Here is a 144,179-nt window from a genome sequence, read left to right as displayed (position 1 = left end):
TTAATTTAATTGAAGATGAATTTTGCAGCCTGCTCTGGAGGTCCCTATTTGGGTGCCCAGATTAGGGTGGCTGAAAGGGTAGGATGGTGCAGGGCCACTTAGGCAGAATTGCAGGTTCTCAATATGTGGATGAGACAATGGCATTTGGAGGAGGGATTTAAGCTAATTAGGAACTGAGGAACCTTTTGGGGAAGGAGGAGCCTATGCAGGAAGGATGGCCTCCACCTATACCAAAATGGAACCAAATTGCATGTGAAATTAAAAAGATCATAGAAGAGTTTTTAAACTAAGGGCTGGAGGAAAGTCAATAGGTGCAGAGGTGCATCCAGTTCAGACAGACACATCCTGTAGGGGATGATTTATTAAAGGGGGTCCCCTTTATCCTACTAAAAACGAGAGGCTAGAAGTTTGGTAGGAGCTGAAGAAAAACAGTCAAATGGAAAAGAGTCCCATTAAATTACATCACATGAAGGCAAACAACTAAATATTGACCAATTTTATAAGTGCTTGTAGACAACTGCAAGAAGTCTAAATACTAATATGGGTGAATTTCAGTACCTGGTATTAAATGAGGATTTTGATATAATCGGTATTGGAGAAACTTGGTGAACAATGATAACACTGGTCTACAATTTTTGAGAAGTCGTCTGCTTCAGAGATAAAATGTGCTATTTATTATGTATTTTGATGTGCTGAATTCAAATATGACAATTAAAACAACTGATTGGCTACTGTTTGTAAGATATTTAAGTTTTCACATTTTATGTCTATGTATATTGTGTAGATAGTAGAGTTTTAATCATAAATTGTAAACCTAGGTCTTTTCATGTGTTTATGGTTGCTTTACATGATAATATTTCACCTGTCCTGTTTATGTAACACTTTAAAAATCAGCAAAAGGGTTATATAAATAAAATTTATTATGAAACAAAAGGCAAAAGACTATTATGTACATAGTTTAGTCCTATTCAGTGTCTACTCGGCACTTCTTGGCTTGTCTCTTGTATTCATTAAATGGAGCATCTCTTGTCACTGTCCAGCAATAGTCTGCAAGCATTGATGGGCTCCATTTGCCCTGATAGCATTTCTCCATTGTTGCAATGTCCTGGTGAAATCGCTCGCCGTGCTCGTCGCTCACTGCTCCGCAGTTCGGTGGGAAAAAATCTAGATGAGAGTGCAAAAAATGTATCTTTAGTGACATGTTGCAACCAAGACTTTTGTATGCCTTGAGGAGGTTTTCCACCAACAACCTGTAGTTGTCTGCCTTGTTGTTTCCAAGAAAATTTATTGCCACTAACTGGAAGGCTTTCCATGCCGTCTTTTCCTTGCCACGCAGTGCATGGTCAAATGCATCATCTCGAAGAAGTTCACGAATCTGAGGACCAACAAAGACACCTTCCTTTATCTTAGCTTCACTTAACCTTGGAAATTTTCCACGGAGGTACTTGAAAGCTGCTTGTGTTTTGTCAATGGCCTTGACAAAGTTCTTCATCAGACCCAGCTTGATGTGTAAGGGTGGTAACAAAATCTTCCTTGATTCAACAAGTGGTGGATGCTGAACACTTTTCCTCCCAGGCTCCAATGACTGTCGGAGTGGCCAATCTTTCTTGATGTAGTGGGAATCTCTTGCACGACTATCCCATTCGCAGAGAAAACAGCAGTACTTTGTGTATCCAGTCTGCAGACCAAGCAAGAGAGCAACAACCTTCAAATCGCCACAAAGCTACCACTGATGTTGGTCATAGTTTATGCACCTCAAAAGTTGTTTCATGTTGTCATAGGTTTCCTTCATATGGACTGCATGACCAACTGGAATTGATGGCAAAACATTGCCATTATGCAGTAAAACAGCTTTAAGACTCGTCTTCGATGAATCAATGAACAGTCTCCACTCATCTGGATCGTGAACGATGTTGAGGGCTGCCATCACATCATCGATGTTGTTGCAGGCTACAAGATCACCTTCCATGAAGAAGAATGGGACAAGATCCTTTTGACGGTCACGGAACATGGAAACCCTAACATCACCTGCCAGGAGATTCCACTGCTGTAGTCTGGAGCCCAACAGCTCTGCCTTCCTCTTGGGTAGTTCCAAATCCCTGACAAGGTCATTCAGTTCACCTTGGGTTATGAGGTGTGGTTCAGAGGAGGAGGATGGGAGAAAATGTGGGTCCTGTGACATTGATGGTTCAGGACCAGAAGTTTCATCCTCTTCCTCGTCTGACTCAAGTGAGAATGATTCTGGTGCATCAGAAACCGGCAGTCCTTCTCCGTGGGGTACTGGGCGTATAGCTGATGGAATGTTTGGATAATGCACAGTCCACTTTTTCTTCTTTGACACACCTTTCCCAACTGGAGGCACCATGCAGAAGTAACAATTGCTGGTATGATCTGTTGGCTCTCTCCAAATCATTGGCACTGCAAAATACATAGATTTCCTTTTCCTGTTCAACCACTGGCGAAGATTTGTTGCACAAGTGTTGCAGCATATGTGTGGGGCCCACCTCTTGTCCTGATCTCCAGTTTTGCAGCCAAAAGAAAGGTGATAGGCTTTCTTAACCATAGTGGTTATACTGCGCTTTTGTGATGCAAAAGTCACTTCACCACAAACATAGCAGAAGTTATCTGCACTGTTCACACAAGTACGAGGCATCTCTGCTCACTCTGGCTAAACAGAAATGTGTCCCTTTGCAAAATCAAACACTGACAAATAAGAGAGCACGACACTGTATGATTTCTAGAGCTGATATAGGGCAATTTGTTCAGCAGAGTGATGTAAGCTTCGTTATGATTGCATCATCCATGACTTCTAGGAATAACATGATGCAATTCATATCATGTATGACGCAATACCAGCTTCCGATTGCATCATTCATTGTTTTGCCTAAAAAGCAAGTACTGTCCAAACCCAGTCATAGATTTATTCATAGATCCAGTCAAAGATGTATTTTAGTCATTTCTGGTTTAAATTGAGATCCCTTCCCTTTATAACTCACTTATCCTCCGCCATTCCCAAGTCAAGGGTCGTATATACTGACCCAATAGCATATCTTGAAAACTAGAGCCAATCAACAATTTTAAGCATCATTTTCATTCTCCGTGACCCAGAATTAGTAAAGTTTGACTACATTTATTTCAGAAGCATTTTGGCTGTAGAGCAGTGTAATTAATGGGACATCGTATTGCCAGGTACAAAGTATGTAGGAATGATAGAGTAGGTTGTCAAGCCAGGCCTTAAAAACCTCTAAGGATGGAGATTCCACCACCTCCCTAGGGAACCCATTCCAGTGCTTCTCCACCTTCCTAGTGAAATAGTTTTTCCTAATATCCAACCTAGACCTCCCCCACTGCAACTTGAGACCATTGCTCCTTGTTCTGTCATCTGCCACCACTGAGAACAGCTTAGTTCCATCCTCTTTGGAACCCTCCTTCAGGTAGTTGAAGGCTGCTATCAAATCCCCCCTCACTCTTCTCTTCTGCAGACTAAATAAACCCAGTTCCCTCAGCCTCTCCTCATAAGTCTTGTGCCCCAGCCCCCTAATCATTTTTGTTGCCCTTCATTGGACTCTCTCCAGTTTGTCCACATCCTTACTGTAGTGGGGGCGGGGCCCAAAACTGGATGCAATACTCCAGATGTGGCCTCACAAGTGCTGAGTAGAGGGGAATAATCACTTCCCTTGATCTGCTGGCAATGCCCCTACTAATGCAACCCAAAATGCCGTTAGCCTTCTTGGCAACAAGGGCACACTTCTGACTCATATCCAGCTTCTCGTCCACTGTAATCCCCAGGCCCTTTTCTGCAGAACTGCCGCTTAGCTAGTCAGTCCCCAGCCTGTAGCAGTGCATGGGATTCTTCTGTCCTAAGTGCAGGACTATGCACTTGTCCTTGTTGAACCTCATCAGATTTCTTTTGGCCCAATGCTCCATTTTTGTACTAGTTATACTAGTACAAAAACTGTGTGTAGGCCAGGCCTTATACTCGGACACCTTTAGGCCAATTTATAGACACTTACTGATGTGGACTAAGGCCTTGTTTTTGCACACCCAAGTTGCACTGGTTTAACCAAAATCAGTTTTTAAATTGATTTAGTTGAACTGGTGCAAACACACTTAAATTGGGTTACAACTGGCTCAGATCAATTTTGGCTTAGTTCAGTGAGTTACAGACAAGCTAAATCAGTAACTGTAAGTTATACTCAATCAGATGTCACTCTCCATTTGGGCCAGTGAGTTGAAAGGGGTCGGATGAACCCCTTGTGAAATCAGACTAACTTAATTCTGCCCAGTGCTGCCCTAGCCTGGCTGAGGGTGCTATGGTATGTCCCCATTTCAGGAGTCAATGAGTGTTTTTAGAACCTGTGAACTGAGTTTATGGGCTGGTGGCCAGGGGAGAGAGCAGGTGCATTATTGTGACAGCTTGTTTCAGAGCTGGGGTCCTCAAACTTTTTTGCATTCTGTGGACTCTGAGAGACACTCCCATCCCACCAGGGCCTCTCCTCATCTGTGGCCTCAGTATCCTCTATTCCTCTGTTGGTTGATTCCCTCTACCCCCCCCCCCCCCCACACACACACACATCTATCCAGGTATTTATCTTCATCTGCTTAAGTGGTCCACCAGCTACCCAGGACCCAATACTGTGCACACCCGGGGAACCACCCCTATTGTCATAGCAGTGAACACTTGGTGGGGAATTTTACTTGGAGAGGGGGTTCCCCTTACCCTCCGCCTCCCTTGGAATCCCTAGCCCTCCCTCCCGTCCAAATTCTGAGTTGCTGGATGCATGATCCCTGGGCTGTCAAGGGGGGAGGGTGTGGGGATGGAGGCGAGTGCAGAGATTTTTGACACGCTCCCTAACCATTCTGCTGAGAGTCATCAATTATGCAAGGGAACTGCACGCTGCACTGGGGGGAAGGCAGGGGAGGCAGCGCACTAAGATGGCGACAACCGCAGTTTCTCCTGCAGCTTCCCCACCTCTGCAGTCCAGCAACGCCTTGCGGGAGTCACGCTAGTGCAGTAGCCACAGTAAGTTGCATCCCCAGCCCGGGACCCCGGCGAGGCGCGCAGGTGGCGCTGAGGGTCTCGCAAACCCCTGCCCCCGTTTGATTTTTTGCCACCCCCTCTCTCCCCCCTCCAGGCGGGGGTTTTGCCGCAGAGCGATTTTCCAGCACCGGCAGCTCCTTACTTGCATTTGGGGCCGGTTCCTCTCCAGCCTACCTAACTGGGGTGCCAGGGTATCCCCTCTCCCCAAATCTGTCTGTCCTAGCAGCACCAACCCCTCGACTGCATTGGGGAGCACAGGTCCGCTTGCCAGCTGCTCGTGTGGGTCTTTCCCCACCTGGGGGGTAGTTTCCCTGCGCTGCATCCCTCTTAGTCTGCATTGGGGGGGTCTAGGGCTTCTGGGCAGCTGCTGAGTGTGTCCCCAGCCTCCATCCCCTTGTCCCAGCAGCCTGGGATCCTAGCCGGCACTGGGGCGCCTGGGGCTGCGGGTTAGCTCCTTTGCCTTCCCCAGCTGGGGGAAGCCGGGCCTCCTTCCCCCGGTCCCAGCTGCAGCTTGGCTCACCCGTCTGCACTGGGGGAGGGCGAGGGCAAGGGCTGCCTCTCAGCCCCTGGGCCGGGGTACCTCTCCTGCAGCTGCGACAGCCCCCGCCCCAACAGCCGGGGAGATGGTGCATTCCCCCACCCAGTGCGCCCACCCTCAATCCTACCAGCGGCCTGGGCTCCATCCAGGCCCCTTCTCCACGCCAATCCCCCTAATCTGGGAGGCCTCCCCATAGCCCACCCCCAGCCCGGACTCCCCACTCAGTCTCGGTTCTTTCCAACCCCTCTCTAGCTGCCGAGCTGGTTCGTCCTTTCTGCACTCCCCTTCAAACCTCAGCAGCCTGAGGGGGCCCCCCCCACTCCAGCCGGGGGCGAAGTGGGAGAGGGGGAGAGACGCGAGGAGTGGTCTGGAGGTTTTAACCTGATATAGGTCTTGGTACCCCAGTTTCTGCCTTTGGGCCCCCTATTGCACTAAAGTTTTTGGGAGGGGGTGCAGGGTTTTTAAGTGGCATGGGTTTGTTTTGTGCATGTTTGCAAGTCTTAAAGACAGGGTGAGAGTCCCCTCCCTTCCTTCCTGGTGCAAATTACACCCACCTGATGTGGGGGTGGGGACGCTGGAAGGTGCACTCCACAGCGAGAGCTGCTGATGATCAGAGGTAAAGTCTGAAAAGGCGGTACGGGGGGCACTTTGCAACACTTCTCTCAAGCGGCTAACTCCAGGAATTTTGGGAAGAGACTGCGGGCGTGGTAGGTTCAATCACTGCTTCCCCTCCATATGCTCTGTGTGTGCTGCAAATACCTGGCATGACATTGCTTAGGAGTAGTTTTCCGGTGGGGCCGTTTGGGGGGTGAGGAGCATATTTCCATGACACGCTGACTCCTAACCTGGTCCTTGTAACGCTGCAGCTGGGAACGCGAGACCCATAGGTCCTGCACTTTACACTGGAAAAAGGATTTGGTTGGGTAGAGGAAGAGACAGGCCCCTCTGCCCAGAAACCAGTAGTATCCTTTGAGGGAAAGGGGAGAAAGTATTAAAAGTTTTCTGTGTATTCCCCACAGCCCTTTAAGATTTGATCATCCGTATATAAATAGTATGTGTGTATTGGGGTGGAGGAAGGCGGTGTAACATGATGTGTGTATTTTCTATACTATGGGATGGAAGCTCTTGTAAAAACAAATCAAGGTACAGGACATGTCTAACCTGTGTGCGTGTAATGCTAAGCAACAAATAATTATAGTCTTATTTTATTTCCTTTCATGGTGACTGCTTTTAGGGGTTTGATTTTCCCTTTGTTAGTGACTGATTATATGTGTATAAAATACCTTTGAAGCTTATTTAACTTCCTTCTTGCCCCATCTGCTGGGTTTCTGTGGCACTGGGACAGGGGATGGTCTCTTACGCTTTTTGGGTTTGTTGTGGGCTTCAGGTGTGTGGTGCTGAAATGGACAGTTCCCTGGAAACAGAAAAGGGCTCCTGCATCTCTTCATCCTCCCAGCTGCATTGCTCCCTACAGTGTGTTTGTGTAAGCTGGGTTCATACCCAGGCCCAATTATTGGTCACAAATTCATACCATTTTAGGTTTTTCTCCTTTTCTGAGGCTAGTGGAAGCTGCTCACAGTGACATTATGCTATCAGAAATTCTTATCTAGAATTCAAGAATGGCCACGCTGGGTCAGACTAATAATCCATCGAACCCAGTATCCTGTCTTCTGACAGCGGCCAGGGCCAGATGCTTAAGCGGGAGTGAACAGAACAGGGCAATGATAGAGTGATCCATTCCTGTCTTCTATTGCCAGCTTCTGTCATCAGAGATTTAGGGTCTCCCTGAGCATGGGTTGTGTCCCTGACTATTTTCGTTAATAGCCATTGATGGACCTTTCCTCCTTGAACTTATCTACTAATTTTTTGAATCCAGTTATATCTGTGGCCTCATTACATCCCCTGTCAACGACTGCATTGTGTGAAGAAGTATTATGTTTGTTTTAAATCTGCTGGCTATTAATTTCATTGGGTAACCCCTGGTTCATGTGTTATGTGAAGAGGTAAATAACACTTCCTTATTCACTTTCTCCACACTATTCATGATTTTATAGACCTCTATCATATCTGCCCTTAATAATTTCTTTTTTTAAGATGAACAGTCCCAGTTTTTTAAATCTCCCCTCAGGTGGAAGTTGCTCCATTCCCCTAATCATTTTTGTTGCCCTTCTCTGTACTTTTTCCCAATTCTAATATATCTTTTTTTGAGATGGGGCAACCAGAACTGCACACAGTATTCAAGATGTGGGCATACAATGGTTTTATATAGTGGTATCATATTTTCTTCCTAATTATCTATCCCTTTCCTAGTGGTTTCCAGCAGTTTGTTAGCTTTTTTGACTGCTGCTGCACATTGAGCAGATATTTTCTGAGAACTATCCATAATGACTCCAAGATCTCTCTCGTCAGTGGTAACAGCTATTCAGAACCCATCATTTCATATGTATAGCTGGGATTATGTTTCCAATGTGCATTACTTTGCATTTATCAACAAGGAATTTTGTTGCCCAGTCATCCAGTTTTGTGAGATCCCTTTGTAACTTGTTGCAGTCAGCTTTGGACTTACCTATCTTGAATAATTTTAACTTTGCCACCTCACTGTGTACCCCTTTTCCTATATCTTTTATGCAAATGTTGAACAGAACTGATCCCAATACCGATCTTTGGGTGGCCCCATTATCTACCTCTCTCCACTGTGAAAACTGGCCATCTATTCCTACCCTTTGTTTCTTGTCTTTTAATAAATTACTAATCCATGAGAAGACCTTCCTTCTTATCCCATGAGTGCCTACTTTGCTTAAGAGCCTTTGTTGAGAGACTCTATCAAAGGCTTTCTGAAAGTCCAAGTACATTATATCCACTGGATCATCCTTGTCCACATGTTTGACCCCCTAAAAGAATTCTAATAGACTAGTGAGACACAATTTCCCTTTTCAAAAGCCGTGTTGACTCTTCCCCAACATATTGTGTTCATCTATGTGTCTGATTCTTCTTTTCTTTACTATAGTTTCTGCCAGTTTGCCTGGTACTGAAGTTAGGCTTACTGACCTGTAATTGCCAGGATTGCCTCTGGAGCCATTTAAAAAAAAAAACAGCATTACATTAGGTATCCTCTAGTTAACTGGTACAGAGGATGATTTAAGCATTAGGTTACATCCCGTAGTTAGTAGTTCTGCAATCTCATAATTGAGTTCTTTCAGAACTCTTGTGTGAATACCATCTCGTTTTGGTGACTTATTACTGTTTACTGTCTCATTTTGTTCCAAAACCTCCTCTATTGACATCTCAATCTGGGACAATTCCTCTGATTTGTCACCTAAAAAGAATGGCTCAGGTGTGGATATCTCCCGCCCATCCTCTGCAGTGAAGACCAATGCAAAGAATTGTTTAACTTCTCTGCAATGACCTTGCCTTCCTTCAGTGCTCCTTTAGCACCTCAATCGTCCATTGGCCCCACTGATTGTTTGGCAGGGTTCCTGCTTCTGATATAGTAAAAAACAAAATTGCTGTTAGTTTTTGCATCTTTTACTAGTTGCTCTTCAAATTCTTTTTTGGCCTGTCTAATTATACTTTTACACCTGATTTGCTAGAGTTTGTTCCTTTCTAGTGTACTGAGTAGTAGAAAGCTGCTTAAAATGATCGTAATGCTTTTCTGAGATATAATTTCAATAATGTTGACTTACAGCCCTGGGGTTGCTAATGTATAAATATTGTCATGCTATTTATTACAGGTCTTTAGAAGATCATATTATGTGCAGCTATGATAAGTAAAATGCCAGGCATCTCAGATGAACCTTGGATATCAGTAATTTCAGTCAAACATCCTTCAGGGTGTTCAGATAGGATTGTTAATTATAATTATAAGATTTGTACACTTGATCTTTGTTTATAAGTTGCAACACCTGTAGCCTGGTTAGTATTCGGTGAAAGGACTAGTCCCATCACAAGTAACTTAACCTGTTGTCTAAACTTCTATCTGTGGACGATAACCAGATCATGATACAGATGTTGTAATTTTCCTACAGTATTGATCCAGTGTTCCTTAAAGGTGCTGGGGTAACCATGTGGGGACTTCCCAACAAAGAAACCTATGCCTGATAAACAGTAGCAGGAAGAGTGATTGGGTGTGTTTAGAAATGAAAAACATGCATCCTCATTTCATTCTCAGTTCAAATAAAATAAAAAAATCAAGTAAAAAAGTAGTCTACGATGAGAGAGAGAGAGTCATGAATAGATCAAAATTCTGAAAACATACAATCCCTCCTCCATATTCTTAGTTGCTTTGTTTAAAATTGAGTTGTTTGTCTTTTTATGTGCTTTTTAAATATGAACTGATGTGACTCTTCCGTGAATATAAACTGATGCTTACTATTCTTCAATGGCTTAAGATGTCATCAGCACTGAAGGTTGTATGTAAATCCTAGGGCATATACTGCCCATGCTGGCATGTGACTCCCATTCATTATTGATTGCCTTTTTGCTGAGGAGGTTGTAATGGTCATTGAAATAAGCAAATACACTGGAATCAATGAACCTATTGATTTGTTCAAAGAAATGAGCTGGGTTAAAGAATACAAGGTGAAATCAAAACAAAAGCATTTAAAAATGAAAGTCAGGTTATTTGCAAGGAGAATTCACATGCAGATGGTTACAGAAAACATACAGTAGACTGGACCGGGGGGCTCAGGTGACTGGTATTAGGAACATAAGAACGGCCATACTGGGTCAGACCAAAGGTCCGTCTAGCCCAGTATCCTCTCTTCCAACAGTGGCCAGTGCCAGGTGCCCCAGTGGGAATGAACAGAGCAGGTAATCATGGAGTGATCCATCCCCTGTCGCCCATTCCCAGCTTCTGGCAAACAGGGGCTAGGAACACCATTCCTGCCCATCCTGGATAATAGCCATTGATGGACCTATCCTCCATGAATTTATTTAGTTCTTTTTTGAACCCTGTTATAGTCTTGGCCTTCACAACATCCTCTGGCAAAGAGTTCCACAGGTTGACTGGGCGGTGTGTGAAGAAATACTTCCTTTTGTTTTTTTTAAAAACTGCTGCCTATTAATTTAATTTGGTGACTCCTAGTTCTTGTGTTATGAGGAGGAGTAAATATCACTTCCTTATTTACGTTCTGCACACCAGTCATTATTTTATAGTCCTCTATCATATCTCCCCTTAGTCATCTTTTTTTCCAAGGTGAAAAGTCCCAATCTTTTTAATCTCGCTTCATATAGAAGCTGTTCCATATCCCTAATCATTTTTGTTTCCCTTTTGTGAACTTTTTCCAATTCCAATATATCTTTTTTGAGATGGGGCGACCACATCTGCACGCAGTATTCAAGATTTGGGAGTACCATGGATTTTATATAGAGGCAATATGATATTTTCTGTCTTATTATCTATCCTTTTCTTAATGAGTCCCAACATTCTGTTAGATTTTTTGACTGGTGCTGCACATTGAGTGGATGTTTTCAGAGAACTATCCACAATGGCGCCAAGATCTCTTTCTTGAGTGCTAACAGCTAATTTAGACCCCATCATTTTATATGTATAGTTGGGATTGGAAAACATAATGTGCATTACTTTGCATTTATCAACATTGAATTTCATCTGCCATTTTGTTGCCCAGTCACCCAGTTTTGTGAGATCCTTTTGTAGCTCTTTGCAGTCTACTTTGGACTTAACTATCTTGAGTAGTTTTGTGTCATCTGCAAATTTTGCCACCTCACTGTTTACCTCTTTTTCTGAAAATCTAAGTACACTATATCCACTGAATCCCCCTTGTCCACACGCTTGTTGATCCCCTCAAAGAATTCTAGTAGATTGGTGAGGAATGATTTCCCTTTACAAAAATCATGTTGACTTCCCCAACAAATTATGTTGATCTATGTGTCTGAAATTCTGTTCTTTACTATAGTTTCAATCAGTTTGCCTGGTACTGAAGTCAGGTTTACCAGTCTGTAATTGCTGGGATCACTTCTGGAGCCCTTTTTAAAAATTGGCATCACATTTAGCTATCCTCCAATCATTTGGTACAGAAGCTGATTTAAATGATAGGTTACAAACTATAGTTCTGCAATTTCACATTTGAGTTCCTTCAGAACTCTCGGGTGAATACCATCTGGTCCTGGTGACTTATTGCTGTTTAATTTATCCATTTATTCCAAAACCTCTTCTAATGACACCTCAATCTGGGACAGTTCCTCAGATGTGTCACCTAAAAAGAATGGCTCAGGTTTGGGAATCTCCCTCACATTCTCAGCCGTGAAGACCAATGCAAAGAATTCATTTAGTTTCTCCGTAATAGCCTTATCATCCTTGTGTGCTCCTATAGCATCTCAATCGTCCAGTGGCCCCACTGATTGTTTAGCAGGCTTCCTGCTTCTGATGTACTTACATTTTGTTTTTGGTATTACTTTTTGAGTCTTTGGCTAGCTGTTCTTCAAATTGTTTTTGGCCTTCCTAATTATATTTTTACACTTTACTTGCCAGAGTTTATGCTCCTTTTTATTTTCCTTACTAGTATTTAACTTCCACTTTTTAAAGGATGCCTTCTTGCCTCTCACTGCTTCTTTTACTTTGTTGTTTAGCCACAGTGGCACTTTTTTGGTTCTCTGTTTTTTAATTTGGGGTATACATTTAAGTTGAGCCTCTATTACGGTGTCTTTAAAAAGTCTCCATGCAGCTTGCAGGGATTTCACTTTTGGCACCGTACCTTTTAATTTCTGTTTAACATCCTCATTTTTGTGGAATCATAGTCTGTAACCCCTAGGCTACAGATTTGAATGCAGAGTTGATTGAAAACTTTTCCAATCTGTTTGCTGCTTGGCCTGTTGGAATGAACTTGTGATCACAGTTCAGTCCCTAGTGAGAAAACCTCCAGGAAAATTGGCACCAACTGTGTCCCCTTTTGGAAACCTCAGAAGAGAGGCCATTGGGACTAACTTCCCCCTCCATGCCTAAATGTGTTCCCTGCAGCGCAGGATTGAGGTGCTTGGCAAAGCTGCATGGGGTAGTCTGATCTACTGCTGCTCATGCTCTTTTTCTCTGAGAAATAGAACATCAGTCTCCTCATTTCATTGGGAGGTACTTGTATCCTGCTGTGGGTGGGGATGCCTGTGCCATCAATCTGGTACCTTTAAAAAGCATGAAATTAACAATTTTTTAAAAAGCTAAACAAGGAAGAATTGTGCCTTCATTCTAAGACCATTGCTGACCATTTTGTGGCGAGGTTAAAAGACAGTTTGGCCAGTTTTTCAAAAGTTCCTAGCTTCCAGCAGCTCCGCATTGAGAACAATGGAAAATCTCCCATTTCACAAAAATACACCCCCACCATTGAGAGCAATGGTGGCTGCCGGGAGCTGATATCCATTGAAAGTATGGCCATTTATTTCAGTGCCTAAATGGGAACTGTTGGGTTCTGAGCTCTTTTGAAATCTGCTCTTTCCCGATAGACACAATGAAAGTCTCAAGGCAAAAGATATCCCCCAAAGAGTTTGTTTGATTAAACTGCCTCATCTTTGTAATTTGCTGGCTGTGATACTTTGGGATTAGCACACTGAAGAGTAGCATGATAAATTAGGTGCACAGTGGAGTTTGCTGAAGAAAGGTGCAGATAGTAGTCATCATGTTAAGACGTTCCATCTTACTTTACTTACTGCATGCTGAGTATTTTTTAGAATGGAAGCTGTAGAGAAGTTTTGTACAATTTAAAATGATTTATCATTATTTATGAATAAACATTTATAGTTAATTAGTGCCCAAAGGCCTCAATTAGCGGTTGGGCCCTTTTCTGTGTAAACGCAGATAAGAGACAGCCTCTGCTCTGGACATGATGGACATAGAGTGATTGGTTTATTACTTAGGAATATGTGGAGCAAAATGCTTCCTTGACAGTTCTCCATTTCTGCATCTTCTAACAATAGCCATTTCAGTGTTTCATCATGTAAAGATCTTCACAAACTGAGAACTGAAAGGCTCAGCTCCATGTTTCTCCTACTGCTTTTGTGTTAGCTGTGGTGTGCTACCAGACAGGCCTCTGTAGTGTGGAAGCTTACTACAGCAACTAAAGGAGTATATCCATCTCTCTGAGAAGCGGTAGCTGGGTCAACAGAAGTGTACGCTGGTGCTTAAGTCAGGTTAACTATCTCAAAAAGGTGTGACATTTTTCACAGGCCTCAGTATCTATAAGTATCTCTGTATAAATGAACTTGATTTCGTAAGTACTGGGCACCTGGAGCTCCCCTCATCTTTAGCTCTGCATTTCTGCATGTGTTTGTGTGTGTGTTTATTGGATCATGGATTTGAGGTTTCCTAGTGTTGTGGCATGAAAAGAGCTTAATTTAGGCTGCGCTAGTCCTCTTTCAATATCTGTTTATAATTGTAAAAGCCTTCCATTAGATCTCTCATAAAGTATAAGTTGTTAAGGCATTTGAAGTAAAAACTGAATTTCTTTCAATGAAGCTTACCCGCAGTTCATTTATACCTGTCAATTTGACTATCATTCTATATAAATTTTAAGGTAGGATAAAACTTTAAATGAAATAAACTTTAAAACGTGTGTGTGTGTTAGTCTGTATCAGTAAAAACAACCAGGAGTCCTTGTGGCACCTTAGAGATTAACAAATTTATTTGGGCATAAGCTTTCGTGGGATATAACCCACTTCATCAGATGCATCCCGCTTACTGTATTTTCCACTCCATGCATCTGATGAAGTGGGTTACATCCCAACAAAGCTTATGCCCAAATAAATGTGTTAGTCCCTAAGGTGCCACAAGGACTCCTCATTGTTTCTACCAAATTCAGTCCTTCAGGATGGTGGTTCTCTATAGTAAAATATCTCCTCTAGCTAGTTGAGGCAGTTCTGGCAACATTTGGTTTTGTTTGGCCAAAGGGAAGGTGGCTTTGACATGGGACCTTGAGGAAAAGCATTGGAAAACAGGAAAGAAGAACATTTTAAAAATAAAACGTATCACAAACAGTTTAAAATGAAAAATTGTGGCCAGATCCTTAGCTTGTGCAAACCGGTGCAGCACCAGAGATGCTGATTTATACCGGCTGAGGATCTGGCTCAGATGTAGGCTAAAATGTTCAGATGTGGAGGCCTTGTGTTAGTCTCCTAAAATCCATAATTAGGTACCTAAAATAAGTGTCTTGATTTTTTTCGGAGATGTTGAGTACCCACTATGCCTGTGGAAACCTAATAGGGCATGTCAGTGTTTAGCACCTTTAAAAATAAGGCCACTTATTTAGTAGCCTAAATATGGATTTTAGGAGCCTAACTTTACAGCCAACAGTTGTGAAGGTGGGGGCCTGTTCTTCAGTGGATCCCTGGAGCCTGTAATCCTTGATGACTTAAATGAGACTTGATTGTTTACTATTTGTATTATCGTAGCGCCTAGGAGCCCAGTTATGGACCACAGTCCCATTGTACTAGGCACTGTACAAACATAACCAAAAGACAGTCCCTGCCCCAGAGAGCTGACAATCTAAGCAAAGTGCGTGGTGTGTAGGCACTGTGCTGGCTCTCAGCCTCGGAGTGACTTTCACTGGAAGTGAGCATGGTTCTATCCAATTGAGTAAGCTCTGACTATGAACAGAGGAAGGGATGAAAATGGTGGTATCACGACTAGCGCTGCTCAGCCAGTTTAAACCCAGCACATCACTAGCCTGCATGGCTCATGTGCAGAATGTTACGGGAACTATGAGAATCTAGCATAATAGAGGATTGGAATGCTGCTCATTCTCCCCTTCCACTTCTATTTGTTGCATATAGGGCCTCTGTTGCAATAGTAGCGAGCACCTCACGTTCTTTAATGTGTTTATTCTCACATTGCTTTTGGTAAAGTTGGGTAGTGCTGTTGCCCTCATTGTACAAGGAATGAGGCTAAGTGAGTTCCCAAAGTCACACAGAATGTCTGCGGCAGAGCACGGAATTGCACTGGGTCTTCTGAGTCCCAAGTCAGTGCCCTAATCACTGGGCATCCTTCCTCTGTCAGCCTTTAAAAAGGGAGGATGTGAACCACAAAACTTTAGTGCTTAATCTGAATGAATCTCCAGGTTCCCACATGGGATTGGAGATAAATGAAAGGCAGCTCTGACTATTGGCTAGGACAGGAGACAGGAGTCCAGAAGTCTGGGTTCTGCTGTTCTTAGCTCTGTTGACGCTGGGCAAGGCACATTGCTGCCAACATGTATCTTTTTAAAATTCATAGATTCATAGACTCTAGGACTGGAAGGGACCTCGAGAGGTCATCGAGTCCAGTCCCCTGCCCTTATGGCAGGAACAAATACTGTCTAGACCATCCCTGATAGACATTTATCTAACCTACTCTTAAATATCTCCAGAGATGGAGATTCCACAACCTCCCTAGGCAGTTTATTCCAATGTTTAACCACCCTGACAGTTAGGAACTTTTTCCTAATGTCCAACCTAAACCTCCCTTGCTGCAGTTTAAGCCCATTGCTTCTTGTTCTATCCTTAGAGGCTAAGAAGAACAAGTTTTCTCCCACCTCCTTATGACACCCTTTTAGATACCTGAAAAACTGCTATCATGTCCCCTCTCAGTCTTCTCTTTTCCAAACTAAACAAACCCAATTCTTTCAGCCTTCCTTCATAGGACATGTTCTCTAGACCTTCAATCATTCTCGTTGCTCTTCTCTGGACCCTCTCCAATTTCTCCACATCTTTCTTGAAACGTGGTGCCCAGAAATGGACATAATACTCCAGCTGAGGCCTAACCAGCGCAGAGTAGAGCAGAAGAATGACTTCTCGTGTCTTGCTCACAACACACCTGTTATGCATCCCAGAATCACGTTTGCTTTTTTTGCAACAGCATCACACTGTTGACTCATATTTAGCTTGTGGTCCACTATAACCCCTAGATCCCTTTCTGCCGTACTCCTTCCTAGACAGTCTCTTCCCATTCTGTATGTGTGAAACTGATTTGTTCCTTCCTAAGTGGAGCACTTTGCATTTGTCTTTATTAAACTTCATCCTGTTTACCTCAGACCATTTCTCCAATTTGTCCAGATCATTTTGAATTTTGACCCTGTCCTCCAAAGCATTTGCAATCCCTCCCAGTTTGGTATCATCTGCAAACTTAATAAGCGTACTTTCTATGCCCGTATCTATTGACTGACTAGTTTCCTACATAAACAACAAGGAGTCTGGTGGCACCTTAAATCTGTTAGTCTTTAAGGTGCCACCAGACTCCTTGTTGTTTTTGTAGATACGGCTACCCCCCGATACTAGTTTCCTACATGTTCACATCTCTAATAGAGCCCCCTTTAAACAGCAGCCCCAGGATTTTTTTAAAGTTCCTCTTTTTAAAAATATAGGGTTTTTTTCTGCTCCTTTTCTGATAGCTAGGGGTGTTTGTGCAGGTGCAGGAGCGACACTGCTCCTCCCTTCCCCTTCTACTGTGTGCATGCTTTTGCCTGCTGCTTGTTCAGTTTCAGCTTTGCTGCTGCATGCTCTTGAAAGCCCTGGGCAGAGCCTGCAACTCAGCTCCCCACAGAGCACGTTGTAGGGGAGTCATGTCGTCATGCTAGTGCATGAGACAGGGAGTGCAATTGACCATCAACAGAACATTGCTGTTTGTACAGTGAAACTATAAAGTGCTGTCAGATACACAACATGAACTGGCTAGGGGGGAAAACAGAAACATATTGTACTTCTCATTAATCTCCTTCCATTACAGTAATCTTGGAAGATATTTGTAACAACTGTGGGTATAAATGTTCAGAAATGTGGTTTTCAAGTTGCTAGGGTCTCTGTCTCTTGATCAATATTATTATATATTTGTATTTGATCGTGCCTAGAAGCCCCAACTGAGATCAGAGGACTGCACAGACACCTAGTAAGAGACAGTCCCTGCCCCCTAAGAGTTTACATTCTAAACATGCGAGACAGACGCTGGGCGAATAGGAGAGGAAACAGAGGCAGTAGGAAGTGAAGCAGTTTACCCAAGGTCACATAGGTCAATAGCAGAGCCAGGAATAGAGTCCAGATCTCTGGACTCCCAGTTTAGTGCCCTAAACACCAGACCACACTGTTCTGTTTGAATTCTTGACCAACCTGGGTGTGTAATGTAAACAAAACTGAAAATGGGTTGTAGTGGGAAGACACCAGTATTGGAAACTCTGTGGTGGGGCTGGGACTCTTCAGCATATTTATTACTGACTTGAAACAAAGCCGTGTCTGTCAAGTAGCAACATTTGCTGAAGCCACCTGGATGTATTGTTAAAAGCTTAAGAGCAAAAGAACATCTTCAGAAAGCCTCAGACAAGCTAGGAGAGTGGCCTGCTGTGTGTTTGCCGTAGACAGGCTAGGGACCCCATTGTGCTAGCCCCTGTACATGTATATAATGGAAAGATGATTGCTGCCCAAAGTGACTCCCAGTCTGAGGTCTATGAAGTGATTGGATTTGCACCTTTGAGGTGCGTGCACTACTAGGTGAAGACCTGGAATGCCCTGGCAAGGAGTGGATGGGTTACTACAAAAAGTAATTTTCCCTCTGCTGATACTCACCCCTTCTTGTCAACTGTTGAGAATAGGCCACTTCCGCCTTAATTGAATTGGCCTCGTTAGCACTGACCCCCCCACTTGGTTAGGCAACTCCCATCTTTTCATGTGCTGTAATATATATACTGCTTACTGTATTCTTCACTCCATGCATCTGATGAAGTGGGTTTTAGCCCACAAAAGCTTATGCCCAAATAAATTTGTTAGTCTCTAAGGTGCCCCAAGGACTCCTCGTTGTTTTTGTTCTGGCAAGGTGAGGCACCTGGGGATTCAAAGTAGCAGCAGCATGGAGATGGGAGTGATTTGTTCAGTTTTGGCAAAGCAGGAGGAATGGGATTCCAGGCCGGATCTAAAGAGGTGTTTATAAACAGGATGGGGGAAGTTATTCATCTTGTATTACTGTTCCAGGACTCAGGACCCTGCTCTGAAGCCCATTGGAAAGACTCCCAATGCCTTCAGTGAGCTTTGGAGCAGGCTCCCAGGTCGGTCCAGCCTGGTGCACCGCCTAGACTGTGTCTCAGGCTAGGATAACCAAACTCGCTGGGACTTCGTTGTTGACTCAGCCTTTCATCCCTAAGAAGTAAATTAACTGAGATCTACAAGAGAGATGGGACCTGGTGAGTAATATTCTGTCTTCCTTGTGCAAGCATAAAAAATTGCATGGCACATGACATAAAAGTAGAGGTTTGTCCAAAGTTCACCTTGGGCTCTTGCTCATGTAGTGTGCTGTGTGCCAACTGAGCACATGGCCACCCCTCCCATCTCATGGGTAGCTTTATTACCTTGGTAGAGTATGTATCTATTATTTACTGGAGATGGAAAAGACATTTTAGGTCCGATAGAGGTTGTCTCCCTGACAGCAGAGTACTCTCCCCTTCAATTTACTTCTAGTATCTCGTCCAGTCTAATTTTAAAGGAGTAGGCCAGAGGGTGTGTGTGTGTGCATATGCGTGTGTACACTGATACATAGATGCACGTGTCTGTGTGTATGTGAAATATATACAACTTCACACAGGCGGACCCTACACAAACAACAGGGAGACACGTTGTGAATCACTGAATATTGCAAATTAATAAATGAACAAATGCATTGAAACAAGAATATTGCCTCAAAATATGTTTTAATTTATTTTATTGACTTTAATAATTCATGATAATGCTTTACAAGGCATCCGTAAGTAGACTGTAGGGAGCACTTGTGAACATAATGAACTTTTGGTAACTGAAGACTTCACCTGCAGTGCTTTTCTTCCTGGTTAAATCTTCGAGGGGGGGGGGGGGGGGGCGTGTGATGGTCAGACAAGGTGCAGGGCAATAGAGAAACAGGCCCAAGGGGAGGTGTTTTGTATGTTAAACGTGAAATCCTGGCTCCATTCAAGTCAATGGGAGTAAAGCCATGATTTAACCCCTGATGTTTGTTTGTTCTCAATAAGGAAAATTCAGACCATTCCCACTGATTCCACTGCACAGGCCATGTAGCCAAGGACACTTTGCTAGAATTTGCTAAATATTAAATTCTTCATCGTCCAGCAGTAAAAACATTGATGCTTCCCCTTTTCTAATACAAATTCCAGCCTCTGTTCTGATTAATTTCTTTAGGCCCCAGCCAGAGCTTGTTGCTTTTAAAATAAGGCTTCTGGCTGAGTGTTCTTATAGGTTTTGTCTAGGCTAGAGAAACTTACCAGGCTAAGTGCAAATTGGAACATGGTGTGCTTCAGCAGGACTAGATACATATTGGGTCTGAACTATTTTAGTGCTGGTCTGAGCGCAGATTAGTTGATTAGTTCAATTAGTCCTGCGGCTGTCTTCCAAGTGGCCATTCAAAGTCTCCCAGAATACACTGCTTCTGGGAGTTGTGCTGTGAAACTGTGGGATAGATACTTGTAGGCCATAGGAATTGCTGGACTGTATCAGACCAGTGGCCCGTCTAGCCCAGTATCCTGTTTCTGACAATGGCCAACTTCAGAGGAAGTGCAAGAAACCATGCAGTGGGATGATATGAGTTATGAGATAACCTGCCCCCATACCTAGGGAAGCTCCTTCTCTAACCCCCGTTAATTAAAGGTGATTTATTTGTATTATGATAGCACTTAGGAACCCCAGTCATGGATCAGGACCCCATTGTGCTAGGCCCTGTACAAATGCAGATCAAAAAGGTGGTTCCTGTCCCCAAAGAGTCGGAAATCTGCCCTGAAGGAGGAGGGTTTACAGCCCTTCCAAAGCTCTTGATTTTGTTTTATTAATATGTCTGTTTTGTCTCTGGATGTGTTCATTATCTATATAAATGTCCAGTCCTTTTTTGAACTCTACTAAACTTGTGAGGTGAGATTTTCAAAGGCTTCAAAGAGAGTTGGGGTACATCCCAACAGGAGTTGGGAGGTGTAATTTCCACCTCCGGTAGATGTACACATGCTAGCTCAGCATGTGAGTACAGTCCTGCCCAGCCCTCTGGGCGCACGTTTGGGCAGCTAGCCTGAGGCACTGCCCGTGCTGCCGCAGCCACACTGCTGTTTTTCCGTGCTAGCTCAAGCTGAACTAGTATCTGTATGTCTGCCTGATCTGGTGATTCCACTTCCGGCTGCTGTGAAGACCTAATCACAAATCACCTTTCAATGGGGCTTGTGCTCCTAAATCACTTATGCACTCTTGAAAATCTTGACTGGACACTCAAATAGTTCAGGCCCATAGGGAATAAAATTGTGTAGGTGAGAGCTAGTCTGGATGCAGGGCAGCCCATAGGGGTCATTAACACCATTCAGGATGACTTGTGTGCTTAAATCCATGCAACCCAACTCACTCAACTATGAATAGTTCAATTTTCTAGTGTAGACAAGGCCATTAGTTCTCTATGTTAGAGATTTGTGGGGAGGGGTGGAGATGTCTTGGTACAGCCAGTCCATCTTCCTCCATGCAGGATTGTCTCCTGGTCAAGAAGTATTTTGTCACATCTGCAGCATGCTCCCACTGTCAATGGCCTGTTACCTCTCCCTGCACAGTAGAGCCACAGTGGCTCTGCGTACTTATATGTGGAGTGGGACATTTTGAAAGGAAACTTCAGAATTGAAAAGTCCCCAAACCACGTGAAAGTTGGGCCGCTAACCCAAGATCCTGGCTGCATTCTGCTCCATTAGAAGAGATTAGCTGTAAGGTGAGTCTAGGAAGGAGGGTATCCAACCAAAGATGAATGCTGCCTGCCTTGCCCACAAGCCAAGGATTCAGGCCAGACACTTTGCAGGTGTACGTATCTGTTTCTACCTGAATTTGCCTCAAGAAGGTTGAGGGACCTAGGGGATGGTAGAGCCAATAGTTATCTGTCAACCTGAGTCTTATTATAGGGAGTCCAGAGCTGTGTGCAATTGTGCACCTTATTTTTATGTACAAATAGTGAATTTTTGCTTTAAAATGGCCATTTATCAGATTAGCTGGTTACTTCCAGCTGCCATTGGGGTAATTTGTGTAGACAAATCAGGCATGCATTTCTGTATATTATTTTATTTTAAATTTTTTTGGATGAGACCTGAGTTACCATGTTTTTTTTTAAATCAGGCCTTGTATATTTATCTGCCACTCAAGTAGACCAGATCCTCTCTGCTGCTGTACAGTTTCATGGTATTTGGGGAAGTTAGTAATGAAGTGCATACAAATGTTACACTGTCGAGTACATTAGAGGAGCTTTTGTTTTTCAAACATGAGAATGCTTGTGTGGTTCTATAAAGGAGGCTTGGAAAAGGCTAAAATACTGGGTTTGCACTTTTTTGCTGCTTTAAGATATATAAAGAGGCTCTCTCTTTTTTTAAGGAGTCTTTTTTTATTTACTTGATAAATACCAGAAATGTTGAGTCCAGTTTGGTTGGAAGGCTACTTGGAGGTCTCTGGTATGGACTAAGAGATTTCTCAGTGCTCAGTTGAATGGATGTGGGTATTTGAATCTGTTTATAAAAATGTCTTTTTGTCCAGCATGTTTTTCATGCATTTGAGCTAAAGAGCTGTTTACACAAAAAAGAAAAACAGCAACCTTCTCCCCGCCTCTCCCACCCCCAAGTTTTAAACAGTCTGAACAAAAATCATTACTGCTTTCAGTTGCTTGGTGTTGCTGACGTTATAAACTTCCTGGTTCTCCAGTCTCCCAAAAAATCTTCTAGACAAAAAGGATAGACATGACTTTTAGAATGTCCATTGTGTTTGAAAAATAAACAAATAAAAACACACCTAAGTAACTTTTTTCTTTTTTTTAAATGGGGAAAGAAACTTCTCAGACCCTCTATTTAAAGAAGCAAAAAAAGATCACAACCCCCTCCTCCCCTTTCCCACCTCCTTCACAGATCACCTTGAAATATCAGCTTTAGAAAAAGTATAGCAATATCAGTATTGATAGTTTGGTATGACTGTAGTGAAACTCAGCCTCCATATTTTTTTAGGATCATGGTATAATTATTATTTATATCATGATAGTTCTTATAGTCTCCAACTGAGATTGAGGACTCATTGTTCTGGACACCATATATACACGTAGACAAGAAACAGTTCTTGCCCTGAAGAGCTTAGTCATAATGCTCAAGGCAAAGGGTAGGATAAGGGAAGTATTGTTATCTTCATTTTATGGAGGTGGTAAGTGACTTGCCCAGAGTTACATAGGAAGTCCATGTCTCGGATCCTTCTCCTTAAGCGCAAGAACATACTTTCTCTAACTCTTGAAATCAATGGAGCGGTGATGATTTACACTTGAAGATCTGGCCCACCTGGGAAGAGCTCAGATGCTAAGGTGATTGGGAAGCTATGTACATATCTAGACACAGTATGACTAAAGAGCTGGGGGATGTACCAGAAGTGTACAAATACTTGCGTGGTGTAGGGGAGGGGGATTGTGTAATGTTCCAAAGAGGGTTGTCACTAAGAGTAATGGGGTGAAATTAAGAAAAGGAAAATAGTAGGTTGAATATCAAGGGAAAAAATCCCTGTTAATTAGATCTATTAGTCTGGAGGAAAATTCTTCTAAGGGAAGCAATGGGAACACCACTGCTTGAAAGTAGTCTTGGACAAGTTGGTACCATGGGAACCAATCCTGTGTTGGCAGGAAGATAACTGGAAGCCCTGATACCTTTTGTCTTTTATGATTTGATACAACTCTGTGCTGCTCTCCTCAGTGGGCTCCATTCCAGGGGACTCTCACAAATCTCTCTCTCTCTCTCTTTTTTTTTTTTTTTTTTAAGATAGATGCCTGATTTTTTCATCACCCTGCACCTTGTGCAGACACAGCAGTGCAAGGTGGGTGCAGAACACTACCAAACTAAAGTGGTAGCATTTTATACCCAACTTGCACTGGTGCGGATGACTGCATGAGGTGCAGGGCAATGGGGAGTCAGTCCCTGAGTCTGGTGGTCTCTGAAATAACATGAGGCAGAATATTTAAACTTCAGATTTTGGATCTGCAGCTGAAAACTGAGTTGGGGTTGGGAGATATGTTCAATTAACTTCCTCATGGGGAGGTGGTTTTAGAGTCTGAGATCTCTGTTTACATATACAGGTACTGGTGTCAGAGTGTAGGAAGGACTAAGGGGCAGAGTCACTGCTAGGGTGAAGTAAGTAGAGGGGAATTCAGTCAAAGGTGAGTTGGAGAGGCATTATGCAGCTGGTAATGCTCTGTCTTCCTGAAATGCACTTAACATCCTACTGCAGGGGTTTGGACCTGCATGTATTTTACAAGGGATAACACTCTATATTTGTAAGCTGCATTTAATTATGAAGATACTTTTCATTTAAACTCCTAGAAAGTCATGATCCTAGGCCAGATTGTAAGTGATGTTATTTATTTGTGTTGTGGTAGTGCCGAGGGACCCCACTGGGCTAGGTGCTGCACATACACATAACCACCTGCCCCAAATAGCTTACATTTCAAGTATAATATGACAGATGACGTGAATACAACACACAGATGGTACCAACAACAAATCATGGTAACAATGAGATGAGTGCACTTCCCATAATAAGCTCCAGTTGCAGCAGACCACCTGCCAAGATGTCCTAGGTATCTCAGTAGAGCTGAGTTTTGTGAGGATAGAGCAGTGGCTTTGCAGCACTGCCCCATTATTAGATTTGGGCTGGGTAATGTGCATTCACTTTGCCCACTGTCCTTCTCTTAACAGCCACCAGGAGGTGCAGGCTGCCCAGAGCCAGCTATCATTGTAGGTCGGGGAACTTAGGGAGGTGGGATGGAATGACCCATGCTGGACACCAATCTCAATGCCCCATCTCCTACAAAAAGCACAAGAGACATTTTAAGCATGAGTATCTAGCTGATGGCAAAGTGTGTATCCTCTGCTGGGGAAGGGAATTATAGAATACAAGCAAGCCCAGTGGGAAGGATGGAAGGGTCCAGGGAGTTTGTAATGAAATTGGTTTGGATTTAGGCCAGGCAGACAGTGCCTGAGAGGCCTTGCTATCTCATAGATATCAGTGGCCTCTGTGAAAATTGCGGGTGGCTGAGTTGTTTCCAACAAAGCAATGTTCCTAGCACAATCAAATCTCTTTGGGAGGAGGGGGTCAGGCAATGAGCAAGTCCTGTAGACCTTGCACTCTCTTTATCTCTAGTGGTGGTCCTCGCAGAACAGATGGGGAGATGCACTAATGGGGCAGCCTGGCTAGAAGAGGGCACAGTTGTTACTTCTGCAGCACCTGTCCACCTTTCTGTCTGATCTTTTAGTGGCATACTTTTCACTATACCATCTAAATGTACTTGGGTAAACAGGTACATTTTACTGGGCTGATGGTCCTTTTATTTATTTATTTATTTATTTATGTGTTTATATATAAACAAATATGGCAGGCTTTGTGGTTAAAGTACTGGACTGAGGCTCAGGATATATGGGTTCTGTTCCCCAAATATATAAAGGAAACAGATCCCTAATTTATATATGGGCAGAAAATTTGCACAGACTTGCTGCCCTGGCCACACTGCTATTTGTAGTGTGCTAGCTCAAACAGAGCTAGCGTGAGTCTGTTTACTCACACTGAGAACCCCCCCAGCTTCTGTGTAGACATACCCTCTGTGCCTTAGTTTCCCATATGTACAATTGGGATACTAGAACTGCCCTGCCTTACAGGGATGTTGTGAGGGTAAATTCATTAAAGATTGTGAGGTGCTAGGATCCTGGAGCCATATAAGTATCTGAGGCCTGGTCTACACACATTATTATACCCAGCTAAGTATTTGTTAGGAGTGGGGTTTTATACCACTGTAGTTAACTTGGTATAGCCCTTAGAATGGACACAGTTTTATACGTGGGCAGACCACTTAAACTATGTCTATTACTAAACCAATATAGCAGTACAAACAATGTGTGTAGCTGAGCCCAAAGTTAGAGACCACAGCCTAATTCTCTAATGGGTTGAACCAGAACACTGAATCTCGTCTACTTAGATTGTAAGGGCTTTGGGAAAGGGACTATCTCTCTGTATGTGCAGGGCCTAGTCCATTGTGTTGTGGGCTGTAGGCATTTCTAGAATACAAATAATAATTAAATCTGAAGTTTGTGTCAACTTCTGAATCTGAACCAAGGTTTTCAAACTTGCCTTGCTCTAGTTTAAAGCACATAGGTGAAGTCTGTTTCTCTACTGCTACAGTAGCATGAGCTACTTAGTCCCCTAATGATTTCCATTGTAACATACTAATTACTTCAGCGTCATTAAGAATTTGATTTCCAGTCTCCCAATTCCTCCAGACTTCTACTGGATAGACCCAGTAGATCCCTCTTGTTCTATGTGAAAGTGAAAAGAAATTGAATTTATTTGCATGCGTTGGTTTTGTCTTTAGTACAGCTTCATAGATCTTGAAAATAGCCGTGCTGAGGGATTAACAAAACTCAGGTTTTGTGCAATTCATAAGACCAGCAAAATGCTTGTTGTGGAAATTGGTATGATTCTATACATACCAAATGAATGAGCAAGAAAGAGTTTTTGTTGTTGTTTTAAAGATGGTGCTACATGTGTAGTCAGAAGAAAGATCCTGCGCAGATACTGTAACCAATACATGGGCACAAATTCATGCTTGTTGCTATGCTGCCATAGCTACGTTGAATTTCACAGCAATGACAAGGATAGAACTGATTCCACCTGTCCCTCGCCCTCTGCTCCAAAACATAGGCTCCTGCCATGTGAACTAAACAAGAATCTCCATTAGCTATTGGTTGTATAGATTATATGACACACATTCTATTTCTAAGTGCCTCCAGTCGAGGTAATTAGTAGGTACACACAAACACCCCAGATAATATCATTCTAGGTCCACGCACTAAAGCCCATTGCGCAAAAAAAAACAATTGCATTAAGTAAGACAGCCAAGTTAGTTTTTGTTCCCATTACGTTTGCGAGGAGGGAGTTAAAAGCTGGTGTTGCTGAGTATGGTGGGAGGCAGGGTGGGTGTGGGATTGTAACAGAGGTTTTAAGAACATATGAAGGCTCATATCTGGCCTCTCACTTTTCACTTGACTTGATTTTTCCAGCCTCAAGCATATTAGAAGCATGAGATTAGCTTAACTTCATGAGATTTTCAAAATTAATACATACGGGGTTCTTTATTTGCCTTCTGTTTTTTGAGCCTTCACATTTTACATTTTCAAGCTTTTTTTCACAACCAGAGGGCTAGAAACTAACTTTTTTTTAGATGAAAACTGAGATTCTCATGTAATCACAGGACATCAGGAGCTGGAGCTTTAAGGTATACACCAAATAACACAAGAGCTGGCAACTTCAGTCATACAAATAAAATTATATTTTGAGGTAAAAATCAGGAGCTGTCAGAGAATCAGATGTTGTAATTTACTCAGGAAATGATGTTACCTCCAGCTGTAACTAGTTGGTAAAATCACCGTGATCAGAGAACCCATAATTGGTTGTACACATTCTAGGTTGGATTGTTTCTGTAAGTGACAACACTATCAAAGTAGGAAACTGAGTTAAATATTAGAGTATCAACTTTGTGTGGCTGTGCAGGGCAGCGTGTGTGAGAGGAGGGTGTGGGGTGTTAAGGATTTCCCATCCCCTCCTGGTCTAGCTACCTGCATCCAACTGCTGGGGGAGCACAAGGACTGTGTGGCATATGCTCCTGGCAGGGAGGGGTGGGAACTACCTGGAGCCATGTCTCACCAGCCAGGATTATGCTCCACCCTGAAAAGGGCTTTATCTGAGTATACCATTCCCCTTCTTCTCCACCCCCCTGCATCTCCCACCCCTACGACACTCACTTTCCCTGGCAGAAACCTCTGAGGGGGCATTGTGAGAGTGGACCTTGCTCAGGGCTGGACACAAAATGCTCCAGCTTGCCCTTTATGAATAAGTATGTTCCACCATCTTGATGACCTCATTGGACTTGAGGGAATCTTGCCAGGATGAAGTTATTCCCGGTACATCTTCAAAGCCGAGGACTGCGCAGGCTGTCTGTCACTGACTTCATGCTGGAATAGCTGAATCATAATGATTCGGCCGTAGAGCAATCATTGATTTCAAGGAACATGAAAGTCATTCTTTATTCAGAAGTCCCTGGCATTAAATACCTACTGTAAAAAAAAAACTCTGTGCGCGCGCGTCTTTGGGTAACAAGGTCTCTGTCTTTACCTGGGCAATCCGTTGTCTTTAAATGTACAAACCATAGTGCGCACGACTTTCATATGTAAATCTGTGTCCGACATCAAGTGACAATTTTGTCTTTCCTCCTGAAACACTATGCCCCTTCAGTATTCAGGTTCCCTCCCTTAAGTACCAAGCAGTGTCTATGCTCTGTTGTATTCCAACCTGCAATGCTGCAGTGCTGTTGCATCAGTGCAAGGTTTCTAGAATTCCTCTGCCCTCTTCTTCCCAAGTGTGAAAAGCTGGAATCCATGACATCCTCCCCTTATCTCAGAATTGCAACACATTCCTATTGCTCAATCTCAAACAAAGGATTGGCAAAAGGTGTAAAACTTCAGGGGTTTTCCAGGAGTGCTGGATCCAGACAAAATGATTTTCTAACTGCCCCCTTTTATTTGTTTGCTTTTAAATTTGAGTGCATTTAATACCTTATAGGCACTCTGTTTGTGGGGACAGTGCAAAACCTACTGAATACAGAATTGTATCTCATGGCAAATCCATCTGACAAACTTCACCAATGCCCTTGTGGTATATTTTTGTAGTTATTTCACAAATTAAATTTAATAGTCATCCTAAACACTTTTTAAAAAAACCATTGGTGCTGATTTGTTTGGTTTTTTCCACAACTCATTTGGCTTTGCACAGGGGAACTTGATTAGACCCTGATCCTACAAGCTGCTGTGAGCAGGTCTACTGGGGCTCTGTGTGGGTGCAAAGGGTTTGCTGCCCACCATAGCAGCTTGAGGGTTTGGAGGCCTTAGTCAGTTGTGCTTCTGTACTTAATCTGCTTCACTTTTCTTGTTCTCATGCACTGGCACAAAGCTGCGATGTTTGGGCTGAAAATGGTGCAGTGGGGATGTTTTTGTCTAAACATCTGCATGTTTTTTTTTTTAATTACTATTATATTTTGTAAAGTCCTTTTTTTTTGAAAACAAAAAACTTAATTTGGGGGGCATACATGACCATATTTTTCCCCAAAAGCCCATTAATTGAGTGTGTGTAATTAAAGGGTTTATAAGAGTTGATCTTGCACAGCAGAGGTGTGGAGTGTTGCACAAATAAATACACAATAAGAAGTAATGAGCATGTTGAGGAGTGTAGGAGAACTCGATCCTGTGTTAATGAGCATTGCTGAGTACTCCCTAAGGGCCTAATCCAATGCCCACTGAAATCAATAGGGAAACTTTTCATTAATTTCAGTAGTATCAAATTGGGCCTGAGGGCCAGGCTTTCAAAAGAGCTGAGCACCCAACGTGCACCCAACAAGCTGCGCTTTTGAAAAGCTGGCCCCAATTTACTCCTGCTTAGACTCATGAGTGAAGATATAGAGGGGTGCACTTAGCTAAGTACCTTGTTAGCATGATGAGGAACATGCTTAAACCTACCTGTCTTTAGACCTGTCCAGTTTCCCACCACCATTTTCTGCCCCTGTGCACTTGTGAATGAGGGGTCTGACATGCTGCAGACTGAGACAGAGTGCCTGACCTGATTTGCTCCTACTCGTAGCTTTCACTTGCATCGGAGTGCATCAGCCTTGTAAATCCTGCTGGGCAAGGGCTTTCGGGATCAAGGCCAAAATGAATCATCATTGGTTCCCCATGAAATGTACTTGTCCATCTCTAGTGCAGCGACTTACTATTTATTTTGTTTGTGCTGTTTTATTCCATGCAGAGTTGACCTGTCCTGGGTGCAACATAACTAAAGAAGCTGCTGCAGGATGAAAAGATGGCAGCGCAGCTGCTCGCACCACCAGGCCCTGATAGTTTTAAACCTTTCACCCCAGAGTCTCTGGCTAACATTGAGAAGCGCATTGCAGAGGAAAAGAAGAAGCGTCCAAAGCAAGACAGCAGCCATCGGGATGACGACGACGACAGCAAACCAAAACCGAACAGTGACCTGGAGGCAGGGAAAAATCTGCCTTTCATCTATGGGGACATCCCGAAAGGTCTGGTTGCTGTACCACTGGAGGACTTTGACCCTTATTATTTGACCCAGAAAGTGAGTCTGCAGGAGAGATGTTACTAAAATCACCTTTTTCTTAGGGAATTGCAGGTTTGGGTGATGGGAGCCACCTTGTGCTTCCAACAGTGCTTGGTAATGGGGGTGAGGGGGAATGGAATGTTTATGCCAGGCTTGTGGTTTTTTAAACTTACTGTTTTGTCCTTGTGTTTAACCAACATCGCTTTTGTCCTTCATGAAGCTTCAGAACAGTTATCCATCTTCTCAAAGAGAAGGTTAAGAGGTGACTTGATCACAGTCTGTAAGTACCTATATGGGGAGGTTTCTGACAGAGGGCTCTTTAATCTAGCAGACAACGGAGAACGAGATCCAATGAAGCTAGATGAATTCAGGCTGGAAATAAAGTGCAGCTTTTTAACAGTGAGGATAATTAACCATTGGAACAAATTATCTAGGGATCTGGTGGACTTTCCATCACTTCAAGTCTTTAAATCAAGATTAATGTCTTCTCTAAAATATATGCTTTAGATTAGTTACATGACATAGGCTTGATGCACGAATTACTAGATGAAACTCTGTGGCCTGTGTTATGCAGAAAGTCAGACTAGCTGGTCCTAATTGTCCTTTCTGCCCTTTAAAATCTATGGATATAATATTTGGTGAGTGGTCTGCTTCTCAGGTGACTCTGAAAACTCACACATGGGATGATGTTGGTACCTTACAGATTTCAAAGCAATGTGAGTTGTTACTGCAGTTAATCCAATGGCAGCTGCTACCCTAACGCAGGACAGTAGAATTCATGCAGAAAGCTGTGTTGTCTCGATTAAAGATGGGTCTGCAAATGGTGGCGGAAGAGACTTTTTCCCTTGGGGATAGGTTTAGTTATTTGTATGGGATACAGTCAACCTTTGATCTGAATGGAATGGTGGGGCAGAATTGTGACACCCAAGAAGAAGAGAAGGAATTCTTTAGGTTGATTTAAAAAAAAACAAGTAGGAGTCATAGGGATGAAAGTAAGAATGGGAAAAATGTGGGTTATAAATCAGGAGGTGCTTCCTGATGGTGAACTCTCTCTATTAGGAAATGGAATAGTCTCCAAAGGGAAGTGGTTGATAACTGGGCAGTAAGTTAGTAACTGTACAGCAGTGCATAGGTGCTGGCACTAGGAGTGCTGCCACACCCCCTGGTTTGATGTGGTTTGCATCATATACAGGGTTTACAGTTTGGTTCAGTGGCTCTCAGCACCCCCACTATATAAATTATTCCAGCATCCCTGCAGCAGTGAACTATCCTGTTCAGTGAAGGGGAGCATTGCCATTGGCTTGCATGGGGGACTAGATAATATAATACCAAGCATCTTTTCTATCTCTGATTTCTGTGACTTTCTTACATGGAGGTCAGAGTTTGGATAAACTGGGTAAATCTACTGGAAAGATGCAGGTTGGGATTCTGGTTTCACTTGGGAAGATGGAAGTTTGACTGTTTATATCGCAACTGCTAGAGATAAATATTGGTCAGTGATTTTACACAAGTTTGGGGTGATCAATTGACTGTCATGTAAAATCAATAACTTATTATGAGCTACTTAACAAATATTTTATAGCTTTTGTCTTAGTGTCAGATCTTTCTTACCTGACTCATGTGAGTGGTCCTGTGAACATTAGCACACTACTCACATGAGTACGGTCAACTGGATTTGGCCCTTAAAAATTTGATACAGCTCGTAATTTGTCTTGCATCTACAATAGCAAGTTTAATGCTTGCTTCTGTGCCTCAATTGCTAATAACAATACACGCACTAGTGCAGAGAAGAATATGGTACTGGGAATATCTAGGTCCTCTCCACACTAGTGCTTGCATCAGTGCTAGCACCGATGTAGCTGCAGTGGTGCTGAGAGCCAGGCACTAAATCTGTAAGTGTAGATGCAGCCCTTACAAAATCTTCCTGAGGGTTCTGCTCCAGCAGGTGTGTAAGTAAGATGTGCATAATCCTTGGGAAATATTTCCAGCTGATTGGATTTTTATATTCCAAATACACAGTGTAACCTCATTCTGTGGTGCGGGAAGAAGCCTTAAAATACATAATCCAGGTTTTCCTCCCAAGTGGTGGAGTGAAGAGAGGCTTCTGTCAAACAGGTTTGGTGTGGAAAGTGTGGAGATGTGGAAGCATCTTAGGGGCCCTGTTCATTATTCCCTGGGCCTAGTGCAGTCATTTAGTCTGGGCAAAGTGGGTAAAAATGCTACTAAAAACCTGAAGAATGGGAGCATTTTGTACCAACTTTTCACTGGCATGAATGACTGCACAGGGTGCAGGCCAACAGAGAACTGATTCTAGGTCTTCAAGTGAGATAGAGGTGGGGAAGGGATGCATTGGAATTGTGGAGTAGTGAGTGAAAGTGTGATGTGGACTTCCACCCTTCAGAGCTTTGGGAAAAACCTTGCAAGCTGTCCAAGTACTTCCCCAGAGGAAGGAATCGCAGATGATCACCACAAAGAAAACATGTTTTAATAATCTTTTAAGGTGGGAAATGTTAATTTTTTTTATCTGAAAAGGCAGCTTTGAAATAACTTTTTGTCTGGAAGTAAATCTGGAGATGTTCTGTCATAACCTGCATCCAAAGAAATGGGATGTAGCCCACGAAAGCTTATGCTCAAATAAATTGGTTAGTCTCTAAGGTGCCACAAGTACTCCTGTTCTTTTTGCGGATACAGACTAACACGGCTGCTACTCTGAAACCTGTCATAACCTGGGATTTCTGTGCATAGCCACATGCAGAGTTTCTGCAAACTCCGCATACACGCCGTGCAGAGAATGTGAACTCTTTTTGCAACGGGAACAGCTGCAGATGTTGGAGGGGAAGGTTCTCGATATCCGTGACAAGCTTTTACAGGCCAGCTGACCTCCTGCTTATTGCTCTGTACAAAGAACCGCTCTCTCTTCCCATAAATACTAGAACAGCCTATTTTGTGGCTCTTCTGGTTTGCATCCACTTCAGCATGTATCAGATTGAGATGTGTATCATTTCTTCAAATAGCCAAAGACTCTAGAGCGTCCCACAGACAAAGTTTGTTTTTTTTTAAAGTCCCACCAGACAAAAAGTTATTTCAAAGCTGCCTTTTCAGATAAAAAAAATTAACATTTCCCACCTTAAAAGATTATTAAAACATGTTTTCTTTGTGGTGATCATCTGCGATTCCAAGTGAGAAGTAATGACTCTTTTTGTGAAGAGTTTGAAGATCATTGGAAGAGAGATGTTATAATAATGCATATGGTTATCTCTACCATGAGAGGAGGCACCAGGCCATTAATTTGCATTGTCCCTGGTGCCCTTTCTTCTCCATCCTCCACTGGAGCAGAACGTGGGCAACATGGAACACACTCAGAAGCACCGCAGGGAAGGAGGCAGAGAATCAGAGAAGGGAAACCGAAAGATTGTAAAGGAAAAAATGATCTACCTGCTATGGATAGGCCCACTTCGTGTCTTCTGAGCTTCTCTGGGTGGCCCTACCTAATACATAACTTGGGCTTCCCTTTAAGCTAGAAAAATGCGACCCTGGGGAGGGTGTGTGGAAAAACATGGCTTAAAATTATACGAGGGGTGAGATTTTGTGAACTCACAGTTGCTTTTCAAGGTCCCAGTTCAGCAAGGTACTTCAATACATGCCTAAGTAACTGAGTCATAGGCACCAACTCCATGCATGCTCCAGGGCTGGAGCACCCACAGAAAAAAATTATTGGGTGCTTAGCACCGACTGGCAGCCAGTCCACCTCCCTCTCCTTCCCAGCGCCACCCACCGGTGGCCCCGCCGATCAACTCCTCATCCTCCCTCCCAGAGCCTCCTGCATGCCATGGTCAGCTTCCCTGGGAAGAGGCGAGGCGGGGGTAGAGCGGGGACAGAAAGAGGCGGGGCAGGGGTGGGGCCTGGGGCAGAGTGGCGGGTTGAACACCCCCGGGGCCCGGAGGAAGCCAGCGTGTGAACTGAGTAGTCCCACTGAAGTGAGTGGGTGAAGTCCTGGCCCTATTCAAGTCGATATGTCTACTCAGAAGGTTAATGTTAAGCATGTGCTGAAGTATCTTGCTGAAAAGGGGCCTAAGTTGCAAAACCTCAGAGTCTGAGTTGAGCCCAGGTCTAAGACCTCTCAGTGAATAATGGGATAATGGGAGTGAGTTCAGATTCTGGAAAACTTATCCTGTTAACAGGGTCTGTGGGTCTCTCTCTCTCTCTGTCTCTCTTTTTTTTTTTTTTTTTTATTTGCCCCTCTCACATGCCCCTTCTCCAATGCAAACTTTGGAGGCATTTAGCTATAATTTGAATGAGTGGTTGGTTGTGTTTTATTTATGCAATCTTTACCCATCAAGTTTGGTAGGAGAGTTCTTATCACATGATGGCTCTTTTGGAGGCCATGTTGTCCACTGTATTCACACATTCCATGTGTAAGCGGGGGAATGGTCCCGCTATTGTGGGGAACTTTCCTGGCTTCTGCACTACCCCGGTGAAGTGGGCTAGCGAAAGGATCTGAGTCCTCGCTCCCACTCCCTTTACCCAGAGGCCTCCCTGCCCTTGAGGGCTCCCCTTCCACTCTCCTGTCTGGCAGAGTCCTCGTAACCCCAACAAGGCTGGGCCCAGGATTCCTGGGGGGCTCAACCCCCAACCCTGCTGTGGTCACCTAGAACAGGGGCTAGGGTGTCCCCACTCCGGGGTACTCTCTCTGCACTGGGCACCTCCCTGACCCACTGATTATTCCATACAATTTAAAACAAATACAAGTTGTTTAATTAACAATTAATCTAAAGAAAAGAATAAGGAAAAATGGGAAAGGTTAAAGGAAAACACATCACCCTGCTTTGTGGCAGGGAACATCACAAACAGTGCCTCTGGACATCAGGGCACTTCACAGTCTGTTCCTTGTAGGTCCCAGATTTCCGTCTCAGGCCCTGGCTGTGCTGCAGGTATGCTGCGGGTTGGACACTTGCAATGGTGGTGGCCACACACCTCCGGGCTTTGAGTGGTGGGACCCTTCTTCCCAGCGTTAGCCCCCCGTCAGGTTAAGGTCCCCCTCCCGGTCTGGCCTGCAAGGGCCCTTGTCTGGGGGTGTCTTTCTGTGCTGGGCCCTTTGCCCAAGGTCCCCCCTTGGCTGGCCCCACTTGCTCACCACACCTGGCTCTGTGGCTGTAGCTCTGCTCCCAGCACAGGATCTGCTCTCCCTGGGCTGCGTCTCTGGCTCTGTGGCTGCAGCTCTGCTCCCAGCACATGATCTGCTCTCCCTGGGCTGCGTCTCTGGCTCTGTGGCTGCGTCTCTGCTCCCAGCACAGGATCTGCTCTCCCTGGGCTGCGTCTCTGGCTCTGTGGCTGCAGCTCTGCTCCTAGCACAGGATCTGCTCTCCCTTGGCTGTGTCTCTGGCTCTGTGGCTGCGCCTCTGGTCCCAGCACGGTTCTGCTCTCCAGCTCAGCTTGGGCCCCTGCTTTCTCCTTAGCTCGGCCCCACTCAGTCTGACCCAGGCAATTCCAGCTCACACGGAGGACGGGACCTCCCTGGCCTCCTGACCCTCTGATTAGCCTGTCAATCAGGCTGATCTGGAGCATTGGCCTTTCCCCATTGTTCCTGGGGACTGTCAGTCTCAGGCTCCTGATTTGCCATCGACCCTTCCCCTTTTAGTGCTGGGAGCTAGCCAACCAAAACACCCCACTGAATGTTAGTAAGGGGGCAACAGTCCCCTTACACATGGGTGTTTTTTTAAAACTGAGCATGATGATCATGGCTTGGCTCTAAGGAGCTGTGGACCTTGTAGGTCACTGGCTGGGAATGAAGAAAAGAAATACAGACCCTGGTAATGTCCTTTCTATTTTTAAATACTTTGGTACTATCAGGATGGGGGGACCATATATGAATCTATGTAGATTGATGTCAGCAGAAGTTGTGGGTGCTCAGGAACTGTGAAGCCCAGCCCATGAGAGTCAGGTGGCAAAACCTAATGTATCGGCTAAGGTCACCTGTGACTTGCAGGTGTGCACCTGAGGATCTTGCTTGTGTGCATGGACTACTAAAGTGATTTGCATCTGCATCAATTCACATGCCCTGTTGGAATGATGCTGTCCTGCCCAAAACTCACCATGAGTGAGTGTATGAAACCGGGAGGTAGTGAAGGGATATGTGAGATGAGTCAGCGAGGCCTGTCCACCGGCAGCATGTGCTTCAAGGACCCTCCTCCCATGAGCTCTTTGAATTTCTAAGCAATGTCTCTCCATGCTGGTGATGGCAGAAAAGACTTGAGGTGCTACTGCTGGGCTCTCCATGCCTTGCAGGGGATGCAGTGAAACATTCAGATGGGGAGATGTATGAAGCATAAGGTTTGGGCTGGTCCCCCTGAGTTTCCAAAGAAACATCCCTTCCCAGGGCTGTTGTGTTTAATGTGTTTCCCCTGGGTCTCTCTGTCTGACGCACTTTAATTGGGGAAGCAGAATCCAGGTCCTGGACCAGTAATCACTATCTTCTCATAATCACAGCAGAGGGAGGGAGACTGGTGCCCAGTTAACCTAGGCTGATCGCTTCTTCCCAGCCTGCTTTGGGAATGGGGCTGATGGGAGACGAGGTCATATCTGCAATGTTTGCCTTTTATATAGCTGTTCATGAGACATTATTGTTCATATAACAATTCTATTCCTACTATTGCAGTAGTACCTAGAAGCCCCCAGCTGAGATCAGGGCCTCCTAGTGCTGGGCACTGTACATACATGATAAGAGACAGTGCCACCTTGTTGATGTCAATAGACAAGGCAGCGGGTGGGACAAAGGAAGGGTTGTCATCCATGTTTTACAGATGTGGGAATTGAGCTCCAGACAGATGAAGTACCGTATGCAGGGTTACACAAGGCAAATGTGGCAGAGCCAGGAACTGAACCCAGGTCTCCTGGGCTGCTGTTACTCAATATTGCTTTTATTGTCTTAAAATCTCTCTAGAGAAGCATTTCTTTGAAAAGCAAAATAATTCTAAAAATTCCACGAGTTCCTCCCCCTCTCCTCAGCTCCCCCTCCAAAGCCCCCCCCCCCAACCCTGTGCTCTAAATAAGTTTAGAAGAAGCACAAAATGTGGCAGAAGCTTTGTCCTTAACCCTTTTCGTGCTAAACAATGAGCTACCGAGGAACAAAGGGATGAATGGTGTGCCTGGAAAATGAGCTGTCTGATGTATACAGGAACCACATCATTCAGAGCCAAAAAAGTCTTTAAAAGAACTCTTTGTAGAAATGTAGGGCTGGAAGGGACTTCAAGAGGCAGGGCCAAGTAAACCTAGATCATCCCTGACAGTTGTTTGTCTAGCCTGTTCAGAAAAACCTCCAGTGATAGGGATTCCACAGCCTCCCTTGGAAGCCTATTCTAGTGCTTAACTATCCTTCAGGTTAGAAAGTTTTTCTTAATATCTAACCTAAATCTCCCAGGGTGGTGTCATGTGCAGATTTTATAAGTGTACTCCCCACTCCATTATCCAGGTTGGTACTACTCAACATTTTCATTAACAGACCTAGGACAGATCCTTGCTGAATCTCACTAGATACATCCTCCCAAGCTGATAGTGAGCCATTGATAACTACTGCCTGAGTATGGTCTTTCAACCAATTATGCACTCATCTTATAGTAACTTCATCTGGACCATATTCCCCTAGTTTGCTTATGAGAATGCCATGTGGGACTGTGTCAAAAGCCTCAAAAGACTCTTGCATTTTCTGTTCACTTACTGTATCCTTCCCCAGCCTGTAGGGTGTCAAAATTCCTCTTGATAGACTTTTTTGAATACAGATGTGGTAGAAATACTTACACAGGCTTTGCCACCAGAAGGACAGCCCTTATCACTCACTCTTGGTAAAACTTGACATTAAGGCCAACCGCTCTATTGTTAACCGTGGGAATGCAGTTCCATGAGTTCTCCACACTCTTCATTAAACCTTTCTTTCTCCCCTAAATCCTGTCCGCCTGCGCTTGTCCTGCTTTTGTAGTCCATCCTAGGCGTGCTTAGTTTAAAACCTACATAAGAGTAAAGTAATTTAAACCTGCATGTAACTGGAATTATTTTTTACCATCTTATTAATCTTATCTGTACACTGTAATATAACACCTATCATGGGCTGTACTGCAAATTGCTAAATAAGTTATTTTAAAACAATTAATGTTTTCTAATGAAACCTGTTCCTATAGTATCATTCTTTTTAAATCAGAAATGTCCAATTTCCCCCCATATAATATAGTTTCCATCCCAAACATAAAATAATTAAAATGGATGGTTCCTTTTAAACCTCAAAAAATGAACAGCTGAGGTTGTTGGAGCTCTACTTGGGCAGTCAGTTCTTCTGTAAGGTACCTCTGTGCAAAATGCCTTTCTCCAGATGATTCTTGTCTCTGAACTTCACCTCTGCAGGTCTTGAGGCAATGAGTATTATGGCTGAAATGGTCCTAAAGATGTTTTTTGGAACGGAACCAGAAACCACTTTAAGTACATGCAGCCATTTTGAAATGGATACGTTCTAAGAAGTCAGCACTATTAAAAAAAAAAATTCAGACTAGTTTTTAAATTACCAAACACTTTGGCTTTTCTTTCCTTCACCCTACTCACTGCACCATGTGGAGACTTACCTAAAAGTTCACCAGGCTCCCTGTTAGAGCTAGTAAATTACAGTAGGGCACCTGGAATCATAAGTGTAGACTCCCCAGTGACCAGGGTTCATTATTATTGATGCAGACTTGGCTACTGGTTGTAGGGTCCCTGGGCTGGAACGTAGAGCAGGGGGCAGGCCTGGGTTCCTCTACCAGCCACTGGGGAAGTAGTACAGACTGGGCAGTGGAGTAGAAGACTGCTGGGAGAGTCATCCAATGGGATTTCGATACCCTGGAAGGGGATGACTATAGTGACCTGGCTGGAAGGCCAAGACACGAAGAGGGAGCACCCTGAGTCTGGAAAGAGAGAGAGACAAACAGGACAAGCGACTGAAGGAGGGGGTGCCAGAGGAGTGGTGAGCTAATCCTCAGGTGAGCCACAAAGGTGTGCCAGTGGTGAGTAGTGAAACCCATAATACTGCCCCTCCCACCTTTGTGGCTTTTTTCCGTTTTTCAATCCAGGTTTTGTAGTTGAGGGGTTCACAAAATAAATACAAGCGCAAAAACTAAACTAAGAAACTCACTTGCCTCCTGCTAAAAATACCCACCTCAGGTTAGCAGATACAAATCAACCCTGGCTGGATCAATCCTGTTGAAAAGAAAATGTACATTTACACCCAAATTACTGCATTGTGTTGGGACGTTCTTGATTGGGGGGCTGGGGGAATCGAGTTACATGGTTACTGAGTTACATGGTTACCCAGCAAGAGTTAGAGGACTATGTGTGTGGTAGAGAGGGCAAGTAGGAAGACCACGACCTGCTACAGTTATTAACAAAAGGAGATTTCCATAAGCTCAAGTAGTGAAGGCCTGTATTTTGGAACTGAAGTGACTGTGGCCACATGTTGGGCCCTTCCCATTGTTGGAAGGTGGGAGACTTGGAGTTGGCAATAGAGTCTGTGCGTGAGTGCATGCAAGAGGAAGCTTAAAAACCTGCTTGACTGGAAACCTCGTTATACCCCAGCCGAGTGATGGTAACGTCATCTGCCTTATCAGCGAGAATCTCCCGGGAGTAAAGCTGGCACTTGCTGTTTCTTTAGGATGGAGAGCAAAGCAAGTATGGAGTGTGTATGGTTTAGATCCAGAGCTTTCAGGTCCCCCAAAATGGAAGTCACAAAGGGAGTTTAGGTAAAGTGCTGAGTTGATTCCAAATTAGTCCTGCTGGGTTCCAAAGGCCTTAGCAGCAAGAGCCCTGGCTGAAACAATGTGGCTTGCTGGATAAGGTACAGGTGGGGAGCTGAGAAAGCTGATGCCTGGATCTCGTGCTGTGCACCTTGTACAGTCATTTCCATCAATACAAAGTGATTCTAATTAGGTAGCATTTTACACTGCTGTAAATGATTGCACAAGATGCAAGCCAGTGTTGAAGCAGGCCTCTTTTTTTATATTAATGCAATCATAAGTTTTTTGGTTCTGGGACCACAGTCCATAAAGCAGCATGCACAGCTATGGCACCATATAAATAATAGTTTGGGTTCTGGCCCTGCCTTATAAGGTTGCCATGTCTGAAATAAAACAAAAACTGGGACATCCAGGAGGAGGATCCTGAGGCCCTAAAACTGGACAGCTGGCAGTTTGTGCTGAGCACTCTTTCTATCCTGGCCAATCTGTTACCTCAAAAAAGGGACCATTCTGGGAAAAACCTGGACAGATGGCAACCCTACTGCCTTGCTGTGCTTGGGTGAGTCCTATTGTCTTTGTGGCTCAGTTTCCCCATCTGTAAAAGGGGAGATAATAAAATTTAGCCACATCTTTAAAGCACTTTTGAGAGCCACAAACAAAAAACACAATGTATCTATTATCCAATCTCTTACATGGCCCTCATCAAACATCCTATCTGAGCACTTTACACTGCTTAAAAGGTTTCAGTATGGCAATGGTTAAATGTTATGTTAGAAGCCCTGTGCTGATGAGAACCCAGTACCAACACTTGGCTGTGTATTGAAATGCACTGGATTTTGTTGAAGAGGTTAGGATGGGGGGTGTAGAACATCGAAGGGCTTGATGGAAGAATAAGTCTATCAGATTGCAGCTGAATGGGATGGGCCTTTGCAAGCTAGGCATATCTGGCAATGGATAGAATTACTGTCAATGGCATGCAGCCTGTAGATTGTAATGCCTGCCCTATTGCCTCTCTGCTGGCTGTGAACTTTTTGTGACAGGTCTCCCATACAGGGGCCCTCACTGGTGACAGTAAGAAAAGACAAGAGAATGGTGTAAAACTCTCCTGTAAAGTTGACTGTAGTGTGGTGGGTCGGTTCTCAGCTTAGGGGTGGGGCTGTATCTCCCAACTTGAGCCCTCCCTCTGCTACTTAAAAATGGGGGAAAATGGCCTTTCAGAACTCTGATATGCTAGGACAAGCCATTTATTAATGCTCAATGCTGTGATTTGTTCAAGAGTCATCCAAGGTACTTTTAAAGTGCCTTTTGCTGGGAGATGCACGTTCATTAGCTGTTGTGCTAACGGATGTTTTCCCCCTGGGGACTAAACCACAATCCAATTTTGTTTTTTCCTTTTAACTAGTTTATTGCTCTATGGTCTAATTTAGCCAAAGGAGCTAAAATATTTTATTGCACTAGTGAAATGGCAAATTAGAATCATAGAATATCAGGGTTGGAAGAGACCTCAGCAAGTCATCTAGTCCAATCCACTGCTCAAAGCAGGACCAACACCAACTAAATCATCCCAGTCGGAGCTTTGTCAAGCCGGGCCTTAAAAACCTCTAAGGATGGCGATTCCACCACTTCCCTAGGTAACCCATTCTAGTGCTTCACCACCTTCCTAGGGAAATAGTTTTTCCTAATATCCAACCTAAACCTCCCCCACTGCAACTTGAGAGCATTGCTCCTTGTTCTGTCATCTGCCACCACTGAGAACAGCCGAGCTCCATCCTCTTTGGAACCCCCCTTCAGGTAATTGAAGGCTGTTATCAAATCTCCCCTCATTCTTCTCTTCTGCAAACTAAATAACCCCAGTTCCCTCAGCCTCTCCTCGTAAGTCATGTGCCCCAGCCCCCTAATCATTTTCGTTGCCCTCCGCTGGACTCTCTCCAATTTGTCTACATCCCTTCTGTAGTGGGGGGACCAAAACTGGACACTACTCCAGGTGTGGCCTCACCAGTGCCAAATAGAGGAGAATAATCCTTCCCTCAACCTGCTGGCAATGCTCCTCCTAATACAGCCCAATATGCCATTGGCCTTCTTGGCAACAAGGGCACACTGCTGACTCATATCCAGCTTCTCGTCCACTGTAATCCCCAGGTCCTTTTCTGCAGAACTGCTGCTTAGCCAGTCGGTCCCCAGCCTGTAGCAGTGCATGGGATTCTTCCTTCCTAAGTGCAGGACTCTGCACTTGTCCTTGTTGAACCTCATCAGATTTCTTCTGGCCCAATCCTCCAATTTGTCTGGATCACTCTGGACTCTATCCCTACCCTCCAGTGTATCTAACTCTCCCCCCACCTTAGTGTAATCTGCGAACTTGCTGAGGGTGCAATTCATCCCATCATCCAGATCATTAATAATTTCTTAAGAGAAATTCTTGCTGGGAAACAACATCTGTCTTGGCAGAGGGCTCTTGTGGATTCTGTTGTGTTGGGCTCTGTGAGGCTAAGGGCTGGGCCAAAGGGTGGGTTAAATACTGAAGAGATTGTGGTTAGGGGGTTTTAGGCAATTTGTAGGCCTTGTGCTGGCCATCTGTGGGGGATGAGTTTCATTCTAATGCATGGGTTCTGCTGCATTTGGTCTGTAATATACCATAAGAAACCTTTCCTGATGCCTGTAAGAGGATATGGTGCATTAGAGTTTAAACTTTTCAGTGCATACAGGCTGTTCCCTTCCTTTCACTAGGGTGGGCGGGGCCAGTGTGTTTTGCTATTGAAGGACCAGTGTTCTAGACTCACCTCTCCAGTTGTACACACGTGAGTCTCACAGAGATGGTTTGTATGTGGTCTGCAGCCCATAGATATATTTTACATTATTTGTATTGGATTGTCCACTTTTCAGGTGATGGGTTATCCTAGATTGTTCCCCATTAGAATGCTGTGTACATTTGAATCATGACGCACAATAAACTCTCTAAAGGAGAGGCCAGAACTAAACCACCATGGAGCTGAACATCCGAATTCTGCAGCTTGGGCTCCTTGCCAGTGGTTAAAAATGTTCATCTGTTTAACCTGGCTCCAAGGACACTTGACAAGGGACAATAGCTGTACTTTCCTGGGTGCACTGCAAGGTGGTCTGAGGCCAAGGGGCAGGGGCCATGTGGTTCATCTGGGAGAGAAATCTACGTAATCCAAGAATCCTGGGGAGATTGCTGAAGAATCTTAACTTTACTTTAGGCAGGTTTAAATGAAACAAACAAACTGTCCCTTCTTGTGACAGGGACAGTGTAAACTGGTGCACGGTTACTTTACTGAGCTGGAAGAACAATCTGGTAAGTGATGCACACTGGGGGAACGTCGATCCAGATTTGGCAAGGCTGAGCTTGAGTTAAATTGTACAACCCTGTTTTATGTGGTCCCCACATGTTGCTTGATAAACAATCTCTTGGAAACATTTCCCTCTTCTTTCTTCCCCTGGATTGTACTGTGCTTCCTTCTAGGCTGTAATTTCTAGCTTGTATTTGGCTTGCACTGTCGAGTACAACTCACTGTTGGTACAGTGAACAGCACAGCCTATTAACCAGTAATGCTAAGCCCAAGTGCCTTGAAGTTGTTTTTTTCTCTATTCTTCATCTGCTGCCACCCAGCTTAATTACGAGACAGAAGCAAATTTAAATGGTTTGGAAATAATCTCCCTCAGTCAGGAGCGTGTGCATATAAGGTAAATTTAGCATTTAGTATCGGTCACGGTCAGAGATGAAATACTGGATTAGATGGGTTTTTGGTCTGATTTGATATGGTGATTCCTATGTCAGTCATACTGATCCATTGTAGACCTTATGTTTTCTCTCTCTCACTGGAGTTGTATCCATTCGCAAACATCCTTAATGTCCTTTCCTTCAGTCTGTTGTTCATCTGTTTCAATAATTCTGTCTCCTTTCAGTACTGCACCATACTTTCTGGAGTCTGACTTTGTGACTCAATCACTCACACTGTGGCTTCAAATGACATTGAAATCCAAATAAATTATGATCCACTTGCTTTTTTTCTCCCCTCCCTCCACTTCCACTTATCTACCAAGGCAATAACAACTTAAAAGAATATTAGCAAGGATGTGGTGTGTGATCCTCTGCTTGGCGAGTCCCTGTGGACTGCTCCTCACTTAATTATACATTTCTGAATGTGTTGTAATCTTGTTCCCAATCAGTGCTTCCAATATCTCTCCCCCACAACTGAGGTCAGACTAGCAGCTTCTCTTTTGAAGTTGGCAAGATCCTCCCTTTCTTCATTGTTAATTATTGGAGCTTTCTAGTTTTCTGTGTAAACCTTACCCTTATGGCTTTCCTCTGTCCTACTTCCTGCAGGATTTGAGTATACAATTCCCCTAGGCCTGGAGCCTTGTCAACTGTGAATAGTCTCACCTGCTCCAGGACAATGGGGAAGAACCTCTCCAACATCTTGCATCTGAAGAAGTGGGTATTCACCCATGAAAGCTCGTGCTCCAAAACATCTGTTAGTCTATAAGGTGCCATAGGACTCTTTGCTGCTCCAACATCTTGACAGCTCATAATTGTCACTGCCCACACAGATTCCCAGTGTAGGTGTGAACAAGTCTGTTTAGACTGGAGAGTTTTTGTATTTGGGGGGAGGGTCTTTGTGCTAGTGTATGAGTAAAATTGTTCACATATGCTGGGCCTTACCCAACTCCTGCTGAAGCCAATGATAATCTTGTTGTCAACATACAGAAGTTGGACTGGTTTAACTCTCTTCTTATTTTAGTGGTTGCCGCATGTGTGCACACACTCCTTCATTGATGGCTTTCTGGACTTTGAACTCAATGGAATTCATAACTGCACCTCTGAATCATCTGGAGTTAAACTAGTTTAGTGGCAGTTTGAACACTTCCTACTTCCAATTTAACTGATCCAGTGCAAGTAATCCTTCCACTGCTGTCTTACAGTGAACCAGTCACTGCAGAATTGACCTGTCTGTTCACCTTTCTAAGCTTCACCTCTTCAGGGTCGTTTGGGCTGGAAGTCACCCACCACCTCATAGCACTGGAGAAGCCCTGGGGTCCTATGTGCCAGCCGCTTTTATAGTGAGCAGATGCCACTACTCAGACAATACAGAAACTCATTACAAACCCAATAACACATTGAGACATAGTACGTCTGGAATAATGAGCAAAGCGTTGGGAGTTAAGAATTCTGAAGTTCTAATCCTGGATCTGCAATGGACTTGTGGTGTAGCTTTGGGCAGTAACTTTACATCTCTGTGCTTCACCTTTTTTCCCCATCTGTAAAATGGATAATAATTCTTTTCCCTCAAAGGGAAAGAAGGAGCATTTTAATAAGGTGGAGAAAATAAAATATCCCTTCAAAAAAGGCACCCAATGGCCAATGATGCTCTGTAGTCTCTCTCTGCTGTGAGCTTTCAGGCAGAACTGTAGCCTTCCATTTGCAGATAACATGTAGTGGTTTCTTCTTCACTTTGCTGACCCGCCTCTAAAGGGAATGTTGTCTGGTTAAAGTGTGTGTGTGTGTGAGAAATCCATATTGCTCCTTAGATTACTCAGACTGAACATTTAAAAAAAAATCTAGGCCGGAGGTGGACAAACTTTTTGGCCCAAGGGCCACATCTGGCGATAGAAATTATATGGCGGGCCATGAATGCTCACAAAATTGGGGTTGGAGTTCGTGAGGGGGTGAGGGCTCTGGTTGGGGGTGCGGGCTCCAGGGTGGGGCCAGAAATGAGTTCAGGGTGTGGGAGGGGGCTCCAGGCTGGGGGGGTTAGGGCTCCGGCTGGGGGTGCGGGCTCTGGAGTGGGACTGGGGATGAGGGGTTTGGGGTGCAGGAGGGTGCTCTGGGCTGGGATCGAGGGGTTTGGAGGGAGAGAAGAGGATCAGGGCTGGGGCAGGGGGTTGGGGCGTGGGGAGAGGTCAGGGGTGCAGGCTCCGAGTGGCGCTTACCTCAAGCAGCTCCCAGAAGCAGTGGCCATGTCCCCACTGTGGCTCCTACGCGGAGCCATGGCCAAGCGTCTCTGCGCACTGCCCTGTCCGCAGGTGCCGCCCCTGCAGTTCCCAATGGCCGCGGTTCCCAGCCAATGGGAGCTGCGGAGGCGGCACTTGGGGCGGGGATGACATCCAGAGCGGAGCCCCAGGCAGCCCCTATACGTAGGAGCTGTAGTGGGGCCATGCCACTGCTTCCGGAAGCAGTGTGGAGCGGCCCCCGACCCTGCTCCCCAGCTGGAGCGGCGCCATGCCACTACTTCTGGGAGCTGCATGGAGTGGCCCCATACCCCGCTCCCCAGCGGGAGCTCGAGGGCCAGCTTAAAATGGCTCGTGGGCCGTCGTTTGCCCACCCCTGATCTAGGCCCAGATCTACAGCAATAGCCAATGAGTACTCAGCACATCTGTGGAGGGAGAAAGCAGGCACTACACTGCTGTGGAGACTCAACATGGATCCTGTTGAGTCCACTGGCTTTTCTGTAATTGGGCTCGTTAACGGGCCCTCTGGAGGACGGGGCTGTTGCATTCAGTGTATCCCATATGAATGTTCCATTGCAGATACCTTTGTAAAGCAACCTTGATATGAAGCCGGTAAACAGCAGGCATGAAGGCTTCCTGCAGGTTGTACAGCTCAAACAGTTCAGCTTTTTATTTTTTGATCGTGGTGGTGGTGGGGAATTGTATGGCTTTTGTGCTGCACCGAGAGCTGTGGTGATGGAAATCCTCCATGCACAGAAGAGCTAAAGCATGGGCAGGGGCAGTAAAAGGTTCTCTCTACAGCATAGCCAGCATGCGGGAACTTCGGCCCAACAGAACCACCATCTTCTCATAGCCCTGTTTCCTTGGCTGTCTATCCTTGGCTTCTCTGCTGAGGTGTCAACAAGAGGGCTAATTGTGGTTTATCTGTTTATCATAACTCATTACCACAGGTGACCCGATTTCCCCCCCCACCCTTGTGTTTATTTAATCGGAAAATCCCCCTTTTATATATACTGCTCGTTCTATAAGCCTTTTAGCTGTGGAGTTGGTTCCTTCCTAGCTGTTTGTGCAAGAGAGACTTTCTTGAGTGGCCAATAGTTAATTGTGAATTGAGTAAAACAAGGGACCCTGAGTCCTGACAGTTCTTGCTTGATGCTGGCTGTAATCACATTGCTGCCTTTTAACCTGTCACTCTTGCTCTGGCCCCTGTTGTGATGGAAGGGATAAGCAATGTAGCTCCTGAATGTTCTCACCCACAGTCACTGGATTGGTGGGCGGTGCATCGTCAGTAGTCGTCATGAGGGATTTTTTTCCCTTTACAGGGGAGGGGCATGCTTTATATACTTGGATGCGCCTGGATTGTAATTTTTTATAGCTTCTGTAGTCGTCAGGTCAACTGTTGGGCTTTGTTCAAGGGAGCAGAGTTTGGGGAATAAGGTATTCCCCCTCGTCCCACCTGGAGTTGTGGTCATGTGTGAGGGGGAGGAGAGGAGTCAGTCTGACAAGGGAGGCCCTATGTGTGGGGGGAGAGTGGACTGTCTGATGAGGGAGACCACGTGCACTCTCTGGTGGGGGCATGGGGGGGAGGGAAGGATCGGTTTGACTAGGGAGGCTGTGCAGGTTCGCTCTCTCTCTGGTGGGATGCAGGGTCTGTCTGATGAGGGAGGTCACACAGGCTCTGATCCGTTGATGAAATGGATGGTTTATATTTTGGGAGGTGAGGTCTGAGTAGGAAAAACCTGTTTTGCCCAGTGGGTATTTACTTACCTAGTTTATTACACAGCTTGTATAAGTGCAAGGAGAGAAACCCTGCCTGGTACTTACCTATAAATTTTTACATTTCTAACTGGGGAGGAGGAGGTAATGGAAATACACAGTCATGGCTCAGGTGTGTGCAGCATTATGCAGTATGCTCAGAGCTCTCAGGGAGCAGCACGCACGTCTGTGCTGGACACCTGGCTCTGCTCAGTTCTGCCAGGGTTGAGCTTCAGGATATATTTTTTTTCTGCTTATGTCACTTTTTCCTCCTCCTTTGCAGATGATGAAGTGTGCTCTTGCCACAAACTGATGCAGGGTGGCAATGTAATTAGCAGAACTGGGAGGGAGTCACAGATCTATGAAATCCTGTGTCTGCCATATTTGAGATGAAGGATAGTCTTAGGTTAAGGTGCTGAACTCGGACTTGAGGCCTGGGTTCAGCTGCTGGCTCTGCTACTGACTTCCTATATGACCTTGGGCAAGTCACTTAACATCTCTGGGCCTTGGTCCCCCCTTCGTAAGGTGGGGATAGTAATACAACTTTTCTCCCACTCTGTCTGTCTTGGCTGTTTAGATTGTAAACTCTTAGGGCCAGGGACTCGCTCTTCTGTTTATACAGTGCTTAGCACAAGGGGCTATGATCTTTGTTCAGCCTCTAGATGGTACCATAATACCAATAATAATGATACTCTGGCATGCACATTCTACCAAGAGTGGGGGACTTCTTAAACACTGATCTTCTTAAAAACACCAGAAAATGTAATTCTTGTGTGACTTTTAAATTCTTGCCTTGAAAGTTGTCCTGTTTTTTCCTGTACATATGTTTCATACTTTGATTTTTCATGCATTAACTCTCTCTCTCTCTCTCTCTTTCTCTTTCTCTGCAGACCTTTGTAGTACTAAACAGAGGGAAAACACTCTTCCGATTTAGTGCCACACCTGCCTTGTACATTTTAACTCCTTTTAATCTGCTTAGGAGAATAGCTATTAAAATTTTGATACATTCATATCCTTTTTTATTAATAATTGACTTCTGTACTGCTGCTGTTTTACTGCTTGAAAAAATCAATGACTTGCTTCAAAACTGATTTCTGTAGTACACAATCAACACTCAGTGAGGTCAGTGAAGGGGATCCCAATGGACTGGGCTCCAAGTTTATTCATTAGTAATTATTTTGTTTATGAATAAGTAATGATAGTTCCTATAGGCCTGGCATATCCAGTAACATTTCATTTACAAAGATCCACACTACACTGTGTATACGCACATCCATTCTTCCAGTACCCAAGAACCAGTAAATATGGGAACAGAAATAGTCTACGGCTATGCTTCACAAGAGAAGTAAAGGTTTATCTAGCTGGTGAAACCATTAAACAAACTATGAGCCAGAGATGCAGCCAATTGTGCTTTACTTATAATTATGTTCCTATTCATCTCTAAGTCTATTGGTGTCTCTCAAACCTCCCTCTATGGGCAGGTTTATTCCATAATGATCCACTTTCTCTGAAGCATCTGATGCTTGTGTTGTAAGAGAGAAGTTACTGGATGAGATGGGTCTATCCAGTCTGGCAATTCCTAGTTTTCTACTCTGCAAAGTGACTGTAAAATAGACCTTGTGGAGTCCCAGGTCTGTGGTATCTCAAAAGCTTCCATATCAAATTGGCTTGGCTTACAAATAAAATGTGTGTTTTCCAGCTGCTAGTGCTGGAAACTTGATCTGTGAGTTGAACTGTGTTGTTTCTAGGTTATGTCTTGTTGCTTGTAGATGTAGCTCTCACAGATGGGCTAAGGTGCAATTGAAGGGTATGCATCTGACCATTTTGAAGCAAAGATTTTGCAGGTGAAACTGAAGCCTGATCCGAAGCTGATGAAAACACTTCCCAATAGCTTTGGATCAGGCTCTTGGTTAACAATTCTGTTGATGCCTGAGTCAAAATAGAATCTGTCTCTGTCTGCTGCGGCTGTTGCTCCTGAATCACTCTTAACAGTGAAGAGTAATACATACTTCTTTTTGTCTTCAGACCCTCCATATATGATCCTGAATACAAAAAAGGATCAGACTATTAGTAAGAAGGTGTCTGTTTACTTACACATTTACTTTTGATGGTATCTGCATTTTAAAAATATACAAAATGCATTTACATAAAAATATAAAAGTATATTCCCATTTGGGAGGAATCAAACAAAAATCCTGTGACGTTATAAATAACAAAACCATATTTACAAAAGAAATTATCAAATTTAAGTTTGTGTCTAAAATATTTGTGTGTGTGTGTGTGTGTATGTATGTATCTATCTAGGACTGGCAGTTTGGAAACATAGAGAGAGAAAAGTTATGTTTCAATTTGATGCAGCTGTAATCATAGCTTATCATTACAATTATGCTTCATCCTTATTTCAGTTCCCTTGAATATAACACATGCCTCCAGCACCAGGTAATCCTTTACTTTTAAGAAGAAATTATGTACGAAGGAATCTTTAGAAAATACAAGGCCTTGACATATTGACATTGCAAATGGAATTCTTGTGCTTATTTTTAGATTATGTCCAGTAGCCTGTAAATCCTAGAAGGGTCCTGGTAAAATTGTTACAGGGTAGGATTCTCAAAAATGCAGCCGCATTTGAAATCAAGACATAACTCTGTCCCCTTTGAAGACAATGGGAGTTTTACTGTTGACTTCAGTGGAAGCAGAATTAAGTTAATGCTGACCATTTCTGAAAATCCCAGCCTGCGTGTATAAGGAGTTCATGTTACTTTGGCAATGGGTCATTTCAGTGGATGTTAAAAGAGTGGGTGGCAAGTTGTCTGAACCAGATTATACAAGATGGAGTTCGAAAGGGGCAATCTCATGGTCTTTTAGTTTAAGAGCCATAGGGATTTTTCCCCCCATTTCTTGTAGGAGAAAAACATTATGAAAACCATGTGCTGCCTATGAAAAAAACACCTTTCATTTTTTGAGTAACACATTTGAGACTTGTTCACTTTTTGCTCATGCAAGTGATCGCCCCTGCCAGAGTGAGCAATCGTATCAGGGGACTCATGCCAACGGATTGGACAGTTGGTCACTTGATGGCAGCAGCTGGTGCAAGGTGGGCGTACCTGCCGCCTTCAGCTGAATGCACAAAATCAGGGGGGGGAATGAAACTTTGTCTCCTAAGATGCTAGACTCTACCTGTCCAGTAGGATTCACTTTGCAGTTATGCATATCATATCAAATGCACCCCATGTTTCATGCAGTTGGAAAAAACCCCAAACTGAAATCCTAGCCAGGTTTCTGACTAACAAGTGATGTAATACGATGCTGCTCACTCATTTCATTTACCAGCAGATTGTGTTGCTATTCCTGGATGTAGATGAAATTGTCTGGGGGGATGTTTCACTTAAAGGATGAATGTAAATTGTTATGAAGTACGAGGTAGGGACTCTGTTTTATTTACAGGAGCGTGTGGGTGAGTTTCTCTGGCCTGCAATGTGCAGGAGGTCCAACTAGATCAGTGGTGGCCAACCTGAGCCTGAGAAGGAGCCAGAATTTACCAATGTACATTGCCAAAGAGTCACAGAAATACATCAGCAGCACCCCCCTTCCAGTTCCAGAGACTCCCAGCCCCGCCGATCAGCGCCTCCCCTCCCCCACTGCACCTCCTGATCAGCTGTTTCGTAGCAAGCAGTAGGCTCGGGGGGGACGAGCGAGGGCACGGCTGGGTCGGGGAGGGAGCGGGAAGGGGTGGAGTGGTGGCAGAGCCAGGGGTTGAGCAGTGAGCACCCCCCGGCACACTGGAAAGTTGGCGCCTGTAGTTCCAGGCCCGGAGTTGGTGCCTATACAAGGAGCTGCATATTAACTTCTGAGGAGCCGCATGTGGCTCCGGAGCCACAGGTTGGCCACCCCTGAACTAGATGATCATGATGGTCTCCGCTGACCTTAGTCTGAGTCTATTCATACACCTGATTTTTTTTTTTTCAATGTACATTACAATTTTACAGCCTTCATGATTAGTTCTAAGCAGTAAAATGTCTGATGTTAAAGAGACAAGACAGTATTTTTGTTTTCCTTGTTTGGTTGTAGAACATGAACATGAAGCATGTGTGCACCTTCCTCTGTTCAGTGCCTGGAGGCAGGACAGAACTGTGCTAACTTGCCGTAAATATTAACTAATGTGAAATGCTGTGCTCCCCATGTGTGTGTGCAGTGCCCTTTGGAGAGTGATATCTCTCAGTTCACTGTTGCTCTGTCCCTCGTGCAGTTGTTTGCACAAGTGTAAAGTGGACATAAACTGCTACCAAATCAGAATGCAATGGAGAATCAGCCCCATAGTGTCCAAGAGATCAGAGAATTGTGGGGAAACCAATGAGATAGTTAAATGGAAAAAAATTATATGCAAAAATGTCTCTCTTCTCCATCTCCTGTGACTGCTGGATGTTGTCTTGGCTCTTGTCCTATCTAGCTGATAGTGAATAGATCATTGGCTGGAAATTATTCTAATTAGAATTGCCTCTATATTGCAGTGAATTTTACAAAGATGTAAATAGCCAATTTAGCATGTCCCTTTGTTCCTTGACTTCACCCTACATTATTTAGCATGATCATTATGGCCACTATTTTGACCAACTGTGTATTCATGACTTTTAGTAACCCACCTGAATGGTCGAAGAATGTGGAGTAAGTAGCATTTTTTTGTATCTTTCTCTTTTTAAATACTTCAAATTTTTTTTCTTAAATTCTTGCAGAATTTTGTTTCATTTATTCAATAAGCCTGCTCTTGCTCCCATTTAAGTCAGTGGGAGTAGGATAGGGGTTTTATAACCCCTTGATTTGTTAAGTTAATATATTTGAAAAGATTTTTTCATAACTGAAATTATATTTTTACCACATTGTTCTTAGCAGAGTTCTGTTTTTGACTTCCCTTTTAATAGGTACTCATTCACTGGTATTTATACATTTGAATCACTTGTGAAAATAATTGCAAGAGGTTTCTGCATAGATGGTTTTACTTTCCTTCGCGATCCATGGAACTGGCTAGATTTCAGTGTCATCATGATGGCGTAAGTTGCATTTTCAGGTTATTCCTGTTACCAATTCTACGTGTGTACATGAAATGTGGAAGGGGGTTGAATCTTCGTGTGAGACAGGTGCATAGGAAAAAAGGAAAAGCCAAGGAAATCTTAAAGTGGTCACCAAAAAGATCAAAGTTTAGACTCTGGCTTTTATTTTCAGTGAAGTCCTGAGATAAAGAGAGAGCTAAATGCAACTCCACTAAAATTAGTGGAGCTGCATCTGCTTACAATGGCTTTGACTTGGACATGTTTGGGGCAAATCACAGCTTTCTGAATATGCACCTATGGCAGCGGTGCCCAAACTTTTCCTTTTGCGCGCCCCCCTCCCCCCCCCCCCACCAGTAATGGAATCTGTTCGTTCCCGCACTCCATTTCTGCACAGCCAAGGCTTCCACAGCAGAAATGCTTGGGCTGAAGGCAGAGCTGGGGGCAGAACTGGGGATGGGGGAGGAGCTGGGGCTAGGAGTGGAGTTGGCCTGAGGGTGGAGAAGGAATGAGGGCAGAGCTGGGGTGGAGTGGAGCAGAGCTGCAGCTAGGGGCAGAGCAAGGCTGGGTGACGCTCCCTCCCCGCCTCCCTCCCCTGGCCCGGGGACCCACTCTGCGCCCACCCAAAGTTCCTCTGCACGCCCCCTGAGGGGGCGCACCCCACAGTTTGGGGGCCACTTACCTATGATGAGGTAGGGTTTTGTAATTAGTGCCCAGCATTCTAGCTTTACCCCTACGCCAGAGAGTTGGCATGTTCTGGTGAGCTGAGCAAGGGGATGGGAACTAGGAATTTCTAAATCCCTGCTCCACCACTGACTCCCTCCATGGCTTTGGTTTGCATGTTGGGATTTCTTGGGCAGCATTTTGGATACTTGTGGGTTAATAGATAGATATTAACCTTTTGCGGCTAAAAATTCAGAATCCCAAAAAAGGAAGTTGACCATACAGTATTTGATTTTGTCTAGCTCATTCTTTCCCTTTTGCTGAATCAACTTATCTTCCAAGTCTAATAAGCAGTGAAGTGCCCAGGTGTCTTACAGCAGGTAGACCACTACATTCATTTTCCTAATTAGAGATGAATTCTAAACATTTGGCACGCTGTATCTTATAAAAATGTGTTTCACCTCTTGGCCTGTTCTAACGCACTCTTACAACCCCAGCTATCGTCAGTGGAAATATGTCATTGACAATCTGACCAACGCCTGAGAGAGGAATAATTTTTGTCCTTCCATATTTGCTTTGACACATTTTACACCTGTCCAGGGCCAACACTGGCTACTGAAATCGGAGAGATAATTGATGAAGGCGTGGGGGTCTGATTTTCAAGGGTCCAGGGGACTTGCATTTCGCTGGAGTTGTGGGTGCTCTGCTTTTCTGAAATATCAGGCCCCAATGTTGGCCGAGTGCAGAGGCTTGGGGCATTGGGTTTTTTGGGTGCCAGCACTTTCACTAGTTGTCCTTTCTATGTATTGTTGACTAAAAGATGCATTGTTCAAGAAATGCAAATGAGGCCTAAAATTCAACTAGTCAACGCCTGAGATTTTCATAGGCGCCTAAAGGAGTTAGGTGCCATTTATTGTAAATTGGGAACCTAACTCCTCTAACTCCTTTTGAAAATCTCATCCAATATCATTTATTGTGCAGCTGGATGGTAAGTTAATAAGCAAGGCAATGTCAACATTGAAAAGACTGTCAGGCTCTCAAAAGCATCAGTACCAAGCATTGTGGGCTCACTCACGTTATAGCCATACAATCACCTTACCATCAGTGGGGTTGTACTGCTGTCATATCAGGAGGATTTGTCCCAAATTCACCAAGGCTTATAGATCATTTAAATCCCACTCACGAGGCTTAGGTGATGTCTAGCTAGTTCTTCTGCACACCAGTGAGTTTGACCCGTAGTGCCTGGAAAGCTACGAAATGCCAGACTTTCCCAAAACAGCAGAATTATTTTCAGAGGCAGTTTGTTTAGTGGTTACAATAGGGGTCCTGGGAGCCAAGACTCTTGGGTTCTATTCCTGGCTTTGATACTGATTCATTTAACCTCTCTGTGCCCCAAGTCTGGCCATCTGTAAAATGGTGATAATACTTAACTGTGCCTCACAGAGAGGTGGCGAAGTTTACTGAATGATTGTCTGTGAGGCACTTAGATGCTGCATAACTGCAAATGTTGATGACTATTAAAAACGGAGGGAAGTGAAATAGCTCTGATTGACAACACGCCCCATTGAATTGAGGAAACAGTCTCTCCAAACAGAGCTGGTTTCTTTTGCCAAGTAACTTTTTAAAATTGCTTTACACAGGTCCATACAGTATTCAAACATTAGACTCCAAATTGGGGAAAGCTCAAAGAACAAAACATGCAGCTGGGCTAATTGGCCTATGTTCTTGAGACATTTTTAAACTGGTTTTGGCTTTGTATCTTTCTCTGTCTCTCTCAATGCCAGTTCTAAAGCATTTTAAATTACAGTCTGTTTCCTACAAACGATTATATTAAAAGGAAGGTGACCCCAATGGTGCCATTAACTCTGGTTTAATTCTGCAGGTATATAACAGAGTTTGTAAACCTAGGCAATGTTTCAGCTCTGCGCACTTTCAGGGTTCTGAGAGCTTTGAAAACTATTTCTGTAATTCCAGGTAAGGCGGCCTCCGGTTGGTGTTAGCTGTTGGGTACAGGCCCCTGTGAGTGATGTATTGCTTTGTTTGTAGTTGTTTTTTTGGTGTGTGTTTTGTCATTGTGTTTTTTGTGTGTGACCTCCCTCATTACAGATATGTCACAGAGTTTGTGGACCTTGGGAATGTCTCAGCATTGAGAACTTTCAGAGTTCTCCGAGCTTTGAAAACTATCTCTGTTATTCCAGGTGAGAAATCTTTTAAGCATTAATGCTTATCTTGTGTATGTCTCTCTCTTTCCTCCCCACTTCTCCCACCACTTACCTTTCAAAAATGGCACTGGGACATTTTTGATGGGCTTTGCAGTCTGTATGAATCGACAGTGATTTACAAAAATAATGCAAGACCATTGGATGAATACTGATAATTCTATACCATCCTCTTAGGTGCATGTCTATCAACATCTATCCTCTGTGAAAACCCTGAGGGGTATAATTCAAAACAAATAAAGGGCCAGCTACTGCCACTCTTACTCAGGCTGAGTAGTGCCTTGCTCCAGGAGTCATCCAGTTCACTTCAGGAACTTTTGGAGTTACACTAATGGGGATTTTTTTAAATAAAGAACCTGTCATTCTAGGGGGGTTATGATCCCTACTGTTCAGGGCATACAGTGCTTTAGCTTTTATCCAATCATAAAAATTAGGCCTATTCGATCACCTAGCCCATCCACTACGCCCTGCAGCAATACTACGTCTAGCACGTTGTCCAGTCTGGTTTTTAAAGTGCCAAGTAATGGAGCTTCCTTCACTGTGGCTTCCTGGCTTAGTGGGCGAAGCATGTGATGAGGCACCGGAAGTTCTTGGGTTTTGCTCACCATGCTGCTCATATGTGTGGCCTCTATTTTTGAGTGTGTGAATTTTTGGACACCCAATGTTAGACACCTAAGTAGAGCACGATTTTCAGAGGTGCTGAGCAACTACATCTCCTAGGGACTTCTTGTTAGAGTTTTGGGCGCTCAGCACATCTGAAGTTGGGCACCCAAAATCAGAAGCCACTTGGGAGAGTTTTGATCTTAAACCTCCTTTGTTTTGTCTTCTGATCTGGCAAATGGGAGTGAGATTTGGTTACTTGCCTCCCGGATATTAGGTTTAGCAAGTTGATAGTTTGTATAGTGCTTTGGGGATGGAAAGTGCGGAGTGTTTTTTATATTATTTTTTCTGACAATGTACTGAGGGAATATTTCTGAAGGCTTTAAGTGCACTGAAAATACAGATTGCCTTGGAGCATGAGTTGGTCTATTCCAGGGTTCGGGGGAGAAGTGATGTAAAATTGTTACCTCAGGTTGTGTGTTTTTAGTGATGTCAAGCCCAGCCTACCTCTTTCTCCAGCTCTCCAAAACGTAGCTCTATTCTGGAATGGGCGATAGCGCCATCTTTACTTGTTAAGTAAACAATGTCCAGCAACATCCTGCTATTTTCTCAGTGTGCTATTGCATGTATGTTTGCAAAAAACAAACTAGTGTTCTCAGAAGCAGATGCCTTTTCCCTCCCTCCAGACTGCCAAGCCTACCATATTTATAAACCCTACCTGCTGCATGATGCTCTTAAATACCACCTGCTTTTCTTGCACTGAATGATAGAGAATTGCTCCTTAATTAGAATGCTCTTACTTAGCCTTGTCGGATGGTTGGCAGCACAGCTTAAGTTACACACCTAAGGAGGAAGAACTATCCGATTATTGCTGATGATGATGCACTGCTTGGAGAGCAGTTGTGATGCTATCAGTGCACTGCAGTTCTTAAACTGCCTTGGTTAAAGAAAAAGTATGCTGAAACTGCTTTAGGATGTGCTTCACATTCATCAGTATAGCAGAGTGAAACAGAGTAATCAACTGCCTAGTTAGTGTGTGTAAACATGCCATTGACCTCGTAGGAAAAGATGTGGAACTGTTCAGCTGCATATCCTAGGCCCCATGCTCCTAACTGCTAACAGACATTCCTCTCTAGCTCCTGTGTGCTTTTGGAGCAGGGAGGATCTTGATCCCACCCCCCATTGTTAAGTTCAGAATAGCCAGTTTGCAGGAAAGTGTTAGTGGCTGTGCTGCCTTGTTACAGTACTGAATGCATTGAATTCTAAGGCTAGAATTGGAAATGGGCAGAGCTTTGGTCACCAGGGGCGGCTCTAGGCACCAGCAAAGCTAGCAGGTGCTTGGGGCAGCCCATTTGCAGGGGTGGCAGGGATCCAGCATGGGAGCTGAGAACCAACAGGGGGCCCTGGGAGCTGTAGTTCAGGGGTTAGCTCCCTGCCTATAGAGCCAGCCCTGGAGCAGGGAAAGAACTACATTTCCCAGCATTCCCTTGGCCACTACCAACAGGAAAGAGGGGGAGGGAGTGAGGAAGCTGAGACCTCATGCTGCAGCCTGCTGTGAATGGAGAGCTGCACTGTGAGTAGGGATACCATATTTTAACATTCAAAAAATAGGACACTCCACGGGGAGGGAGGGTAGCCCCACCTTGCCCCCATCCACTCCCTCCGACTGCCCCCCACAGAAACCCCAACCCATCCAACCCCCCTGCTCCCTGTCCCCTGAGCACCCCCTCCCGGGACCCCTGCCCCAGCTGCCCCCCAGGACCCCAACCCCTATCTAAGTCCCACTGGTTCTTGTCCCCAACTGCCCCCTCCTGAGACCCCCCCAACTTTCCCCCTAGGACCCCGCCCCCTACCTGTCCCCTGACAAACCCCTGGGACTCCCATGCCTATCCAACTGCTGCCTGTCCCCTGACTGCCCCCCGAAACCCCTGACCCATCTAACCCCCCCTTCTCCCTGCCCCTGGCTGCCCCCCTGAACCTCCACCCCATCCAACCCCCCCCTGCTTCCTGTCCCTTGACTGCCCCCCCGGAACTCCCTACCCCTTCTCCAACCCCCCAGCCCCCTTCCCGTGTCACTCAGACCAGCGTGTCTGGCTTCGCGCAGCGCCAGACACGCTGCTGCATACATGCTGCCGTGCTCCCCTTCGGAGCCACAGCCTTCCCCCCCCCCCCCCCCCCCCCCCCAGCACCTGCCTTCCAGATTTGAACACCTCAAAATTCAGGAGTGCTCAAGCTCAGTTTGGGCACCTGTTACTTCATTTCTCCCAAATCAAATATACTGATCCACTGTAACTTGCTGTAGAAAAAGTAGGATAAAATTGAGCAAGAAATGCTTCCCAGTGGTTATTAGGACTGGAATTGCTATTTTCAACAGCCATTGCCTTTTGTTTGTTTGTTTGTTTAAAAGGAAGACAGTGATATTGCATTGGCAAATTCCCCATAGAAAGAAAGAGTGGAACAAAAGAATAATAAAGGCACCTCAACTTTTCCTCATTTATGTAGGACAGTCTTATAATATGCATCCAGATATCCTCCAATCACACAAGCTGAAAATTGTTCCACTTTACTGCAGTTCTGTAACCACATGGGAACCAATCCTGTCTGTGTTCTGTGCACACCTAAAATTCCTGCTGAATGACCTGCCCTGGGAGCGAGTTACCAGTGACCCAGGGCTGCAGCGGAAGGAGGGTGCAGGTGGGGGGGGGGGGTGAGGCCAGGGCTGGGGCGGCAGGAGGTGTGTGTGTGGGGCAATGGTGGGGGGGTAGGGGGAACCCAGAGCTGGGGCGGCAGGGTGTGTGTGTGTGGGGGGGGGAAAGCCCAGGGCTGGGGCGGCAGGGGGGTGCGGGTGGTGGGGGAGAGCCCAGGGCTGGGGAGGCAGGGGGGTGCGGCGAGGAGCCCAGGGCTGGGACGGGGGGCAGCCAAAAATTTTTTTTGCTTGGGGCGGCAAAAAACCTAGAGCCGGCCCTGTTGGTCACTGACTTACATTAGAACCTAGATCAGAATCTCCCCTGATTGTGCAGTGCTTGGGCCCAGTAGAGGCTTTGCAAAACAAAACCCCTGCCTTCTGGTCCCATCACTAGCAAGAATTGTGAATTTAGGTAATTAACCTACTGGTTGGTTGTCATTAGGGTAAGTTTGGAAGCACTAGTTGTGGGGCAGAGAGCTAGTGTATTACTTGATGGCTTACTATACACACAGGGTAGAAGTGTACTTTTCTCAAGGTAATATATTTGAATATGTTAAAATCTAAATGTTTTCTCTTGTTTCTTCAGTGCATGCAGTGGGATGGGAATTCTAATGTCACAATGACCTAAAGAGAAAACCATTTTATCATTATGACAGATGTTAAATAAACCTTTTGTAAATAATTAGAATTGGCCTCTTCAAATGAGCAGTGGGTGTTTAGATGAAAAGTATGCAGGACTGGAGACACGCTGCTGGATAAAATTTCATGTAGGGTGGAGAGTTTGCATGGCTTGGTGGGTCAGTAATGGGATATAGAGACATTCACCTCTACTTCACCAGCTCAGTTCTAGTCTATGTAGGGTGACCAGATGTCCCGATTTTTATAGGAAAAGTGCTGATACTTGGGACTTTTCCTTATATATGCTCCTATTACCCCTCACCCTCTGTCCCGATTTTTCACACTTGCTGTCTGGTCACCCTAAGTCTATGCTAGCAGTAGTTCCCAAATATGACTATCATAAGTAGGATTACCAGAGAGCAACTGTGAAAAAACGGGACAGGGGATGGGGTGTAATAGGTGCCTATATAAGAAAAAGTCCCAAAAAAGGGGACTGTCCCTTTAAAAATGGGACATCTGGTCACCCTAATCATAAGATGGTTTGGTGACCTATGCTAAATGAGTATGTTGGTGTTAGTGCAGTTCCTGCTGGGGAAGACTGTGCATCATACATGCAAATGACACAGCAGGTGCGAAGTGGCCCCAGGCATTGGAAACCTCAGCAAAGAGGCCAAACACCAAATAGTCCCAGGGGAGTGAGCTTAATCCTTCACATCTAGAGGTGATTTCTCCAGACATGCAGGCTAGATGCCTTGCATGGTGTGCATATATTGTCCTGCGACTAGACAAAGGACTCTTCTGCAGGGCTGTCAATCTGCCACCTTTCACTGACATGCAGGTACGTGTGCGCACACAGACTGAGGGGCAAGTGACAGTGGAAGCTGCATCTCTTAAATTCTGAAAGAATAAAGTAGTGGTGCTGCAAGTTGTCTCCTGGGGCCTATCTATAGTGGGGAAATTTAAAAACCAATTTAGCGGAATCAGTTTTAAAACCGTGTGAGCCATAGTGCAGAGCTGACTTAAGGAAGGCAGGTCCCTTTTTTAATGAAATGGAGTAGTCTTGAAAGCAGCTCAGTAAAAATGCGTCCGGTCACCTAAAACCAGATCTACGGTACTATTCTAACCAGTTTGAAAATATCCCTAGTATCGACAGATCGATAGTGTGTCTCATCAGTGGTTCTGCTTTAGGCTGGGAAGGCAGACAGCTGAACATCTCACAGGCAACTTTTAATAGTTGTTGAATTAAGCATGGAACTTGCTCTGCATCCTGTTGTATAGAACAAGGGTCACATGATCTGACTTGACAAATTGTGTGAAGAAACACATGCTGAGTCCATCGCAAATGGAAACTAAGCCCGCCTCACCTTGAAAACTTAGTTTCCAAGACATTTGCAACCCATTGGTATCTGAACAGGGCCATTTCTTTTAACTATGAATTGGTAAAGCAAAGCAACAGTGAGGAATCAGAATGATATTCCAAGCCCCCAGGTGACCAAATCTTTCAGTGATACAATTATTAATGTTTTTAAGAGCCTAATTCTCCATGGCATCTCATGCAGTTTTTTATACTAGTGCACAGCAGGTGTAATGACTGCATGCTGTCAGGACAATAGAGAATGGGACCCTAGAGGCACTGAAGATTAGCAGACAACAGCTTAGAGGGCTGAAGGGAACAGGGTGTAAAAATTTCCAGTTGTGTCTGGAAAAATGAGTAGCAATAAAGCTACTTGAAAATTGACAAGAACTTTGGCATTGTTTAAAAAAAAACGTATTCCTACCTAGAACTTCCCTTATTTGTTTTAATTTACAATTTAATGTGCCTGCTACCCTAAGGCCACTTTACATCAGCCTGGCAATGTAAGGGGTGCTTAGCGTGGGTAAGATGCTTTTATACTGATGGAACAGTGTAAAGAGGCCTTAGAATAAATGAGAATCAGGCACAGGTTCCCAAAAGATCACTGGCTCCTCTCTCTTGCATTTTTGGTCTGATATTTATATTCAAGCCTAGATTTTTGTTTAGTTACTTAAAGTGCTTAATTCAGATAGGTAACTGGTGTGTACTAAATAACACAGCCTTGCTAATGAAATGCCTTCATTTTAGCATTTCTCTACAGATGAATTACCACTGATTCAGACTGTTCTTTAGTTGCATGGTCCATTCACGGTCTGAGGCATGGCATGAACTGTGGCAAGGTGCAAAGTAGAGCTAAACTTTAAAATTTATCTGATAATTGCAAGGATCAATCTAAGGAGAAACCCTTTTGAATGTCACAAAGCTTGAAAATCAGAAACTAAATCTGCTCTGCTGAGCCTTGCAGTTATATTGCATGATTTAATATCCCAGTTTATTCTTGGTTCCTGATTATGTAATTCAACTCGCTTCACATTTTTGTTTCATGTGTGATAAATTATGGATGGTTCAAATGTGTTTTGGTCAATGTTTTTACCATTTGTTTTCCTCCCCAGTTTCCCTATTTGTGAACTCACTTTTTAGAAAGACATCAAAGAAAGTGAGCTTTGCAAACATGGATAAGACTCCATTGTCATGTCACATGCTGGCACTTATATAACTGAAATAGTAAAAAGGCTTTGAGAGGATGTTAAGTGTCAGTGGATCTGATAATTCATGAAAATGCATAATTTACATGACTTTCTCTTGTAAACTTCATGTTGTTTTTTTCTAATTCCAAGATGGAGAAGGGTTGGGAAATCAATCCAGTTCTCAGAAACCTACAAAAATTCAGGTTCAGTTCTGGATCAAGATAAAAACATCCCAGTACAAAACTTCTAAGTTTGTAGCCAGTGCAACTGGTCAGGAAAGTGTTTTGGTGGGTTTATTTGGTGTCCCCTCTATGAAAAATGTTGATGATTTTTTTTTTTTTTTAAATTCATCAAACTTTTTTTGAGGGGGTTGCTGAAAAAACAAAGCTTTTCCAGTTTTCAGCTAACAAATGTTTATGGCCAAAACAAAAAAATCTCAGTTTTTTTGTTTGCTTTTTGATGAAAAGTAAAAAAGTTTTTTGACAAATATTATCTATGATAAGGGTGTGGTGAGAGTTCCCCCTCCAATCTCCTTAACATCTGATTCTCATCCTGCAATTTTTTCTGCAATATAAACAGGATGCCATAAACTTGTCTGGGTAACCAGGTTGGCCATTCTGGCTCCTAGCTCTATGTGGTGCAAGACACCCCAGAATTGATTGCCCTGTTGTACTACTGGTACTGTTTTATGGGCTTCGCCTACTGAGACACTATGGGATAACTGTTCAGATTTTTCCGGTATGCTGTGACATCAACCATGGTTACAGCAGGTGGCATGAATGGTGGAGATGCACAAAATGGTGAAAAGGGCTGCTGTGTGGACACAGCTCAGCCAGGCTTGTTGCAACTGAGTCAAATGAGTGTGCTGAATTGGTCACAAAAACATAGTTGCATCTGGAGTGTAGTTGCAAGTTACAGATGTGGGGTGATGGACAGTGCTGAGAGCTCTCACTGATTCCAGCCAGTTGATCAGGAAGGGCAAGTTTGCGGTTAAGACACTGGGCTGAGATTCAGGAGATCTGCGTTCAGTTCCCCATTCTGCAACAGACTCCTTGTGTAACCCTAGGCAAGTTGTTTAATCTCTTTGTGCCTCATTTCCTAGATGAGCCTCTTCAGTCTTCATTTGTCTTGTCCATTTAGATTGCCATTTAGATTGACTCTCCAAGGCAGGGGTTGCCTCTTACTTTGCATAGACACAGCACCTACTCCAATGGGGCTCCACTCTCAGCTGGGGCCCCTAGATGCCACTATTAGTAACACACACAATAACTAGTCCATAATTTTGAGATACAGTAAACTACTGTATCCTAGAGTCTGGCCATTGAGCAGATTGTCTTCACAGCACATCCTAAAGGAAGACAAATGGATACAAACTGTAGATTGCCAAAGAAACATTTTTGTCACTGGAAAATTTTCCCTCTAGAGCGTTTTCTGCTCTGGAATGTACCATGCACAGAAGCAACTGCATCTTGCTCTCCCTGTATGTGGACACAAACGTACATGGCTTCATAAATCTTTCAGCTTCGTTGCATTATTTAACACTGAGATCTGTAGAAGGGCCATGTAAATCTATGTGGTCTAAAAAAGTCCTGCAGGAAGGAGAGGATCGCATGACTCAGCTCCAACCCACTTGGAGTTTAATGGTATGAAAACATTTGAGGCAAGTTGATTATAAGTTGAGGTGGAAATATCCTCATTGCTTAGAGGGAGCAGGAGCTCAGAGGAGCAAGCTGCAGTTTGAGGCTTTTTCCTGCTAGAGGCGATGAACAAGCATTTCTGGACTGAGAGGTTTTAATGCTTACATTTTTCATGTGAATTTCCAGCTGGTGACTGGAACAAGTTGGCCCTGGCAACTGAAGCACTGTGTCCACAGAACAGGAGCAGCCTGATCAGTGCTAGTTTCCCCATGAGGTTTTGGACCAATGTGCATAATCCCTGTCCTGGAGGACCGATTCTTCACAGCTCATGTAATCTTTGGGCTCCCTGCTGAGACATCCAGCAAGGATACCAGTTGTGATGCTCACCAATGAAACTCACCAATCCTATTTCACCGAAGAGGGCTGTCAAGCAGCCATTGGAGGATAAAAATGCCATGCGATCTTTAGCAACCAAAAGAGGCGGGAGGCCTCAATTTTACGCTTCATCCAAAAGGCAGCACCTTCAGTAGCACCAGCCCCAGTCATCAGTTAAGTAGTGATGCAGATGGGAAGAACTCCCACCGAATCATCAACACTTCCCATCACATTCTGATTTTCTATAGAAGTCTCCCATCCAATTACTGTGAGCTCCAATGAGGTTGCATTACAAGCTAGCTTCACTTTGCCCAGAAATTTAAAAATAAAAATCTCCACATCTAATCTTGCTTCACAAGTTTTTGCTGATTGCTGAATTTGGGGGCAGGTCCAGAAGTCTGTATTGTATTGCTCTAAAAATTAGTTCAATTTATTCAGTTTTTAAGGCCATGAAGGGGCCATTATGATAATCTAGTCTGACATCATGCATAACACAGGCCATAAGGATTTCACCCAGTCAACGCAGTCATAATACTAGGAATGGGATTTGAAACCAGGCATTTAGGGGAGACTGCGACCTTAACCCCGTGCTTGGTCACTCCTGCCATTTACAGTGTTGGCCACTTGGTTGAAGATGCCGACAAACTTCAGCTCCTTCTGATCTCATTGTGGAAATGAATTACTCCAGAATTACAATGTGGTCTCAAGAACCATCACACCAAAGACTAATTTAGCCATGTATTCTAGGTCTGAGCATTCTGCAACACATAGATCATACAATAAAGATGGATCGGAAGCAACCAGCTAATTCTGTCCAAACAAAGAATGCATAGAAATATATAAATACTTGCATGTAATCTCTAGGCAGAGAACAGTGACTGGGTGCAAAGACTTCTGATCTGGGCCCTGATGCAAAGTCCATTAGAATCAATGGGAATTTTTAAATTTGGCTTCCATGGGCTTTGGATGAAGCTGCTAGTAACCTAGGAGGGTCTGATAGCTGACAACTGAAGGCTGGTGTGGTGATCTGAGCCAGAGCTTTGGGTCTGATCCAATCCTAGCTGAAATATCTACTGCTGGGATTGTTGCACGCTCTCTCTCTACTTCAGAACTAGTGCCTATAGACAACCTTAAACGGCTGCTTGCCCAAGAGGTTGTTATAGAAGGCTGGTGGTTGTCTGAGGAAGCATCTCAGGCCTGGGATGAATGCTTGGGCTTAACAAGGCTAACATTTTCTGGAGTTTTTAAACCTAAAGCCCTCTTGGGAGGTAGCTAAAGCAGTGATGAGGGGGAAGTTAATATCAATTACAATTGTATGGAAGCACTGATGGATGTGGTGAGGTTTGGGAGGCAAGGGATGGAAATCCATGCATGGTCTGGGAATAATAAAGTGTATCAAAAGTGCTCACAGCTAGCAGTAAATTAAGGGAGTAAGAGATTCATAAAGCACAACATTTAATGACTCAGTAAATGCCTCTTTTTGCGTATGAATTAAAGGGGTAAGTTATCGTTGTGGCTGATAGAAAAAGCACTTTAGTAAATATGTTAAAAGGAAGGATGCCAGTCTCATAGGAGTCTCTTTTACCAGATCTCTAAAAGGTTAGGTAGGGATTTCTTTTCAGAAGTTGCATACGATCCAATTCTCTGGGCAGAGAGTGGAGAAAGGTAAACTACATTTCTGATCTGGAAAAATATTTTGGAGGATGAAGTTAGGAGATGGTTCAGGAGTGTCTCATAGACTCATAGACTTTAAGGTCAGAAGGGACCAATATGGTCATCTAGTCTGACCTCCCGCATGATGCAGGCCACAAAAGCTGACCCACCCACAACAGAATCCTCCAGCCTGCGACCCCTGCCCTATGCTGCGGAGGAAGGCGAAAAACCTCCAGGGCCTCTGCCAATCTACCCTGGAGGAAAATTCCTTCCCGACCCCAAATATGACGATCAGTAGAACCCCGAGCATACAGGCAAGATTCTACAGCCGGACCCTCATTTTACCAGCGATGGCACGTTAATGCCTAATTGACTAAAATCACGTTATCCCATCAAACCATTCCCTCCATAAACTTATCAAGCCTAATCTTGAAGCCAGAGCACTAGGGGCCTAGATAACTTTCCTATGGAATACTATGCAGTCAAGGCCACTGCTAATGATGGGACACAGAACTAAATCCATCTGTGGCATGATCTGGTATGGCAAATATTTTGTGACACATCTCCTCACTTTTTCTGGAAAGGGTGTAGGGGCATCCTTGCTGAATTCTTATGGAAACTTACCAGCCTGCACACGCAACCTGCTTGACCAACTCTTACCGGATGATGATGAGACACTAACAATATTTTATTTGCTTGTCAAACACCAAAAATTAGTTGCTGCGTGAGTAGAATTTTGCAAGGTGTGAAAGGGTCTGATTTGCCTATGGAGAAGAAGTGAGGCAGAACAGACAAAGGGAGTAACTTAGCATTCATGGATGCTTTTAAAAGTTATCAGTAGTGTTTATAATGTGAATAAGGAGGTGGAGGGCTAAGCAAGAATTTCTAGCTGAAACTGAGATCTAATACTGGCAGAAACATTTGATGTTTTCTGCTGTCTCTCATGGACATGGGGCTTAGAGCTCCAGGGAGAGGAGAAGGATTTTACCTTGAGCTCATCTAACTGTTTTTGTCATGGTGAAAATGTTGCTTCTCTTTCTTAGTCGGTAAGTAAGCAGGATGAAGGTGGCTTTTATTTTAATTTACTGAAGCACTGCTTGAGTTTGTGGGGCCTGGCAGTTTTGGGGGGGAAACTGTTTTGGCCTTTGTAAATGGAGCAGGGTTGAGTTGGGAGTTGCCATGGGAGGGAACATCCCAGGATTATTTTCAGAGTCACTTATGACCACCCTTAGAAATTCTGTCTGAAATCCATGTGCAGCAAAGCTCTTGTCTGCTTTTATTCCCTTCATGCTATAAATGCAGGACAATCCCGCTGGACGTTAGAGTTGTTTGTTTTTAAGGGTCTACCCTTGTTTTTCTTCTGTACTCCAAATTCCTGTTGACTTCTGACAGTGTTCTGCACACCTTTCATATAGGTCTGACTTGAAGGTGTTATCCTGCATTCCTTGCTCATGCAAATTGTTCATTGAGTTGAATGATGGTACCTGTGCAGATCAGATTGAGCTTGGAAGATCCCTTTTTAGAACTTTTATTTCTTGCCTAAGACATGTACTGTCTTTAATATTAAAGCACATACATCAACTGAATTTGAAGAACAACTAGCCAAAGACTTAAAAAGTAATAGCAAAAAAAAAATGTTCAGTACGTCAGAAGCAGGAAGCCTGCTAAACAACTAGTGGGGCCACTGGATGATCAAGTTGCTAAAGGACCACTCATGGACGATAAGGCCATTGCAGAGAAATTAAATTAATTCTTTGCATCGGTCTTCACGGCTGAGGATGTGAGGGAGATTCCCACACTTAAGCCATTCTGTTTAGGTGACAAATCTGAAGAACTGTCCCAGTTTGAGGTGTCATTGGAGGAGGTTTTGGAACAAATTGATAAACTAAACAGTAATAAGTCACCAGGACCAGATGGTATTCACCCAAGTGTTCTGAAGGATCTCAAACGTGAAATTGCAGAACTACTAACTGTAGTCTGTATAACTATCATTTAAATAAGCTTTTGTACCAAATGACTGGAGGATAGCTAACGTGACGCCAATTTTTAAAAAGGGCTCCAGAGGTGATCCCGGCAATTACAGGCTGGTAAGCCTGATTTCAGTATTGGGCAAACTATAGTAAAGAACAAAATTGTCAGACACATAGATGAATGTAATTTGTTGAGTAAAAGTCACCATGTTTTTTGTAAAAGGAAATTATGCCTCACCAATCTACTAGAATTCTTTGAGGGGGTCAACAAGCACGTGGAAAAGGGGGATCCAGTGGATATAGTGTACTTAGATTTTCAGAAAGCCTTTGACAAGGTCCCTCACCAAAGGCTCTTAAGCAAAGTAAGCAGTCGTGGGGTAAGAGGGAAGGTCCTCTCATGGATTGGTAACTGGTTAATAGGAAACACAGAGTAGGAATAAATGGTCAGTTTTCAAAATGGAGAGAGGTAAATAGTGGTGTCCCCAGGGGTCAGTACTGGGACCAGTCCTATTCAACATATTAATAATTGATCTAGAAAAAGGGGTTAAACAGTGAGGTGGGAAAATTTGCAGATGATACAAAACTACTCAAGATAGTTAAGTCCAAAGCAGACTGCAAAGAGCTACAAAAGGATCTCACAAAATTGGGTGACTGGGCAACAAAATGGCAGATGAAATTCAATGCTGATAAATGCAAAGTAATGCACATTGGAAAAAATAATCCCAACTATACATATAAAATGATGGGGTCTAAATTAGCTGTTACCACTCAAGAAAGAGATCGTGGAGTCATTGTGGATATTCTCTGAAACCATCCACACAATGTGCAGCAGCAGTCAAAAAAGCGAACAGAATGTTGGGAATCATTAAGAAAGGGATAGATAATAAGACAGAAAATATCATATTGCCTCTATATAAATCCATGGTACGCCCACATCTTGAATACTGCGTGCAGATGTTGCTGCCCCATCTCAAAAAAGATATATTGGAATTGGAAAAGGTTCAGAAAAGAGCATCAAAAGCTATTAGGGATATGGAACAGCTTCTATATGAAGCGAGATTAAAAAGATTGGGACTTTTCACCTTGGAAAAAAAGATGACTAAGGGGAGATATGATAGAGGACTATAAAATAATGACTGGTGTGCAGAACGTAAATAAGGAAGTGATATTTACTCCTTCTCATAACACAAGAACTAGGAGTCACCAAATTAAATTAATAGGCAGCAGGTTTAAAACAAACAAAAACGGAAGTATTTTTTCACACAGTGCACAATCAACCTGTGGAACTCCTTGCCAGATGATGTTGTGAAGGCCAAGACTATACAGGGTTCAAAAAAGAACTAGATAAGTTCATGGAGGATAGGTCCATCCATGGCTATTAGCCAGGATGGACAGGGATGGTGTCCCTAGCCTCTGTTTGCCAGAAGTTGGGAAGGGGTGACTGGATGGATCACTGGGGCACCTGGCATTAGCCACTGTTGGAAGACAGTATACTGGGCTAGCTAGATGGACCTTTGGTCTGACCCAGTATGGCCGTTCCTATGTTCTTAACTGTCTGTGCAGCTTTGGCCCCAAGTTTATAGAGTCCCAAAGAGGCAGTTTATACTGGAGAAAATCCTAACACTTTTCAGTGGGATCCTCTTCTGCCAGATTGAAAGAGTAAAGGCCAGTCTAAAATGGAACGTTGCACAGGTTTAACTAAAGGTGTGGTTTTTAAACCACTTTAAACAAATGCAACTCTGCATGTTGACAATCTGATATCCTTTTAAACCTGGGTTATATCTGTGTAGCTTGCACCATATGAACCAGGTTTAAACCCAAATAACACTGCCCACATAGGGGTTTGCATCAGTTTAACTAAATTAGATTTTGCACCAATTTAACTTGATGTAACGTCTGTGTGCAGACAAGCCCTAACATTCATCTCAGAGGCTCCTAAATATGCGCTGTCTCTAGAAAACAGATTTTGAATGGTGACCTTTTAATATTTTAATTTGTCTTAAGTCACTGGGACACATTTATTCCTGGTCCTTCACTGAAGTCAGTGGAGTTACACCCAGGATTCATTTGGCTCAGCTTCCCTCCCCCCACCCATTATACTTTGCTGTAATCAGTGTACGGTAGGGGAAAACCTGAATAGATCCACTGTTCCAGTGCAGCTTTGATTTCCCATGGACCTGGCTGTCCTTAAGCAATGACCTTTTGCCTCTGTGTTATAGATGTAATGTGCAATGTATTGTCTGTGTGATGATTATATGAAAGTGATTTCTAGCCCTATTTTCTCTCTGCAGGCTTGAAGACCATTGTGGGTGCCCTAATTCAGTCTGTGAAGAAACTGTCAGATGTAATGATTTTGACAGTGTTTTGCCTCAGTGTCTTTGCTTTAATCGGCCTGCAGCTGTTTATGGGCAATTTGAGGAACAAGTGTGTAATATGGCCAATTAACCTCAATGAGAGCTTCCTAGAGAATGGCACCAGGGGGTTTGACTGGCAAGAATACACCAACAATGTCTGTAGGTATTTCTTCAGCAATGCTCTCTAAAGTCTGTTTCCTTTTTACATGACGAAATGTTGTTGGCCAAGATTTTCAAAATGACTTGAGATTTTGGGTGCCCAGCTTCAGGCATCTTAAAGGCCCTGGTTTTTAAGCACTTTCTGGAAATTGGGTCTCTTTAAGGTGTCTTAAATTGGGTGTCCAGATTCACTTTGGAAAATCATGGCTTTGTCCATTTCAGCATGGTGAGTGCTGTTCCCAAAATAACCATTGTCCACTGGACTGGCCAGTATAAACCTGTCCCTGTTATAAGGTTGCAGATCTGGAGAGGCCTTTACAAAGCTCTGTAGATTTGTGCTCAACCTAATTTTTTTTGTTTAGATCAATGTGACTTTTGCTTTGAGATTCAAACCCCCCAAAATGGTGGTCTTTTCCACCTCCACAAAGTAGCTAAAACACAATTCTGCCTTGAGTGTAGATGGCACTGGAGAGTGTGTTGTTCTTGACCCTGGAGTGTGCTGTGAGCACCAACCATGTTTTAACTACATCAGAGGATGGTTGTGTTAGTGTTCCATAGTGCTGATTCTTTTCCAGAAAAAGTGGAACCAAAAACTCCAGAGAAAAAATTAGTTGAAATCACCAAGTTTCACTGTTGTATTAATTTCAATGGAATAAATAGTTCCAAAGATTTAAAGGTGTTAACATGACCCTGCCACAGTCCAATGTTAAGTAGTTTTATTGGTATACAGAGACCTCAGTCTGCTTAGTACCATGGCAAACACGTCTTAAATGTCCGTACATCTTTGAGGATCAGGATGACAAAGACCCAATGGTGTCCCAGTGAAGCTGGGGGTCCCAGGAAATGTTGCGGGTGGCAGCCATGATGGTGAAGCTCACTTCTTTTAGTCAGCAATTATGTTCACTTTTGCCTCCTTGCCCTGCAAAAGTCTTGTCTTTTGAGGACCCAAAAAGGGAATGATGAGAAGAATAACCCATCCTCTCGTTATTTTGTCTACAGATTAGGTCTAATTTCTGACAATCCACCTTTGGTTCATTGATTTCCAGTCCCTCACTTTTCCTGTTTATGGGCATGATCTTAACACAGTCCTTGAATTATATCAGTTGGCCTTTTTGTTTAGACTAATTCAGTCTGTCTCTACCTTTTGCACTTTTCCCCATCAATATTTATCGTTATAGATTGTCACACCTTATAAACTTTTATCTCCTTTCCCACAGCTAGGCTTACAAGTGGAGTAGGCCTACTAGGCCCCAATTATCACATCATCACCTGGTTTCAAGGACAAACCCTACACTGTGGCCCATGGTTCAGGGCTCACTTGATACTCGGCCCAGGTTTGAACCTGTATGTCCAACCCAGAGTGAGTTCTGTGCCTCCAAGCTCACAAACAAAGCTTTTTACAGCCCAGTCTGTTTAGTTTTAAATGTAGAGTTTGTGAAAGCTACTTCCTTGCCTCAGGGATTCCTTCTCTCTGGCTGTGTCTTATCAAGTGTTATTAATGAGTGGTCAGCCAAGATTGCATACAACTCCAGAGAGAGGGCTTTAGGGATTGAGAAAGTGGCTCATATATTTGATTCTTAAATCCTGGTTCTATAGCAGGGAGGCTCGCGTCATCAGGGCGTGGGGCACAATAAGCTTCTCTCTATCCTCCACTGAACTGTACATGCTTTCTTTGTATTAAGCCTTGACCTGACCCCCACTTTCCCATTGTATCTATGTCCAGCATCCTCTTCCAACTGCCATTCTTGCATCCTGGCCTCCTGTCTCTTTTGTGTGTCAGTCAGCATTGATTTAGAAAAAGCCCATGCATTTGGAAAAGATATGTGCAAAGAGACCTACAGAGCATGTTGAACCATTTGTAACTATAGTTCAGCTGGAAAACTAGGCCTTTTTTCCTTTCCTTTCCTACTTATTTATTTGCAATCATTCTAACAGTTCATGCAAATTAATTGCAGCCTATGAGGCATTTGATTATTCTCTATTCATGGTGTGCAACTGGCTACCTTTATTACCTGATATCAGTTCTTCATCCTGACTGGTTGACTTTTATAACAATGGGGATAATGAATCCTAAATACTCGTGTTTGTGCCCAAATGCCATGTAGATGGTCGTGGTACATGTAGGTACCAATGACATAGGGAAGGGTAGGAGAGATGTCCTGGAGGCCAAATTTAGGCTGCTAGGGAAGAGACTGGAATCCAGGACCTCTATGGTGGCATTCTCAGAAATGCTCCCAGTTCCACGCGCAGGGCCAGGTAGGCAGGCAGAGCTTCAGAGTCTCAATGCGTGGATGAGACGATGGTGTAGAGAGGAGGGGTTTACTTTCATTAGGAACTGGGGAAACTTTTGGGATGGGGGGAGCCTATACAGGAGAGATGGGCTCCACCTAAACCAAAGTGGAACCAGACTCCTGGCACTAAACATTAAAAAGGTTGTAGAGCAGTTTTTAAACTAGGAGATGGGGGAAAGCCGACTGCTGCAGAGGAGCATGTGGATCGGACAGAGACTTCTCTTAGGGGAGAGTCTAATGATAGAGAATCTCCAGGTTATAGTCAGGAGCAGCGGATGGAAGAGGATAATGTAAGGGCCAGATCAAATAATAAACATTCACATAAAAAAGAATCTAACACATCAGAAAAGGGCAGACAAATAAACAGTGACAAGTTTTTAAAGTGCTTGTACACAAATGCTAGACGTCTAAATAATAAGATGGGTGAACTAGAGTGCCTCGTGATAAAGGAGGATATTGATATAATAGGCATCACAGAAACCTGGTGGACTGAGAGCAATCAATGGGACACAATCATTCCGGGGTACAAAATATATCGGAAGAACAGAACAGGTCATGCGGGGGGGGGGGGGGGGGGGGGGAGTGGCACTATATGTGAAAAAAAATGTAGAATCAAATGAAGTAAAAATCTTAAGTGAATCCACATGTTCCATAGAATCTCTATGGATAGAAATTTCATGCTCTAATAAGAATAGAACATTAGGGATCTATTAGAGACCACCTGACCAGGACAGTGATAGTGATGATGAAATGCTAAGGGAAATTAGAGAGGCTATCAAAATTAAGAACCCAATAATGGTGTGGGTTTTCAATTATCCCCATATTGACTGGGAACATTTCACTTCAGGACGAAATGCAGAGATAAAATTTCTCAATACTTTAAATGACTGCTTCATGGAGCAGCTGGTACGGGAACCCACAAGGGGAGAGGCAACTCTAGTTTTAGTCCTGAGTGGAGCGCAGGAGCTGGTCCAAGAGGTAACTATAACAGGACCGCTTGGAAATAGTGACCATAATATAATAGCATTCAACATCCCTGTGGTGGGAAGAACATCTCAACAGCCCAACACTGTGGCATTTAATTTCAAAAGGGGGAACTATGCAAAAATGAGGGGGTTAGTTAAACAGAAGTTAAAAAGTACAGTGACTAAAGTGAAATCCCTGCAAGCTGCATGGGCGCTTTTTAAAGACACCATAATAGAGGCCCAACTTCAGTGTATACCCCAAATTAAGAAACACAGTAAAAGAACTAAAAAAGAGCCACCGTGGCTTAACAACCATGTAAAAGAAGCAGCGAGAGATAAAAAGACTTCCTTTAAAAAGTGGAAGTCAAATCCTAGTGAGGCAAATAGAAAGGAGCATAAACGCTGCCAAATTAAGTGCAAGAATGTAATAAGAAAAGCCAAAGAGGAGTTTGAAGAACGGCTAGCCAAAAACTCCAAAGGTAATAACAAAATGTTTTTTAAGTATATCAGAAGCAGGAAGCCTCCTAAAGAACCAGTGGGGCCCCTTGATGATCGAGATACAAAAGGAGCGCTTAAAGACGATAAAGTCATTGTGGAGAAACTAAATGGATTCTTTTCTTCAGTCTTCACGGCTGAGGATGTTAGGGAGATTCCCAAACCTGAGCCGGCTTTTGTAGGTGAAAAATCTGAGGAACTGTCACAGATTGAAGTGTCACTAGAGGAGGTTTTGGAATTAATTGATAAACTTAACATTAACAAGTCACCGGGACCAGATGGCATTCACCCAAGAGTTCTGAAAGAACTCAAATGTGAAGTTGCGGAACTATTAACTAAGGTTTGTAACCTGTCCTTTAAATCGGCTTCTGTACCCAATGACTGGAAGTTAGCTAATGTAACGCCAATATTTAAAAAGGGCTCTAGAGGTGATCCCGGCAATTACAGACCGGTAAGTCTAACGTCGGTACCGGGCAAATTAGTCGAAACAATAGTTAAGAATAAAATTGTCAGACACATAGAAAAACATAAACTGTTGAGCAATAGTCAACATGGTTTCTGTAAAGGGAAATCATGTCTTACTAATCTATTAGAGTTCTTTGAAGGGGTCAACAAACATGTGGACAAGGGGGATCCAGTGGACATAGTGTACTTAGATGTCCAGAAAGCCTTTGACAAGGTCCCTCACCAAAGGCTCTTAAGTAAGTTGTCATGGGATAAAAGGGAAGGTCCTTTCATGGATTGAGAACTGGTTAAAAGACAGGGAACAAAGGGTAGGAATTAATGGTGAATTCTCAGAATGGAGAGGGGTAACTAGTGGTGTTCCCCAAGGGTCAGTCCTCGGACCAATCCTATTCAACTTATTCATAAATGATCTGGAGAAAGGGGTAAACAGTGAGATGGCAAAGTTTGCAGATGATACTAAACTGCTCAAGATAGTTAAGACCAAAGCAGACTGTGATAAACTTCAAAAAGATCTCACAAAACTAAGTGATTGGGCAACAAAATGGCAAATGAAATTTAATGTGGATAAATGTAAAGTAATGCACATTGGAAAAAATAACCCCAACTATACATACAATATGATGGGGGCTAATTTAGCTACAACAAGTCAGGAAAAAGATCTTGGAGTCATCGTGGATAGTTCTCTGAAGATATCCGAGCAGTGTGCAGAGGCGGTCAAAAAAGCAAACAGGATGTTAGGGATCATTAAAAAGGGGATAGAGTATAAGACTGAGAATATATTATTGCCCTTATATAAATCGATGGTACGCCCACATCTTGAATACTGCGTACAGATGTGGTCTCCTCATCTAAAAAAAGATATACTGGCACTAGAAAAGGTTCAGAAAAGGGCAACTAAAATGATTAGGGGTTTGGAACGGGTCCCATATGAGGAGAGATTAAAGAGGCTAGGACTCTTCAGCTTGGAAAAGAGGAGACTAAGGGGGGATATGATAGAGGTATATAAAATCATGAGTGATGTGGAGAAAGTGGACAAGGAAAAGTTATTTACTTATTCCCATAATACAAGAACTAGTGGTCACCAAATGAAATTAATAGGCAGCAGGTTTAAAACAAATACAAGGAAGTTCTTCTTCACACAGCACACAGTCAACTTGTGGAACTCCTTACCTGAGGAGGTTGTGAAGGCTAGGACAATCACAGGGTTTAAAAGAGAACTGGATAAATTCATGGTGGTTAAGTCCATTAATGGCTATTAGCCAGGATGGGTAAGGAATGGTGTCCCTAGCCTCTGTTTGTCAGAGGATGGAGATGGATGGCAGGAGAGAGATCACTTGATCATTGCCTGTTGGTCCACTCCCTCTGGGGCACCTGGCATTAGCCACTGTCGGTAGACAGGATACTGGGCTAGATGGACCTTTGGTCTGACCCGGTACGGCCGTTCTTAGATACAGGTACTAGTTCAAAGAACAGCCTATTCCCTAAACATTAACAAGAGCAAAACCTTGTCCCAGAATAAAAACAAGCTGTAAAGATTGTGAAAGGGAACAGCTAGGAAATGTCTGTGAATGCTGTCAGCTCTGCAGATGAAAGCATTGACTTGACTCCCGAGTTCTTCTGTTTGGTTTCACTTGGTTCTTACTCACCATATTTCCACTTGAAGTGACTAGGCACCAGATTTTTTGCTGCCTTGTATCTCCTTTTGTACTTGTGCAAAGCAGGTGAACATGCTACTATGCTAGTAGGGTTTACACAGGTGTAAGTGACAACACAAAGTGCAAGGTAGTGGGGAATCAGGATCCAGCTCTTTGCAGCTTCTCCCTTGCCTTCCCACTCTTGATTTAACTTGCTCCAGTGTGCCAGCGATTCATTTGTATTTACACTCAAACAGCTGTATTAACTTCCAGGAAGAACCTAGATGACTGCTCTGTTAAGACTTCTATAGTTTTGTAATATGCTGAGTCCGTTAAGTGTGCAGTGTGCATACATATGTTTTTTAACATTTTTTTTTCCAGCAAACTTTTACACAATCCCTGGGGCCCTTGATCCTTTGCTCTGTGGTAACAGCTCAGATGCAGGGTAAGTGTTGGGCTTCATTAAAAGTAAAGAATGTCTTTCATCTCCAATGGCTTTCATAGAGCTTAGTGGTGGCAAAGGCTTAGAGGTGGTTCCATGTAGCCTGATCTCCTTTCATTGAATGCACCCCATTAGTATCTGTCTCTCTACTCTGCATGTATGATGCCTGAATATAACTTCTGTTTTAAAAAGACAAATTCATTATTTGTGGTTCATTTTGCACCACTTAAAATTAAGCAACTGATATGTATGGAATGTTGCAGGCTACATTCTCCCAGTTCACTAGCAAATGGATCGTAGCCGTACTAGGATGGGATTTTCAAAGGAGATTTGGGAAGTTAGAAGCACTGTTCTCGTTACTTCTCAATGAGAATTGTCCTCCTAAATCATTTAGGGCTTTGGGCGCCTAACTACTTCTAAAAATCTGGCCCTTGGACACTTGAAATCCAGTCCTGGGTGCCCAGCTCCCCATAGCTCTTTGAAAACCCCGTCCCTAAATTTTAGCGTTCACATTTAATTACCTGAAGTGTAACTGATTTAAAAGCTATGTAATGCATGCTGTAAATACAGATAATGGTATTTCCAATAGCATTTGTAAATGAATTCTGTTTAGTCAAAAGTTGATGGTTAATTTGGGTCACAATAGAAAACTTGATTGGTATAAAAGCAAGAGAACAAGAAAATGAATTTATGGGGTCTCTGAATTTCAACCTCAAGTCACTTAGATTATTCAGGAGGTCTGAAAGGCTTAGGATGGCTGGGAATGAGATCTAGAGCTTTTCACTTCTAGATTCCTGGTTCCAATCCAGCCTTGGTCAGTAGTAACTGTTCTTACTTTCTGATGGCCATTCGTTGGTCAATAAGTTGGTGGTTCTCAATCTAGATACCAATGGTAGGTCCATGTTACATCACCTACCATCACCACAGTTGGCACTGGCTGGCCTGCAGCAAGGCCAAGGATTGAGGGCTGATCCAAAGCCCACTGAAGAACATGGAAAAATGCCCATTGGCTCAAGAGGGCTTTTGTTCAGGTCACCAGTGGGTCTGAAGATTGTAGTACTGTAGGCTCTTATCCCTGTAGCTAGCCCATCCAGCTCAGGTTTGGTCAGGCAATATGAATAACCTTGTACTGCTGCATTCTGTGGATAAGGACTTCTGTCTCCAGGGTTGTCAACTGCCCTGTTTTTTGCCAACCATTTTGTCCACATGAAAATAAAGCACACATAAAATGTTGCACCTTGCTGCTGTGAAAGTCATCACAGCCTTTGGCAACAAGCCTCCTGTTAATCTGTCCTTATGGCTCTTACAATATTGATACCCTGAAACTGTTTTCATCTTTTCTGCAGCCAATGTCCAGAGGGTTACACATGCATGAAAGCAGGAAGGAATCCAAACTATGGCTACACAAGCTTTGACACTTTCAGCTGGGCCTTCCTAGCCTTATTTCGCCTTATGACTCAGGATTTTTGGGAAAACTTGTATCAGTTAGTAAGTAGATGCATTGTGTCTCTTTTGCTTCCAATGTTTTGTTGCCTGTAATTTCATACACATTTGTGGGAGGATGGGGAGTTTTTTAAGGGTCTGAGGGAGCCACCCACAAGTGTATGCCTGTGTGACTTTGGAGGAGTTGTGCTTTTAAGGCGGGGGAGAATGGCACCAGGGAGAGCGCATGTAGCATTCTTGACTGTTTTCAGCCTGGAGGCTGTTCTGTTTTGCTAAATCTTCTAACTAAGATTCTGTGGTGAATGCTGCAAAATTGTCATACTGTATGTTGTGCATATGCTGCGCACCTCAGCTTTGCTGATACTCTTGTAGCATAACACAGGGCATCCAGGTGCTTTGAAGGGCAAAGTGTATCCATGTTGTCTAAGAACAATTCAGACTTCTCTAGCAGGTTGGCATCATGCTGAACCAGCATTGTTTCAAAAGAATCTCTGTGCTTGGCATTGAGTTTCATATTGTATTTCTGAATCCCTTAAAACTTCCATCCTTTGGTCAGATTTACAACCTTTATTCCTGCCTGACATAGCATCAGGCTTGTTCTTAAAGGAAGGAGAAGAGTCATTTCACTGCTTGGGGCCCAAGGTTGTTTGGTGTGCTGTGTATCCTAATTCTTTGGAATGGATCCTGCTAAGAAATTAGATAACACTTTGTATGTATGATACCGATGTATTTTTCTTTAGAACCATCCATCAGGAGAACTGTGATTGGCTGCTCAGATCTGTATTGTAGACAGTCTCTTCTGAATCAAAGTGATAGGGAAATTGCTGTCTCTTTTTCAGACATTGCGAGCAGCAGGAAAAACTTACATGATATTCTTTGTCCTGGTTATCTTTGTGGGGTCATTCTATCTGGTCAATCTGATCTTGGCTGTGGTAGCCATGGCTTATGAAGAGCAGAACCAGGCCACACTGGAGGAAGCGGAGCAAAAGGAAGCAGAATTCAAGGCCATGTTGGAACAGCTGAAAAGGCAGCAGGAAGACGCACAGGTTACAGTTTTGATTAATACTTTTTTTTTTTTAGGTTGTTATAATTTTTTTTCTGGACCATTAATTACAAAACAGAGTCATATAATTATGAAAACATAGTAATAACTGGGTGGTGTGTCTGGGCCTCACTGCGCTCTGTTGGATGGAATTAGAATTGTTCATCCTGTGTTCCTATGCCCAACATATCGCTAACATTTTTTATGGAGTTTCTCCTTTAGCTAAACTGGCAGGGGCCTGCATTTTTGTAGCAAGAAGACCTGGGTTCTGTCTCTGCTACCTCTGTGACAGTCCAGGTGTATAGCACAGTGGTAACCGTGAAGTTCTTAAAAAACCACAGATTTGTTCTATTATTTGCATTGCTCTGGTTAAAGCATCTTTCACCAGAGAATGTCAGAACAGCTCTCGGCTCTAGCTAAGCCTTGCTATACCCATGCAAGGCAGATACGTGTTATTTCTACCCATCAGAGAGAGGACTAAACTGAGGGACAAAGAGGTGAAGTTACTTGAACCAAGGGGAGTCTGCAGCAGAACCTACAAGTTCTGGATCCCATTCCTGTGCTCTAACCATTTGCACAAAATCCCCATTTTGAGGAGGAAGCAGAATTTAGGAGTCTGGTGTCCTGATCCTGTGCACTAAGTATTAGACCACACAACTTCCCAGAGCAGGAAAGGGAGATGAGGATTCCTGGCTCAGCCCCCATGCTGTAATCATTCCACCCACTGCCTCTGCCTGTGAGAGATGTCTGTCATTTTTCTGTCTTACCCACTCCCTTTCCCTGTCCACTAAATAAGGAACAAATTAATTTTGTCCCTTTCCCCTCAGGCTGCTGCCATGGCCACTTCGGCAGGGACAGTCTCAGAAGATGCTGTGGAGGATGATGGCAGGGGGAGAGTGTCTCAGAGCTCTTCTGAGATTTCCAAACTCAGTTCTAAGAGTGACAAGGAGCGGCGGAACAGGAGGAAGAAACGGAAGCAGAAGGAGCTGTTGGAAGGAGAGGAGAAGGGTGACAACGAAAAGGTGTTCAAGTCTGAATCGGAGGATGGAATGAGGAGAAAGACTTTTAGGCTGCCAGACAACAGGCTGGGAAGGAAATTTTCCATCATGAACCAGGTAACATTTCTTCCCATTATTAAGAGTCACATTTTCTGTCATAATTTCCTGTTTTGGGGCCTCATCCGGTGCCCTTTGCAATCCAAGGGAATTGTTCCGTTCCTTTTAATTGATGCTGGATCAGGAGGCAATTTAGGGGCTCAATCCTGTAGTACTTGCTTACACAGCAAGTCCTGAGTGTCCCTGTGAGCCTAGTAACTCCGAAGTCAGGGCAGTTACACAGGTGACTTTCAATTAGACTTCTGCGCATAAGTGCCAGGTCGCTTTTGAAAATGGAACTAAGGCTCCTAGGTCACGTAGGTGCTTTTGAAAAATTTACCCAACGTGCTTGGGTTCTATCACTTTTCCTAAAAATTTCTTTGTGTATATTAAATGTGCTGGATTGAGGGCCAAAGGGAGTGAAGTCCTCCCCTAGAGCCCAGCACAAAGGCATCAGCTGGGGATGCTCGCTCCTACCCTGCCACCCGAATATGGTTCAACCTTGGTTTCAGCAGCCCCTTTTAGGGGAGTGCAGTCTCCATGGCCTGTTCATTCCTTGGCCTCTCTGCTGAGCCTGCTCCCAAGGATCTAGCTGTGATTGTGATTTGTATCTGTATTACAATAGCACCTATCGGCCTGGATCAGGGTCAAGACCCCATCATTAGCAATTATCTTTGAAAAGTCATGGAAGACGGGAGACTGGAAAAGGGCAAATCTAGTGCCCATCTATAAAAAGGAAATAAGGACAACCCGGGGAATTACAGACCAGTCAGCTTAACTTTTGTACCCGGAAAGATAATGGAGCAAATAATTATGCAATCAGTTTGTAAACACCTAGAAGATAATGAGGTGATAAGTAACAGTTAGCATGGATTTGTCAAGAACAAATCGTGTCAAACCAACCTGATAGCTTTCTTTGATAGGGTAACAAGGCTTGTGGATAGGGGGGAAGTGGTAGATGTGGTATATATTGTCTTTAATAAGGCTTTTGATACTGTCTCACATGACCGTCTCTCAAACAAACTAGGGAAATACAACATAGATGGAGCTATTATAAGGTGGGTGCATAACTGGTTGGAAAATCGTTTCCAGAGAGTAGTTATCAGTGGTTCACAGTCATGCTGGAAGGGCATAACGAGTGGGGTCCTGCAGGGATCGGGTCTGGGTCTGGTTCTGTTCAATATCTTCATCAGTGATTTAGATAATGGCATAGAGAGCACATTTATAAAGTTTGCAGACGATACCAAGCTGGGAGGAGTTGCAAGTGCTTCGGAGGATAGGATTAAAATTCAAAATGTTCTGGACAAACTCGAGAAATGGTCTGAACTAAATAGGATGAAATTCAATAAGGACAAATGCAAAGTACTCCGCTTAAGAAGGAACAATCAGTTGCACACATACAAAATGAGAAATGACTGCCTAGGAAGGAGTACTGCGGAAAGGGATCTGGGGGGTCATAGTGGATCACAAGCTAAATATGAGTCAACAGTGTAACACTGTTGCAAAAAAAGCAAACATCATTCTGGGATGTATTAGCAGGAGTATTGTAAGCAAGACATGAGGAGTAATTCTTTTGCTCTACTCTGCGCTGATTAGGCCTCAACTGGAGTATTGTGTCCAGTTCTGGGCGCCACGTTTCAGGAAAGATGTGGACAAATTGGAGAGAGTCCAGAGAAGAGCAACAAAAATGATTAAAGGTCTAGAAAACATGACCTATGAGGGAAGATTGAAAAAATTGGGTTTGTTTAGTCTGGAGAAGAGAAGACTGAGAGGGGACATGATAACAGTTTTCAAGTACATAAAAGGTTGTTACAAGGAGGAGGGAGAAAAATTGTTCTTCTTAACCTTTGAGGATAGGACAAGAAGCAATGGGCTTAAATTGCAGCAAGGGCAGTTTAGGTTGGACATTAGGAAAAACTTCCTAACTGTCAGAGTGGTTAAGCACTGGAATAAATTGCCTAGGGAGGTTGTGGAATCTCCATCATTGGGGATTTTTAAGAGCAGGTTGGACAAACACCTGTCAGGGATGGTCTAGATAATTAGTCCTGCCACGAGTGCAGGGGACTGGACTAGATGACCTCTCGAGGTCCCTTCCAGTTCTATGATTCTATGCTGGGCACTGTACAGACCAGAACAAAAAGGCGCTCTCTGTCCCAAAGAGCTTTCAGTTTAAGTGATGTGATTTATGGAATGCAGGTAACTACCCTTTAAGAACAGTAGTGAGCTCATTTGTACCAAACTGACAATTGCACTGACTTGTCCAGTGTGAATGGATGGGCCAAGTTCCAGGGATGAGAGTGGCCTTCTGTGATATCTTTTCTCTCTATCATTCACACCATCGCTGTTCTTTCTCTTCTCCCTCCCAGTCCCTTCTCAGCATCCCAGGCTCCCCTTTCCTCTCCCGGCACAACAGCAAGAGCAGCATCTTCAGCTTCAGAGGGCGCTTCCGTGATCCAGGTTCAGAGAACGAATTTGCTGATGATGAGCACAGCACAGTGGAGGAGAGCGAAGGCAGGAGAGATTCCCTTTTCATCCCCTTCCGTGGCCGGGAACGGAGAAGCAGCTACAGCGGCTACAGTGGCTACAGCCAGGGCAGCCGGTCCTCACGGATCTTTCCCAGCATCCGCCGGAACGTGAAAAGGAACAGCACAGTGGATTGTAATGGCGTGGTGTCCCTTATTGGCGGCCCAGCATCCAATAGGCCCATGGGACGCCTTCTGCCTGAGGTGAAAATAGATAAGGCAGCTACCGATGACAGTGTAAGGAAGTCAATGAGTAGATAGTTTAGGCATGGCGGTCTGCCCTTTCCTGCTTTCCTGTATGCCGCCCTCCAAGCCAAATGGACACCCTGATGGAATGAAAATTGGTTTGTCTAACCACAGACTATAGTCTGTATTGGATTCAAAGACTGCCATGCTTCAGTTACTCCCTTCCTTTCTTCTTGTAGTAACCTACTGACCCACATCTGCCTCCTGGCTTCCTGGGGGGAAAAAAAGGCTTGGAATTGAGGTTTTCATTAAGGATATAATAAACCTGCCATTTGTCATGGCAATTCTTAGGAACAATTTTTTTCAGAGGTGTGGGAGGGGAAATAGACCAAGATTTGCTGGAAAGTTTCTCCACAACTGAGGAATGTTATTTGGGAATTTAAAGGGAAATAAAAGGCAGAGAAATTTTTAAAATCCCACGAAATTTAAAAGAAAAATCCTTTATGGAGGAATAATTTTAAAAACAAATGTAAACAGGGCAGAGAATTTTTACATTCGAAGGCCACGATCCTGCAGTCAGTTCTAGGTGGAACAAACTCTTACCTCTGTACACTCCAAAGGAGTTCCATGAACTTCAGTGGGTAAGTGGAGCAGCTTTTGGGAGCCACACTCCTGCCTGGACCAGCTTGCAGGATTGGGGTCCTAGAAGTGAAGGAAGGAGAGAGTGAGAGAGCAATTTCAAACAAAGAACCAAATCAGGCACCATGAGTGACAGCATTGGGGAAGATCAGACCTATGAGAAGGGGAATCCAGGTGAAATATGAGGCTTAAAAGGAAACACTGTCAAGTAATTTAGATCCAAAATATAGGTTTTGTTATTTTGTGTAATATATATTACAAAACCTAGTAAGAAATAAATGTTTTAATGGAATTAAGAAAATTAATTTCAAAGAAAACAGTTTCATTTTAGATTTAAACTTTCCCATCATGGCACTAGTTCACGAGAAACAGGAGGTGAAACTGACTATAAATAGAGCAGAGACTCTGACCACTCTAGTTTCACTGCCCAAGTGGAATGAAATGCAGAAAATGAAACCATCAGTTTAGATGGCTGGAAAGTAAACTTAATTTAATTTTTAAAATCCTTCCATTGTAATCATCTCATCCTACTGTGTGAAATCCTATAGAATTTAACAAAGACAATCTTGCAATAATAACAGGAGTACTTGTGGCACCTTAGAGACTAACAAATTTATTAGAGCATAAGCTTTCGTGGGCTACAAGAAAGCTTATGCTCTAATAAATTTGTTAGTCTCTAAGGTGCCACAAGTACTCCTGTTATTTTTGCGGATACAGACTAACACGGCTGCTACTCTGAAACCAATCTTGCAATAGAATTTTAAAAACCAGCCTATGGAACCGTAGAGCATAATATAATTATCAGGCCCCAATCCCGCAATCTGATTTCTGCATATTGATCTGTTCAGTCATGCGCATTGCTGTACATCAGTTTGGCTCAGGTTGTCAAATCAGGGCCTTTACATTCTATAAATTGTTTAGGATGATGTCTATTGAATCATATTGATTTAATCTCCATCAAATTCTACAGGACTTTTCCACAAGGGAAATTTTTAACACAATGGAGGAAAATAATTTTTCTTTGTATTTTTTTAATATCTGATTTTTCTCTTGACAGTGACCTTTTAAAATAAAAGGGTTGAATGAACTTCAGTCAAAAAATTCATTTAAAAATATGTCAAAAAAACAAATTAGTCTAGAAAGCAGGAGAGAGCTGTACTATTATGTGCTAGTTAGAAGGGATTGTTTGGCCTTCGATAAAAAGAAAGGGTAGCAAGATCATTTGTGAGCTGTCTAAAAAAAATAGCTTTTGGGGAAAATTCAGCTAGTGTGTTTGTAAATTCCAAGCAGTTTTTTTTTTAATTTTTGCAACCTAAATTAATACCCTCTAATCCTTGATTCATCCTTGACCCCATTTATTGACCCTTCCTTAGTTACGTTAAACTTTAGTTCTTACCTTCTTCCCCAGTTAGCATGTTAATATAATGTGTAGTTTGAATATTTTGTTCTTTTTCTAACACAGCATGGAAATATTAGAAACTGTAATTAGCATGATGAATGCATGAAAGACACCTGAAGAGAGACTTCTGTATTATGTGATACTGGATACACTGGTTACTTGGCAGTTCTTTTTGGTAACTGGCTATACCTGTAGTTAAACAATGCAAATACCAATTAACCATCATGACCACTGAGGAATCACATGGGTTATGCAGGATACCTTAGTCACTCATAGAGTAAGTATCTCATTTCCTTAAGAAAGGGAGACAGAAGGCTGTTTAAGGCACATGTGTTCTTTTCACAAGCAACTGATGGCAGACTCCTATATTGAGGGCAAAGCAATAAACCGTTGGTAGCACACACAGATTTCTGGGCCTAGATTTGCTCCCACTGGGTAAGATTAGTCCTTTACTGGAGCAAAGCCGAAGAAATGATGACATCTGTCTTGTATAACAAAATCCAGATTTTGGCTGTTGACTTGAATAGGAGTTGAGAGCACTGGGCCCTTGCACGATAGTCTGTCCGTAATTACCAGCAGCTCACATTGTTCTCAGTGGGCTGGAATGTGAGAAGGTCTCTCCTGTTCTCAATGCGCTGCCAAGGGCTGACCACTTGTCAGGACCCCAATTTTCAGATACAGGTACTGAAATAATCCCACATTTGGGGACCAAATGAGGCTGTATTGTTGCACAGTTGCCTGACTTGTGAGCACCTTGTTGTGCTTGTGTTCACAAGATGCAGCCATATGACTGCAAATGCATTTGAACACAGGCCAGTCCCTTTATTACTGATGCTTTTTCCCACCCCCTACCCCCTTTTTTTTGGTTGCTCAAGTAAAAAATGACTTCTCTTTATTTGGTTTTTGGTAGATGTAACAATACACAAAATAACATCAGTGCTCTCTGTTGCACTAGCAGAAATGTGGAGTTTATGCTGCTTTGTACCTCAGTGAAATTCACAGAAAAATCTGTGCAAATGCTCTTTAATATTTAGAGTCCGTAGTTTTTCTAAGGCTGCAAATCCTTGTGCTCATGCAGAAGAAAAGTCTTCATTTCTGGTCTGGCCATTGTTTATGGAAACTAAGGGAGTGAAATAAATAGCCAGAACAAACATTAACACAGATGGACAGTCTGAATACAGGAAAAACTAATGTCACAATGCCCCCAGGTACACTGCCACATTTCTCTCTGACTCTGTCTCTTTGAGGATTGTCTGCATTAGAAATTTCTATATAACTAAGGAGCTAGGACTCCTGGTTTCAATTCTAGCTCTAAGGGGCGGTGTGTGGAAAGTATATAGTTGAGTGGTTGGAGCAGGAGACTAGATTAATCAAGATCAGGGACCCATTGTGCCAGGTGCTGACCCAAGATCTCCTGTGTCCCAGTTAGTACATTAGCAACAAGCCAACCCTTCCTCCCATTGATTTAAATTGGGCTTCTTGCGGAGCAAAGGGCTATGCAGAAATTGCCAATTGTTTAAAACTATCCTTTTGGTTGGTCTTAAATATTAAAATGCTCTACATTAAGAATATATAGGAAATACTAAGCTTCCAGTAACCACATTTTTTTTTAAAGCAGTGCAAACTATTGCTGCAGCCTGAGGAAGCAGCGTCCATAGTGTTACGTAAGATAAAAGCATCAGGCTCTTGAATAAGGAATGACATCAGTATTGGAAAAAAAACAAACCCTGTCTTATTTTCTCCCTTGGGTGCATGTGCTATCTATCTAACGTGACAGTATGCAAAGTTTCAGACAGATCCAGAGTCTGTTCTAATTAGACATGTGAATTTTGCAGGGTACTACCGAGGTGGAAATTAAAAAGAAACCTACCGGGTCTCTCTTGGTCTCAATGGATCAACTGAATGCATCCTATGGAAGAAAGGATCGAACCAACAGTATAATGACTGTTGTAACTAATACCCTTGTAGAAGGTGTGCACAATGCCATGTAATTTAGTGTGTATGTATGTGTTTGTGTGTGCCTAGTGCCCCCTTGTTTTCACCTTGGAGAAACTAAAAGACCTATTGCTGGTAACTAGAAGGAGATTGAAGGATGGTGGGTTCGATCCCTATTGTTTCTGCATCCAGTTTGACTCATGCAGCAATGTGTTTGTTTCTGCATCAGTGTGACAATTTGGGGGGTTGTGGTTTCCTTTCCCCCCTTGTTTGGATTCATATAAGTTTCAAACCTGCCCTCAACTGAAACTTCAGTGTTTTGGGTGGGAGATGTGTGGAACTGGAGTTCTGCCTGGCTTCTACTCAGAACCACAAATTCCTCCAGGTTCTGTTGAGCCATGGCTCAGTCTTGTGAACTGGGCCCCAAGTTGTGGCTTTGTAACAAACCCCAAACTGTGAGCTAGAAAGCTCTGAGCATTTTGCACAGCTGTATTCGTTCCCCTTTAGAACAATGCAACACATAGCTATTACCATAAAACAATGCATATCACATTAAGGAGATTGGTGGAAAGACATTAAAGGAGGGGATCTGGACAACACAACTGCTTGTAGGCAGCCATGGAAAAGGTGGGTTTTGTGCTGTGTTTAGCAGAGATGTAACCACAACAGCCAGAGAGGTTGGCAGTCAGAGCAGAGGGAGGCAAATGGATTTTTTTGCTGAGCTGCTGTGAAGGCACCAAAGAATTGATGCTTAACTTAGTGGTGATTCCTTCCTTAGAGAAGTACAGTGCTTAATTTGTGCCATGGCTTGCCAGCACCTCTAGGCTTGGCAGTTCATAGCCCTGGCATCTCTTTCATTACAAATTAAGCACTGGAGAAGTATGTACTTGTGCATTTTGTTTGCACCTAAATTTGCACCTCTTCAAACACTCACATACTCCCAGGTGTGGGGGAGTGAAAACAACTGGTGTATGTTCTGGTTCCAATAACAATATGCAAAAGGGAAACTATAGTTGTCACTCAATCTGAATGTATAGGTGTTCTGCACATATGGGGAATGGAGAAAGTCTCCTTTGCCTGAAGCCCAGGAATAGAGAGATCTGAACTGCATTGAGATCTTGGCTATGTCAGCTGTCAAGAGAAAGTGACCTGAATGTGACAGAAATGCTGAAATAAGCAGTAGATAGAGATGAGCAAATGACTCTGATTTCCAAATATATTCTGCAAGAGGCTGTAAGAGTTTGAGAATGACAGATGTATGTTTGTGTGGGAGGGTGTTCTCTGATTCTTACAGGATCCTGTAATAATATATAGGAAAATTATATATACTTTGAAAATAGAGCAAGGTTTCTGTGTGGCTTCCCTCCTGCACAAACTCCTACAGCTCCAGTGCTGTGGTCCTTTTTTTCTTTTTAAACTTTCAGAAAACCAAGGCAACCATATTCTTAGCAACCAAAAGACGAACTGGAGTTGGAGAAATCCACCAAAGCACCCCTCCTTTCCCAAGCAAAAATACAACCACCACCTTGGACAGTTGTGTGCAGCTTGGATAGACTAACCGGAGGCCAAAGAATGGGCAAAAAGTAACATAAGTTTCCAGGAGAAATGTAAAAATATCTTAAATAAATAAACCCACTTAAGGCACGGGTGTTGCATTCATGTTGGCTTTCTCTAAATGGACAACATTCATTTTAATCAGCTGCTGGCTGATTAAATCCTTTTGCCGCATTGTGTCATGCACCACCTCAGTTAGGCCTTAGCTGTGTTCAAAATTTCACCAAAATTTTAAATTGATTTAAAAACTGGTTCAAAACTCTACGTAGAGGCTCTTAATTTGATTTAAGCCAGGCTTGTATCAGTTTATCCCAAATTGATTCTTTACTGAGTTAAACTACATTGATATAAGCTGGGTTTTAAATTGAACTAAGTGTGTCCACACCACTGTGTTGCATAGTTTTAAATGGCATCTTTAGCTAAACTGGTGCAACTTTCAATATAGGTGAGGTCAGGGCCGGCTCCAGGGTTTTGGCCGCCCCAGGCAGCCAAAAAAAAAAAAAAAAAAGCCGCGATCGCGATCTGCGGCGGCAATTTGGCGGGAGGTCCTTTGCTCCGAGCGGGAGTGAGGGACCGTCCGCCGAATTGCCGCCGAATAGCTGGACCTGCCGCCCCTCTCCGGAGTAGCCACCCCAAGCACCTGCTTGCCAAGCTGGTGCCTGGAGCTGGCCCTGGGTGAGGTCTGAGGGCCCAATGTGTGAAGTCCAGTAGATGGAGGCCCGTTAACTGCAGTGATTGTTGAATCACATCCTAAACCCACAGGTTGGGCTCTTGGGTAAAACAGTTATGGGATCTATTATTGTTATTTTAATTTGTATTATGGGATCACCTAAACGCCCCAGCCCCACAGTATTGGGCACAGTACAGACATACAGGAAAGAGACTCTCTGCACCAAAGCGCTTAAAGCAAAGTATAGCAAAGACACAAGGTGGATTCAACACAGCCAAGGGGAGCAGTGAAATGATACTGGAGCCATGTTAACACATTAAGACAGATTTAGGAGGACAAGACCTGACTCTTTGCTATTTTGTTTTGTAACTGCAGAGTTGGAAGAGTCCCAGAGGAAGTGTCCCCCCTGTTGGTACAAATTTGCCAACACCTTCCTGATCTGGGAGTGCCACCCACGTTGGATCAGGCTGAAGGAGATAGTGAACATGATTGTCATGGATCCCTTTGTCGACCTGGCCATTACCATCTGTATTGTGCTGAACACTTTGTTTATGGCGATGGAACACCATCCCATGACCCCTGAGTTTCAAGATGTTCTGACTGTAGGAAATCTGGTAAGAGTGCTTTGGAAAAACATGTTGTAGGGGGTACAGAGGGTTTGTTAAACTCTGAGGCTTTGTGTTAACAGTGACACGTAAATTCACTTTTACAACAATTCAAATAATAAATAACAGTAAGGGTAAATGAACTAGCTGACAAGAGTGTCCTGTCACCCTTCTGTGCACAGATCCTTGCATATTCCTTTAGAAGGTCTGTGTGTTTTCCCAGACATCTGGGCACTGCCTGAAATGAGTGGCAAGATCCTCTATAGTGCAGATGCAGATGGGGGACTGATCCAATGCCCACTCAAGTCAATGGAAGTCTTTCACACTGGCTTCAGTGGATGTAGAATAGGGCCTACAAAGCACTAGTTGAGCTGGAGAGGGAGTGCAGGGGACTTGATCCTACATCACTGAGAGTGCTGCTGCCAAGGGATCTCTGCCTCTCAGCAGGCGTGAGGCCCGGGGGGGGGGGGGTAAGGTGTCTCTTTGCCATGATGATCACACTTCAACTCATCAGAAGGAGGCCGTGTGCCTCCTAGAGGAGAGAGCACTGGCCTGGGGCTCAGGCGACCTGGGTCCTATTCCCACTGGCATGCTGTGTGACCTTGGGAAAGTTAGTTCTTGGTGCCTCGGTTTCCCCGTCTGTAAAATGGGAATAACGATGCTGCCCTCCTTTGCAAAGTGTTGTGAGATCTACTGATGAAAAGCGCTACATGAGAGTTAGATATTTTTATTATTAGACCAGAGCGCACCACCCTTTTTTTTAACCCTGTGCACTTGTGTGTAGTTTCACGAAGAGTGGAGATTTCTTGTTGTGGTGTTGGGAGATGGGGGTGCTGTTAGATGCTATCTGCACTCTCTTATTTACTCCAGAATGTCATCTTCCCCTCTTTGTGATTTAGACTGTCTCCTGTTAGTTCCCCTCTCCCTACAGCAGTGTTGTGGGCAGTCATGTTGCTGACTAATAATTAGCCATCCTTCTGCCCAAGGAATGGTTTAAACTGCAATGTATCTGCAATTAGCAGAGAAGGGCCATGACTTACCGTGAATAATTACTACCTTAAGTTACTGCCTTACTACCAGAATTCCATGAGGGAAATGTTTCCTCTGGGCAGCAAACATTAGTAGGGTCACAGCTGTAGTGTGGACTGCCCACGTGGTGGGTGAAATGGCTTCCAGGTTAAGTGACTTTCCAGGCAGGGCCCATACCAGTAAGGTAAGAAGGGGGTCGCTTCAAGAGGAGATGGAGGAGCAGGGGAGATCCAGTAATGCTGTAGGCCAAAGGTCAGAGCACAGGGCTAATGACTAATTCTCCAGTGGGCACAAAGGGCCCCAAATGGAGCGATTCAGGGCGGTGCAATGAGCAGTCTTTCTGGTCAGTGCAGGGGTTGAGGATGGGAAGAAGAGAAAGGAAGCCCAGTGGCTCCTCTGCTCTGCGGATCAACTGACCAATGCCCAAAATTGATGGGGAACACATGCTCTGCAGAGGCCTCCATGGCCTTAAGGCTGTAGCAACCAGGGAGCATGGGAGGGTGTCTGTGCTCTTCAGAGGGAGGAGTACAGTGTCCTGCCCAAAAGACCCTTTACTCAGGTTTTGCACAGTGGTCCCATGACTTTTTCCTGCACTGTACTAAGTGATTCATTGCTCTAAAAGGGGACAGATCCGGAGGAGGTGCAGAGTTCCTTCTGCAGCTCATGTGAAGATCAGTAGGGTTTGTGGGTGCTTGGCATCTCTCAGGCTCAGACTCAAATACTTGCGAGGCGGATATATTCAAAGGTGACTTTCAGGGGTTCTGTGCACCTGCAGTTCTGATTGCAGTCCGTGTGAGCTGCAGATGCTCAGCACTTATGGGGCCTGATGAACATCACTGAAATCAGCGGAGCTATGCTGGCTTACACCAGCTGAGGATCTGGCTGTGCCTGCCTCAGGGCATGATCCTGTGACCACTGAAAGTGATGGCAAAGCTCATATTGACTTCATTGGTGTGGAACCAGGCTGGACCATAGCTGGAGACCCTAAAGTTTCGATCACTTCTGAAAATCTGTCTGTAAGGTCTTGATATGATAACGATTACCAGGGAAGCCAGTAAGGGTTGCACCAGCACAGCTACACCAGTGGAGGGAATAACCCATTGTACGCAAGCCCTTGGCAGTGCATTTGAATTGGTACAAGGAGCATTGCAGGGTCCCCATTCTTAGTTCACTGTTAACCTATCTTTGAGATGTATATTGACTGTCTGAAACCAAACTAAGGAGAATCTTTGTGTGTGTGTGTGTTTGTGTATCTGTGTGTGGGCGCATGTGTGCGTGCTCTCTTTTTGTCTCCTTTTCACTCCAGGTTTTCACTGGAATTTTCACAGCAGAAATGTTCCTGAAGCTCATAGCCATGGACCCCTACTATTATTTCCAAGAAGGTTGGAACATTTTTGACGGATTTATTGTCTCCCTCAGTTTAATGGAACTGGGTCTAGCAGACGTGGAAGGGCTTTCAGTGCTGCGATCTTTCCGATTGGTATTCCATATTTCTCCCATTTCTTTTTGAAGTTTCTTGTCTTGCAGCTACTAGAAAATCTTTTACATAAGTTATTCTGGTTAAAAATATTCATTGGTTCTGTTTGGGGGAGATTCTATGGTTGTGGGTTGTTGTTGTTTCTCTTAAAAAAAATTTTTTTCTTTGAGTGCTGCTCCCTATGTGTATTCCACACCTGGATACACATGCGCACCATTCGCTCCAGTCTGGAAATTCTAACCAGCAGGGTCGGTTGGCCTGCACATGCACAGTAGGCAGGAGCTGAGCACCTGCAGGTCCCACTGAAGTCCGTGAGAGTTGTCATCTCACAGGATCTGGTCCTAAGGGTTATATACAGCTCTCCTGAATTAGGACCTCATCCTGCTTGCAATTAAATCCATGGGAATGTTGCTAATTGGCTTCACTGGGAATGAGACTGGGATCTTATATTTTAACAGTGCTGTTTCAGGGCCCAATTCTATAAGCTGTCTGTGCATGGTCCTCCTGTCAAAGCGATGGGAGCTCCCCAGTTAGCGGGCAGTGGAGTGGTGGCTGGTAACTGTGAATTGTCCTTTGCTGCATCTTCCTTGTCTTTTGATGCAGGTTTCTTAGGCTATGTCTACACTGGCAAGTGAAAGACAAAACTTTTGTCGTTCAGAGGTGTTAAAAAAACACACACACACCCCCGAAAGACAAAAGTTTTGTCGACCACAAGCGCCAGTGTGAACAGCGCTTTGTCGGCAGGAGAGACAGCAAACAGCGGCTACACTGCGCGCCTTTTAGCGGCACGGCTGTAGTGGCACAGCTGTGTCACTAAAAGCTGCATAGTGTAGACATAGCCTTAGACTTCTGTCTCCCCCCCCCCCCCAATCCATTCACATCATTCTGCATAAATGACTGAGAATGGAAGGGTACTGAATCCACTCAGCTCTTGTATTGCATGAGAATGAGGTAGCTCAGCTGCATGTTGGCAGGGGAAGGATAGCTTTTGAAGGGGCCACTTGAGTATAAGGTTCTTAGCTTGGCATTAAAACAAAATAAAAAGTCCATTCTAGCCTGGGCCATGTACTTTGTTCAGAGGCAGTCTTCAGTTGTCCAGAGGACTAAAAACAAACTACCAAAAGGCAGTCCTGGCTGGGTGTATGTTATGCTGTAGCAAAGTGAGATAATTGGCATGTTAGGGCCTGATTTTCAGAAGTGTTGAGCACCAGTAGCCTCCAGAAGTTTAATTAGAGTTAGGGGTGCTCAGAACGTTCGAAAACTGAGCCCCGGTGGTAGGGCCAAATGTTTGAAAGGGCTGTGGTCCAGCATTCTCAGCATGGTGCTCAGCATGCCCAAATGGGGCCAGACTTTCCAAAAAATTCAGTGCTTAGCAGCTTCCCTTGTGACACTTAAGTTCAGCTTTTGAAAGTTTGGCCAATTATTCAGAGGCCTAATTGGAAGATGAGCTCTTTTGGCAATCTGGCCCCCGTTGTGAGTGCTGAGCACTTGGGGATATCAGGCCCTTCTTGTCCAGAGGGAAGACTGAAAGGCATTTATAAAAAGATCTTAACCTTTGGGCACCTGATTTCATGTGGTTCATTTCATCCATCACTCAAGAGTTTGCTAAGCAAGAAGGAAACTTGATTTTTTTTCTTTTCAAACATGAAATTAATTTAGGGGTGTGAGGGGAATTGAATATAAAACGTACAAGGCCAAATTCAGAGAGCTGCTGAGCATCGTCCACTCCCATTGACTTCAGTGGTAGAGGTCTGAGGTCCGCATCCCTTAGAATCTAGGACTTGTCACCATAATGATTTCTCTGTGGATTTGTCTGTTTGTTTTAGAAGAAGATGAATTAAGTGTTGTTTGTATCTCTTTGTTTTTGGTTTCTTTATGTAGCTGAGAGTCTTCAAGCTGGCGAAGTCCTGGCCCACTCTGAACATGCTGATAAAAATCATTGGTAACTCAGTGGGTGCCTTGGGAAACCTGACCTTGGTGCTGGCCATCATCGTGTTCATCTTTGCTGTGGTGGGCATGCAGCTTTTTGGCAAGAGCTACAAGGAATGTGTCTGCAAGATCAGCGTGGAGTGTGTGCTGCCCCGCTGGCACATGCACGATTTCTTCCACTCCTTCCTTATTGTCTTCCGTGTGCTGTGTGGGGAGTGGATTGAGACTATGTGGGATTGTATGGAAGTGGCAGGACAGGCCATGTGCTTGATTGTCTTCATGATGGTCATGGTCATCGGGAATTTGGTGGTCAGTAAATGATTTGCTTATTGTCTTATTGATTGCTGGTGGGTGGGGAGGCAGTGGGGAGACCACAGGGCTGCCACTGGGGACTCGTGTTCTATTCCAGGCTCTACCATGGACTTTGTGTGGCCTTGGGTACAAATCATTTAGGCCTCTAATTCTGGATGCCCAGGTTTAGAGAGCCTTGTGACTCATGTTCAAAGGTCTTGAGCGGCTGCAGCTCTCATTGACTTCATGTTGGAACTTGGGGGTGCTTAGAGCTTCTGGCAGTAGGTTCCTAAAGTTGGGCACCCAAAGTTAAGCCCTGATCCTGCAAGGTTAAGCATGTGCATGCTTGTTTGCATGATTGGGGCCTTAAAGCCCACTTTTGAAGATATGGACTTTAACCTCTCTGCCCCCAAAGTCTGCTCTCATTTACCTTGCTGTAACTCCAGATTAGTCTGGATTTAAACCAGTGTAAGTGGGAGTAGAATTTGATCCTCCATTTACCCATTTGTAAAACTGGTGTAGTAAATACATGTCTGCCTCATAGGGCTGCTGTGAGGTTTAATTAAATGTTTATAAAGTGCTTTGAGATCTTGTGGTGAAAATGGCCTTGCTTTATGAAAGAAGAAAAACTTTAAATTTTGGGTAAAAATCAGTTTTTACATCAATCATTCAAAAATGTGAATTTTCACATACTAGAGTGAAAACCCTGTTTCACAAAATTTCAGACAACTCCCCACTCCTCCTGACCTCAACCCCATTTTTAAATCACCCAAAACAAGATTTCAAATAATTTTTTTAACAATTTTGCACCGCAGCCCTATGTTTAATATATGAGGTTGTATCCAGAATTACTTCCTAAACTCCCTATGAAGTAAGTAGGTAAAAGGATAAATTAGCCCTCAAATGTCAGTTCATCCTGAAATCTGTTAATATTTAAATTGTTGGTGATGGCACTGTGATCTCAGAGTATTATTTTACTACTTTAACCCATTTATGCGCCAATCCAGCAAAGCATTTAAGCATTTGCTTAATTTTAAGCATGTGAATATGAATTTGATAAGACAGCTCCATGCTTAAAAGCTTTGCAGGATCAGGACCTCATTGGGTGCCCACCACAAAAGCATCCAGCTACTCTGTTATAAAAGCCAGTGGCACAAATCTATCAGTCAAAGGAGATTGACCCACACATGGTGTGATGGGCTAAACGAATTTGACGAGAAGAAAACCCAGTTTTCCTGCTAAAACTAAATGATAGAGGGGAAGGAGGGGAAAGCAAGGGAAGGGCCCCAAAGTCTTTTTAAAGTCTCTAAATCAAGATTGGGAATTTTCTTTCTAAAAACTGTGCTCTAGCTCAGTCATAAAATGTAGGCTGGATGAAGATCAGGGGGTGAAATTGCATGGCCTGTTATGCAGGAGGTCAGACTAAATGGCCATGATGATCCCTTCTTGCCTTGAATTCTATGGAAAAGTTGATGGGGGTGGGAGGAAAGACCAAGGACAGACCAATGGAAACACTCATCGTGTCTTAAAGCAGCCAGCAAGAGACTCCTCGTGGACTTGTGCCAGCAAAGGGTCTTGACAGAGAAAGTCCTCTTCTTTGCTTTGTTCTAGGGGCTGGAAATAGACACGGGCAGAGACTTAGGCCAAGGCAGTGACTGATCAAGTGCTTAGTTTTAATACAATCCTTTGAGTTTGAGATGGGACCAAACCACAATGCTAGATCTAAATCTCTTGGAACTTGGCAGCTCAGGGCCCATCCCTAACTTTTATACCTTGAACCCCAGTCCTGCAACGAGCTGCATGCGGAGCTACCCTGCACATGCACTGAGCCTCACTGATTCCAAGGGGGTGCATGCTGCCGAGGGCTCCCATGCACGGAGCTATTGCAGGATTGGGGCCTTGGTGTTTTAAGTTCTGGATTTGTCAGTAGATTTATCGGGTACCAGCATTGGTTTTCGGTGTAGCTCCCATTAGTGTCAGTGGCTCAGGTGGCTAAATGCTCATATGCAGCTTTGCCGTAGTATGTCGGCACCATGTCAGAGCTCTGCCAAACGTGACCTCTTCTCCTTCAGGTGTTGAACCTGTTCTTGGCCTTGCTGCTGAGCTCTTTCAGTGCAGATAACTTAGCAGCGACTGATGATGATGGGGAGATGAACAACCTACAAATAGCAGTCATTCGCATCAAGCAGGGAATCGCCTGGATCAAGGCGAAAGCACATGAGTTCATGCAAGCGCATTTCAAGCAGAGAGAGGCGGATGAGGTCAAACCCTTGGATGAGTTGTATGAAAAGAAGGTGAACTGCATCGCTAACCACACAGGGGCTGATATCAACAGGGACATTGATTATCAAAAGAATGGCAATGGCACCACCAGTGGGATTGGGAGCAGTGTGGAGAAATACATCATAGATGAAGACCACATGTCCTTTATCAATAACCCCAATCTCACCGTTCGGGTACCCATTGCCGTGGGTGAGTCAGACTTCGAAAACCTCAACACAGAAGACTTCAGCAGTGATACAGATCCCAATGGCAGCAAGGAGGTAGGATGGATGCTCAATATTTGCATTAACCCCATGTCCATTTCACAGCTACAGGTAACTTCTATTGAGAAAGAAGCATCGCAAGGGAAGGAAGACTGGCCTCATGGCTCACGCACAGGATTGAGTGGCTGGGGAGTCTGAATTCTGTTCCCTGCTTTTGTTGTTAATTTGTACTGTGATAATGCCTAGGAGCTCCAGTCATGGATCAGGACCCCAATGTGCTAATCCCCACAGAAACACAAAACAAAAAGTCCGTCCCTGCCCCAAGGAATTTACAACCCCAAGTATAAGACATGAGGCAACAAGTAGATGCTGACAGACAGCTCTTCCACAGATTGTTCCGGTGCGATCTTGGGGGGGCGGGCGGGGGGGGCATAATTCATTATTCATTATAGTACAGGGGTCTATAGAAGTTCTATTACGTTGGGCAGAGTAGAAGACAGTCCCTGCCTTAAGGAGTTTACAGTCTAATCTCTGTATTGCACTCTCCTCCGCTACAAAATAGGGAGAGCTCTTAGATTCAAATGCCCAGCCATTATCAACATGTTTTTATTGTCCCATCAGTGATGTGTTTCTCTTGGCCTTGTGGCTAAGATCAAGTGCAGTGTCAGCTTAACATTGGGTGTGTCACCTGCAGTGAATTAAATGAAGAAGGAAAAATTTGGCTACAGGGGAAAGATAGCTTTCTGGCTGATGCATAGGACTCGGTGTCAAGGCATCTGGGTTATATTCTTGCCAGTGTCATAGATTGCCCTATGTGATCTTAGGCAAGGAACAGCGCCTCTCTGCCTCAGTTTCCCTGTCATTAAATTGGGAGAATACCATCAGTTCACAGTAGTTGGTGGTTAAGGATTCAATAACTATCTTCTGTAAGTGGTTTGTGGTCCTAACATGGAAGATATCACACATGGCCTAAATGTTTATCATTGTTGTAATAATTGTGGTGTGTTAATTCACTGCCATTCAGTCACTATAATATTGCATTTTAAGGGGTAAAGATGGGTCTGAAATGTGATTCCCACCCCCACAAAAAATTGCAAAAGTTCAGATTTGATTCCTTATCTGCACTGCAATCCTTAAGATTTTTAACTTGAAAACTGATGACTAAATATCCTAATCAGAATGCCTAATTCACAGTGTGTGTCCCAGACCATCCCGGCAACAGCCAGGAAATAGATTTTCTTTGAGACAGATTTGGTGGGCAAATGGTTAGTTTCCTCTGCTAAGGAGCTACGTCCCATGTAGAGTTGCCGTGAAATTTCATCTTTGGGTTTACCTGACTGAGGTGGTTGTTGGGGGTTCTTTTTGTGTTAAAGAAACTGGATGATACCAGCTCTTCTGAGGGCAGCACCATTGATATAAAGCCAGAGGTAGAGGAAGTCCCTGTGGAGGCACCAGAAGAATATCTGGACCCAGATGCATGCTTCACAGAAGGTGAGTTAAGCACAGATGTAGATATGGGCCTCTGAGTTGGTGTTGTGACCCATATCTAGTGTAGGCTTAGCCTAGGGTTTAGGTCTGGGGCTGGATCACAGCTAGGGATTCTTAAAGATCCCAAGTTCTGCAGACATGAGTAAATTATAGTCACACTAAGGATTTGCAGGATTTAGGCCTTTGGAGACCTGCTGTTGTTGCCACGGTCTAGATTGTTAAGAGCTAAGGAAGGTTCTACTTCAGTGAAAGTGGCTGGCACCAGGGATTTTGAAGGAAGAGAATTTGGGGTTTATTGCTGCTGCTGTGAAGATACTGATGGCCACAATGTTTGACAGAGCCATCATGAAGTCCTACATGGCCACTGATTTGTTAGAATAATTCCCATAGCAAAGGTATTTTAAATGGTTTGAGGTGATTTTATCAGTGAGTTCTCTCTCTGTTGCTTTCTGGTTAAGTGTGGCTCCCTCGCTGAGTATAATTATTTTAAACTGACTGATGTAAAGCGAGTCATTCAGATACTACAGTGACCGGAATTAGCATAAGGACCTGGAAGATGGGTGGATCAATTGGATGGATACATTTTACTTTTAACTGAAATGCAACCAGTTTAAGACTCTAGAGGAGCAAAGTCACTTTTATGCAAAGACCCTTCTGTTCTTACAATACCCCGTCTCCCAACCCCCATAAACATCCTCTCACACTCACTCCTTTCTGCGCTGCTCCCATGCAGGTTGTGTGCAGCGCTTTAAGTGCTGTCAGGTCAGTATTGAAGATGGGCTGGGCAAATCCTGGTGGACCTTGAGGAAGACCTGCTTTCTGATTGTGGAGCACAACTGGTTCGAGACTTTCATCATCTTCATGATCCTACTGAGCAGTGGAGCCCTGGTAAGTGAGTTTTAGAAGTCTGTGAAGCCAAATTACATTATACTGGGGCTCTTCTCCTAGTGTACTGAGAGCTATTTCTGGGCGTTTTGGTGGGGAAAAGCCATCTCTCCTTGGACAAGTTGGGGAATGAAGGATGGACTTGTGATTTATTATTAATTATTTGTATTGCAATGGGCCCCCTTTGTGCTAGGTGCTGTACAAAAACCTAGCGAGACATGGTCCCTGCCCTGAAGGTTTTCCAACCTAACTTAAAGTAAGATGCAAAACTAGGAGCCTTGAAATCTGAGTTCTAATCCTTGCTTTGCCACAACTCAGTGTGTGACCGTTGGCAAAACCACTTCACCTCTCTGGGTATTAATTTGCCCATTGCGCTGTAGGGATAGCGATACTTTCTTTAACATTTGTACAGCTCCTGGAGACCTTCAGATCGGAGGCACTGTGTGGGTGCAAAGTGGGATGCATGGTTGTGACGCTGCAGCCATGTTTTCTAGAGGCTGACGTTCTCTTACCAGTGAAAGACCTCATCTAATTTTTTCCCAGATCTTTGATGCGAATCAGCTTCTTGGGTATTTAGTGGATTGTGCTATACAGTGAATGAAAAAATGCAGTACATTTCAGCAGCAAATTCTAGCACAACAGAATTCCTGTGCTGCTCCAGCTTCTCTTTAGTACCTTTGGCCAGAACGTTCAGAAGGTCTCTGCACCCACAACTAGAGCCTGATTTGTTTGTTTGTTTATTTATTTATTTAAGCGCTCGGCTCCCATTTAGGCATTGAAATAAATGGAAAGATTTTCAGAAGAGCTCAGCACACTAGATGCATGTTGAGAGCTGAGCTGTTTTGAAAAACTGTCCCTCACTTAGGGGCCTAAAAGGAACCTGAGTTCCATGGACTTGTCTACACTGGACTTCTTTGCACCAGTGCAAATGTGCTGCATTGGTGTAAAAAATGACTCCCACTGGTGCAGCTTACACTCATTTAAATAAGCTGCTGGTTTGCTGCACATTCAGTGGCAAGTCTTCTGTCATTGGATTATTTCCCAGGCCTTTGAGGATATTTACATAGAACAGAGAAAGACCATCCGGACCATGCTGGAGTACGCAGACAAGGTCTTCACCTACATTTTCATTCTGGAGATGTTGCTGAAATGGTGTGCCTACGGATTCGTCAAGTTCTTCACCAACGCCTGGTGCTGGCTGGATTTCCTCATTGTGGCTGTATGTATTTTCTGCTTCTGATCTCTGGCTGGGAAAAATAAACTTTACCTGGGGGTGGGGATGGGGGTGTAATGCTGTGCTCATGAAAAGGGTCCAGTAGATGATGTATCTCACTAGGAAGTGGGTCCAATCCCATATGTACATAGCTCTCCAAAACTGGAGAAAGGACAGAACCATCTAGACAAGCAGAACTACTGGGGATTGTTATATGCAACTGAGGAATTTCTACACCACAGGTCTTAACAGATATGTACAAAGGCAGGGTTTCCATCCTCTGGCTCATTCTGTGTTAGCATTGCTCTTTCTGAAGGACCTGTACATTGAGGAAGTTCTAGAAAGAGTTCAGTAGAATGTAAAGAATTTGTGCTACGAATGAACATACCTTTCCCTGGTTCCAGGCCATCTGAAGCAACATCTTCTGTCTCCTTAGTTTGTATGAGACACCAATGGGAGAAAGTCCAGCAGGTGGAATCTTTCAGTGCTGCCACCTGGTGACATCCATGCACACTCTGGATGTTGGGTGCTCGGGCCGATGGGTCTTTACAAAGCTTTGTAGAACTCCAGGTACTTCCAATTCAAGTGAAGAAAAACCTTATCACGCAAGATAAAGTTTGTCTTTATTCCTCTTTGCTAAAGAGGATCCAATACCCAGGAGAAAAGAGCTGATCCTCACATTTGGAGATATGGACAGCAACGTGGTGTAGGGTAGATGATAGAAAGGGTAGACCTTCAACATGGACACACTAGCATAGAGAGAGCTGGTTGAAGGAATATACTGAAGGGATAAAATGAGGAGGAGAAGAAGAGAAATGTGAGCAAGATAATTTATGGAATAGAAAACAACACAAATATTTAAAACATGATGAGTAACATTTTCAAAAGCACCTATATGACTCAGGCTCCGAAGTGCCAGAGTCACTTATGAAAATGGAATTTTAGGCTCCATGTTCCTCAGGTGCTTCTGAAAATTGTATTTGTGTGCATTCAAAACATCCATCTGTGAGGCAGTGTCCTAGCTGGGGGCCCAGAGGACCTGCTGCACCAATCAGCCCAGACGAATGATAGGCCTTTTCTCAGCTCAATATTCTTTCTGAGTCTCTTGCTGGGAGATGGAAAATTCTTCTTCGAGTGATTGTTCACATGAATTCCAATCAGGGTGTGCATGCACCGCGTGCACAGTCATCGGAAAGTTTTCCCTTAGCAGCTCCCGTCGGGTCGACTGTGGAGCCCCCTGGAGTGGCGCCTCCATGGCGCTCAATATATGACCCTGCCAACCCAACCCCCCTTCAGTTCCTTCTTACCATCCGTGACGGCCATTGGAACTGCGTTCACTTGCCTTGCAAGTGCTTCCCTTAGTTTTCTTCTTTAGCCCGTAGTTTTCTAATCTACATTGATTCATAGATTCATAGATTCTAGGACTGGAAGGGACCTCAAGAGGTCATCGAGTCCAGTCCCCTGCCCGCATGGCAGGACCAAATACTGTCTAGACCATCCCCGATAGACATTTATCTAACCTACTCTTAAATATCTCCAGAGACGGAGATTCCACAACCTCCCTAGGCAATTTATTCCAGTGTTTAACCACCCTGACAGTTAGGAACTTTTTCCTAATGTCCAACCTAGACCTCCCTTGCTGCAGTTTAAACCCATTGCTTCTTGTTCTATCCTTAGAGGCTAAGGTGAACAAGTTTTCTCCCTCCTCCTTATGACACCCTTTTAAATACCTGAAAACTGCTATCATGTCCCCTCTCAGTCTTCTCTTTTCCAAACTAAACAAACCCAATTCTTTCAGCCTTCCTTCATAGGTCATGTTCTCAAGACCTTTAATCATTCTTGTTCCTCTTCTCTGGACCCTTTCCAATTTCTCCACATCTTTTTTGAAATGCGGTGCCCAGAACTGGACACAATACTCCAGCTGAGGCCTAACCAGAGCAGAGTAGAGCGGAAGAATGACTTCTCGTGTCTTGCTCACAACACACCTGTTAATACATCCCAGAATCATGTTTGCTTTTTGCAACAGCATCACACTGTTGACTCATATTTAGCTTGTGGTCCACTATAACCCCTAGATCCCTTTCTGCCGTACTCCTTCCTAGACAGTCTCTTCCCATTCTGTATGTGTGAAACTGATTTTTTCTTCCTAAGTGGAGCACTTTGCATTTGTCTTTGTTAAACTTCATCCTGTTTAACTCAGACCATTTCTCCAATTTGTCCAGATCATTTTGAATTATGACCCTGTCCTCCAAAGCAGTTGCAATCCCTCCAAGTTTGGTATCATCTGCAAACTTAATAAGCGTACTTTCTATGCCAATATCTAAGTCGTTGATGAAGATATTGAACAGAGCCGGTCCCAAAACAGACCCCTGCGGTACCCCACTCGTTATGCCTTTCCAGCAGGATTGGGAACCATTAATAACAACTCTCTGAGTACGGTTATCCAGCCAGTTATGCACCCACCTTATAGTAGCCCCATCTAAATTGTATTTGCCTAGTTTATCGATAAGAATATCATGCGAGACCATATCAAATGCCTTACTAAAGTCTAGGTATACCACATCCACAGCTTCACCCTTATCCACAAGGCTCGTTATCCTATCAAAGAAAGCTATCAGATTGGTTTGACATGATTTGTTCTTTACAAATCCATGCTGGCTGTTCCCTATCACCTTACCCCCTTCCAAGTGTTTGCAGATGATTTCCTTAATTACTTGCTCCATTATCTTCCCTGGCACAGAAGTTAAACTAACTGGTCTGTAGTTTCCTGGGTTGTTTTTATTTCCCTTCTTATAGATGGGCACTATATTTGCCCTTTTCCAGTCTTCTGGAATCTCTCCCATCTCCCATGATTTTCCAAAGATAATAGCTAGAGGCTCAGATACCTCCTCTATTAGCTCCTTGAGTATTCTAGGATGCATTTCATCAGGCCCTGGTGACTTGCAGGCATCTAACTTTTCTAAGTGATTTTTAACTTGTTCTTTTTTTATTTTATCTGCTAAACCTACCCCCTTCCCATTAGCATTCACTATGTTAGGCATTCCTTCAGACTTCTCGGTGAAGACTGAAACAAAGAAGTCATTAAGCATCTCTGCCATTTCCAAGTTTCCTGTTACTGTTTCTCCCTCTTCACTAAGCAGTGGGCCTACCCTGTCTTTGGTCTTCCTCTTGCTTCTAATGTATTGATAAAAAGTCTTCTGGTTTCCCTTTATTCCTGTAGCTAGTTTGAGCTCATTTTGTGCCTTTGCCTTTCTAATCTTGCCCCTGTATTCCTGTGTTGTTTGCCTATATTCATCCTTTGTAATCTGTCCTAGTTTCCATTTTTTATATGACTCCTTTTTATTTTTTAGATCATGCAAGATCTCGTGGTTAAGCCAAGGTGGTCTTTTGCCACATTTTCTATCTTTCCTAACCAGCGGAATAGCTTGCTTTTGGGCCCTTAATAGTGTCCCTTTGAAAAACTGCCAACTCTCCTCAGTTGTTTTTCCCCTCAGTCTTGATTCCCATGGGACCTTACCTATCAGCTCTCTGAGCTTACCAAAATCTGCCTTCCTGAAATCCATTGTCTCTATTTTGCTGTTCTCCCTTCTACTCTTCCTTAGAATTGCAAACTCTATGATTTCATGATCACTTTCACCCAGGCTGCCTTCTACTTTCAAATTCTCAACGAGTTCCTCCCTATTTGTTAAAATCAAGTCTATAACAGCTTCCCCCCAGTAGCTTTTTCAACCTTCTGAAATAAAAAGTTGTCTGCAATGCAGTCCAAGAATCTGTTGGATATTCTGTGCCCCGCTGTGTTATTTTCCCAACATATATCCGGATAGTTGAGCGCACTAAGCCTTTCAGAAAATCGAACCAGCTATTCCTTGCGGTGGCAGAACGGATGAAAGTGCTCCTGGTCTCTTCCCAATGCATTTCTTCCTGGATCACAGACTGCATCTGCACATGCTACGAGCTGGCTAAGGTCCCAGCCTCGGCTATTACAGCACACTTCACAAGGGCACAAGCCTCGTCAGCAGCTTTCCTGTCCCAGATCGCCATTCAGGAGATCTGCAGAGCGGCAACCGGTCATCGGTGCATATGTTTATCCCTCATTATCATATCATCCAGCATTCCAGAGATGATGCAGCATTCAGCAGAGCCGTGCTCCAGTCAGCGATTCCTTAATGCCGACCCCACCTCCAGGGGAGAGCTTTGGAGTCACCTGATTGGAGTCGATGTGAACAAGCACTTGAAGAAGAAAAAAATGGTTACTCACCTTCTCGTAACTGTTGTTCTTCGAGATGTGTTGTTCACATCCATTCCACTACCCACCCTCCTTTCCCCTCTGTCGGAGTAGCCGGCAAGAAGGAACTGAAGGGGGGTCAGGTCAGCAGGGTCATATATTGAGCGCCATGAAGGTGCCACTCCAGGGGGCTCCACAGCCGACCCGAGGGAGCTGCTAAGGGAAAACTTTCTGACGACCGTGCACGCAGCGTGCACCCACCCTATGGACTATGGGAACTCTAGAAATATCTGAGTAGATGGAAGACTTGTCCCTGGTGTGTTGGGGAACTGCTAACGTGGAGCCAAAAGTGGGATCAAATTATCTGATATTTACTGTAATAAAATGGATATTCGAAGTTTCCTGTTTGCTCTCTGCTCACTTGGGTGCCCCTCCTCTAAACACAGATCCTAAGTAACTCTTCTGATCTGTAAAGTCTAATGAATCTGTAACTCTCTCTTGTATTACTATATAGTGAAACACAAGACTGAAATGAAAACTCCAAGACCAGACCCTTAACCCCTCCCAAACTGGATTGAGGAAAATGGTTGAGCAAGATTAAATGGATTAGATATACTTTTAATAAGAAAAGGCTGCAGTTAAACTAGGTAGGAGAAAAATTGTAAAGGTTACTCTGTCCTCATGCTTCATAACGTGAGCTAATTCCAGCTGGGATCAGGAAGTACAGTATTGCACAATTGGCAAATGCAGTACAGATTTGTTCCCTCCTTTCAAAGCATCAGATCACCGCTAGAGTAAGGATGTTGAATTTACTGGTAAGGTAATTTCTACCCTATGTAGCGAACAAGAGCAGTGCAAGTGTACATATTAGGGAGCTAAGTTTTCTGAATGCAAAGTGCTTTACTGAAGATTTCAGGCTTCACCTGGTATAGTAGTTGACACCTTTGTCAGCAAAAATCTGAAGAGTGAATTTGAATATGTTGGTGTTAAAAAGTAAGGTACTGAAGCTTAACGTGGTCAACAAAATCTTCATTAAACATCCCATCCCATCTCTGCCAGACCAGATCCTTTTAAAGCCTCTAAAATGGCAGAAGTGGGGTTTGAGTTGAATCTCATGATGGGAACAATAACTAAGAGGGAATAAGCATTTACATCATAACAATATTCTTGAATGTTATTTTTCAGGTTTGGTAGCATTGGTAAATAACCCCCCTCCTCTGATTCCTAAAGCTTGCTGGGTATACACGTGAAGAAAGAGTCTTTTTCTGGGTAATAATAATTAAAGCTTCTGCTTTTCAGTCCAGTGGGATTACTTTTGGCATGTACCAATGCCCACTAAACATCCTATTGAAGTTTCCAGTGAATTGAGTATATAATACTGAAAAATGCCATTGAAGGTTGAAATATCCTTTTGTAAGTTTCACTATTTCTTGTCTTATTCACAGTAGGGACCAGGGCATTAATCTAAGGGTGAGGGGCTCAGTGGACTCTTGGTTGTTTTGTACTTGAAATGCTTGAATTACTTCTGCATTGTGAGTACATTAGAGATGATCCTAGGTCCAGACACCCGAACCCATATCCTGAAGTTTGGATCTGAAACCCCTCACTTGGTCTTTGGGGATGAAGCAGGGCTGTAGATTTTTTTTTTTTTTTTTTTAATATCAGCAGCACACACAAAAGCTGCTCTGCTGTGGAGCCATTTCTAGCCTTGTTCCTTCCTCCCCGCTAGGCAGAGTTACAGTAGGCATCCCTCCTAACAGCACTGCTTGCTACATCCTGGGATCATTAGAGGTTTTTACCTGCAGATCAAGGTCTCGCTCAGCACAATGAGTCAATTCTCATGGAAGCTTATAGCTGATTTCTCCTTATGCGCAGATCTGTTTCTCTGAAGCTAAGTTTCTAGTCAGTAGGCCAGGCTGCCTTGAGCTCATGCCCAGGGACGACACTGCTGTGCAGCACTGGTTGCGATGGGTTAGAAGAACTTGAACGTAAAACTGTGTCCCTTCTGCTTGTCTCTGATCTAAACTAGAGCTCCTAGGTAAGACATTTCTTTATGAGATTAGTGAAAAATCCCTGCGTGTTCTCTCTTGCCAGAAAGTTCTTTCTAATGTAGGATGGGAGCAGAGGCTATGGCAGTGGACTCAGTCTCGTGTCTGAAATACCTGCACTTGCTGGAACCATGGTTCAGACCCACCAGCGTCAGTGCAGCCCTGCGACCTTCCGGAGTAGATCGAATGTGTTCCAAGATGGCCACTGTGAGGCTAGTAAAAGTCCCATGGCACTTCCTATAAGAGTACCCAAGGGCACATGGACAAACGCCCCTCCTGCCCACTGCTGTGAACCAGCTGGTGATGGTCAAATCTGAAGATGGGAAAAAGCAGGAGTCCTATGCACGAGCAGTAACATGAGATTGAATCTTCATCCTACAAATGTCAGCAATCCCACTTCCTCCATGTCTGCTTACACACGCCTCAGGCAGCTCCTCCCACAGATCAGTTCAAATGCCTGTCCACACACATCACTCTCATTTCGGGGCGTATCTGAAACACTGAACTGCACCTGCTTTTTCCGAGATACCAAAGATCCTGATGCTTCTCTCTCTCTCTCTCTCTCTCTCCAAAAAAAAAAAAAAAAAAAAATAGTGGTCAGTGGCTGAGATTGCTAAATTATTTTCTTGTTTTAGTCTGAGATTCCTTCACTCCTAAATCCCTTAGCCCTGGTGTCCATCTCCCTGTACCTGACCCGCAAGCTCAAATGTATGTTACTATGGTGAGGGAAGGGGAGAATAATGTGTCTCATACTGGGCAGAGTTACTATTCTGGATAGCTGTGATAGACAGTGACTATGTAACCCCCAGGTCCATGTATTGTATGTCCCCTTCTATCCCTGATCTGTTACGGCCCCCAGTCTGACTCTTCACATCAGGATGTACGTACTCATGCTTTCAGCTCTGATGGTCCCTGGTTCAAGCCGCTGCTTTTCAAGCAAGAAGACAGCTGTCATAAATATGACAGAGGCTACATCTACACAGCAACCCCCTCCCGCCCCCACCTCACCGCAGCAGCAAGTCTCAGAGCCCAGGTTAACAGACTCGGGCTCGTGGGGCTTGTGCTGCAGGGCTAAAAACAGCAGTGTCGATTTTTAGGCTCGGGCTGGAGCCAGGCTTCCGAGACCCTCAACCCTCACAGGGTTTCAGAGCCCAGGTTCTAGCCTGAACATCTACCCTGCTATTTTCGGGCTTACATTGAGAGGCCCTCCCACCTCCCCAGGTCAGTTGACCTAGGCTCTGAGACTCTCTGCTGTGGTTTTTCGCCGTGTAGATGTACTCAGAGAGACTTGAATCAACAGCCCAGACCAAAGCATCCCTGAATATTGGTGCAATAGAAATCTGGTCCTGAATTTGGTTCTTTGAGCCCATTTCTAGAATGAACTGCCATCATCCTTGAAGTTCATTTACTGCTCAATGCCTCAGTTTCCCCATGTTTTAAAGGAGGATAAAAATTCACTGTTAGGAACTGTGTCCTGTTATGAGGATTAACTAGCTAATGATTGATAAGGAAAATCGCTGTGTAAGGGCTCAGTTATTTCATGATACATAATGATCAACTGACATTTTTAAATGGTTACTTGCCCTTATGTGTCTCTGTAGTGTGACAGTGATTGATTTTAAATCACAAGCGCTCTCATGGGAAGCGGATGAATGTGTTGATGGTGAAGGACAGTTATTCTACAGGACCCTAGCCACATCCCAGTGTCATCAACAGGAGTCTTTCCAATGACTTAAATGGAAATTGGATCATGCCTGTAGAGCCATTAAGTGTACATGGTACTTTACGGGCAGAAGGTCCCTTCGAATTCACAATATAAGGACCCAGTCCTGCAAGAGGCTTAGTTACCCTCAGCACTTATTGAGGACATTCCGTAGCTCACAGTAATGGATCCTAAATTATATTCTAATCTAAGCCATGATCTTTAACAAAAAAAGATGGCTTTGGGGTTAAGGCAGAGTACAGTGGACTTAGGACATCTAGATTCTATCCCCAGCTCTATCATAGACCCACTGTGTGACTCTGAGCAAGTCATGTTGTCATTCTGTGCCTCAGTTTCCCCATTTGTAAAATGGGGTAATTATACTAACCCTCCCTCAAAGTAGGTTGTGATGCTCAGTGATGATTAAGCTCTGCATCCATTGGAAATCTTTGTATGGAGGTGCTAAAGAAGTGCTGTGTGTTAGCAGAACCAAAAAGTCTGAGGTTTAAAAGTGATACAAATTTGAAACTGAGTGCTTTAAAGCCAAGGATGTTCAGTATTTTATGATACCAATCCATCCCCAAAATTATTCTTATTCTTTTGATATAAAGTAATAAAACCGTACTCTGTTTTTCAACGGTCACTGCTGTAGAAAGAACACCGTCACCAGGAATGAGTGAGGTGACTGCTATTTGAATAAGCTAAGCAGGGCAGTTTGTGCAGTGTGTGTATTTATCTGTATTCTTTCTCATAGGTACCTTTAAATTTTGTCTGGCTTAATTTAATGGGAGCTGCTTGGACCCTGCAGACAATAAAAGGGCGAGGGTAAGGTTCTTGTCATCCGTTTGGGCTCCTCCTCCAACAGACCCTGTTTCCGTCTGTGTGACTCTGCCTCTCTCTCACTTATTTTTTCCCCTTTGTTTTTTTCTTATGCCTCTCTCAACCGCATTATTTCCTTTCAGGTCGTTTCAGTCAAGTGAAGTAGGCAGCTGGTGTCATGTCTTCGGTATTTATCTATGGGGGACCCAGACCTGCAGTCTGGGCTGGGCAATCAGTGCTAGGGGATTCGTTCTAACAGTTTGGAACCTTTTTTCTTTTTTTTTCTTTTTCTTTTTGTTTTCTGTGTAGGTCTCTTTAGTCAGCCTTGTAGCTAATGCCCTGGGCTACTCGGAACTAGGTGCCATAAAGTCCCTTAGGACACTAAGAGCTTTGAGGCCTTTAAGAGCGTTGTCCCGATTTGAGGGGATGAGGGTAAGATGCCATTAGCAGCTGATCCTTCTGCATGCCTGTGGAGCGGGTTTTTTTAAGCATGCTAGAACTGATCAAACTGGTGGAAAGATAATTCCAGACAGAATCATGATGCAGCTGCTAACTTGATCACACACCCCTGTTTATGTCCCCTTACCCTGCCCTCTGCTGCACACTCCCCTTTTAAAGAAGGGAGATGCATTTAGCTGCCTCATTACATTAATTATTGGCCCAAACCACATGCCATTCGTAGAACATGTTCAACACTTGGCTGTTCTCATTTGGCCTGGCTTTTACCTCTAGCATCCGAGGGGGCTTCTCAGCTGTAACTTTTTTTATCTAGGGAGAATCACCAGGTGCAAAGAAGCAGAATTCGAACCACCTCAAATATCTTCCCCCTCTCTCCCCCAAGATGTTGGCCACAGTGGAGCTGGTGGGATTTAATCAAAGGAGAATTTAAAGGGTTTATAAAAAAATCTAATGTATTCAAGTCAGTAAAAAGCTGCTTCTCCTTCTTGGATAACTCAGGCCTTTCGTCCCTGCAGGAAGGAAATGGGGGAGAGCTCAGCTGTTTCAAAAAAGCTTTTGGTTTAATTCCTCTTGTTGCACCTTGTTGTTCTCAATCCAGTCTGGTGGTGACTGGAAGCCTTGTCTGATAGTGAAGCTTTCCTTTCCACTCCCTCCCTTTTACCATGCTTTTATGGTACCCGGTCCTGTCACTGTGATATTAGCAACACAGCACAAGCAAAGCATTGAACTTAACAAGCTTTCCTGAAATTGTTAGATGGTACCAATGTCATGGGGATTCCATTTGAAATGATTGCAGTGTCTTGTTACTTTGCCACTGATTTTATATTTTGGTGCTTTTCCCCCTCCTTTTGTATTGAAATAATCAGGTACAAAAAAGCAAAAAAATCCAACAAAACATACCTTTCTGTAGGTAAAGGGTATGTTGGACCAATGGATTTTCATTGTTGCTGTTGTGAACAATATTAATTTAGGTCTATTGCACTAAAGAGCAAGTTTCAGAGTAGCAGCCGTGTTAGTCTGTATCCGCAAAAATAACAGGAGTACTTGTGGCACCTTAGAGACTAACAAATTTATTAGAGCATAAGCTTTCGTGGGCTACAACCCACTTCTTCGGATGCATCCGAAGAAGTGGGTTGTAGCCCACGAAAGCTTATGCTCTAATAAATTTGTTAGTCTCTAAGGTGCCACAAGTACTCCTGTTATTTTTACTAAAGAGCAAGAAAATGCACACTTAAATTTAAAGATACTGTAGAAAAAATGGAATAAAACAGCTGGGAGATGACACTAATCTCTAAATTTACTCCAGGGCACCTGTGGAGTAACTCCATTGGTGTCCGTGGAATTACTCTGGATTTACGCTGGTGTAATTTAGAGCAGATAATGGCCTAAGGCAGATAATGGCCTGTTAAAGGAATTCCCAGATAGATCTCTAGGGCATGACATACACTACAATATCTATAAAGAAAATCCAGTGGAAGCAATAGTCTGCACTGAGGGTAGTGATTGTACAGTTGCTGTTAGCTACATACACTAACCTCAAGTCAGCTACATAACATGGCCATATCAGAGTTGTGTAGAAAGCACTAGTGAGGCCTTAACTGTGCAGAAATGATCCTGAGGAGGCTAATCCTGTAAAAATCTTTCTGCAGATTTCTTCAATAGCACAGTCACAGCACAGCCCCTGAAATGCCAGTCCTGCTCCTCCGCCCTCAGAACCACAGTTGCAGTTTTGTTATAGTGGAACAAAATCTGTGTCAATTTAAAATAATTTAAATAGCTGAAGCGGAATTCTGAAGAGTCCCTTTTCCCAATGCCAAAAAAATTATAATTGTTTCATGCAGTTCATGGGTGTCGGCACATACAGCAAACTCAATGGTTAAATTCACCCCATGGCTACTTGTATCCCATTTATTCTCAAATGTGAGGGCTTAGTGGACATAAGCTGTGTGCTGGCATTCTGTACAGGAGCACATTTACCCTAAGTGCATGTTGCTGGGACTTAGATATAGGGAGCTGTGATTCTGCCTCTGATTTGTGAGTGACCTTGGGCAAGTCACTTAGCCCCTTTGTACAGGGCACAGAGAGGTGGTTAATACTTCACCAGGGTGTTGAGAAGTTTAATTACTGTTTGTAAAGTGCTTTGAGATCCTTCGATGTAAGGCATTATACAAGTGCACGGTATTAATATGAAGTATCGTTACTGGAAATGGCCTTTATCTGCTAAAACAGATTTCAGGTATCGACCATGTGTGTTTTTATCTTAACCTTTAGATGCTCATGGGACATTCGCCTGAACTGACACAATTGGAAAAATGAGTAGCCTTTCCACACTAAAACCCTGGCCCCGTTGACATTAACGACAAAACTCCCATTGACTTCAGTGGGGCCAGAATGTCACCTTAGCTTGGTCGACAACTTGATCCTGTTAACATCATTTGGGTCATAATAAAGGTGTGAATTAAATATCAATATCCCCAAAGCTACAGATCATGTATTTCTAGAAGGATAGCCTTTAACTTAAATTCCTGGCCGAGATTCTTATAAAAAAGCGTGATTGTATGATTAAGACTTAAAATCCAGGTTGAGCGAAGATGGCTTGTGTGAACTATATGCTAAATACAAACAGGGTTGATTCCTCTCTGGGGCTATAATAATCTGCTTTGGTGGGGTTTTTTTTCCCCCTTGCCAGTAGGGCTTTTAGTTTAATGCTAAATAGTGGCTTACAAGCTACATAGCACAATCACAAAGAGTGACATTTGTTCCAGTGGCGCAAAGCCAGAGCGATCAGGCCTGGTTCATATGGAGTCTGGCAAAGTTAGGTGTCTAGAGCATCCCCTCCACAGCTGCTTCTCCAACCGACGGGTCCCCAGGACCTCACACTTTTTTGTGTACACTTCTCCCACAATGGACAAATGTGGAGTTTGTGTGGTATGTAGTCCTTCTGCACTAGGATGAATTTCAGCTAGATAGAACCAATTTGCCCCCTACTGCAACGTCAACACAATGTTAATTTTTTTTTTTTTTTTTGTCATTAGGACACGTGTTCTTTTGTTGTTAAAGTTTAATGCTAAAAAGTGGTTTATAGAATGATATAACATGGTCACAGAGACTAGTATAATCAGAGAGAAAAAAGAACTAGTATGAAGTCCATAGATAATAAATGGGATTTTAAAAAATAAATGTAAATCATGCTGGAGAGAATGATCCTCCCACCCCCCTGGAGATTTTGAATTGTATCTGGTGTGGAATCGAGAGATTCACACGAACTTAAAATTGGGAAACTGTTTCACTTCAGCAAAATTGATACAAAGGGGTTAACTGTAATTGTGCTACTTTGTAACCTTCTCCATACTTTTTTGTTCTGACTTTGAGAGAAGCATACCAAAACAATCCCTCCGACCCCAAGGACAGTAATTTGAAATGCCTTTGCAAAGGAAACATTACACGTAGTTCTTTGCTTTTCTCTACTCCATAGTAATCTGCATTTTAAAGAGCTTGCTCTGCTCTTAAATTATTCAGGAAGTATGACAGTAATGCTATGAAACATGCATGCACTTTTGTCAATTGCCAATGCACAGTCTGCACACAAAAGCCATGTTCCCTCTCTCAGATTTTTTGAAAGTTGGTTATGGTTATAATGATCAATTTAAACAGTGTAAGTTGATTCCATTTATTCAGGTAAATGATTACAGGAAGAGAGAGCATTTGTCCAGTCAGCATACTTACTCTACAGCTAGTCGGGGGTATATCAGCATGCCAGTTTCTGAATAGTTTTAAAATACGGTAGGTGATCACTATGGTGTGTGCACTTAAGAATGGAGTGGAACAAAGGGGAGTAGGTAATTGGAAGGAAAGGTGTTGTGTATTTAGCATATATTTAAAGGGCCTGATGCTGATCTCATACCCATGTAAGTCCGTGGATTTATGCTGGTGTAAAACTGATTAGCGATTAGTCTCAAGCCCTGTTAAAAATTGCAGGGAAAACTTCATTCAGTAGAAGTACATGTGTATTTAACCCTTTTGCTGCCAGATTGCCAAGTTGATGCGGGCATCTAAAAGCTAAAATGGCATCCTGGTCAATTATTATGCTGAATTTAAATTATCTCTAGATTTTGTATTAAGTTATTCAGGGCTAGAGATGGGGCCAAGCCAAGAAGTTTGGAGTTGGGTCTAAATTTCTGGGATGCGGCTCCAAGATTCTGGTTTCAGTCCATCTCTTTTTAGGACCAGTATAATTTTCAGTGAGCATTTATAGGGAAATCCCATTGGGTTACAGATGGAATCACTTCAGTCAGCGTGAAACACGACTAAATCACTACTAATTATTTTGTTACATAAAACATTTAAACATGAAATAGTGAAGCAGAAAGCGACCAGTTTGAGATTCTGATTTAGACATGTCTCACCAGGGAGCTTAGCGTTCCATCATTTGTGGCTGCTGAGACACTTTGGCATTTTGCATGAAATAACTGGTAGAAGGGACTGGGATCATTCAATATCTTAATTCCCCTAAGTGATAGTAAGAGCATCCCAGGAGGGTGAATCACTAGCTTAATTTATCTTTTTTGAAGGGAGGACTAAGAGGGCTGGCGTAGTGATTATTTACTACCTAGGGCATTTTCATTAACAGTGACTTCTTTTGAGGAACAGCTGTGATCTAGTGGTTTAAGGAAGAGCTGAAACTTGGGTTCTGTACCTGGCACTGATACCTCTATTTTGGGTGGGGAAACTGAGGCCCAGAAAGGCTAAATGACTTGCATAGGGTCAAGGCAGCCAGTTGGTGGCAGAGTCAGGAACAGAAGATCTGATTGCCAGTTCTGTGCTTAGGCCACCATCACCATTTCAGTGATAATGAAAATGCCTTAGGCAGCAAAAAGTCACTGCAACTCCCACCCCAATTGCCTTCCTGACTCTTTGTAAAGTACCTTGAGACCTGCCTGAAAAGTGCTACGAGGAGTCCACATTGTTATTAATTATCATATATTTATTGTTTATACCCTGAATTACAGAATGCCTGAAACCAGTGTGTTTACATAGAACTTTGATTAGTGTTCCTCTTTTGACACTAGACAGAAGAGATGAAACAGTTTAAAATTTTAATTTACTAAAGGAACCTAAAATAGGAGAATTGTAATAAAAGATTTAATACCCCACTGGCCTGGCTACATTAAAAGCATGAGAGCTTAAATTCTGCCCTGTGTTTATCAGGAGAGGGCTTGGGGAAACACCGCTCCAAATTCCTGAAAGACTCAAATTAGGAAATGGTTAAAGAGACGAGCTGTGACCAAACAGCACACCACTTCCTGTCTTATTTGCTGCGGTTTGGAGAAGGGAATATGGCTTTTCTTCTTCTTGAGCCTGCAAACCTGCATGCTCAGCTATTTGCCTGAGACAACGTGGTCGCCTTGCTTAGTCACAAATATTATCTTGATGTTTACACTGACTCATGGCTTAGTCTTAAGAGAGCAATTTTAGGGCTCGATCCTGCTCTCGTTGAAGTCAATGGCTCAGAATTCCCCACTGACCTCATTGGGAGCAGGAAGCGGGCCTGTAAGTGACCACAGCCTTGTTTTAAAGTGGGGAATGGCCATAAGGCCACTGGCTGATAAATTCCTCCAAATCCATGAGCAATGATCGCTTTGGACCTGGCTTTGAACAATTAGTCAGGTAGGAGTCTGTTGATTATTGTGAAGAGTTTGAGCCCAGCCTCACTCAGTAACATCATTTTTTCCCTTTGGCAATAAAAATTATTTAAAAGTAATTCTTGTACACATGCACACACAAACACACACCCACAAAAAAACCAAAGACAAAGTCAGCAGATCCAAAAAGAACTCGCCCTGTTTTTAAAATAAACAGGCTCTCAACAGATGAACATAAGAACAGCCATACTGGGTCAGACCAATGGTCCATCTAGCCCGGTATCCAGTGGGCTTCTAAACAGAACCTTTAGCCACTTGGAATAAATTCACTGCAAACTGTAGTCTAGACTAAAAGCCACGGATCTGTCAGTGGCCTCGCTTCCTATTCCCCCCGAAAAACAGCTGTATTGATGCTTGCTGCCTACTGTCTTCTGTTTTATACTAAAACTTTCTCCTGCCCCTTCCAACGCAGGTGGTTGTCAACGCCCTGGTTGGCGCTATCCCTTCCATTATGAATGTGTTGTTGGTCTGCCTTATCTTCTGGCTGATTTTCAGCATTATGGGGGTTAACCTATTTGCTGGGAAATACCATTACTGCTTTAACGAGACATCTGAGGAGCGCTTCGACATAGAGATAGTTAACAACAGGACCGATTGTGAAGCATTGATGCCACCCAACTCCACTGAGATCCGATGGAAGAATGTGAAAATTAACTTTGACAATGTTGGGGCAGGATACCTGGCTCTTCTCCAAGTTGTAAGTTTTGCCTTCCCCACCTCCCAGCCCACAGTAGATGTTAGATCTTCTAACAGACCATCTCCATCTCTGGGTTTTTCCCTCTTACGCCCCTAATTCAACACTCCCTTGACTTGAATGTGCATTGGATCAGGCCGTTGAGCCTCGTTTTGACATAAGTTGCGCATTCGGCCCTGCCTGGGGTGCCTCTAACCCTGGATTCCCAGAGAGCTCTATCCAGTCTATTTAAAAAAACAAAACACTTTTTAATTATGCAATTTTTAAGACCCCACCAAACCCTGGATTTAATGAGGCAACAATAAAATGTCTTTAAAAATGTATATGAAGCTCTCCACTTCATGAAAAAAAGGCAGATTTAAATAAATTGCCCATAAAATCACAGATCTGCAACAGGTGGAATTAAATAGTGCATTATAAAGGGAAAGCAAGAGAGCAAGTGAGACCTCTCCTCATGCAGTTCAGTACCACACATCTAATCTATCCAGGCTCATTTCAAATTACTTCCCTCTAAAAGAATGTGTGGTTTTCTTCACTAGGCTACTTTCAAGGGCTGGATGGATATCATGTATGCAGCAGTAGATTCCAGAAAGGTAAAGCACGTTCCCCACCACCCCCTTCCAAAATTCCACTTCTTATTCTTAAGTTGTGTTTATTGTTGTTTTTATTTATTTGCTATAGTGAACATTAGGTTGCATTTCCTGCGGTTACAGCATTGTTATCCATTAAAGGATGTACTTGCATGGTGCCAGGGTACAGTAAACACCAATATTTTCATTTTTTCCCCTTCTTCTTAGTGTCAAGTAAAATGGGATTTGGAATTTAAAAAACTTTTTTTCAGTCAGTGATGGAACTCCAAATGTGCTGTCCTCAGAACCAGAAAATGAAACTCACTATAAAAAGAAACAGGAGAAAATGACTACTCTGATTTCACTGTTTCATGTTGAGTGAAAGACAAAAAGGCAAACAGCATGAATGGGGGGGGGGGGAGTATTTAAACAGTTTTTGTTTTCACTGTTTTCTCATCTGAGGTTCTTACTATTTTTAAATGCAAGATTTTAACCTTCACAGTGTGTGTTCCTGCCCTGATTTTATGGTTCCTCTCTGATTTGCAAATCGCTATATATTTTTTGGGCCTGATTTTTACAGAAGTGCTGCGCACCCAAAACTCCAGTGGAAGTTGATGGGAGCTGTGAGTGTGTCACACTTCCAAAAATCAGGCTTTTTCACTTTACTAATGATTCGAAGGTTGATAATGAGGTTCATTTAAGAAGTTTGTGTATTACCATCAAAATGTTCTCCAGTTGCACTGAAGTGGGAGTTAGGCCGGTGTTCTCTCCCAGGTCACTGGAAGCTCCTTAAATCAAGAAAGATACTGAGGCTCCATAGTGAAATACATAACTGAGTCAGAGCTGTGACTAACCCTTCCCCCAAGTCCTGTCTCAGTAGGCACTGGCTTCAGTGCATAACGAGGGATGGGTTCTCTGATGGCATTTTCTTGGTTGCTCCAAAGCCCTAGTTAGAAATCTGCAAAAGAGAGGGCTCCAGGGCTTAGTTATAGAACCTGTGTTGGGAAGGAGATAGCTCAGGATTAGTAAAAGGTTTACAGATGCTTTCTCCTCTAGGGAACCAGCTCAGATCTGGCCCAGATTGGTTGTGATCATAAATTCATCCTATCTGATGGCTATTTGGTGCCCCCTATGTGAAAAGATTTTGGGAGGGACTGGGTCCAGTTCCTGCTTATCACATCATAAAAACCACCATCCAAGCTGGCCGCTCGTTGCAGTCGGAAGGGTAAAGGTCTGAATGTAGGTGGAGACTGAACTCCTGTCTTCATCAGAGCTCCCCTGGGCTGGGCTGTTGGGGAAACTTGTACTGGAGCTCTGCAGGTGAGCACATGCTGCCAGTCAGGCACATTTCACCTGCACAAAATTAACCAAAAAAAAAAAAAAAAGGTAGAAAAGTTCCAGAAGAGCCACATGCCACCTTCCTAGTCTAACACAGACACTTGAACTGAGACAACAGCTCTTTGTACCAATACTTTATACTGTCTTTGCAATGTCTGTTTCTCTCCCCATCCCTGCATTCAGCAAGAAGAGCAACCCAAGTACGAGGACAATATCTACATGTACATCTACTTTGTAATCTTCATCATCTTTGGCTCCTTTTTCACCCTGAACTTGTTTATCGGTGTCATCATTGATAACTTCAATCAACAAAAGAAAAAGATAGGTCCACTTTTTTTATTGGTTAAAGAGGCAGATCTGGGCTATTTGCAGGACAAACAGATTAATGGATTTTAAGGTCAGGACACTCCTGCATAATGCCACCAAGGAGCTTCACTCAGTGATTCTGGTCTTGAACCTCATCGCTTAGAACTTGGCAACGCAGACTGTTTGTGATTTTTAACAACCCTTATCGACTTGCCTCCAACACCTGTTTAAGGAAGGGGGCTGGGCAAATAAGTTGCAATAAAACAAGAACCAACTTAATCTTTGCCCAAACTTTAGTGAGGTTCAGAAAAGTTGTAGATTCCCCTAACCACACCTTGATTTTCATTCATGTCTCTATTTTCTAGTCATGTCTTTATTTCAGCCCTTCAATTCCAGCCAAGTGCAAAGTACTACACTTAGGAGAGAAAAATCAAATGCACAAATACAGAATGGAGAATAACTCGCTACGCAATAGTCCTGCAGAAAAGGATGTGGTGGGTTATCTTAGAATCATAGACTATCAGGGTTGGAAGGAACCTCAGGAGGTCATCTAGTCCAACCCCCTGCTCAAAGCAGGACCAATCCCCAACTAAATCATAGTTATAGTGGATCGATCACAAACTGACTGAGTCAACAGTGTGGTGCTCTATTCGACACTGGGGAGGCTTGATCTAGAGAACTGTGCCCAGTTTTGGGCACCACACTTGAAGAAAGATGTGAACTAACTGGAGAGAGTCTAGAGGAGAGTGACAAAAATGACGTTAGAAAACCTGACCTATAAGGAAAGGTTGAAAGAATTGGGCATGCTTAGTCTAGAGAAAGCTGACTGGGATCATAATGTTCAAATATGTAAAAGGTTGTTATAAAGAGGACAGTCATCAATTGTTCTCCATATCTACTGAGGATAGAACAAGAAGTAATCAGCTCAGTTTGCAGGGAGATTAGGGAAAACTTATTATAGGATAAACACTGGAACAGGCTACCTAGGGAGCTTGTGGAATTCCTGTACTTTGAGGTTTTTAAGAACAGGTTAGACAAATACCTGTCAGGGATGATCTAGATGTACTTAATCCTGCCTCATTGTGGGGGATGGACAATATGACTTCTTGAGGTCCCTTCCAGCCCTATATTTCTGAGTCTATGCAATTCCATAAGAGAATGGAAGTGGGATATGCCAGAAGTCTGTCCCCCTTTCTCAGCCGCTCTCTCTGCCTCTTTCTTCTGTCACTCCAAGCCTGAAGTGAGGGAGTTCCGCAGGTAAAGCAACCGCCAAACTGGGTTAGCAGATGATCTGCAAGCCAGAGTAATTTGCAGAATAACTTCAATAATTTTGGGCTCTGGTGCAAATTATTTCTATCTAAAATAGTTACCACCAGTTTGCCTCACAGCACGTAGCCTGATAGCTGAGCCTGTACTGTGATCCCTTTCCCTTAATGTGCATGGACTGATTATAACCAGCTTTCTTTTTGCTTCTCCTCTTTTACTTTGGAGGTCAGGATATCTTCATGACAGAAGAGCAAAAGAAATACTACAATGCCATGAAAAAACTGGGCTCAAAGAAACCTCAGAAACCTATTCCCCGGCCTCTGGTAAGTGTGTGATTTAACGGGAGCCAAAGGAACAATAACTATAGGGCCGATTTTCGACAGTGCTCAGCCCCCCCCCCCCCCCACACACACACCAGTGCCCATTGCTTTCAAGATTCACTCTAGACTCCACACTGCCTTGTTATACTGCAAGTGTAATAATCCGAGAGCCATTCTAGGTCTGTCTTGATTTGCCAGCTGGAGCCAGTCCTGAGAGTTTAGCATCTGAGAGGAAGGATGGCCCAATGGTTACAGTGCTAGCCTAAAATTCAGGAGACCGGAGTTCAATTACTTGTTTTACCACGGACTTCCTATGGGGCCTTGGCCAGGTCACGTTAGTCTCTCAGTGCCTCTGCTCCCCATCCCTAAATGGGGATAATGGCACTGGCCTTCAGGGCTCTCAGCAAAGAGCATGGATATGCTGGTGGTAAGATTTTGGCAGCCTGTAGCACTGGTAATTACATTTCATTACAATTACTTCGTACTAGGCAAACTGGTTGAAACTATAGTAAAGAACAAAATTGTCAGACACATAAATGAACATAATTTGTTGGGGAAGAGTCAACATGGCTTTTGTAAAGGGAAATCATGTCTCCAGAATCTTCTAGAATTCTTTGAGGGGGTCAACAAGCACGTGGACAAGGGGGATCCACTGGATATAGTGTATTTAGATTTTCAGAAAGCCTTTGACAAAGTCCCTCACCAAAGGCTCTTAAGCAAAGTAAGCAGTCATGGGATAAGAGGGAAGGTCCTCTCATGGATTGGTAACTGGCTAAAAGGTAGGAATAAATGGTCAGTTTTCCAAATGGAGAGAGGTAAATAGTGGTGTCCCCCAGGGGTCTTTACTGGGCCCAGTTCTATTCAACATATTAATGAATGATCTGGTAAAAGGGGTAAACAGTGAGGTGGCAAAATTTGCAGATGATACAAAACCACTCAAGATAGTTAAGTCCCAGGCAGACTGCGAAGAGCTACAAAAGGATCTCTCAAAACTGGGTGACTGGGCAACCAAATGGCAGATGAAATTTCATGTTGATAAATTCAAAGTAATGCACATTGGGAAACATAATCCCAACTATATATATAAAATGATGGGGTCTAAATTAGCTGTTACTACTCAAGAAAGAGACCTTGGAGTCATTGTGGATAGTTCCCTGAAATCATCCACTCAGTGTGCAGCGGCAGTCAAAAAAGCAAACAGAATGTTGGGAATCATTAAGAAAGGGATAGATAATAAGACAGAAAATATCATATTGCCTCTATATAAATCCATGGTACGCCCACATCTTGAATACTGTGTGCAGATGTGGTCACCTCATCTCAAAAAAGATATACTGGAATTGGAAAAGGTTCAGAAAAGGGCAACAAAAATGATTAGGGGTATGGAATGGCTGCCATATGAGGAGAGATTAATAAGACTGGGACTTTTCAGCTTGGAAAAAAGATGACTAAGGGGGATCTGATAGACCTCTATAAAATCATGACTGGTGTGGAGAAAGTAAATAAGGAAGTGTTATTTACTTCTTCTCATAACACAAGAACTAGGGGTCACCAAATGAAATTAATAGGCAGCAGGTTTAAAACAAACAAAAGGAAGTATTTTTTTCACACAACGCACAGTCAACCTGTGGAACTCCTTGCCAGAGGATGGGTTCAAAAAAGAACTAGATAAATTTATAGAGGATAGGTCCATGAATGGCTATTAGCCAGGATGGGTAGGGATGGTGTCCCTAGCCTCTGTTTGCCAGAAGCTGGGAGTGGGTGACGGGGGATGGATCACTTGATGATTACCTGTTCTGGTCATTCCCTCCGGGGCACCTGGCATTGGCCACTGTCGGAAGACCAGATACTGGGCTAGATGAACCTTTGGTCTGACCCAATATGATCGTTCTTATGCTCTGGGGTGTAAATTGATCACATGTTGGAAAGCCGGTATTTTCTCCCAAGTCTGTAGACACTGGAATAGTGAATAGAGCCTCCCAAAAGAGGGATACTAGGCTTGGTAGATCTGTGGCAAATTGTGTCCCTTTATCTAACTGATAGATTTGTTTGTTAGCAGTCCTTGCTAAACCTTTTCTCTGTGTGTTTTTCCCCTCTCCCATACATGGCTCCTCTCCTGTAATGCAGAACAGCATCCAAGGAGCTGTCTTTGACTTTGTCACTCAGCAAGCATTCGATATATTCATCATGATGCTCATCTGCTTCAACATGGTGACCATGATGGTGGAAACAGACACACAGAGTAACCGGATGTCAGACATCCTGTGGTGGATCAACCTGGTGTTTGTCATCCTCTTCACCTGTGAGTGCGTGCTGAAGATGTTTGCCTTGCGACACTATTATTTCACCATTGGATGGAACATTTTTGACTTCGTGGTTGTGATTCTGTCCGTTGTGGGTAAGTGGAGTAGCTAGTGGAAGCTTGCACATTGGATAAGGTGGTCTTCACTAGAAGTAGGTGTCTGCAGGATGGTGTGAAATGGAATGTGGCCCTGTAGTTAAAGAGGAAGACACTGGAGTCAGGACTCCTGAGTTTTATTTCTAGCTCTGGGAGGAGAGCCTGATCTAGTAGTTCAAGCAAAAGGTTGGGAGTCAAGACTCTGGTGTTTCCCGGCTGTGCCACTCGCTCACTGCGTAGAACTGGGTAAAACACTTTTCCATGCCTCACTTTCCCACTATAAACCAGGAATATAGCCTGCTTCTCAGGGGTATTACGAGGCTTAATTAATTAATGCTTATAAACCACTCAGAGACTGGCATGCTCTAGTGCCTCTAGACAAAGTATTATTCATTTTTTGTCCTCAATCAATGAGGGATTTACAGCTTCTGGATTCCAGTTTGGGTTGGAATTAATGGTGAAACTGGGCTCCTGGAATTCACTTTTTGTTTTCAGATTGGTGTTTCTTTTATGGCAAATGCATAAATTACTCCAGAGTCACTTGAAAGATGGTGTTTACCCTACTGGAAAAATCCCCATATCTTTGGACTAACCTGGCTCAAAGCATAGAGATTGTCCTTCAGCCCCAAATTGGAGCCAGCTTTGTCTCTGGCTCTTGGGCCCAGTTCCATTGATTTCTATGAAAGTTAGGAGCCTAAATACCTTTGAGACTCTGGGCCTTAGTTTTTAAAATTAACCTTGCAATAGAATGTGGGCCCATAGGCAAATACAGTGTGGGCTCTATATAGTTCCTCTTCTCCAGATCTCTTTCATTTAGTGCGATTAATAATTATTGCCCCTTAAGATCCAGGGGATGAACAACCAAGGAAACACAAGTCCAAATGCCTTCATGCCCTTGAACCTTAAAATCCCAAGAAGTGCCAGTTTCAGGTCCTAGCTGTCTAAATGTGGCCCCCAAAAATTGAGGCACGTAGAACAAGAGGTCCCTTGTGGAAGTTTGAGCCAACTTTTCTGTGCTAGCACTGCCAGTGTTCCCTTGCCTGGTTCTGGTAAACAGTGGAGACTGCAGGCATTTAAGTTGGGTTATAACATCTTCCCCCTGCCCTCTTCTTTAGGAATGTTCCTGGCTGATCTCATTGAGAAGTATTTTGTGTCGCCCACTCTCTTCCGAGTCATCCGACTGGCCCGGATTGGCCGCATCCTGCGTCTGATCAAAGGGGCCAAAGGGATCCGCACCCTGCTTTTTGCCTTAATGATGTCCTTGCCTGCCTTGTTCAACATCGGCCTCTTGCTGTTCCTGGTCATGTTTATTTTCTCCATCTTTGGCATGTCGAACTTCGCCTACGTAAAGCATGAGGCCGGCATAGACGACATGTTCAACTTTGAGACCTTCGGCAACAGCATGATCTGTTTGTTCCAGATCACCACCTCGGCTGGCTGGGATGGCTTGCTGTTGCCTATCCTGAACCGGCCGCCGGACTGCGACCTAGATAAGGAGCATCCCGGGAGCAGCTTCAAGGGAGATTGTGGTAACCCCTCCGTGGGGATCTTTTTCTTCGTCAGCTACATCATCATCTCCTTTCTGATTGTGGTGAACATGTACATCGCTATTATTCTGGAGAACTTCAGTGTGGCCACGGAGGAGAGTGCTGACCCGCTGAGTGAGGACGACTTCGAAACCTTCTATGAGATCTGGGAGAAGTTTGACCCTGATGCCACACAGTTCATTGAGTACTGCAAGCTGGCAGACTTTGCCGATGCTTTGGAGCACCCACTCCGTGTCCCTAAGCCTAACACTATTGAACTCATCGCCATGGACTTGCCTATGGTAAGCGGGGACAGGATCCACTGCCTGGACATCCTGTTTGCCTTCACCAAGCGTGTGCTGGGGGACAGTGGGGAGCTGGACATCCTGAGGCAGCAGATGGAAGAAAGGTTTGTGGCGTCTAACCCTTCCAAAGTGTCTTATGAGCCCATCACGACCACGCTCCGGCGCAAACAGGAAGATGTCTCGGCAGTGGTTATCCAACGGGCTTACAGGGTTCGCTTAGCAAAAAGGGGCTTTATTTGCAGGAAGTCTGCCTCTACTAAGCTGGAAAACGGAGGAACAAATCGGGAGAAAAAGGAAGGCACCCCATCCACCGCATCCCTCCCATCCTATGACAGTGTAACTAAACCTGAAAAGGAGAAACAGCTGCGGGTGGAGGAAGGAAGACGAGAACGAGCAAAAAGACAAAAAGATTTAAAGGAATCCAAGTGTTGAGACAAACAAAAATATGTTGTACAAATTTTAAAAAATTTGCAAGCGAAAAGATTGTTTACAAACTTCACAAAATATATCAATACGGAACAGCTAAGGAGACACCTGAAGATCTTATACCAAACATAGTCTGCTTATTGTGTGACAAAGTTGCATCTAAAAGCAGTGACCTACCACCTCTTTAAAGGACCCTTCTAAATGAACATTTAAAAAGGAAAAAAAGGATTTTCCATTGTTTGGGCAGGTGGCTACTGCATGTTCCACATCAATCAATGCAACTTGGGACAAACAAGCAAAATAAAAAACACACACACACACTAAAAAACAAAACCCGCTGCTTGGATTAATATATCTCCCAAAGCAGCCAAAAATTGATTATTTTCTCATTTTGTTGATTATCAAAAGAAAACCCAGAAGTCACAATGTTAAAGGGTTTGTTTGTTCATGCAAAACTAATTTGCATTCCTGCATTTAGTTAAGCAGCAAAAAAGAAAAAAAAAGAAAAAAAAAAGGCAAAATAAAAACTGAACAAAAAAAGAAACAAAAAACCACCCATTTAGCCCATGCCATTTGATTGTCATAGTTTATTTGGTATTTATTATCTTGCATACTACTTTCTACATGGGCTTTACTTGGTTTGGGAGATGGGGTAATCAGGTATCTTCAGCCTGGAAACTTGCTCAGGCTGAATTTTTAAAAAAAATGTGCTTGTTCAATGCATAGAAATGATTTGCATGATGGCATGCTGTGACCAGGAATCATGCATGAAGAATCATTAAACCACAAGACACTCAATACTCTTCCACAACAGTTGGTTAAGCCATAAGTTTGAGGCACTCCACTGACTAACACACACTGTATTTGGAGGTTAACCTTAAATATAATCATGCCCTTCACCAATATTTACCAATTTGTGACAATCTCTTTCATACACCCTCCAGTAGGAAAAAAATGAAACAAGCAGATGAAATTTGTGTGTGTGTGTGTGTGTGTGTATGTTTAACAACCTGTCGTTTCCATACAGCCATCTTTTGCACATTTAAACAAATAATAATCATACAGAAAGAAAAACCTAAATATTGCTCTGGATCCCATCTGAGGAGAGAATATATAATATTCAAGAATGGCACTGCAAAACCAAAATCTAGGGCTTAAAAAATACCAGTCAACAAGGTCATTTGTATCCTGTAATATTAATTAGTATTCAGCCGCCATACTGCAGCAGGCACTTTTTAGTGTAGCGAGAACAGTGCTACGTAGGAAATAGCATGTTGTCTCTGCAGGTGCAGTTCTGGGAACTTGGATAAAGCAAGGGGACGTGTAACTCACAGCGTTTAATTGTGTCCCATGTTCATCAGAGTTGTTGCTTTCTTGGGGTGGCAGCGGGGGCTAAGACCCAGGTGGATTTGTGAAACTCTGAAGTCTTCTTTATGTTCTTCCATCATTACTACTTTTTGCAGCTTGCACTTTGATGCTCCATGGTTTTCCTTGCTGCTGTAGCCACAAGGTTTTAAAACAAAGTGGAACACAGTACAGTTGACAATAAAATAGCAATGTGACATGGGGCACGGTGCTGAAGACCAGGTGTCTGATGTCATGTGCCTTCACCTTCTTTCTGTTTCATATGTTGTCATACTGTAGTAACTAAAAGGTCCTGCAGATTTGGGTAGACACTAGAGCTACCTCTCAACTAGTCTGATCACTGAGTGGTAAATCATTCTGTGGGAATGTCACCAGGAAAGCTCAAACTTTTGTGTTTCTTCATAAGGATATGAGACCCTTTAATATTCTGTTTCAGTGTCCTCCTCAATCAATAAGCCAGCTGTCAGTCACCACTCGAGGTGATATTTTCTCAAAGCAGCCTTGGGAAATAGATCTTGCCAATTGGAAAAGGTAGCAATGCCCTGAAACAAGACTGTTTTCCAGCTGCAGCTTGTGTACTGGTTGTAGTGTTGCTGCCATGTTACATTTTGAAAGGGGCGGTGATGACATTACTGCATTGAATTTGTAATATAGAATGAAGAGAAACAGGATGACTGAATGTAGACCAAATAAAATGTATCTTTAAAAGGGCAAAAATAAGACAGCAGAATTTTTTAGATGACAGGAGGCAGTTTAGTTTGTATAATCTCACAACCCAGATGACAAGTGTCACTTAAAAACAAACGCTATTTGACAGACATCTGTGCCAAGTTGGACTGTATAAATGCATAGTCTAGCCCTTCTGATGTCAGTGGAGGAGTTCTTCTGTACTGGTGAACACAACAAAGGACCATTTCAACCCTGTTAGATTTACCCCACTTACTACTAGGCTATGGTGTATAATAAAGATGAAAACTACATACATATGTACAGGCTACATTGTAAACAGCACAAAAAAAGCTGAAAAGTGTGGTTGAACTTTTTAAGAAAATATTATAAATACTGTAATATATCAGTTTATTTTATCGGCATGCCTTTTTATAAATACAAAAATTAAATAGAACGGTGTCTGGCTTATGCCATTGTCCATGTTTATTTTTAATTTTTAAAATATTTTCCTTAGATTTTTAGATGTTGTCAGCCAATGTACATTCCCTACCCCCCCAAAAAACAACAACCCTACACCCCAAAATAGATAACAAGAAAAGCTTTAGTGCAAATTACCTTTACAATGACAAAAATATTTTTGTCATTCTAATGTGCAATAAGTTCTCTGACCATTTCTATGCAAGATTTGGCTAAATTACATAATTGTTCTTAAGTTGGGCTATCAATCTGTATGTGAAGGATGGTACATTTACTGCTCATGCTGGCAACTTCATTGAGCTACTGGAGTCATTTTAAGTAAGACTTTCCTGCGATCTCTCTCTCTCTCTCTCTCTCTCTCTCTCTCTCTCTCTCTATATATATATTTATCAGTCTCTATTGAATACAAAGGCCATCAGTCTTGCTGAAAAATAAAATGAACAATTTCTCCAACTGTTCAGGGACAGCAGAGTCCATCCTCCTGCTCAATTGAAAATTTCCTTTTTTTTTGTTTTATTTTTAAAAATTTCCTTTTTGTAGCAAATATCCCTCAGCCACAGTTCACAGGGTGCTGAGAGAATTGTTCTGCATCTTTGGGAACCTTCACACAGTGAGGCTGGAAAGGAAGCTTTGGTCTGAAACGAAGCGGTCAGGATAGCTTCATACACCATATCATTGCATAGAAATGCAGATACAGTGTGTGTGCGGCGGCGTTTTGGGGGTTTTTTTTGTAGTAAAGTCCTTGGTGCGGAATTTTTTATTCCAGATTCAGGGTTGTGGGAATAAAACAATAGGCTGCTGTTGGATTAAAATGCCAAAAGAGTTAGGCTGTAACAAGTGGTTACCCCTCCCTTCCCCCTTTATTACCCTGTTCTTAAAAGGGCTGGGGAGGGGGGGAAGAAATATCAGTTCAAGTTGCTTTACTCACTTTTCTGGTCTATTTTCACTTAAAAAAAAATACAAATGCTAATGTGGAAGAATAAGAAAAAAAATAAAACCATGAGCTGACGTAGTAGAGGTCACACCCAAACTTTTGCATTATTTAGTTTTCTGTTGCAACAAATGTTAAAGCTGTGCCAGACCAACACTGAAGATCAGCATATTAGAGATTGCATGGTGGCTCATCCTGCTCTAACCCAAACATGATTAAAAATTACATGACTATAATCCAAAAGAAAAATGAAATAAACAAGGTAAGGGTGTCGTAGTGTCCATTTATTTGACTGGTTTCCCCCTCCTCACCCCCATTCTTGCTGGGTTCTTTTTTTTTTTAAAGTGTATAAAAGTGGCACAAGACCGACCTAACTTGTGTTGCAGGGGAAGCTAGTGGAAGTCGTTTTGTTCCTGTTTTTAATGTTCACCGTGAGAGATTTGTGGCCTTTAGTGGCTCTTTGCTGGTATCTAGCAGACAGGTCGCTCTTAGTGCCAACCCGCAGCCCCCTTGGCATTTTCATCAGAGGTTACTGCTTTGATTGGGCACAGTGACTGCAGCATGTTGATAGCAGCTGAGCAGGTTGGTGGCCTTTGGTTCATATCTTAGGGAATGCATCACGGAAAACACCATCAAAACTGGCCCCCATTCACTGGTAGGCTCAACAGAAGCCAAAGATTGACGGCTATGCAGCCTGCAGCCCCCTCTTGCTCCTGGGTGTAGGGAACGCTTGCTCTGTCGATGTGTAGGGAACTTCAGTCTGCAGCACTCTCAATCCAATCAATTCACTTTTTAAGACATAACCCCAAATTGTACAGAATACGTGAAATCCCCAAGCATCCACCAGCATACCTGACATCCCCAACAAAGAAAGCAAGGGTGATGCAGGATCGCTGCAGCAGCAGCAGAAGGGAGAGAACCCAGATGTTCCTGTCACTTGAGAAACTCCATTAAGGGTAAGCCATAGGGGAGCCTGTGAGGCAGCTGACCGTTGCTGAATCCATTCAGTGGAGCGCAGTAGTACTCATACACTTGCCTCTTTGGTCAGCTTTCCTTTGTACACTTTTTTCTTTCCAATTGAAGGGCAAGGTAGTGCGTTAGCTTCGTGTGCTAATTATGTCTCGCTGGAGGCCAGGTTTTGAGTCAAAATAGTTGCAAGTCAAATCATGTAGGTGTTGGTTTAAAATAGTTCTCCCTAGAAGAGGTTCCCCCCACCCAAACTGCAAAGAACAGTAACCAAACCAGACCAACCCAGAACTCTGATTCCCTAACACTGGTCAGTCTCTGGTCAAGAAAGCCTGGTACTGGACTAGCTGTGGGTACTACAAGCCAGGATTGTGGTGCACTACATGAACTTGGGGGGAAGCTTGCACAAGTCCTGCCTGTGCTGTACTGCACCTGGATTTGACAGCCACTTTCAAAAAAGAATGCTAAACAAATTACCAAAAAAGTTAAAGGAGGAGAAAAAATCTTCAAAATTTGCCCTTTGCAAGTTTGTTGCATGTTGTGATTTTATAGAGAGGTGTGTGTGTGTGTGTATGTGTGCATGCGTATGGAGGGTGTATTCTGCATAGGTGAGGTGAGGAGTGGTGTCCAGTGGCTAGAGCAGGAGACTGGGAATCAGGACTCCTGGGTTCTATTTCCAGCTCTACCGCTGACATGTTGTGTGACCTTGGACAAATCACTTAACCTCTCTGTGCCTCAGTTGTACCCATCTGTCAAATGGGTGTATAATTACCTACCTCACAGGGGTGTTGTGAGGCTCAATTAGTTAACATTTGTAAAGTGCTTTGAGATTCACAGTGCTATTTAGATGTGCACAGTAGAATCACGGACTAAGGGGGAAATGAGATGGTACCATAAATGCTGCTAAATGAGTCATTTTTAAACTGCACTGCTCCAGTGAACCCAGCTTCTCAACAACGATCAGGGCAAAGGTTTTCTTCCTTTTACTTTGCTTACGTGACTTGTTCTGGATACTGTGTTGATTCCCCCCCCCCCCCTGCAATGCTGTATAAGCCTTCCCCTTTCACCCGCCCTAGATTTTGTTCCCTGTTCCGTTTTCCATGAAGAAAGGAGGAGGAAATAATTGGTGTTTTGGCGATCGGGGTAGTGAAAGAATGTAAAAACACAGTGGGCTGGAAGTCTGAGAGTCTGAATTTTGATTTCCTTTGTACTGTACATCTTTTTACTTTGGAATTTGCAATAAAAAGGTATGTCCATCTTGTTTTAACCTCTTCTCTTGCATGACCTGTCACCCTTCAGCAGCGGCTGGCATGGCCCTGCATAACCAACACCCCCGAGAAACCTGGAGTTTACATGGTGCTCACTGCTGCAGGCTAGGGGGAAAGCTGGATGTCCCTTCAAATGGATTGCAGGAGGAGGTGCTTATAGGCCTATGCCAAAGAGAGTCTGCTCTACCCCTGCCATTATCTAAGCTGCCAAAATGTCCCGTTCCCCCCTCCCCCCCTGCTTGCACTGAAGTCAAACTGTACAGGAGGCACGGAGCACTTTGCAGGATCAGATTCAAACTGGCTTCATGTACTTTATTTAAACACACAGGCACTGTGGGCCACAAGATAGATCTGGCAGTTGGATGCAGCGGTGATAGATTCTGTGCCTGGCTCTCCTGCTGGACTGCTGTGGGACCTTGGCTCTGTCACTTCCCCCTTCTGTGCCTCTGTTTCCCCTTCTTTGAGCTGGGTTAATGAGCCTGACTTCCTTTGTAATGAAGCACCATGGGCATGATCCTTGCAACCATGAAAGTCAATGAGTTGGGGTTTTAAAAATAAATCGTTCCTTCAAACCTGCACTGAGCTACCGCAGTCCCCCTCATGAAGAAAAGCCTCTATTGTTACACCCCTAAGAACAGCAGCCCCCCTGCCTCCTGCACAGGGGCACAGCGGGGCCATTCTGCTCCACAGGCTGGGTGAAATCCCTGTATTTTACTCAATCTGGTGCAGCAGAGGGGGATTAGGTGGTGAATGGCAACTGGATGCCCCCTCCCCCCCACACCCATCCAGCGTTGCAACCTGCTTGTCAAGCATGGTGGCTTGGTCAGAGGGAGGGTGCAAAATGCTGCAGCATGCGGGGCGGGGTGGGGTGGTAGGGCAGATGCATGATGACAGCTAGGCGTGTGGCTGGAAGGTTTCTCGCTCTGACAATTCCAAGTTGCCTCTACAGCCAACCCCTTCAAAGCATGAATGTTGGCCACTTGACCTAAAAGGATTTAGATGCATCAGACCTTAGAGGGGGACAAGCCAACAGTCCCATCAGTAGAGCAAGATGTCTCTCTCCCGTAAGAGGTTTTTCTCTCTCTCTCACACACACACACACACTCACTCACTCTCTTTAAATGTGTTTTGCCAACATGTCCCAGCGTTAGTGGTTTTATGTGAAATTATTTGTTCTGGGTTATTTCTGGTCATTAACACAATTTAATGGCTAGTTATGATTTTGTTTTTTAAATGTTCTTAAGGACACAATTCCTGCTACAACTTGCAGAGTGAGGAGGACTTTTAAAAAAAAAAAAACTTCCAGCTCCAGTAATTTCACACAACCTGCAATGCAGGTGCCTTTGATTGTTTTACAACAAAATGGGTGCAATAACTGTGTGCTTACTTCATTTCAATCCAGGGAAGGGGGAGCGTACAGGCATTGGCACATAGTCCTCCGTACTACAGAAAAGTTCTTGCCTCCCCCGTGCAACAGTGTATGGAACATAAGATGCCTTGGAAGGAGGACTAAATTGTGGAAAATAGTAACTAGTCCTGAGTGAAAGTCGCTGCTCTCCAGCTCAGAACCGGAACACAGCTGGACAGAACCACTCCTCAGCGTGGGCAAAGCTGACTCCAGTCAATGCTACACCTTGTCATTGCTAAGCTGCAGTGCCAGTAAAGGTGGTTATACTTGAGCACAGGGGCCTAGAAGAGGTGGAAGGCTGGTCCTGGTTTTGTCCTGTTTACATACAGCACGTGGCCTGGGAGCAGAAAGAGGGGCCCATTGCGCAGCCTCCTAGCAGCTAGGCTAAGCTGGATAATCGCTGGATACAATCGAAGGACAAACCAGTATGCACAGCTCATGGGAAAGGCAACCACTAGTGGCAGTTTTATATAAACAACTTACTTGGCTCCAGGGGGCCCAGTCAGGGTGGGGCATTGTGCTGGGGGTGTGGGGGAGGGAGGAAGAGACCTAGGGGTTCAGCGCAGGGAGCGTAGGGGCCGATCTGGGCAGCTGACAAACAGCATGGGTCACTCAAGGGTGAAATCCTGCCCCTAGTGAAGTCAATGGCTAAATTCCCATCACCTGCAATGGTGCCAGAGTGTCTCTTGGGTATGTGGCTGGCCCGCGACGTGATGATGAAAGGAAAAGCAAAGCAAAAGGACGAGCTGGGTGCCTGGTAGTGAGCAGCAGGCGTGGCACACAGCGAGCTGCACACAAGAGGCTGCAAAGCCCAGGCCCTTAACCCCAGGGGACATTTTAATGAACTCCACAGCTGGAGCAGAATGATCCGTGCAGCGTCGAACAGCGCTAGGCGCCGCGTGGTGCGGAAAGTAAAGGCAGCACCGCCAGAAGACGCCACCTTGCAGCTTCTGCTTAGTGACGAGGGGTTTTGTTCAAAGGTGAGCAGTGCAGCAGGAACAGGGCTGCCGGCAGCCCCTTGCAGGGGCTTTGTATGGCATGGATGCACGTTGCGGTTGTTTAGTGCGTAAGGCACAATGAGGGGACATCGAATGCAGACCCCACAGCAGCGTGGGGCACGGCGCAGACACACCCCAGAGGGGAAAAACCAGAACTAACAAGCAGCAAAGAACGGTAAGGGGGAAAGAGGGCATTGGGGCCCAATTCAAAACCGGCGTGTATGGACAATGCAGGCAGCAGCCAGAAACCCAGCCCGCTGAGATGGGCAAAGCCAGAAACAAGAGACTCTTTGTCCTAGCCTCCAGCAAGGGACTAAAGCAAGTCTAGCTCAGGCATCAAACCTACGGCTCTTGCTGTATGCAGGGATGGAATTAATGTTAATGCTAAATGGCCGCGGTGCTGAACTCAAATGTCTATAGCTAGAAAAACCAAAGCTGATTGAAATCACCCTCCCCCAAAACACCCCCCCCCCACTCGTCCGTTTTCTTTCTGCTTTGTCACGGGTGAGGCCGGTGCCTGATGCCCATGTAGAGCTGTCGTGTGCGCTGAGGCCGGAGGGCCCTGGGGAGTTCAGTACACGCCCCCTGCAATTGCCCTGGAGGGGGGGGGTGCGTGGGAAGGGGTAGGAGGAGCCTTTGCACAACCATAGTTTTGCCCACTCTTTATTCGACAGATGGTAAAAGTTCTGCACCCCCCACTTTGAACGTCTGAGCAGGGAGAGGTCAGAGGCCCTGCTCCAAAGCCTCAGGCCGTCAGTTGTAGGAGCGCTGCTCAGTCGTGGCCGTATGGGGCATATGAAAGGCTAGAGCAGTTATGTGTCTGTCCAAGCCAGGGCAGGAGGCCAGTCTGGTATGGGTCAGGTGCTCAGCTGGTGGGAAGTGGCATAGATCCATTAGTAGGCTGCCCCTCCAGCCTGTGCTCAATGCCGTTACTGCGCTGACAGGCTGGGGCAAGCCAGTACCTTGGTGCCTCAAGAGCAAAGTGCTTATGAGCTCACTGGTGTCACGGGGCACAAGATTTAGGCCACTGAATAGGCCCCTACGCCATTTGGGCCAGTGGTTCAACAGCTGGATTGGCCAGGTGCTTGTCCTGCTGACAGCCCACGTGGGCGCGCCAGCCGTGAACGAGGGCCCCTGCCAGGGGAAAGTGCTGTCTGGGATGTGCCGCAAGCCCACAGGTGCGGCTTAGGCAGCGGTGCCATTTCACCTTGTTACAGGAGCCCCGCACCCTGTGAGCTGCGCTGCCCTGGCCGAAGCAGTCCAAGGGCCCAGCTGTGACCCTGGGCGTGCGGCCAGCACGTTATTTACTCACTGACTGGAAACACCTACAAAAAAGCCTGCAGCGAGCACTGTACGCTGGGGGGAGAGTGAAAATGAGCCCGCAGCTCGGGTGCCCTTGCCGAGGCCTGCGCCAGCCTGGGAGAGGGCTCGCAGTGCACGGTTCAGGTGGGTCTGCTACGCAGCCACCAACTTCCCAGCAACGTTGGAGCGATTTGGTTCGGGAGTCATGGTAAGAGTGAACTGCAACGCTAGGGTCTCCTCCCGCTGAGTATGCCTGAACCCACAGGCTGTGGCTTGCCAGCTGACGTCAACCACGAGCATGGGGCCCCGGGGACAGAGGTAGGTCTCTGCCAGACCCCAAACGCTATAAGTCTTGGCACATCAAGGCCTTGCCCTGGAAGAGGCTGGCCAGGATGATCTGCCCCCCCCCACAAGAACTGAACATGAAAGTCAAGCTCCCCCCATCCCAGGAAAATGTAATTAGTAAAGTGTATGCTCCAGCTTTTGCATGCTGCCAGAAAGGGTTAAACCCTCCACTTCAAACAGCTGAAAGCCCAGGGGTTTGAGAAAACAGAGCCACCTTTTCCTGCCTCTCCAGAGGCTGCAGCCAGGCGTTCAGGACACGCGACTCCGGGTTTGCTTTTCTCCTTGTAGCAGGAGTAGAGGTGACAGCTTAAAGTATGATTTGGGGGCCTCACAGCACAGAAAAACCTCCACTGCAGATGCATTAATGCAGCGTAAGTGCCGAGTCAGCACTGCTGGGAACTGCTCGGCGCAGCCGTCAGACGAGCCTGGCTTTAGCTATGGCTGCAAGAAGCATTTTCTGTAGCGTCACATTTTTAGAACACAGGTCACCGGAGAGGAAATAGTGGACAAACACCCCCCCCCCCCGCCCCTTTCACTCTGCCTATGTTGTTACTGCACCTAAGGGGCTGAGCAAGCGAACACCCTTGAAAGCACTGGCAGGCCTGCGGGTGGGAGGAGGGGAGGGTGCCTCTGTAGCAGGACAAGTACATCACATGGCCTCAGAAAACATGGAGGTAAAGTGAGGCTAAACAAGGCTCCAAAGGTGGCGCAGAAAGAACCGGGCCGTAGCGACTGCCCCCCCCCCCCCCCGTTCTGAAGCCAGGGGAAGGAGCGTGCACTAAAGGTTCTCTCAGCTGCCTACAGCACGGACTTGCTTGGGAACCGGAACTGCCAACCCCAAGCATTCAAAGTCAGGTCTCAAAAAAACTATGATTTTTTTTTAAGTCATAAACGTGGGGTCCTTTGTGTTTTCATTCTGGTTCCTGAGCCTGCAGGTTACTGGCCCATCCCATTTCCCACACAACCCTCTGAGCTCGAAGCCTCTTAAAACAAAAAACAAAAAAAATCCCACCCACGCACCCCTCCGATTCTCATATGGTCACTTGACTCTAGCAGCCAAGGCTTGAAGAAAGGACATCAAGTATCACAAGACTCAGGCTAACGCCGTGAAAATTGGCATCCCTTGGAAAGTTGCTTCCCACCCCCTCTAACTCGGTAGGACCCCTTGCACCCCACACTGGCTGGCTCAATGCTGCAGCCAGGACGGTCCTCCTCTCTTCAGGGAATCCAACATGTTTCTCCAGGGTGGCTTTACGCTGTGCACACAGCACCGCTACCTCGTGGTAATCTTGGGGCTGCCATTGAACAGCCTCACTGAGCTGTCAGATCTGGAGATCAAACTAGATTTTGGGGGAGAGGCAGAAAGAGAGTCAGCTAATTGCCTCCCACTGTCTCCAAAACCTACAGGGTCCGGAAGTTTGTGTGTGCATGGAGCAGCTCCACTCCTCCTAATGCTGAGCAGATTGGAGTCTAAACAGAGACTCGGCCCAAGTGATTTGCTACTGGACAGAGATAGTCCCAAGGCAAACCAGCTGTACGGATTGGATGTTACTCTCCAAACGATCGCAGGAGTTGGGCTCTTCCTGCAGCTGCCTGCCCGGGAAAGGCGATCAATCAGTGCTAAGGTCCAGAGTCATTACAGTTCTGGGAACACAAACAATGAGGTCAGCATTCTGGGAAGCAGCAATGAATCAAACACACAGAGACGCCTCGAAGTGAGCCCTGAATCAGATACTAAATCACCCAAGTCTAAAGGGCAGGGGGTTGGGTTGGGGAGTGTCAGGGCAGCCAGCCAAAAGGGCCAGCGTGCAGGGAGGTTGGCGAGTAAGGATGCTACTTGTTCCAGGAGGGTTTAGCCTGAGGATCCCCAAACCCTTTGCAGACAGTCATGAAACCCCTATGGGAAGGAGGCTAATAGGAGCCGGTCCATTTCACAGACAAACGAGACATTGAGAGACTATGGGTTAAAATTTCTAAGTAGTCACTGTCTCTAGAGGGGCCAAATGCAGACAGCTTGGGCAGAGCACTCACGGCATCAGGCCCAGACTCCTAAGCGTGGCTACAAAAGGCCGGATTTCCAGAAGTGCTTGCTCCCAGCCGTGCCCCATTGGGCATATTTAGGTGCCTATTGGAGAGCCACTGGGTGCTCAGCTCTTTTGAAAATCTGGCTGATGAGTAAATGTGCCTGGAAGCATCTGCATTCATGCATAACTTTGTTCCAGCCCAGGTCAAAGCTCCAGCCCATGTAGCCTGCTGCACCTGGCCTGCCTCATGTCCTCGCCTGCCATCCCAGATCAGATCCCTGGCCCATCGCCATCCTGCGTCCAGAAGGAGTTCACACTCCACTTCTAAAGAAGAGTGGGAAGGGGGTGATCTCTCCCTAACGCACCTGGTTAATGACCCAATGCTTTCTCTATTTTTTATTCTAGTCTTAACTCCGCTGAGTGAAAGCCACTTGCCCTCAGCTGTGCGATAAACCAGCCGGCAGCCAGGCCTCTAGCACCATGCTGAAAGCAGGTCCCCTCTGACCTCAGGGGTTTGAGGCTCTGTGCCCTGCACCGTGTGTTGTCATTGACACCAGTGAGACGTGGGACTACAAGGCGATCGTTCTGAGCGGACAGCGTGTCACACCCACCTTAACAAGGGTTGCACAAGGTGCAGGGCAACCAGGAATCTGGCTCCATCAGCCCAGTCCTAATTTGCCCCCAGAGCCCACTGAGCATGCGCCCGCTCACGTGAGCAGCCGAGCGTTCCCTGCACACAGGTCTCTGTGGCTGTTCTGTATCCAAGTGGATGGAGAGCTGGAAGGGCACAAAGGCAAGGTGCCTGCCCAGCAAGGGCCAAGGTGAGCGGGAGGAGGCGGGGCTGGGAAAGCACAAAGCTCTTTGGGTGGCTTTGTCACCGTGGAACGGAGTCTAGATCAGAGCCCCAGGAGCCTGACAAGCGCGAGGGGCTTTTAGCACATCTGTAGCTGAGACGCTCAAAGCACTTTACAAACACCAAGGCCTTAGCCCCGGGGGGGCGGGGGGAGGGGGAGAGTAAAGGTGACTTTGCGCCGCCCAAATCCTGTCTGGTCCAGAGTCCAGTTTGGCTCTGAGCATAAGTTCAAGCAAGCAGCCCCTGGGGGCAGTAACGTACAAGCCTTTCCTATAGCATCCTGGGGGTGGGGGTGTGTGTGTGTGTGAGAGAGAGAGAGAGAGAGAGATATGCAGCTAGCCATAGGCCAGGGTTCTGAACATATCCAAGACACGCTATTGCTGTGAAAAATACTGCAACTGTTTACAACCTTACTTATCTCCCAGCTCAAAAGGTAGCATGGGACGGTTAGTGCAACAGTGGGGCATTGAGCCAGAGGGCCAGTTTTCAGTGATGCGCTCACAGCCCTCAGAGGCAATGCTCTGGAGGGGAGGAAAAACACCTACAAGGCATTCTTACTACTGAATCACCCATACTAATTCCTACCTGCCCCTGGATTTCTTGGGTGTCTCTCAGCGCAAGTACTGACCACAAGTGACTGTTCTTAGCATGTGGGAACGGGCATGATCCCAGCCTAAGGCTGTTCAGATGCAGAGCAATCTCCCACCACAAACTCCCCTCAGGAGGAGTCACCGATCGCTCCGGATCGATACCATAGGAGGGAGGCAGGATGACGGAACTAGCTCTTTGCCATCATGCACTAGGGTAAAATTCCTTCCAGATCAATTCTCTGCAGGGCAGAAAGACACTATCAGGACCTAGATTCTATGGCCTGTGTTTCAGCGATTGCTAAGAGCCAGGACTGGTACAGCGGAAGGGAAATAAGGCACAGAGTCAACTACCAACTGTTAGATGGTGCCTGGACTGCACCATCCCTGAGGGATTGTCCAGCAAGCCAACTCCAGCAGAACTCTGAATTGGGTCTCTTGGAAACCAGTTTGCTGGAAAACGGCACAGAAGCTGCAACCCCTGCGTTAATATAGAAGGGGCCGGCCCAGTCCCCAGTGTGCACCAGGCTCTATGGGTTTCTTGGGGCTTGAAAGGGGCCAGGGCTCAAGCAATGTTTTACATTCATAACTGATGCAGCAGGCCCAGAGGGGCCGGGGTTAGAAACAGGGCGGGTGCAAGGATGTTTCGCGCCCTAGGCGAAACTTCCCCCTTGTGCCTCGCCCCCTCCCCAAGCCCTGTGGCAGCTCCACCCCCCCCGCCCTAAGGCGCTCCCCCCATGGTAGCTCCCCCCCCCCACCGCGGCAGCTCCCCCCAGCCCAGGGAGCCGTGCGGCAGCTCCCCGCCCCAGCTCACCTCTGCTCCGCCTCCTCCCCGAGCACGCCGTCGCTGCTCCACTTCTCCCGCCTCCCAGGCTTGCGGCGCCAATCAGCTGTTTGGTGCCACAAGCCTGGGAGGGAGAGAAGCAGAGCGGGGCGGGGTGCTCAGGGGAGGAGATGGAGCAGAGGTGAGCTGGGATGGGGAGTTCCCCTGCGTGCCGCCCCCCCCCACACTTGCTGCAGGCGGCCCTCCCCGCCCCCCCCCCGCCCCAGCTCCCTCCGCCTAAATGCCGACGACGACCGGGGCGGCCGAAGATCCGGCCACCGCGGTTGCCGCCGAAGGACCCAAAATGCCGCCCCCCAAATGCTAGAGCCCTAGGCGACCACCTAGGTCGCCTAATGGGTTGCCCCGACCCTGGTTAGGAACTGTCAAGCCCAGTCTGAGGTGCCTGGGCTCTGAACTGCCAGGCCCAGAGGTGCCGAGGGCTCAGCCCTGGTACAAATCAAGCACGGGGTTCCTTGGCATGAAGCCCATTGCTGGGCTTAAACCCTGCTGATTTGGGTACCAAATACCTGAGGGTAAATCTCCTGTCTCCCCATCCAATACCGAGGCAATCTGGACACATTAGACGGCTAGGTCAAGAGGTAGTGGGACCTTCTCAAGAAGAGCTCCTTGTCTCATGCTTGGAGCAGCAGGGCCTGGCTTTGATGGCATCCAGGCACCAGCTGTGTCCCCTGAGGACAGAGCAGGAAAGGCCAGACTAGAGCTGGGGACTAGCTGGGATCAGGATGGGATTTCAGCCCACCTCTGCTCTTTAGTTTCATGGGAATTTCACATGAGCTTTAATTGGTGTCACTGGCGCCCGGGGCAGGAGCAAGTGTTAGATGAATACAGTGCGATTCATGTGGAACTCGTTGCCAGGGCATGTTGTAAAGGCCAAAACTAGGTTCAAAAAAGAACTAGATCAGTTCGTGGAGGACAGGTCCATCAATGCCTATTGGCCAGGATGGTGAGGAACAAAACTCCATGCTCTGGGTGTCCCTAAACCTTAGTTGGGAGTGGACAATAGGGGATGATGGATCACTTGGTGATTCCCTGTTCTGTTCATTCCCTCTGAAACACCTGGCATTGGCCACGGTCGGAAGACAGGACACTGGGCTAGATGGACCTTTGGTCTGACCCAGTCTAGCCGTTCCTATGTGCTGGGCAAACTACATCAAACAATACTGTACAGCTACGCATGCCTTCCCTCCCCAGGTTTAGCAAAGAGCTGGTCCTGCAGGAAACCCTCATTTTTCTCAAAAATAACAGGAGTACTTGTGGCACCTTAGAGACTAACAAATTTTTCTCTCATCCTTTTTGTCCAGCTCTGCCACAAAGCAAACCCCCCCTCAGGGAGATGAGAGGGGCAGCTCGTAGACCAAAGCTCCCTGTCCCTTGCAGCTGACCCCTATATCTTCCCCTATCCCGCACGTATGGACTGTCCCTCCCTTGTTTCTAAAACTGGGGGCAGCAGAGTCCTGTTACCTTCCTTCCTGTCTGCAAGAGGCACAGCAGCGGTGCTCAGGGGAGGGGCAGGGAAACTACAGACTTTCCTGGTCTGCCAGCGCTGGAAAGAGACAGAGCTCTGGGACTGCAGACAGCAAAGGAGGCCGGTAAGTCGCTCACAGTGATGGTGGGAGAGTGGGAAGTTGATCCTACCTGGAGCCCTTGGGCTGCTGACTTTAGAGAGATAGTTGAGGTGCCTATTCCTTAGGGCGCAGTGACATCTTGTGACAAGTGCTGGGATATACAGTAACAACAGTACAGGACCTGTAAACATAAGAATGACCAGATTCAGAGACGGGAGCTCCATCTTGCCCAGTGTCCCATCCCACCGCAGCCACTCGGAGATGCTTCAGAAGAAGGTGCAAGAAATGCTGCAGGGGCAGATGTGTGATATCCTGCCCTCTCCCCCAGGGAAGTTTCTCTTGGGCTCCCTCCCATAGCTAGCTAGTGGCTGGCTCATGCTCTACAACAGGAAGATTTAAGTCGTTGGAAGGGCTCAGAAAATAGCAGGGGGAAGCAGGCTTTGAAGTGTGAAGCCACTTTGCAATCTCACCCCATTGCACACATTTATATATCAACCAAACCAAACTCCTGGGCTCGATTCCATAAACAGGAGCATTTTATTGGCTGCGCCCCATGGGGCTGTAGATGGAAAAGTTTCAGGTTCAAATTACGGCTCCCCTTCAAAGCTGGTGTCGTCGGAAGCATCCCCATCCAAACTGTCCCTTAAGTCTTCATCTAAAATCAAGGCATAGTTGAGGTCGTACTCGAACAAGGGGTTGTGAGCCGCACGCTCAGGCCGGGGCCCTGGGTTATGATGGGAAGTCTCCAGGGATTCTCGGTTCAGGGTCCAGAGGAAGGAGTAAATAGCAAGCGCCATGAGGACGCAAGAGGTTAAAAACCCTCCGATGAAGCCAGAAGCCACCGGATTGAGCCATTCAAAGAGGCTCCTGTTGTACGGAGGGAGTGGTTTCCTTTCGATGATGAGGTCGATGTCACCCCAGCCTTCCTGCATCGATCCGCTCGCCCTGCGAGATTTCCCACCTGCTCGCCCAGCTCTGATGTGCTGGTTTGTCTCACCATATTTCTCATCCTCCTCCAGCAGGAGCGAGGAGGTCAGATGTTCCACCCCCTTGTGATATTCTTCCACGTTCCTCTTCAGCTCGAGGTTCTTGTCCTGGTTCAAGTTCTTGCCCAGCTCCTGGGAGATGTCAGGGCGCCCAATCTGGCGGAGAGCTCGGGAGAGACGGTCCCAGTACACTGCATCTCCTTCCGCTTCGAGCCACTGGGTCAGGACGTCTTTGCACTGTTCTGTGCTGACGATGTCTCGCCGGTGGCGGGAGCGGATTGGGTTCTTCGCCTCGGAGAGTCGCTCCAGCTCCTTCTCCATGTTCTCCTCAGGGCCGGTGATCTGAGTGTAGAACTCGTGACATTCCTCCGGGGAAAGGAGCTCAGATATGCGGCCCATCATGTGCACTCCTATGTCATCAGCTGCCGTATCCTCACATGAGCCACACGTAACCAGCAAGAGAAGTCCGATTCCTACGGTCTCAAACATCACAGAAGAACGGGGACCAGAACCCTGAGCAGAGAGAATGTCAGTACAGGATAAGGAGATCTGGGGCTAGACCCATGTAGGAGATCGACTCAGCATCCCGACACCCAACTTTAGGTGCCTAAAACAGATCAGTCCACGTCCACCCACACAAAAAGGGGGTGGGGCTGCTCAGTCATTAGCACACTCACCCCACATGTGTTCTGCCTGTGGACTCACGTCGCCCAGGTGAGTTTCTTCACTACTGGGCTATAGTCACTCACACTCTCTCTCTGCCCCAATGAGCATTCAAGTACGCGCACCAGTGGAAACTTAGGTGCTAACAACGTTAGGCAGCAGCTGAGCAGGGGTTTTGAGCACCTAAATTTTGGATTGAGGCACCCAAGTCTTTGCAGATCCAGCCCCCGCACTCCTGAGTTTAACAAAAATACATGAGCGAGGATGGTCATTGGGTTAATCATGGAGCCCTTCTATTGGCAAGGTTCTGAGGGTCTTGAACAGCCACCCCTCTCCTTGCATGGCCTGCCATGACCACAGCACAAGCTGGTGGGACAGAACAAATACTGGCCCCGAATGTGCCAGGTGGTCAGGTTCCCGGCTCTGCCAGCATCAAATGGTTGGCTCCAAGACAGAGCTCCCAGCCAGCAGTGCCCTACATGGGCCCTGGCACTGTGGGCTTGCATTTGTATCCTGATGTGTTACAGCGGTGTGTGTGTGTGTGTGTGTGTGTAATTAGTACTAAGTAGTTACCAGATCAGCTCCCTGCTCAGCTGGTGGGGAACGTGGCTCCATGTGGAATTTAGAACCTGGCGCGTACAGCCTGATGTCACAGGGCTGGATGTTCAGACTCCTCCCCCGGTGGGGGGGGGGGGAAGGTAGAGGGACAGGATTTCAAGAGCTGGGAATAAAACACCCAGGAGTCCTCCATCCCCGTCCACTGCTCTCAGCACCACCCCATGCTCCTTCCCCAAATTAGGGGGTGTGCGCACGCATGTTCCTTTTCAGATCCAAAACTGGTGCAGAACAAAGGGAAGATTTGCAACAGTTGGAGAAAAGCTGCCGTTGAGTGGGGCACCTGTGTGTAGTTTAATTATCCTTAGCTCAAAGTCACAGGGCTTATGCCACAAGGTGGCAACACAGCTCCAGAAAAGAATATTTCTGCCAGGATCTGTGTGCTCTACAAAACAAGTGATGAATTACAGTTCTCACCTGGCCCCTGTGAAGGTCTCTAACTCGGCACTATCCTTGTTTATCAGACGGTGAAAGAGAAGTGACTCAGTAAGTCTGTGGCAGAGCTAGGAACAGAACCCAGGAGTCCTGGCTCCAACCCTGTATCTCAACCACAAAACCTCACACAGACAAGTAGGGTGTGAAACTAGAGGTCAATGTAATCTGGAGATCAGATTATCCTTTAAAACCCTATTGGACTCCTGGAGAAAGTCAAGAAAAACCATGGCAGATTTCAGAGGCCGTAAGTATGATCTAGTTGTCAGAGCACAGGGCCTGGGAGCCAGGACTCCTGGGCTCTCTGATCCCCACCCGGGAAGTAGGTAAGGGGCTTACTGATCACTTCTCCCAGCTCTAGGGGAGGACATAGTAGTTGTGCGCCAGTAAATAGTTTAGCACAGGAAGTGAGGGATACCTTATTCAACTGATGTTTCTAGGGGAGTTGTGGGGGGCAAAGTATAATTGTTCATGGTGGAATGCAGCCAGGACACCAAAGTTTCAATCCCAGAAAGCACAATGGGATCTTTAGTAACCATGAATTGCTAAAATCTTGGTTTAAAAACCCCACCCAAGGACTTGGATGAAAGCCAGAGCCCTGCCTCAGACAGGGCTGGCTCTAACTTTTTTGCCGCCCCAGGCAAAAAAGAAGAGTGCCGCCCTGCTGTAACACCCCCCCCCCCCGAGCGCCACGCCGCCAACCCCCCCCCCCCGCCAAATTTGTCAGTTTGTGTGTGAATGCTAAAATCAAATTCTATTGACAAAAATCGAATCCTTCCATGCCTAATTATATTTTAGAATACTGGATTAGAACACTAAAACTGTACTAGTTAGGGGCTGCAACCTTTGCATGACCCTTTCTCTGTATACAACAGAAGAATAAGAAATACATTCAACTCTTTCAGCTTTAGATATTCTGCTACTATAGACACTCTGGTCTTACAAAATATGTATGGAGCCAGATAAGAGAAAGGTAAGGTTTAGAATGTTAGCCAATGTCATATGTTTTATATAACAAATACAGCTCTCAGTTAAGCGCCTCCACAATGCTTTTTACTTATGTTACATGGTTTAACCAAGGCGAAATGTGAAATATAATCTCAGTGTTCAGAAACATTCCAAAGAAGAACAATTTTGCTGATGCTTAGCTAACATACCCTATGCACCAAGCTATAGCTGACGCAGGAGGTCTCTAAGGCTTTGCTGACTTTTGGAATGCAATGGTCTAAACAAGATAATAAACTAGTTACAAGTTTACTACAGGGTGCATGCTAGCCTTGTAAAAGGTTTGCAAAACCATATAACAGATAATAGACAAGACGTAATGCAAAGAAACAGTGAAACCCCTATGCCCAGGACCTATAGAAGCAGAGTGCTGCTCAGATTTTGAGAGACAGCTGACCAACTGCATTCCACCTCCCAGATAGGTGGTAACGTATTGTTCTTTCCTTCTCAGTACTGGGTACCCTCACTGTTCCGCCAGAGGGGAGAAGGAAGCTAAGAGCCACTGCATTACTGCAGAATAGTCAGGGCACAAGCACAACCTCACCATGTCCCCTCTGCCCTAGCAGTTTCTTGTTGGGTCTGCTCTGCAGCTGGTGTATAAGGCCCCTGCTCTCGGGATATTCTTTGGTGTAGGGGGCCAAAGTGGTTGCAGTGGAGGGATGAATTCCCACCGCTGTCTTATCTCCTCCTGATCCAGATGCACCGCTATAGCTCTGCACACTTGTGATGCTACTTCCCGGAGCCCCCCTGCTCCCTTTTAGATCCAGGGAGAGTGCACTGCCATCCACGAGACGTTTCCCCACATCTCCTTCAGGGCCCTAGAATTAGACATCTTGCTGCAGACGAAGTTCTGCGATTCTGGCCAGTTTCCAGGCCAACCCAGGCCAAATTTGGTTGGTTTGAA

The 144,179-nt window shown here is 44.6% G+C and overlaps 2 protein-coding genes across 7 annotated transcripts; one reads left to right on the top strand and one right to left on the bottom strand.

Annotated features, from left to right (window-relative positions):
• Positions 1–29,450: 29,450 nt before the first annotated feature.
• On the top strand, positions 29,451–123,978 carry SCN8A (sodium voltage-gated channel alpha subunit 8). Of its 6 annotated transcripts, none has more exons than XM_065419192.1 (26): positions 29,451–29,723; positions 48,064–48,180; positions 51,747–51,835; positions 52,090–52,218; positions 54,985–55,076; positions 69,469–69,684; positions 75,952–75,985; positions 77,329–77,470; positions 78,265–78,471; positions 79,295–79,582; positions 81,928–82,287; positions 86,143–86,278; positions 88,842–89,080; positions 91,407–91,580; positions 93,459–93,815; positions 95,870–96,340; positions 97,657–97,774; positions 98,505–98,659; positions 99,702–99,875; positions 108,973–109,095; positions 115,237–115,521; positions 116,058–116,120; positions 117,618–117,746; positions 119,216–119,320; positions 121,445–121,715; positions 122,831–123,978. In XM_065419192.1, exons 1-26 carry the CDS (start codon positions 29,451–29,453, stop codon positions 123,976–123,978), a joined length of 5,895 nt encoding a protein of 1,964 aa, XP_065275264.1. The 6 variants fall into 6 exon arrangements, with proteins under 6 accessions (XP_065275264.1, XP_065275260.1, XP_065275262.1 ...); XM_065419188.1 differs by having other exon boundaries at positions 48,064–48,182; positions 51,746–51,835; positions 69,469–69,690; ... (1 more) ...; positions 116,058–116,111; positions 117,609–117,746; XM_065419190.1 differs by having other exon boundaries at positions 48,064–48,182; positions 51,746–51,835; positions 69,469–69,690; positions 75,922–75,985.
• Positions 123,979–140,161: 16,183 nt separating this feature from the next.
• Positions 140,162–141,049, bottom strand: TMDD1 (transmembrane and death domain 1). Its single transcript, XM_065419132.1, has one exon. The coding sequence runs from the start codon at positions 141,047–141,049 to the stop codon at positions 140,162–140,164; it is 888 nt and encodes a 295-aa protein (XP_065275204.1).
• Between the last annotated feature and the right edge of the window lie 3,130 nt (positions 141,050–144,179).

The sequence above is a fragment of the Emys orbicularis genome, chromosome 19 (assembly GCF_028017835.1).
Source record: "Emys orbicularis isolate rEmyOrb1 chromosome 19, rEmyOrb1.hap1, whole genome shotgun sequence".
Classification (NCBI taxonomy): Eukaryota; Metazoa; Chordata; order Testudines; family Emydidae; genus Emys; species Emys orbicularis.
Note: the sequence above shows the minus strand (reverse complement) of the source record. Positions and strands in the feature narration are given on the sequence as shown.

What these genes read in the sequence shown, in the direction of transcription:
- SCN8A (XM_065419188.1), top strand. Translation starts at nt 29,451, where the DNA reads ATGGCAGCGCAGCTGCTCGCACCACCAGGCCCTGATAGTTTTAAACCT. An exon ending in AGAATACACCAACAATGTCT is followed by an intron (nt 69,691 to 75,921) that starts GTAGGTATTTCT and finishes TTTTTTTTCCAG; the next exon opens with CAAACTTTTACACAATCCCT. An exon ending in AACTAATACCCTTGTAGAAG is followed by an intron (nt 86,279 to 88,841) that starts GTGTGCACAATG and finishes TTGTAACTGCAG; the next exon opens with AGTTGGAAGAGTCCCAGAGG.
- TMDD1 (XM_065419132.1), bottom strand. Translation starts at nt 141,049, where the DNA reads ATGTTTGAGACCGTAGGAATCGGACTTCTCTTGCTGGTTACGTGTGGC.